Genomic DNA, 144,179 nt, shown 5'->3' on the forward strand with positions numbered 1-144,179 from the left:
TCACAACTGCATCATAGTGTTAACTCATACTCAGTTTGTGATCCACTATAACTCCCAGATCTGTTTCAGCAGTACTACCACCTAGCTATTTATCCCCCATTTTAAAAATGTGCATTAATTTTTTTCTTTCTAAGTGTAGTACTTTGCACAAGTCTAATTACATCTTGTTGGTTTCAGACTAATTCTCCAATTTGTCAAGGTTGTTTTAAATTCTAATCCTCCAAAGTGCTACCAGCCACTCCCACTCCACTATCCAAATCATTAATGAAAATATTGACTTGTATTAGACCCAGGACTGGCCCCTGTGGGACTCACTGGGTATGTTCTACAGTCTGACAGCTAGCCATCCTTTGAGTTCATCTTTCAATCAGTTTTGCACCACCTTATAGCAATTTGATCTAGACCAGAGGTTCCCCAACTTTTTTTGGTGTGCCTCCCCCCCCGGCAGAGATTCATGCCCTATACATGCTCCCTTCCAAGCCCCCAGACCAGGTGAACCTGATAAGACCTTAGCAGGGAGTGGGGAGCAAACTAGGGAGCCAGCCGCTACAGCCCGGGGAGGAGCTGAAGAGCAAGTTTGCCCCGCACTCACCCTGGAGTAGCAGCTGCAGCTCTTGTGTCCCACTGGGCTGGGCCCAGCTCCCTGGGCTTGAGATCTGGCTTACAGGGTCACGGCGCCCCCAGATTTGACCAGGCTGCCTCTCCACCATAATGAGGAGCGTTGCAACCCTGCACACCTGTTTTGTGTGTTTGTTAACCTGCATCAGTCAGCTCCTCATACCCCTGACAATCTTGTCACATTCCCCGCTACATGCCCTATAATTTGAAAACCTGTGATCTAGACCACATTTCCCTAGTTTGCTTCGGAGAATGTCATATTAGACTCGGTCAAAAGCCTTAGTAAAATCGAGATATATCTCATCTACTGCTTCCCCATCCATAAGGCCAAAGAAGGAAATTAGGTTGGTTTGGCATGATTTATTCTTAACCAATTCATGGGGGCTATTCTCTATGAACCTGTTATCCATAGGTGCTTACAAACTGAGTGTTTAATAATCTGTCCCGATATCTTTCCAGGCATAGAAGGTAGGCTGACTGGTCTATAATTCTCAAGGTCCTCTTTGTTCCCCTATTTAAAGATTTGGTGCTATGTTTGCCCTTCTCCAGTCCTCTGGGACCTCACATGTCCTCCATGAGTTCTCAAAGATAATTGCTAACTTCTTCTGAGATTGCTTCAGCTAGTGCCTTAAGTATCCTAAGGTGAATTTCATCAGGCTCTGCCAACTTTAATACATCTAACTTGTCTAAATATTCTTTTCCTATTCTGGCTTACAGTCCTTCCCCCCCTTGTTGTTAATAGCAACTGTGTTAAGTATCTGCTCAACATGTACCTTTTTTAGTGAAGACTGAAGCAAACCAGGCATTAAACATCTAAATCTTCTTGATGTCAGTTATTAGCTCTCTTTCCCTGCTGAGTAGAGGACCTATGCTTTCCTTCATCTTTCGCTTGCTCCTAATGTATTTCTAGAAACTCTCCTTATTCTCTTTTATGTCATTTACTGAACGGAACCCATTTGTGCCTTAACCTTTCTGATTTTGCCTCTACACATACTATTCTTTTGTACACATCCCTAGCAATTTGTCCATGTTTCTGCTTTTTATAGGATTCCTTTTTGATTTTCAGGTCACTAAAGAGCTCCTGATGGAGCTATACTAGCCTCTTCTTCCTATCTTTCCTTCACATTGGTATTGTTTTCTGGTGCACGTTTAATAGTGTCTCCTTGAGAAACTTCCAGTTCTCCTGGACTCCTTTTTCCCTTTATTAATTGCCACATCACAATCTTCTTCAAATTAATGCAATAAGTGTAAATGTGGATTAAAGTGACTGAGGCATCAAAGTGCAATTGGACTTTGTTGTTTCTTCAGGATCAGTCTAGGTCCATTTCATATCAGTGAAATGATATGACAGTGAATGACAGTGAATGATCCCCTTATCAATTCTCTTAAATATATAGAGCCAGATACTCTATTAAATTTAAGGCTCAGTTTTCAAAAAGGGGCTACAATCTGTCTGCAAATGTCCATCAGAGGAACTCTGCAGGGCGCAAGCATGCTGGATGTGGGTCTGCACTTCTGCTTCCCCTACCTCTGAGCAGGGACGAATTTCCAATTAGGCACAGTAGGCATGTGCCTGAGAGTGCCGACATTCTAGGGGCTCCTAAACGTTAAAAGTGGGTTAAAAGTTTCGTTTTTTTACTGAAAACATGAAGGTGAGCTGTAGGCACAGCGGGGCGCTGAAGATGCTGTGCCTACGGGCGTGTAAGGTGCAAATCCGGCCCTGCCCTTGAGTTTGGGGTTATGGCAGATCTCTACTACTGGCCCACAACATTTTGGCACCTGAGGCAGGAAGCTCAAATGAGGCCCCCATACCCCCTTGCTTGGGCCAAAATTTTGAAAGGTCTCAATTCTGCCTTCTTCCTGTTCTACTCCTCTCATCGTACTGCTCTGCTATCTAGCCCAATAAAGGAGAACTAACAACTTAAAATGTCTTGTTCAAAAATTTTAAGTAACACTTAACTTTCAAACTCCTGAACAGCAAATGTAACTTTTCTTGTCTGCATAGTAAACACTGGCATTTTTATCTGTTTGAATAATCAAAGTGGTGCTTTCCGTGCCATCTTGGTTGCAAAGATTTGAACTGCTTCCTGAAGGTCCATAGTCTGGGCCAGCTCATGCTCTACTGAGATGGCTGCAAGGCTGACCAGCCTCTCCTGTGTCATTGTGGAGCGTAGATGTGTTTTTATTAACTTCAGCTTGGAGAAGCTGCGTTCTCCACTGGCAACTGTTACAGGAAGAGTTAGAAGTATGAGCAGAGCAACAAAAGCATTTGGAAAGCGGGTGGTCATCTTATTTGTGCACATATATTCCAGAATAGCCATTGGAGTTGATCCTGCAGAAATGTATCTTGAAAGGGCTTTCAGTTCATCACCTAAATCACTCACATCAATATCGCGCATGTCATCATGTGTCAACACTGTCTCTATTGCCCTGTATTGCTGGTGTAGGTCTTCTTCAGATATAGTGAGGAGTTTTGGAATATCATACAACATCCCAAATATACTGCTGTGTTCCTTGAGCTGCATGAAACATCCTTCAACTGACTGTATTGCACAATCTAGCACCTAGTTAAAGAATTCAACTCTGAATTGTTGTTTGAGGTCTTTTATGGGATTATCCCATGCCTCATAATAAAAATGTCGTCTTCTTTGGTGACTCTTGTATTCTTGAATGGATGGGAAAATAGCTTCAGTATGAAGTTCCTCTGCTAATTTCTGTGCACTCTTCAGAACGTTTTGAAATCCCTCATCTGACTGGTAAGACTGTAGGTATGACTTTGCTTTGTCCACTTGTACCATTGCTCCAAATATATGAAGGTCAACACCTCAGAGTCTCTTGCTTACAACAAGAAAAGGAGTACTTGTGGCACCTTAGAGACTAACCAATTTATTTGAGCATAAACTTTCGTTTCAAACAGTATGTCATACCACAACACTAAGCCACACAGAAATTTGAAGTTATGTATGTTTCTGGTGATTCCATTTCCCTCTGCCACTGTTCTCTCACAAACAGTTCCTGTCATAGCATTATCCTCATTAATGGCAACTATGGCAACATCTATCTTCCCAATTTGGTGTTTGATAGGCTTTATCACCTCCATTCGACTTTCCCATCATGTGGCACTCAGTGGTTTCAGTGTCAGAGAGGATGTTCCCAGATGTTGCTTCAAAATTTGCCATCGATGAGTTGATGCAGAGAAAAATACATAAGATGCTTTGAATTACATAAAAAAATTCAATCAGGGAGTAACCAGCTCCCTGAAGCCTCCCTCACTCCCTTGCATCAAGCAGAACTCTAGCACAGACTAACTTGCCCATATTCTGGAAATCCTCAAAGCAACATATGTATTTGGACACAGTCTGAGTTTTAGAGTATCAATCTTTCTGTACAGTGGAAGCAGCGTCTGTTTCTACTTGAATCTTATAAAAGAATGAAAGCCATTTTTAAAGTTTCATTATAATCCTTGCCTACAACTATTGCACTTTAGTTCCAGTGGGACAGTAAACCTTGTGGAGAAAATTGATGAATACAGCTTCAGAATTAGCCAGTCAATTTTAAAACCACAGGAGCCTGAACTTTTAAGGATCTTTTGGAAAGGGGCTCTATGAAAGTCCAGCTCTGATAAATTAATTGAAATATCATCATAAAGCCAGAGGTTAGGAAGTGTCCCATTAACATTCATGCTATTATTAAGAGTCTTCTCCTAATCTACGGTTACACTTCTCAAAGATGGTGAAGCCAAACTTAATAATTATACTGCAACATTAATAGCCACTAAACTTTCTGTGCAGTCATAATAAAAGGAAACCTATTTTGTACTGTTATAAATTATACAAAACTTTACAGAGTACAATAAAGTCATTGCTACTTAATTATTAAAGATTCTGGCTTTAATGAAATTAATTTTTGATTTTACACAAGGGTTGCTAGGATTTGATGGGTTTTTTAAAACTGAAGATGCTATTGTTCTTTTGTGCAGTGCTACTCTCAGATAGCCTTGCTACACTCTGATTGACTTCGCTGGCAGCACAAACAGTCCCTTCAGTTGTAAACTCATTGAAACAAGGACCTTGGTATTTCATACTGTGCAAGCAGAGAGCTGGCACTTAACTAAATAATTACTACCAAAAAAATTCTTAATTTCCAAGAAGTGTTAGGGTCTTGTTGAAGATGTCTCCAGAAAGTACATTTTATCACTATTAACAAACACTACTGCAATCACACTGAGAATATGTTTGCTTACAGTGAATTTTGCCAAATCTAACTCATTTACTAGCAATTAGGACATTAACAATTCTGAAATTTGTCAGCTTTACTGCACATTTTGCCAAAATATAAGAGCAGCTCAGAAGATCTATTGTATTGCTTTTAGAGCAATAATCAGGTTACATTCTAAGCCTCTTTGACATCCTTGTTTCTGAACCATAGATAACCCTGTAATATTTTCAGTATTTTTCTTTTATATATTAATAACACTGAAATCAACCAGTTGATAACTAAATGTAGACAGAATTTCTAAACACTATAATTTGAATATAACACCTGTGTATTCTATTTTGTACTTTTGCTTTGTCAACAGAATCATGTGTAACATAAGATTAATGGTTCTGATAATTGCCTGAGCCACCGTGAAATTTGTTCTGGGTAGTAGAATGTATATGAAAGGATGTTGTGAAGTGTAAGGTACATTTGGAAAATGCTAGTGACAATGTGGCAAAGTGGATTCCTTGTAGGTTTTTTTTTTAAAAAAAATCTAGTACATACTTTAAAAAGTCCGTTCCTATCTTCTTCAAGGGCCTGATGCTCCAACCCTAACGCCAATGGGAGTTTTACTATTGATTTCAGTGGAAGTAGGATCAGGCTCCAAGTGAATACTGGCTGAGTTCTTGTGCGTGTCGTACCATGTATTCAAAACCCATGTGGCCAAATCTTTCTTCTATCTTTTTTAGATTTGTTTGCTTATTAATGCCAAAAGATATTCCCCCCCCCCCGAAAAATATTGTTAAATGACCAATAATGAATAAATCATTAATACAGTAGGGCTCCATGATCTAGTTGTATTTCTCTCAGGAAGAAGCACTATCTATAAAGTTATCATAAAGCATGTGGGAGACATGATTCTTGTTGTTTCAGTGGGGACTCTGAAGCATACTGTTAATACCTCTTCTCCAGTGGATATGACCGACAGTTACAATCTATTACATTCCTGCTGTGTTGCTTCGTATTTAATCACAATCATTATTGGCATTTCTCCATTGAAACAGTACTTCATTTATTTACTTAAATGTTCGTACAAAATTGAATACATAAAACTGTGGCAACATCTTTGATGAGCAACATATGCAATGCATGTCTGTATCTGTTCAACAGATGCCTCGTTATTGTTTGATGGATGTCTGTGCCAGAAAAGAACTAGAAGCACATTCTATTTTGTTTAGGAAATATTTGACCCTTAAAAGGTTTCTGGTTTTTGATCCATTTAAAAAATAGCAATTTTAGAGTAAACCAATCATTATTTGTCACTGTTAGAATGACAGTTAAAAGGAAGCACAACAGGCCAGATCCGTAGTTGGTGTAAATCAGCATAATGCTACTGAAGTCAATCACTTCAACAAAGTTGTGCTGATCTACACCAACTAAGTACCTGTGCCAATCTGGAAGACTGGTTATTTGTTTCTGCCAGAGAATGGTGAGAATCAAAGCCAGGCTCATCATTATGCAGTGTTGCTAAATTCCTCAGTCTGATTCCCAAGAACTGTGCCACATATCAGCAAAGTGGAAATAAGCCACATAAGTTTCATTCAGTTTCTTACATATATGGCACAGGGATGCTGAAAAAATGTGTATAGTGGGGGTGCTAAGAGCCATTGAACCAAACTGTAAACCCTGTATATGATGGAAACCACTTCAAGCTTGGGGATGCAGCAGACAGGAAGAGAGGCACAGGGATACACCCTCAACTTGCATATGCACACAACCAGAATCCTGATGACTGAGCTTTCTGAGCCCAAGCTCATAGGGATTAATTGCATGATCAGCAGCACTAGATACCCCAAAAAGTGCATGTCTGGCTAGAACAATGGCCCTGTCTCTCTATTCTGCACCGGCTAGTGATGCAAGCTGGACACTAGAGACAAAGCACATTGCATCGCCAATAATGAAGAGCAGGAGTCATTTGTGTATATGCAGAATGCTTGTGGGAATTGCTGTTGATGCAATATCTCTCTGCTCGTGCAGCAATACCCTTCTTCACCAACGTGGCTGTGACAGGTAAAGCCATAACAGAGGCCCTGTTTCTGTCTTAGCTTTGAAAGATAGCTCGGGATATAAATTTAAAGGAAGGAAGAAATTTGGCCAAGGGACTGGGAGATAGAATTAATCCTACTGGATTCTGTTCTTACCTTTGCCACTGATCACAGTGTGACATTGAACAAGTCAGTTAATTTCTTTGTACCTTGAGTTATGCATATGTAATATGAGAACAATAATACCTACATCAGAGAGAAGATTTGTCAAGCTGTCCTGCAGTGGCTCAAGAGTGTGTGTACTGATCTCAGGGGAGACTATTAAGCACCAGGGCATAAACCCCAAACTGGCTAGATTTCCCCAACCAAATATCAAGTGTAAACCCATCAGGCATTATAACAGCCTTAAAATGGAGGCACAGACAGTCCCTTTGGGTACTCTGATTTGTTTTGCAAGACAGGTAAACCTACCTTTGTGACAGATGATCCCTTACACTAAGAATCACAGCAATATTTGGGTTACTCCAAGTCCCAAAGGACCAGTCTTTGACCCCAGGTCAATTGCACCTTAGCTCTCACACCAAAGGCAATGTTTGTAGCCAATCGTATAATAAAGTTTCAAAAGGTAATAGAAGCCTCTATAATAAGCAAGGTCTATATGTCCTTTAGGGCTAACCCAAGCTAAGTATGTGGGGATCCCTTGCTTATGCTAAGAAAGCCTTGCCCCCTGAGGTCCAAGAAGCAGAGAGATACAGTTCATTCTTGTTAGGGGGGTTTATTCACTTGCAGGACCCCTCTTCTTGGGGGAAGAGCAGACCAACAGCCATTTTTTCTCTTTAATGTTCCACAATAATCAGTCTTGCATCGATGTGCCTGCCTTGTTGGACGACATTACGCCTTCTATTGGAGCCCCCCTCACACCAGGCTTGTGTCTGGTGACTCACACAGTTACAAAAGCTTACCACACAAATGTTTTTATATATATATATATATATATATATATATATATATATATATATCTTACAGTATAGGAAACAGATATTATAAGTGAGATTGATGCATGCAGTAACTCACAAACATTCAATAAAGTATAAATACTAACACATCCTTATAAGGTCTCTGTTCCAAGGAGCTTGCAAACTTAATGCAGAGAAGGTACCAGATAAGAGCTGTTTATTTAATTAGCTTGATCAAATTATGTGTATCTAAAGCATCCTAAATAACTGTCATGAGAAATTGCTGTGGTCATTTGTAGTCATAGAACTGTTCATTGCCAACAACATGCTGAAAGGAAATGAGGTATCAAAGGAACAGAAGGGTACATTCAGGAAATTCTTGTCTCATTAGTCTCTATCCTCAATACTTAAGTCTCCTTGCTGCACTGCCTTACACACCTGCATCTCCCAGCTGTGCACATGGAAGAAAGCAACATCCGTAGGACCACTACTGCCCCTTCCACAGGGGTGAGCCAGGAACAGGCGGAGCTGTAAATTCCCTCTCTTCCCAGTTCCTTGGCCAGCAGATGTAAAAGAGGAAGTAGTGTATGCCAAGTATGGCGCTGTGAAGGTCTGAGTCACAGTCTGATCCCTTGTCAGCTCCTGAGTCAGCATAGCCACATGCTGACCCCATCTATTGCTTGTGATGATGCTACATTAAGCCTTTACTAAGTTATAATGGAACATACGTATAGAGAGTGAACTCAGATAGAATGAAAAAGCCATTTGTATGGTTAAACCCTGAAGTCTACTCAGGTTTTACTCAGCCCTTATATGTGCAAAACATGCATTAATTTCAATGGAATTTTTGCCTGAGGAAAATCTCAGGACTTGGCCCATAGCAGAGTAGAACTGTCCTAAATTGTTTCAGTGTCCAAATTGTAGTTCTGGTTAAAGTGATCCTTCATTTATAGAGAAATTCTTCTGTGACATTCTACATGGTTTGAGTAAAGGGAACTGACTGTAACATTTAGACAACAGAATGATTAGCAGTAGTCAGCAGAGTAAGAGTTCATAAAGAACAGATTATGCCATAGTAGCTTTCTTTTACACAAATGCTAGTTTGCTTATTTATAAATGCAGGGAGTATTCCTTCCCTATCATCACCTCGGAAGCGATAGATATTTTTTACTAAAATAGCTTAAATGAAAATGCTACCTTCCAATTTTTAGGAAAACAGCAAATTCAAAAGTGGTGCTACCAGCCTCCCATGAAAACAGACAAGCTATTTTAGAACCTGCTTCTTATGATTTTAAAAAAACAAACACTCAATTATTGCTTGTTTTGTGTCTTGCTTTAATAGGACCCTTTAATGACAAAATGTTATTATTCGGTTATATGGCTTATTTAAAATTAAGTTCTGTAAATGCTCTGGCAACCATTATAAGTAAATACCTTCAAATTTTGTGTGGATTCTGCAATATCTACATATTACTCTGAAACAGCATATGTTATACAAACTGTATACTGTTACAGTCAGTGTCATCAGCTAGAAAGTATTTGATCCCAGCTCAGTGGTTTGTTAGAGACTGTGTGATCCTAAGGGTTTTTGCAGATTTGCAAGATTTGAAATAATGCATTTTACAGAGTGTTTTGTGGAGCCTGCTGAGCAGTTTCAAACAGATTGTCTTCAGCTGATTAGCGAGATGAATTTATGCAATGTATGGAATCATTTAGTTACCAATTTCTGCACAGGGTTATAGATAGGCAGCTCCCAGTGACTGTAATAGGAGATACTGATGTGGGTCTGAGGGTAGAATTTAATTCAAAGAAACTTTTAATCCACTATTCCATTTAGTCTGATGAATTACATAGTAGTTTAGTGATTTGATTGGGAGTCAAGAAATCTGGTTTCTATTCTTGCCTGCAACTCACTTTCTGTGAGACTTTTGGTTAGTCTCTTAGGCTAAAATTTCAATTTAGGTGAATAAGGTGCAGGGCAGACCAAAATGTTGTGTTCTAATTGCCCCTGTGGATGCTGCTGGTGCAAATTAAATAGCATTTAGCTTGTGTCAACATAGTCCTCTTCCAACAGGACAACTTTAATGCTAAGTAGGTACATTTTTAGCTCGTGCCTGAAGCATCCACATGGGAGAGTGCAACGTTTTGGTGTGCTCTGCAATTCACATCCCTGTAGCCCACACTGTATCACAGTATAGACAAACACTAAAGTTGGGCAGCTAAATTCATGATTAGGCACCCAAAATAAGTGACCTGATGTTCAGAGAGGCTGAGCACCTGTAGCTGCCATTTGAGGTAAAGAATTTTCCCTGAATAAGGAGTACAGACTGATCGCCATACTGCTTAGCTGCACAAGGGAATGTGGAGCACACTCAAACACAGCTAGTCTTGTACATTTCTATCCCTTCACCCACTTCTAGACTATACAGAGCAAAGGACAGCTCTTCCTCACATAACCGAGCAGCGTCAACTCAAAATGATCACTTACCAGGGCTGTCCTCTCCTGCATCATGTGAGCCAGAGATAGACTGCTGGGACTGGCTAGACTCCTCCAGAGTGGAAAAGAGGTCCTTACTCACCACACCACAACCCTGCCATGAGCTCCTCATCATCTTCCAACTTCACCTCTGTATCCACTATCTCGTCCTAGGGATCGAGTCCACTGTCCGCCACCTCCAGTCGAAGTGTCCCCCAAAGCATCCACAGGGCTCTTGGAGGTGGAGGTGGGGTCGCCGCCAAGGATAAGGTCCAGCTCCTTATAGAAGCAACAGGTCTTCGGCACAGCACCAGAGCGACAGTTTGCCTCCCTTTCCTTCTGGTATGCCTGCCTCAGCTCCTTTATCTTTGCATGGCATTGATGCATGTCCCATTCGTAGCCCTTATCCAGCAAGCCATGAGAAATCTGACCATAGGTATCGAAGTTCCTATGGCTAGAACAGAGCTGGGACTGCACAGCCTTCTCTCCCCACAGAGCCAGCAGATGCAAAAATTCAGGTGTACTCCAAGAGCATTTGCTGCGTGGAGCCACCATGGTCACCTGGGAAGACATGATGTGAGCCGTCCACGCCAAGCAAACAGGAAGTGGAATTTCAAAAATTCGTAGGCCTTTAAAGTGGGAGGGATGGATGCCTGTGTACCTCGGTGCAGGGCAGCGGAGTTCAAACTGCTATCCAGAGCAGTCAGGATGGGCATTGTGGGACATCTCCTGGAGGCCATTTACAGTGATATAACCAAGCCTGGTGTCTACACTGACACTTTGTTGATATTACTTTGCTGCAAGAAGCTCTACGTCTCTCACAGTTCCAAGCCTCTTTCACTTAATCCAAAAGCTCTCTTTTAGCTTTCTCTCAGGGTCATACTACCAGGGCTTCTGTGGCTGTGGCTGGTGCCTATTTGCTACCTTCTTTGTCCTCTTCTGTGGTGTTTCTCTGGCTTATGTCTTTATCACTCCCACCCCACCTATTAAAACAAGACCCAGGAAAACCTAGTTTCACATAGTTAAAATTCCTGATCTGCCTCACGTGTGCCTTTGTTTTGGGCAGTGACGTGCCTGCGTTTTGAGTGGAGGCTGCTATTGTTTCAATTACCTGATTCCATCAAGGAGTTTTAATGGCTTACAACCATTTTAGATGAAGAATGGTGGTTACATTTCTCTCCCACCTCATTTCAGTGCGGTTCAACCCAGTGTATAACAACATCGTAGTATACAAATAAGTATTCTAGAAAATTAGGCCCTAATGGAGTTAGGCACTTAGTGAGAATGTCAAAGGCACCTATCTGCATCTTTAGGTGCCTGAATACCTTTTGAAAATATGATCCTATGTGTTTCAAGTTGAACACCCAAAATCAGTTGACATTTTTGACTATTTTGGCCTTAATCTCTGCTTCACTATCCTCATTTCACACATCCCTTCACTTCACAGGGGTGCTGTGAATATATAATAATTAATGTTTGTGAAGCACTCATATATTATGGTGGGAGCGCCATGGAAACACCCTGGAGGAAATGAATCATTTGTATTCAGGTCAGGGTTTGGATGATGTGTTAAATAAGGCTGTGGCACACACTGAATGAGGAGAATAAAAAGAAATATTGAACAATTATCCATTCACTGAATTAGATAAGGTTCCTGTGGAAAAAATGTATGATCATGTAATTAAAGTCTGTCATAATGCATCTTTTAAAGGAGATGAAATTAAAGTTGCACAGACTAAGTTCCTGACTATGTACCTAATTTTAGCTCCTATAAACTCCTCCCACTTAGCTACAAACCACCTTTTTTTTCCTCTGTGAGGCAATGTTGTGGATAAAAACAACAAGGAGTCCGGTGGCACCTTAAAGACTAACAGATTTATTGGGCATAAGCTTTCATGCGTAAAAAAACCCACTTCTTCAGATGGATGGAGTCAAAATTACAGATACAGGCATAACTATACTGGTATATGAAGAGAAGGGAGTTACCTTACAAGTGGAGAACCAGTATTGACAAGGCCAATTCCATCAGGATGGATGTGGTCCACTCCCAATAACTGATGAAGAGGTATCAATACCAAGAGAGAGAAAATTGCTTTTGTAGTGAGCCAGCCATTCCCAGTCCCTGTTCAAGCCCAAATTAATGGTGCTACGTTTGCAAATGAATTGTAGCTCTGCAGTTTCTCTTTGAAGTCTATTTTTGAACTTTTTTTGTTGAAGGATGGCTACTTTAAAATCGGTTATTGAATGTCCAGGGAGATTGAAGTGTTCTCCTCCTGGCTTTTGTATGTTACCGTTCCTGATGTCTGATTGGTGTCCATTTATTTTTTACGTAGAGATTGTCCAGTTTGGCCAATGTACATGGCAGAGGGGCATTGCTGGCACATGATGGCATATATCACATTGGTAGATCTGCAGGTGAACGAGCCTCTGATAGTGTGGCTGATGTGATTAGGCCCTATGATGGTGTCCCCTGAATAGATATGTGGGCACAGTTGGCAACGGGCTTTGTTGCAAGGACAGGTTCCTGGGTTAGTGGTTCTGTTGTGTGGTGTGTGGTTGCTGGTGAGTATTTGCTTCAGGTTGGAGGGCTGTCTGTAAGCAAGGACTGGCCTATCTTCCAAGATCTGTGAGAGTGATGGGTCATCCTTCAGGATAGGCTATAGGATGATGCGTTGGAAAGGTTTTAGTTGGGGGCTGAAGGTGATGGCTAGTGGCGTTCTGTTATTTTCTTTGTTGGGCCTGTCCTGTAGTAGGTGACTTCTGGGTACTCTTCTGGCTCTGTCAATCTGTTTCTTCACTTCAGCAAGTGGGTACTGTAGTTGTAAGAATACTTGATAGAGATCTTGTAGGTGTTTGTCTCTGTCTGAGGGGTTGGAGCAAACGCGGTTGTATCGTAGAGCTTGGCTGTAGACAATGGATCGTGTGGTGTGGTCTGGATGAAAGCTGGAGGCATGTAGGTAGGAATAGTGCTCAGTAGGTTTCCGGTATAGGGTGCTGTTTATGTGACCATCGCTTATTAGCACCGTAGTGTCCAGGAAGTGGATCTCTTGTGTGGACTGGTCCAGGCTGAGGTTGATGGTGGGATGGAAATTGTTGAAATCACGGTGGGCTTCTTTTCCATGGATCCAGATGATGAAGATGTCATCAGTGTAATGCAAGTAGAGTAGGGGCATTAGGGGACAAGAGCTGAGGAAGCATTGTTCTAAGTCAGCCATAAAAATGTTGGCATACTGTGGGGCCATGCGGGTACCCATAGTGGTGCCACTGATTTGAAAGTATACATTGCCCCAAATGTGAAATAGTTATGGGTGAGGACAAAGTCACACAGTTCAGCCCCCAGGTTTGCCATGACATTATCAGGGATACTGTTCCTGACGGCTTGTAGTCCATCTTTGTGTGGAATATTGGTGTAGAGGGCTTCTACATCCTTAGTGGCCAGGATGGTGTTTTCAGGAAGATCACCAATGGATTTTCCTGATGGTTACCCAAGATAAAGTTCCTTCCAGCGATATGGATGGAGATATGGGGTCTCATCCTGAAAGAGGATTCTTGCTACTGTTTGCTAAAATGCAGGTTTGCCTTATCTCCTTCTTGCCGTTTAAAGGACTTTGTTACTACTTATATGTAAATTGAGGTAAACACACATTCCTTGCTTAAAGGCCTGGTTGACCAGTCCTGCCTAATCGGTACTATGTGGGTTTGAACATGTGATACCAACATCATTCTGGGCTCCTCTGACAGCCCTAGCATCTGGCTGTTCAAACTGTGCAGCCAAGTGCTCTGCCTCAGTGCTCCACACCTGAGCAAACATTTCACCCATAGATTCACACCTATAATGCAAAGTGCAGCACGTGGCTATGACCATGGGAATATTATCCTCAGTAAGGTCTAACCTAAACACTTCCAGCAAACTTTCAAACAGTCAAAGGCACATTCGACTACCATGCGGCACCTGCTCAACCTGTTCTTAAAACGCTCCTTGCTGCTCTCCAGGTGCCCTGTGTAAGGTTCCATGAGCCAGGGCTGTAAGGGGTAAACTGGGTCTCCCAGGATTACTCTGGGCATTTCCACATCCCCCACTGTGAACTTGTGGTCTGGAAACAAAGTCCCCACCTGCAGCTTTCTGTACAGGCCACTGTTCCTGAAGTTGTGTGCGTCATGCACCTTTCCAGACCAGCCTGCAATGATGTCTGTGAAATGCCTCCGGTGATCCACAAGTGCCTGCAACACCATGGAGAAGTATCTCTTCTTATTGATGTATTCAGAGGCAAGGTGGTCTGGCACTAAAATTGGAATGTGTGTGCCATCAATCACTCTGCCACAGTTAGGGAAACCCATTTCTGCAAAGTCATCCACTATTTCATGTACATTTCCCAGAGTCACGGTCCTATGCAGCAGGATGTGATTTATTGCCCTGCACACTTGGAGTAATACAATTTGCAGCTGACCGGTAGCCGTCTGGATTCGCCAGCTTCCACACAGGGATTGCAACATGGTTCTCTGTCGAAGGGCAGTTCTCAATCTGGTGTCCTTGTGCTGCAGGTCGGGGGACAGCTCAGCACATAGCTCCATGAAGGTTGCTTTATGCATCCTAAAGTTCTGTACCCACTGGTTGTCATCCCACACCTGCATGACAATGTGATCCCACCAATCAGTGCTTGTTTCCCTAGCCCAAAAGCGACGGTCTACCGTATGCAGCTGCTCTGTGAATGCACAAAGCACTCATAAGTTGCTGCCATCCATATCACACTTGGGTGCCTGCGATTCATCCTCTGCTAACTTTGAGAGTAACTCTGCGAGTAAGTGTGCTGTCATGCGCGATGTCCTCACGACAGCTAACAGCGCATAGGAGAGAAGTATGGGATCCATCCTCTCTCACTGCAGATGCTGGCGCACACTACAAAAGAATGACAGTTGGAAAAATGGTGCGAAAGGAAGCCAGAAACCTTTGGAGGGCTGGGACACAAAGCGGTGCATGACGGTATATTTTGCACATCCCAGGATGCGCCGTGCTCCATTTCCACATTCCCACAACACCTAGTGACGGATGTTGTGGCCAGGCACTGTGGGATACACACCCACAGTCCATTGCTCTCACTGTTGACAAAGGTGCCCCGAATGTAGACACGATCTGTCGACAGAGGGAGCAAATGTAGACATGCTTTGGCAACTTTGCTTTTGTAGATTTTTCCTTGGCGACACTAGTTTCATTGAAAATACTTGCCAGTGTAGACAAATTTTCACTCCATGCATCTGAAGAAGTGGTTTTTTTTACCCACGAAAGCTTATGCCCAATAAATCTGTTAGTCTTTAAGGTGCCACCGGACTGCTTGTTGTTTTTGTGGATACAAACTAACACGGCTACCCCTCTGATACTTGAATGTTGCGGATGTTTTTCAACAGCTGTGGGATGCCAATATACCACTTCATCTTGTAGAGAGGCTCCCACAGGACATTTACACATAAGTTACATCTTCTCTGTTTCCTCTTTGGCACATATCCCAGGGAAACATATGGAATTATGTTCTTAAAAAAAATTATAAGCCAGAGAAGAAGTGTACATAGACATTTATTTGACCGAAGGCTCTCACATTCAAATGAAGAGGGTTGGATTTGGGTTTTTTGGGGTTTTTTTGTTTTGTTTTTTGCTTTTTTAGGAATGTGTGATATAATTCCAAATTATCACACATCCCCCAAAACCTGCTAATGTCTTTAAGAAGTTTCTCCAAATAACACACTGTTAGCTATGCAAAAGAGTGACTCGATGCCTTGAGGCACTCTTCATCATAGCTACTTTTCTAATGTTCAGTCCATTTAGTTTATCAAAAGGAAGGCCGAGGCGACTTGATCATGGTTTATAAGGACCTACATGGGGAGATATCTGACATGAGAGAGTTCTTTGATTTAGCAGACAAAGGCATAACAAGATCCAGTGTCTGGAGGCTGAAATTAGAAAAAGTCATTCGGGAAATAAGATGCAAATTCTTAACAGTAAAGGTTATTAATCATGAGAACAGTTTACCAAGGAAAGTGATAACTCCATCATAACTTGGAGTCTTTAAATCAAGGTTGGATGTCTTTTGAAAAGATATGCTCTAGCTGAACAACAAATTATGGGGTTTGATAGCATTCACTTATGCAGCAAGAAAAAGAATTCCTCCAGCGACACTATTACTGGGTAAAATTCTCTGGCCTGTGTTCTGCCGGACGTCAGACAGGCAGCATGTTCCTTCTAGCTTTAAATCAATGAATCTATAGCTGCACTCTTGACACACCAAAGATAGCTCATATATCATCAGACGTAAAGTATCCGGTCATTAAAATAAACTCTTGGCAGAATCTTTTTGTAATTTAGAGTGCTTAAATCATTAAATTAAATGAACTACTGGCCATTATTATTTATCATTTCGGTAGCACCATAGATGAGCATGATACTTACTGAATATAAAAGAAAATGTAGTGCCAGACTTAAAGAGCTTTTAATCTGCAATAAATAGAAAAAGGAAGGAAAGCAAAATAAAATCATGCCATTAGAATTATTTAAATTTGCCATGCAACTTGGTAGTCCTCTTTTTTTTTTTTTTAATTTATTTCCCTTAAATCACTTTACTTCATTATTTCATAACTGATTTTTGGTAAATTTAAAAAACAATTCCATTCCTCTTCAAGGACCATGTCGTTAAAATTCCAAACTTGAAAACACAGCTTTTTCAATTGTAGAAAGACAAAAAGTCCAGATCTGAACCCTTTGGGCCTAATTCAGATCTAGTGTAAGTAGCTGCAACTCCATTTACATGGAGTCCTATCCTCCTAGAACCAGATGTATAGCTATACCTTTACGTCCCCAAATATATATATCTTTATGTCCGCATAATTCAAAAATAGCTCAACAGAAAATGAAAAAAACTTTTCAGAAAATAAATCACCTTAGATTCGAGACCAAACATGAGACCCTTCAGCAAAAAGGAATGACTGTAATTGAGATGTAAATGACTGAAAATAGGGGGATGAATCTTCGTTAATGTACCAGCTGCCTTGCATCATTCTGAGGGTGCAAAGCAGCCATGTATCCATTGGATTACCCCTGTATCAGGCATTCAGTGAGAATTTTACCTGAGTCCAGAGAGTAAGATCTAGCTCGTACTCTATTATGAATAGGTCATAGGCTTAGATATTTTAAAAATACTGTGTCGGGGACTGATCTTGCCAACCATTATTCACTCAAGGAGCCCTTATTCCCACTGAAGTCAGATGAGTAAAGATTGCTCACATGAGTAAAGATTCATCAGGCACTACATTATATATTTGATATTCTTCAAACAACTCAATTTTACCTGAAAAAGAGGAGAAATTTGTTACTGAACTCTTGATAGTGGTGGATATTATTAAACCAATTTATACTACTAATTAATGCCACAATTCATACCACAGATTACAGTACTAGTAGATTTTAATACTATCTTTCCAGCACGTATATGAACTACCCTAATTAATCTTCTGTCATTGGACTTTAATAGCTGCAAGTGTTCTGAAAATATTTTCTTAAAAGTTCCTTGTTATGGAAAACAAAACAGGATTTTGTGACAACTGTTTTAATTGTGATTAATCTTATCCTGCATGCATCATTAGTATTTTAGAATGTATATGTACTTAAAGTATATTCATTATTTTATTTGGACCAGTGGAGTTTCTTGAAAACAATTGTAGCTTCTCCTACTTGAAAGAAAGAATACTTTCAGATTAACTAGTGTTAAATGGCATGGGAACTTTTAGCAGTATGGGGCATGGGTGGATTTTTTTCACATTTACCTAAGTGACTTTCTTTCCCCATTTCCTGCAGTGAGAGACCTTTTCATCCTTTTTACTTTAATTATGAACCCCATCCTCTTTGCATAAACTGTTTCTGCTGCACTGAGGTTGGCTGCCTTCTGTTCAACTGTGTATTCACTAACACGTAATGGAGATGGGGGAGAATTCTAGGCTGTATGAGCATAGAGTTTGGACAGCACAAGTGAATAGGGTAGCCAATCCTCTAGGATTGGCCTGGAGTCTCCAGGAATTAAAGATTACGCTTTAATTAAAGATTATGTCATGTGATGAAATCTCAAAGAATACATTCAACCAAAATTGGCAACCCTACAAGTGAAAGGAAGGAAGTCAGGAATGCTGCGAGGGGATGAAGACAAAGGGTGGGCCCCAAGTTCATCATTAAGGTGTGTGGGGGGAGTTGGGTAATTGAAATGAGAACCTCCAAGTGACGGGAGGGTGACCATCCAAGCACTGGTGGAAAAAGTTTAAAATCTAAAAAACGACTGTAAAAATGTCAAATGCCCTATAAAAGGAGTTCCATGTTTATGCCCTCTCAATTAGGTATATATCAAGGGTATTCAGTTTAAATGTAAAGACATGTTTGTCCTTCCTAATTGCAAGGCCTGCGAACCCAGTCTAGGCTCTGAGAGTCAAAATAGGGTGTCTTCCCCTCCTGCACAGGCACCAATAGTAATGGTACTGCCAGCCAAATAGGACCTCAGCTATATATAAATGCCCTCAGTAACACTTATGGAATTTCATTATCTGTGCAATCCATTGCAGACATAAACCAACTGGGACTAAGTAACCCATTCTGTTGATGATGCACAAAATGGAATGGAATCTGCAGTTCATGTAAACTTAGCTGTATTGATTCTGCGGGCTTCGCAGAAGTTTGGTTTTGGGTATTTTTAGAAAAAAAAAGTTAAAGGATTTTTGTTACCAAAGTCAGCAGATATTACTCTGAATACTCAAAACAAACACATCTGTTGAGATTTTTACAGTCACTTTAACACATAGAATCATAGAATATCAGGGTTGGAAGGGACCCCAGAAGGTCATCTAGTCCAACCCCCTGCTCAAAGCAGGACCAATTCCCAGTTAAATCATCCCAGCCAGGGCTTTGTCAAGCCTGACCTTAAAAACCTCTAAGGAAGGAGATTCCACCACCTCCCTAGGTAATGCATTCCAGTGTTTCACCACCCTCTTAGTGAAAAAGTTTTTCCTAATATCCAATCTAAACCTCCCCCACTGCAACATGAGACCATTACTCCTCGTTCTGTCATCTGCTACCATTGAGAACAGTCTAGAGCCATCCTCTTTGGAACCCCCTTTCAGGTAGTTGAAAGCAGCTATCAAATCCCCCCTCATTCTTCTCTTCTGCAGGCTAAACAATCCCAGCTCCCTCAGCCTCTCCTCATAACTCATGTGTTCCAGTCCCCTAATCATTTTTGTTGCCCTTCGCTGGACTCTCTCCAATTTATCCACATCCTTCTTGAAGTGTGGGGCCCAAAACTGGACACAGTACTCCAGATGAGGCCTCACCAATGTCGAATAGGGCCTCACCAATGTCGAATAGTTCATGCTGGAACATACATCAGTTGTTGGTTATATATGGTACTGGTACACATGGTAAAGTCAGAAAGGAAAAAAATCAAGATTCTGTGCAGTGAATCTATCTCCATTTATCCAGAAGGCCAATGTCTTTATTATTTACTCAAACATCTGCTTGGAGAGTTGGACTGAAGAGATTTACTGCATCTTTTGTAGAATCTATAATTGTATTGAAGTTTTCTGCTGGAATTAGATTTTCCCTTAGAAGAGCTCTGTGGGAGCTAGAAAGCTTGTCTCTCTCACCAGCACAAGTTGGCCCTATAGAAGGTATTACCTCACCCACCTTGTCTGCCTAACTTAACATATGTAAGTAGTCCTATTGACTTCAGGCATGTGGTAGAAGTTCCTTGCTGAATCTTGGCCTGATATGGCAGAGCACTTCTCAGGATCAGACCCATTAATCATAGTGCAAAGCCATTTAATTTAAAATCTGAATTTGCCTTGGTATGTCATTCTACTGTTTGGCAAAGATCTGTAAATATGCTACATCTCTACTGGGGCGGGGGATCTCCATCTCTTTCTCCTCCTCCCCCCCCCCCCCCCGCCCCGATAGAAATTTGAAGTTTACTGTGGATTGTTCAATCTTTTCCTCCTCCCCCCTTAAAATCCAGTGAAAAATAAAATATGCTCTGTATAAATCAAAGCTCTAATACAGCATGCAACCCTCCTTCCCCAAACTGAAGACATTTGTAACAATAATTTATTATATTTTACTTTATTTTCTGTCTTACCAGAAGTCACTAGAACTTCTATAACTTGCTGCAAATAGAAACCTAATACTTCAGATTTAAAGATGTTCAATATACCTTGGAAAAATAACAATGCCACAAGTGTATACTAAGAAACCAGCGCTCTTTCTCAGATTCAAATATTAGCCTTATATTATTATTTTATTCCAGCTACACCCAGAACCCACGATCTGGACTGGGCCCTGTGTGCTAGGCACTTTACAAACACAAAAGAAGGTACAGCCCTTGCCTTGGAGAGTTCACAATCTAGACCTGTGATCCCACAACCTTATCCATGAGCACAGATCTCTGCACCCATGTGGAGCCCTATTGACTCTGGTGAGGTACCACATAGCAGCAGGCATCAACTCTAGTGAATCCAATTGTAGGATCAGAGCCTAGGTTAAGACAAGATGTAACTAGTGAGTGTCATAAACAGTAGGAGGAAGGGTATGGGTAACAGTTTCAGGATTATGCATTTAGGCCCCAATTCTGAAATTGGATGTAAGTGAACAGACCCTTGTACCCATTCAGGCCCCCACTGAAATCAGGCTCAGACATCCTCCTATACAGATTGGACTCACTTAGGCCTTTCTTTTAGGCCCTATTTATGTCCCTAACTATACATATGAGTAGTTCCACTGAAATAAGCGGGACTGTATGCACACTTACCATGTGCATAAATCAGGGGTTCTCAAACTTCGTTGCACTGCGGCCCCCTTCTGACAACAAAAATTACTACACATCCCCAGGAGGGAGACTGAAGCCTGAGTCTGCCTGATTCCCACTGCCCCGGGTCGGGGAGTCAAAGCCTGAGCCCCACTGCCCTGGACAATGTAGGGGTCAGCCCAAGCCAGGGGGCCTGTAACCTGAGCCCCGCTGCCCAGGGCTGAATCCCTCGGGCTTTGGCTTCAGCCCTGGACAGTGGGGTTCAGGCTTCAGCCCCGAGCTCCAGCAAGTCTAAGCCATTAAAATGGGACCACGACCCACTTTGGGGTCGCAACCGACAGTTTGAGAACCGCTGGCATAAGTGTTTTTCAGGACTGCAGTCTTAGTTTAACAGTATATGCAATTGAATGTTTAAACCGTATTTGATGAAATATAAAACCACTCCCGGTTTCTACTTTTTAAACCTTTGCCCCCTTCTATTCTCTTTCGCCTCTACCTGCTTTTTAACTTTGACCTGTTTCTATTGCTCTTTTAAACGTTACCCATTTGTATTGGTCTCTTCAATTGTGCACATTTCTATATTTTTCCATTTTTTAAAGCTCTACCCATATTTTTACTGTATGGACTAATACTGTTGGCAGGCTGTATCGTGTGAAAATATTCTGGAATTCATCTCAGAAACACTACAACTATTTCCTGCTTGAGCAGGATGGCTCAGCAGCCAGGTTTTGCAAAGGGTACATTATGTGGCAATGGCAGAATCACAAAAGGCTAAATTTCTTCTCCAACAATACTTGGTTACTCCTTTCCCATGAAGGAATTTATGAAGAGATACAACTTCTCATTCAAAGAAATCAGAGCATGGCAATAGCTTTGAAAAAGATGAGGAAATATTTTTATCCTTAATAAACAAAGCTATGATTTAACCTGGATCCAGCTTCCCATTAAAATGAGACTATTTGTCAATACTCAGTACCTTGAGAGAGAAGTATACTACCTACCACACAAAAGCCGTAGTCCTGCAACTGTATCCATATGGGGGGACTCCTGTGCTTGCATTGAGGGCGCTAATCCAGGATCAAGGCCTGGGTCCAGGTGGGAGAATGAAAGAACTAAAGAGAAAACAACTTGATAATAATTTCAGTGTGAAAAACAAATGGTCAAAGTATACTTCAATTGATTTCAATTGTGCAGAATCAGGCCTTAAGTTTGTACCCAATACTCTCTCTATCCTCCGCTCCCAGTGCATTAAGAGTGAATAGACTGAGGTGCTCAGCACTTGGCAGTTAGAAGTTAGTGGATAGAAACTGGCTAGGATTTGTAACCTGGTGATTTGAACAGGCTCCTTCAATAAGAGTTTTGCCATTACTTTCCCAGTAAGAGCAGAAAAAGCCCTAGGATTCCTCTGACCAATTATCTGAGAGGACACCCATGAGAGAGTCCTAACACCTTTCATTTCTTCCCTAGGAAAGGGACAATGGAATTCCTACTCGAGATCCTGCTTTGCTTTGAAAAATAATGGTATTGCCACGTTAATCTTGGAGTATATTAATGTCAGCCGTGGGTGTAAATGGGCTTGATCTAAAGCCCACTGAAGTCAATGGAAAGATTTCTGCTCCTTTCAATGGGGTGTGGGTCACACCTCATCCTATAACCCTGGTACCGCAGGCTGCATTTGAAGTACCTGTAGTCAAGTTATGTGGAAAACTACCCAAAATCTCTTTCCCCTATGCTCCTTTTACAAGCAGGAGCTGTCAGTACCTGTATGTCTATTGCTAAAAGACAGAGCAGGGAACATAGTAGGTTATAATCCATAAGCATTTCACAAAGATCTAGAACATAGAAGTGACTCTGGGGAATCATATATCTGTACTGAGAGCCTAGTAAGTTGTTTACTGAGAAGCTAGATGAGAAACTAACAGATGAACCTCTGTAACAACTACTTGTCAGGTAACAACTCCAGTTTACTCTAATAAATATCACTATGTTCTCATCATCACGAAATATTCTCCCTGGATGTACAGTAGTTGCAGCTTGGCAACATTATATAATGCTGGAAGAGTTCAGTGAGGGAGGAGAAGATGTTCACATCCAGCATTTGTGCTTGTTTACACTGCCATACATGATTCCTCATGTTTACCATTTCACTTCATATTGTTTTAATTCTCAGCTAATGAGCCAGTATTTCAAATAAATATTTGCTGTTAACAATGAAAGTCCTTTAGGTTTCATGAATTGCCTTGGAAGACCTATTTTAATTTTAAGAACTACTCCAATGTGGGGCTTATTTCACACACAGTAAGTAATTATTTTACTCTGTTTGTTTTGCTCTTGTTTACCATATATTTTTTCCTGCCAGAACACTTTTTTTTTTTGCCTTGTAGAAATAAAATCGTATGAGTCGATGCTACTGGCATATTGTAGGCGATTCTCTCTATTCTCCCTCCTACCTGAAATAATAATAAAAGCACGTGCAGATCATCAAATTATCCTTCCCCAACACCACTCAGCCATGCCTCCCAGGTGTCCCCATTTAGCTACGGCATTTTTACACCCCCCCCCCCCCCATGCAAATGCCGGAGAGAGATAGACCCAGGATAAGCCTTTTCTTATGTGCTTTCTGCATGCCCGTTTTTGTTTTCCAGCCGAATGATGCTGGAGCGGGCTGATGTGGGGCGGCTGGAGGTGAAGCTGCCCTCACCCCGGCAGATTGCAGGGTCAAGGCAAACGCGGCCGCAGTGATCATATGTGGGGTGGGGGGACCCTCCTCCCCTCATTGCATTTTTAGGTAGCCCTGGCTTGCTGCTAGCCCTGGAGCTGGGGTGGCGGGGGGGACTCTCCCTGGCCTTCACAGGAACGACCTTCCCCGCGGAGTGGCCGGGAGTAGGGGGGGTGATAGAGGCTAACGGGTTCCCCTCCCCCCCCCCCCAGGCGGCGTTTGATGGTCCCCCAGCCGCAGTGGGGTGCGCTCCAGCCCCGTGGGGGTGGCGCGCAGGGAGGCGATCGCAGCACACAGAGCCCGGCAGGGGGGGAGCAAGCGGCCTTGCTTCTCCCCCCCCCCATCTCCCACCAGCGCGCGCGCGCCCGAGTCTCCCTCGCCGCCGCCGCCGCCTCCTCCAGCAGCAGCGGCGGCGGCGGCAGCGCCTGGGATGGGCAGCGAGAGCGCGTCCAGGAGCAGCCCGGGCTCCGCCGCTCCCCCCTGCTCCCGCTGCTGCTCCGGCCCCGCGGCCCCGCGGGCAGCGCCCCCGCCGCGCCGCCTCCAGCTCCCGCCTTGCACGGGTGAGTAGCCGGGGCAGCCCCCGCACCGCGCGCACCTGCTGCGCCCCCTGGACGCGGGCTGCGAGCAGCGTTTCACCTCGTTGACCCCCCCCGCCCCCCACAGCCCGGAGCCACTGTGTCCCCAGCCAGCCCCTGCGGCTGCAACCCCCGCCCCCCCAGCGTGCCCCGCACTCCCCCAATGGGGCCGCCTTGCCTCTCTGAGCTTCACCCCCTTCCCGGGCGTGCACCCTGCCCGAGCATCCCCTTCTGCCTGACCTAGACCCGGCTCCGCTCCCACTCATCCCCCCCGGAGAAACACTGAGACCACAATATTCTCCCCACCGCCCATCCGAACACCCTGGAATTACTATGTGCTGCGCCCTCTCCTGTGGGGTGTGCATGTGGGGGTGTCACTCTGCCAATATTGGAGCTTGGTTAAAGGTCTTTAACTTTCTTGGGGGGGCGGCGGCGTTGGAGGTTTAGCTCAGTCGAGTCAGTATATCGCCTTCTCCCCACATTCTTCTGTCCCTTTCCCTCCTCCTTCCATGATGCCTCTTAAAGAGGGTCCTAAATACCCGCTGCCTTGTTGGGGTGATTACAGGACTTGCCTAGTTCAGCCGTGGACCTTTTCTCTGTACAACACACACATCTCTGGAGAGAGGAGATCTAAATGTAGTTTTGGTGAAGGTAAGGTAGGGTGCTGGCTCTTTGGACAGAGGAGAGGGCAAAAATGAACTTTTCAGCCAAAATGAAAATGCAGCCAGCAGAAGTCCATGTTTTGTTTTCACTGTACAGAGGAGAGAGGGAGAATCATAGCAGGTTTCTGTTGCTGAAATGCATTTTCTGCTTTTATATTTAATGATGCACAGTACCTTGTGCAGTAACTATCAGTATCCCAACAGTTCTCTGTTGTAGGGTTGTTATGGCAGTAGTCTTTTCCCTCTTCTTTTCTATAGGATCTCTGGTTCAGTGCAGTATTAGAGATATAAATAATTGTACTTATTGTAGAGGTAGTGAGCAACTCCTTGACACTTTCCAAAATACCCTGAGAAATATGAATATGAGAATTGCAGCAAATCTTCACCCTCCCTTTCTCAGAACATGTTGTGATAATGGTGAAGATTGAAAGAGGTAGGAAACATGACATTTTCTGCAATAATTCCTGCTTTGGGGTTTAGGTGTTTTACCACTTAGGGGAAAAAAAACAAAATTTGAACTGTTACACATGTGCTTTTTCCTGGAGATACCACTCAGTAATGCAGCAAGGCAGTTCTGGATTGTAAATGGGAAAAGGGATTCTGACACCATTAAACATAAATAGCACACAGTATTTTGGAAGGAAAATTATATGGATTTCCACTGATTTAGCATTTATGTACTATACACTTAAATATGCGTTTTCGTTTTGTGGTATGTGAGGAAATCTGTGCAAGAATCATCAGTAAGTTTTGATCACTTCTATATTGTTGTAGGTAAGGAGAGGAAGTTGTTGGTAGTTCAGAACAATAAGATTTATGGGTTGTTATGGAGATGTCAATCTGTAATCAGTAATGGTGATTTTAATGTTGCTGCCCTTCCCCCTTCAAGCTCCAGACAGCTGTAAATGAAAAGCTATTATTCTGATTTCAGTTTACTCTATCCTATTTTCAGAAAAAAAAATATGGAAACAGCATTTACATTTTGTGGCATTTGGCTAAGATGGTTGTCAAAAACTGATATGAAATTGCTACATGGCCATATCATGAAGTAACCTCCTTTTAATCATTCATTGTCATTAGTGGGAAAATTATGAATGATAACTGAATAAAGGCTTCAGGATTGGTACATGGCTCTTATTTTTCCAGCAGTACAAATTTATTTGAATTTTTTTCCTGACATTTTAGGATTAAATAGTATTTGGGTCTGTGACATGTTAGTTCAAGTTACATTTTTTTAAGCGCATTTTACTTTTCTTTAGAAAAAATACATGAGTAGATCTTATGAGTACAATGCATGTGTAAACAGACTACATATATGTGTATAGGATAAATACATGAAAGAACAAACAGTAATGCAAATAACCATTATCTATAACAAAAAAAAGTCCAATCTTGAAATAGGGGTCTTGTAGGCTAATAGAAGAGAGATGATGATTAGAAAAACCCATTCCTTTAATGAGAAACTAAATTTCTGGTGGAAAAAAATCTCTGAATTCTTTGTGGGAATCTAGGTAAATTTTCCTAAGATAACTATGGGCATGATTCTGTTCCCAGTGAAATCAATTTGAGATTTCCCACTGACTAATGGGAGCAGGACCGAGTGCTATATGGTAAATTTCTGCTAACCACTCTTGAAGAACTGCAACATAAAAGGATTTTCTTTCTTATTTCCATTACTATGGCTATCAGGATTTATCTGATGCATGACACCGGGATATCCTAGGCCTGATCTTGCAAACCTTTACTCAAACAAATAGTCCTTACTCACCCAACTAGTTCAGTTGAAGTAATTTTGGTAAATAAAGATTGCTTATATAGTTATTTATATAGGTATACTAATACTAATACTAATTATATAGGTTGGAAGATTGGACCCTGTAAATGGAATGATAAGACTTTGAATGACTGTTTCCTATGTCACACCAATAAAACTACATTTAGGTTATGGGAGTAAAATGTTTCTGAAAATGGAAGCATTTGTTTTACATTTCTGATATGAAGGGACTTGTTGCATTTAATCAGGCTGGAGAACAGCTGTTTCCAAGTGTAGGCTTTTAAAAATACCCTTAATTTGTAATATTTAATTAACAGAAAGACACATGTGATCAGTTTGGGGGAACTGCAGCTGAAGATACTTTATATTAATCAACACAATAAACTTATTTCAGTTTTTATAGAGGTAAAACTGAAACATAAAATAAGAAAATGGGGGGAAATCTAATATTTAGGGGACGGTAGATGACGAAAAGGCAGAAAGTAAGTTGGAAAATAAGATGATCAATAATTATCAGAGCATTAATGGCCTGATCCAGTGGAAAGATTCCCATTGATTTTAATGAGCATTGGACCAGGATCTAAGAGGCAGAAAGTGTAGAGCTAATGTAATTAGATAACAGAAGATTTCTGACATATTTAGTTAGACTTCATAAATGTATGTATTTTTCACTTAAAGTGAAATCCTGGCCTCACTGATATCAGTTGGAGTTTCGCCATTGAGTTCAATGGAGGCAGGATTACATCTTGAATATTTATATATCTGAAAGACTTTTAAAATAAATTATGTATTGTATTTAACTTGTTTTTATTCAGTGTGTAAGTATATTCAAACTAGGCATAACTTTATTTGTCTTAATTACTTTAAACATTTTATTGTCCACTGAATACCCAAAGACCTTACCTTTTTTCTAAGGTCAGGTTATTGCATAGTTATGTGTGATTTTTCTTTTACATCTAGTTATTGTATTTTGTTCTTTTTAACAAGTTTTCCATAGAGGATATGAAATTTTAAAAAAAAATTGCTTTCAGAATGCAGTAGTAAGCTAAATAATTCAAAACCTGCCCTGTGCCATTGTAACAAGCAAAGTTTGAAAATAATTCTATCGAAGTTCTAAACTAATAGAATCAAATGTGACATCAGAGAAGAAATGTATATAGGTGAGATGACATCTAAATGTTTTAATTTCCTCACTTTACATTTTGTTAATTAAGACAGTTTTCTTTCTTCTGGGAAGCTCGTAATATGATACATTAAGCATTCTGAATAAGTATTTAAGGCGAAATGATGGTGTACATTTTCCCACAAAGAAATGTATCCTTTGTGAAGAGAAGTGTCTTTATGTAAAAGAAATTTTATAGATAGAAAAACTTTTAAAGCCATCGCGGGGGGAATAGAGGGAACTTTTTTTTTTTTTTTTTTTTAGTAACCAGTTGTGACAATTATCAGACATTTTTTTTCTGAAATATTTTAAATTTTTCTTGCCATAGAACATTTCTAGAATATCGAAATGCTTGTTGCCTATTCTTTAACAAAAGTATATAGCTTCTCATTAAGAGATCCTTGGAAAAGCACAATCTTTTCTTTGTAGTATCTTTATCTTAATTTTTTTTGCTTTTAAATTAAGTATATTCACTGCAGGTGAAAAGTGCCAGATTAGCAGGAATAAAAAATGAAAATTTCTGTTTATTCACACAAATATATGCTGGCTAGCAGCAGTGCAAACATTCCACATTATTCCACCAGTGCACCTCAACTCTATTGTAGGGTCCAATGCTAGAGAAGAGGATATTGTTTACTTGCCATGATCCTGCAAGCTGCTGAGTAGTACAGTATTCAGCATCTGGAGGAAAATTTGCTGAGCTTCTGTCAGAACTGAACCCTTGTTTGTTGTCCTCTGTGCTGATATTATCCTTAAAGATGCCAATTGTGGTGATAGCTTTATAATTGGGCAGTTGTGGTCCGATCCTGAGAGGTACTGAGCGCTCTCAATTCCTATGATTTCAATGGGAGTTGAGGGTACTGAGCATCTTGCAGGTTCTGTCCCTTGATCACTAAGAAATGTACTGAAATAACTAGCTTTTTTCACATAAGCCACCAACCAGCTTTCAAATGGCAATGATTTTCCATCACTGCTGCATCTTGGCTATATTTGAATCAGTGAAAGGTGAAAGGTTTCATAAATGTGATTACCAGTCTCCTGAGATATTCAATCATTCAAGGATGTCTTACTGGAAATATGTGAGCAGACTGTGGATCTACTTAATTTATGTACTTCACAATCCAGAAATGAATGAAATGAATTAATAAAAAAACATTTATTCCTCTTCAGTTAAAAAAAATTAGCTTTCAAATGAATATTGTTAAATTTATAGTGTGGCTATCAGTGGGAGCACTGTAAGATATTCAATTCTGGAATAAATACTTTGGTCTTCTATTGATTTTACTATTGTTGACCACATTATGCTTCATTTATGACCTGTTAGAAGTTAGTGGTTTGGCTATCCATGGTGATGTGGGGCTAAAATTCAAAAGTTCCAATGCTCTTGTTTCCTCTCCCTCTACCCACATCTGTTGCATAATGCAGAAGAAACAAAAAATTACAACTAAAACCACAGTTTGGCAAAAGGGAAATGATAGATGGCTAAACTGTGTGTTTACCTTTGTGTAGTTTTCCCTGTTCCACAATACATCTCTTCGGCCTATTGGCTGTATGAGAAACAGGGGAAGGGTCATAGGAAGCATTATGTGTAACCCCCTCCTTCCCCTCCCACCCAGAAAACCAAAACTGTAGGAGTCTTTTTATTGACTCCAGTGAGCTTTCGGATCAGGCCCTGAAATGAGTACAGTTAATGTTTAAAACAACATATAGGGAGTTAATATTCTAAGATCCCTCTTCAGATGGGTCACCGTGCAATAATGGGCCAATTACCAATGGCAACAACTTTACTAGCCCAGTTATGCTGCCAGGGCTGGTAAGGTCAGAAAGGATATAGACAATCCACACTGCCAGGCAGGAACACATAAGGTTCTAATCTCCATAGGTATAAATTCAGTGGACATGCTTATCAATTAGATTCTTTTCTTCCCTGACGTAACAATGACATAATACAATTGTGTACAGAGCATGCATTACAGAAAACTTCCTGAAGTGTAAAAGTAAGGAGTTAAACACAGCTGTGCATTCCATGTGTTTGCAACTAGGTAAGTGTGTGCTTGCTGGCTCAAAGAATTTGCAAGCTCTACTAGCAAAGAAAAGCTTATAGGCTGTGTAAGAAAATCATCTCCATATTTTCTCTCCCACCTGTTTTTTTTTCTTCCTGTGGAGGAGTGGGGAAGCTCTTAATGCAATGTTAAGGTTGTGAGATTAAAGACTCAAATTAGAACTGTGTGGAGAAAGGAAGTTCCACTTCAAAAAGGATTTAAAGATTTCAGAATTTGGCTTCATTCCAAATTGGAACAAAAATTGAAAATTTTGAAATTCTCTGGGAAAGAACATGCCAAAAAAATCATTTCAGGTTGACTGAAGTATTTTGTTGTGACAAAATCAAAGTACTTTCTTTCAGATTTGACAGGTTTCATAGTAGCAGCCGTGTTTGTATCCGCAAAAAGAAAAGGAGGACTTGTGGCACCTTAGAGACTAACAAATTCATTTGAGCATAAGCTTTCGTGAGCTGTATACTCAAATTTTAGTCTTTAAGGTGCCTTTTCCTTTTTCAGATTTGACTGTTCTTTAAAATTTTTTATTATTGTGTGTGTGTGTGGAAAAAAAAATTCTAAATGAAAAGCCATTTCAAAATGAAAAATCAAAACATTTCAGTCTGACAATATCAAAATAGGTTGTTTCCCATTTAAAGCATGTTGTTGTCTGAGAACTTCATGTTTTCAATGGAATGAATTAAAAACATTAGAGGTTGTTCCAGGAACACAAATTTGATCATACTGCACATATGTAGTTATTTCTCTTTCTTTGATTAAATGAGATTTGTCTTTGTTTATATCCGAGTTAACCTTGCCAGCATTACCTTTAACTTTTGAAATTTCCTGATCTTTAATGACAGGTTTCAGAGTAGCAGCCGTGTTAGTTTGTATTCGCAAAAAGAAAAGGAGTACTTGTGGCACCTTAGAGACTAAGAAATTTATTTGAGCATAAGCTTTCCTAAGATTTCATAAGATTTCTGTCTGGCCTTTCCCACTCCCAAGAGAGAACAACCCTGTAAACAAAGAGCACAAACACAAGCCGCCTCCCCCCCACCCCCCAAGATTTGAAAGTATCTTGTCCCCTTATTGGTCCTTTGGGTCAGGTGCCAGCCAGGTTAGCTGAGCTTCTTAACCCTTTACAGGTAACGGGACGTTGCCTCTGGCCTGGAGGGATTTTATAGCACTGTATACAGAAAGGTGGTTACCCTTCCCTTTGTATTTATGAGAGAAGGTACAGGCTATTCCAAGTTTCAAATTTCAGCCATATATTCATTAGTACTATTCACAAGTATGATTACAATGGGTTGAAGTTATACCAACTGAAAGGATTTTGCCCAAATTTTCCAATCCTGCAAATATGTATGCTTATGTATAACTTTACTGGCTTCACTGAGGCCAGTATGGATTAAGAGTAACAGCCGTGTTAGTCTGTATTCGCAAAAAGAAAAGGAGTACTTGTGGCACCTTAGAGACTCACCAATTTATTTGAGCATAAGCTTTCATGAGCTACAGCTCACTTGATGAAGTGAGCTGTAGCTCACGAAAGCTTATGCTCAAATAAATTGGTGAGTCTCTAAGGTGCCACAAGTACTCCTTTTCTTTTTAGTATGGATTAAGTTACATGTGCATGTTTGCAGAATTGGAGCTTCTCCTGTCCATGGGCAAAGAGAGAGCATAAAAAAGCTTATGCTCAAATAAATTGTTTAGTCTCTAAAGTGCCACTAGTACTCCTTTTCTTTTTGTGAATACAGACTAACACAGCTGCTACTCTGAAAGAAAATCTCAGTGCAGAAAAGGAGGGTTTATAAGAAATTATGAGGTTTGGAAAGTAGGGGTTTATAATGGGAAATGTTTTACAATCTCAACTATCACATTTGCTATTGGTGGTTATTTCCACTAAAATATAATGGGAAAACTTCTTAGTGAACAAATTATTATTATTGCCTGTATTTATGTGTGGAAATAAAATTCACCAACTAAACAATACAAGCTATCAAATTGATCTTATAGTGATTTCAAGCTTTATTTTGTCTGGTAATGCAGATTTTTAGTAAACTAACTGTTTAAGACTATTATTCAGTAGCTCTAAATACCCATAGTTTAATGGCTAAATGTTCAACTTGAAGCACAAGTTGTCTCTGACACACATGTTAATTAGTTTCAAGCAAAGTTACAGAGGAGTGTTTAAACAAAACTTGTTTAACTGAATGGAGAAAGAAAACAAGATCATCTTCAGTGAAACACATTTGGACCAGAACACTTGCTAATACTAAAACTTCTAATTAGGACTGTTTTGAATTGGAATTACTTGTCCAAAACAAACATTCTTCTTAATAGTATTTGCCCAATGGTAATTTATTATTTAATTTTAAATATTATGTCTGTAGGGGTCTGAATTGAACGCCACTTCCGGGAGGCATTTTGTCAGTGAAAGCCAGGAGCAGGCCTAGTGCCTTCAGGGCTGCTAACTAGCTGCGCTTGTTGTACCTGTTTCACAGGTGTTCAGTGCACTCCCCCCACTGCACTGCTGCTCAGAGTTCATGAGAAGCAGTACTAAGGTCCCATCTCCGTGCCCATCCACCGGGACCTGGAGCTCTGCAGGCACCCGTGGCTGTCCTCTCTACTACTTAATCTCTAAGGGCATGGGTGAATTTTGATCATCTCCTTAGACAAGGAAGAGTGTGCATCACACTCTTGTGGGGCTGCCATAATTTGCCCCCACGCTTTTATTTGTTGGGCTACGGAGAAGTGACGGTGTCTGGGTTGCCAGGATTCCTAAGCAGGGAAGTAGTGAGAGACATATGTAAGTAAAGAAAATAATTATAGGAGGGGTTTATGAAAATACTTTTACAGTGTTTGGTAATTGTGGTATGTATATAGCTATATAAAGTGTATTTATTTAAAATCTTTCATCAGAAAAATCCAATTGAAATGAAAAAAAAATAGTTTCTAAGGACATCCTGGGATAGAGAAGTGCATGCAGCAGTGCATATTCATATCGTCACAGTAATCATAACAGACAAAAACATTAAAAACAATAATTACATGCAGTTTTCAGCTCTCTCTAGACAACAGAAGTTTAAATCCTGCAGAACAAGTGACACTTTAATAGTCAATAGAAAAGAATTGCAAAATGATTGCACACTGTAGCTAAATAGAAAAGTACCACAATTTAATTTGGGTTTGGGAGTTTTAAAACTATTACTTGATCAGAGATTGAGTAATTTAATTTCATATAATCAGAGAAATAATTAGGAAGATGATTTTTTTATATTGACAAGCGTGAATGGGTCCAGTAGAGTTTAAACCTACCAGAAGGACTAATTGTTTGTAAGATATAATCAAAATGGTATTGTCATACAAACCTGCACAGAGCATCATAAACAACATCACCCCTGCACCCTTTTCTTAACTATAAGATACAACTGAATAATGAAATTGGTATATAGTCCATGCTTGACAGTGCTGAGAAGCTATTTTTCTGTTAGAGTGTTAGTAAAATGTTCATCCGTTTCTATTCTGTAGCACGTTCATCTGACACTTCCAAAGTGCTTTACAAATATTGTTTGTATAACCTCCAGAACACAGTATTTTTGTCTGTCTCATTTTGAAGCAATGTGGACTAATGGAGAAGAGGGCACAGACTGGGAACCAAGAACTTCTGAATTCTAACCGTGGCTTTGTACCACCTCACTTTTATATAGTGATAAAAATAATTTAGGAACTACTCCTGGGTTTCCTGTGCACCTACAGGATCCCCAAAAGACATTTAAAAGCTGTAGGTCTGTTGCATAGTGGGATGCATCAAAGAGGAGACTATCAGAGCTGTGTGGGAACCTGACTTTTTGTTTGTGGGAAATTCTGCAATTTCAAAAAAAGTTCTGATCTGCAATGGAACAAAAACAATAAATTTTGAATTCTTCCAATTTATTTTAAAAAGAAAAAATAATTCCAACTTTTGACCTTTTTAAAAAATTTAATTATGTAATAAAGTAAAACAATTGAAACAGTTGTTTGGAAACTTTCCATTCAAAACACTTTTTTCAGCTTTTCTTTCTAAATGAAATGTTGTCAAAATTGACAATTTCCACAAAATGTTTCATTTTCAACAAATTGGCATATTTGGCTGGAAAATCTCTGACCAGCTTTAGACTCTATACAGTGTAAGAAGACATTCTATTGCATGAATATCTCTACAGCATGTCTCTGTACCTTCCATGTGTTAAAGGAATGGACAATAATCTAATTTACCAGTGGGTATAGACCACATATTCTGTTCCTCTTGGTCTGTGTGGATAGCCCAGCTCTTCAGAGAAACCTAGTTTTCTGCGGCTCAAGATTGTATCCCTGAGACTCCACTTTTTTTTTTTTTTTTTTTTTCCTGGAGCAAAGCCCTTTCTGTTGGGCTTCGCATCTCTTCCAGGATTTGGTTGGATTGATATGATTCTTTATCTGATTTACTATCTATAAAGTGAAAACAATAACCTCTTTCACCTGGTTGTTGAAAGGATATGATGTTTGTACAGCATTTTGAACATGCGCAATGCTGCACAGCTGCTAAGAGTTGTCTTTAATTTTCATATATGTAGACGGAGGCATAGAGAAACTGTGGCTTCCTCAAAGTCATGATTGTGAAGGTAGGAATGGAACCCAGGAGTCGTGGTTCCCAGACATTTGCTCAAAAAACTAGACATAATGTTTCTTTTTACAGTGTTTTTATTTTAGTTCAAATAGCTCCCGTTCTACCAAGAATGCACGTTTGTGAGACTGTTAAACGGGTTCTAATGGTATAATGATAAATAATTATAAGGTCTGTTCAGTTGAAATAGGGTTAGGCTCTCTTGGCTAAATTTTGTAAGTTGCTGAACGCTCTGGTTTGATTTGGCAAAGTACTTAAGCTCATGCTTAACTTTAAGCACATGAATAGATCCATTGACTTCACATGCTTAAAATTAAATACTTGTATAAGCCATTTGCTGGATCATGCAGGAGTGCAGGATTGAGCCTGTGAGTGCAAAACTAAAGGGTGTGATTGAACAAGAATGTCTAGACTCTCTCTAAGTTTCCTTACAATTTAAAGTGATTTCTTCTGCTGCTTAGATGCTGATCCATGTGCTCCTCCTCATCCTTCTACCCTCATGTCCACAGTAGCACATTCTACAGTAGCTTCTTTGTTACCTGTCTCCTCTCTTTGCCTCACAGGACCTTGTCTGCTCTGTCGTCTTGCATTTCTCACAGCTCTTTATTTTATCTTCAGTGATTTTACTTGTAGGAGGTTATTTCCCTCAGGAATGGGTGAGTTTTCAGATTTCACTAGCATTTTATCTGTGGTGACTTACAGCTTTGATTGCAAAAGCTGAATTCAGAGAAATAAAAAGTTTAAAGTTAAAAGCATTTATAGCTACAGATATGAAAACTTTAAGTGAATTTAGTGTGTAAAAAGGTGCTTGTTTGCTAGCTTGGGAAACTGAGGGCCTCTGGTTATCCTCCTAATCCTAGCACAGTGAGTAATAGTGAAGTCTGCCCACAGTGCCATGCGTATTTGCTTCAGTTTGTTAGAGGATAATTCAGTCTGAGACAAAAGTTCAGGAAATTACACAATGGACTAAGGTGGATCCATGCCGCATTTCCAAAGATATTAACTCTTGAAAGACCTCTTGTCCGAAGTGACTTGACCTTTCCTTTTCCTAGCCCTTCGTCTGTCTCACTTGTATATATTGTAAACTCTTCAGGGCAGAGAAGAGTGGGTTTTGTACAGCACAGTGGAGCCCCAGCTCAGTTGTGGCCTCCAGGTCTTACTGCAATCTAAACAATGACAAGCTTAATCTAATTATTATATTGTTTATTTTTACAAAACAAACATTTCGCTGCTTGAGAATTGTGTAGTATCAAAAGGCCTTTGTGAATTCCTCATAATCTGTCTTATTAATGATGAAATATACTTTCATCCTTCTTAATGTGATGATACCGCTCCACCTCCTTTGAGCCATCATTGTTCTTAGATGGAGTCTACCAAGAGCACTAACGTCTGTTGCAAGAGTAGTCCAATGGGGACCATGAAAGAGAACAAGCTATCAGATGTTGTGACCCTTAAAATTGTATTTATACTATAACTTGTTTCAGGCATTTTATATACACTAAGCACACTCTTGGCACTTAGCAAACACTTACAAAGGCATCAGCTGTAACTCTGTTAATTTAGCGTTTTAACCTGACTTTAATTATAAGTATGTTAAGGCCCATGTTCCAAGCCCAAAGAGAGAAGTTTTAATCTAAAATTTGTTGTTAATTTTAGGGAGATTTTTTTCAGTGAATTGCAAGTCATTTAATCAATTTGTAACAATTTGAAAATTAGACCTTTTTGAAATTGTAAAAGATAGCTTTATATTTATGCATCCCTTTCTCATTGGAAATTACCTCACGGTTCCTGTATGGTCAACCCAGATCCCAGCTCTTCACAGATCCTCCATCCGTTGGCTCTGGCTACCTCCCATAGCACTTGCTTTTTAAATCCACTTCTGGGCCTATGCCTTTTTATTTTTTTACATGTTTGTATGGGCTGCTGATGTGCATTTTTAAATATACATGAGCTAGAACAGTTACCTGGGGAGCTACTAAGATGGGTCGGGGACCTATGACCTGGTTGATCTTCATGTCCGACTCACAGTTTCCTTTGGAAATGGAGAGACTGAAATATCTGCTGGGATGATGCAGTACTTTAACACTTTTTAAAAATATGGAATTGCCAGGCAAGCACTTCATTAACTTGTAGATTGGGGCCAGATCCTCAGCAGGTGTAAAGTGATGCCAGTTTACACCTATTCAGGATCTGGCCCGGGGTTCCTAGGTACCAGAACTGTTACGAACAGGTCTTGAAAAGCCCACTTTTATATTAATAAACAGCCTGAGGCCCAAGGGTGCTTTCTTTTAAGGCTGAGAGTGGAGTCAGAGCTTTGAGGGATTCTTACAGAGATGTACTTGATCCTTTATTGTGAAAAATTTGAATGATTTTAAAAAACAGTTTATCTTTCTTGGGAAGCTTTCCAAAATATTAGATTTGAGCACAAATCCATTAGTATATCTTATTTTCTGCATTTATTATCATTGCATTATCGCTAATAAACTGCATCTTCATTTCTTTAAGAGCTCATCTTTTTCTGCATCATATTCAGTACCTGAAGCCAGAACCCTATTTGTGACATAATAATCAGTCCATAGCTGTGAGATCATAGAGGTTAAAAATGTACTCTTATTGAATACTGCATTCTTAGTTATGTACAGAACTTTAAGGTTAAATTATTAATTTTTACTGTATTAAACATGAATGTTTTGTTGTTGTGCTAGTATTAAAGAAACATAATTTCTTGTATAAAACTCCCACTTTCCAAAAAGATCTCTGCCACCAGTTAATTCAGAAATGCTTCTTGCATTTTTATGCTTACTTTCCAATTCAGTTCAGAGGGAATTCATCGTGGGAAATGCTTTCTGTGTGTGTGGGGGGGGTTGTACTGTTGAGCTGTACAAATATACAAGAACTGATGAATTCTTGAAAACCAAGATCAATTTTTCAGGCAAATATATCAAAAATAAGGGATGAGAAACACACAAAAAAATTGAGAGATCCATCACATTGTTTCTAATCAGAATGGTTTTCAGAGTTCATGAAATATCAGTATTGCTTTCAGTGGAAATTTCCGAGAACTTCAGGGCCATAGAGGAATGTACTCAAGTCTCCAATGAAAGGTTGTATAAAGCAGGTGTCAGTTTCTGTAAGGCTATTATCTTTTTTGCCAACAGAAATGGCATCATTTAAATACGACTCAGAGGTGTTAGTGCCACAGCTTGAGGACTGTCTCTGAGGCAGGTGTAGTTTACCTGGTTGCAGTGGAATTTGGTCCTTGCTTAAAGAAAAGATCTTTACATTTGGATGGAAAATTTTTCCTAGAAATGGACAATTTGGCCTAGAAATGCCTACTCATCAGATTTCTCTAGTGTGTTTCATCTGAAAGTCTGCAAAGTTAGGGGTATTACCAATGTTCCCATGAAACAACTGTGGAGGGGAAACCAGGCAAGCTGATCACTGTGATAAACCAACTTGATCTGTCACTGTGAGTAGAGGTGAGCTGGAAGCCGATTGGAGTGGGAGAAAAGGTACCTATTATGAGCAGCAAAGTGTCAACGCAACATGAACATCTGTCTTCTCTTAGTTCTTCTGCCATTATCCCCAAAGGATTTTAATGTCAAAAATGACCATGACCATCAGAGGCTACCGCTAGTGAGGTTCATTCACTGTATAAACTGAGGTTTAAATAAGAGATAAAAGGAGTCCGAATTTACCGGAAGTTGTTTCCTACAGAAAGCAAATATGTGGGCCCTCTTACAAGTCTGATTTGGAGGCTGTGAGGATAATGGAAAAATTATATTATTGTGTGGTTATACTGAACTATTTAAAATCTTAAGAGGTATTTTGGCTCCTAACTTCCATTGAAACCAATCTTTGAGGATCTGAACCTTTGTGTCTGTAAGATGGAGATAATAATGCATACTGACTTTCTAAAGTGCTTTGACATTTACAAATGAAAAGCACTATGAAATGTTTTTGTTTTGAAAATCCCAATAAAGCTTTCAAAGGGACATTGTCAAAATGATTTTTAAAAAATTGATCAAATTAAAAAAACTCCTGATGGCCTGCTCTTTTAAATAGCATACTCTGGCATTTAAAAAAAAAATCCTTTAATTCTTTCTTTCTGTTCCTCTGTTGGTATAAGGGGTATTATTTTTTATTTTTATTTTTTTGGCAGGGCAGAAACTTTTGAGTAAATAACTGACTATAAGTGGAAAACACTGAAACAGATGATGCACAAAATGCTGTAAAATACACCAAGTAAACAAAATGAAAAAGTGGACAGTCTTTCCCATTAACTTTTTTCATTTGGAGCAATCTTATGTGTTACTTGTAACTTTGGCAGGCACAACATTTTCAGAACATAATATGATTTTCAAATGAATGGTTTCCCCTGAACAACAACAGACATAGTTTCTTGAGGAAATCATAAAGAATTATTGAATTTGAAGGGCCTGCTCTTCATTTCATGCCAATAGTCACTACTCAATAATTCCTACCTCTTATACAGAGCTTTTTGTAATTTAGATCTCAAAGCACTTTATAAAGGAGATCAGTATTGTCATCCCCATTTTACAGATGAGGAAACTGAGGCACATAGCTGAAGTGATTTGCCCAACATCCCCATGGTAGAGCCAGGAAAAGATCTTGTCTCCTGCGTCCTAGTCCAGTGTTTTAGCCCCTAGGACATACTCACTCCTTTACATAAATACTTCCATTGAAGTCCGTGAAGACTATTAATGACCTTGATCCTACAATAATATCCCTGGAGATAGAACGCTGTGCTCATACAGAGCTTCAGTGGGTACTGTAGGGACATCAGGATCCACCCGTGTGGACTGCAGGATCAGAGCCTATTCTAGAGATTTCATGATAGTATTTTGATTAAAAAAGCAAACAGTTCATATAGCTAATTTTGAAATACTTTTAGTAAGTGTATGTAATTTACACATTTGTATTTTAATATATTATGCAATATTTAAGAGGATTTTGGTCCAGGGCATCGTGCAAGCCTTCCCTCAGAATTTTCTTGCTTCCATTAGCTGGAATTGAACCCTTACCTCTTTTAAAAGTATTTTTCATTTAATGTGTATTGATGGATGGCAGCTGGGATGGGGCTTATGTGGTGTAGATGGCCATGTGTGGGCCAAATGAACTAGTGTGAGTTTTACTCTATAAAAGAGAAGCTGGATAATCTTTGTTTTGCACATAATCAACAGATGTATTAACTATTTTCCAGTTGCAGAGCTAAACTCTTTCGTCACACCAGTTTGAATACATTGAAGTCATATAAGATTAAACAAAGGCAGCATTTGGCCTACAGAATCTTCCGTTCTTGTGAATAATGTGCAAGCTAGGAAGAACACAACTTGGCTTTCAGAGCTCAGACCAGATGTGCAGGACTACTATTTAGAAAGCAAACTTTTTACACTTAAAATGAGCAAATTTGGGCTGTAAATCTTAATTAGCCCAATTCTGCCACCCTTAAAGTGAGGAAATTTTACTCACTATAGTCCTTTTGACTTCAATGACATTATTTATAAGTGTGGATACAAATTAATTCAGTCTCTCCTGCTTGGTATATAAAGTTAGGTCTCTTCTTTAAACCTTTGGGTTTCCCCAAATATCATTCAATTATGGGATGGGGCAAGGAGACTGTCATAGGGAAGCAGATGCATTATGATTTGATGCTGAGCTGCATATTTTCCAGAGCTGCTGCTGCTCTCTCTGTCAAGCATGATGCTTTACGGTATGCTTTTGTTTCTCTGGATGCTTTTTTCTTATTGCTCTTTGGACTTTATGGACTTATCCATTGTACTTTTTATTCTACTGTACATTCCATATAGTGCAATGCATTTCAGTATCTTCAGTATGTACTGGGCATGCCTCATCCCCTGTTTGGGACCTCATCTGGCTTCTGCTGAAGTCACTGGAAGCTTTGTACTAACTTCAATGGAAGTAGGTTCAGGCCTTACCATAGGAAAAGAACAGGACCCAATGAGTGTGTTACTGCATGTTCAGCTGTTACCTTAAGAAACAGCTGTTTTGCAAAATGTGAGAAATGTATAAGTTTCCACTACAGTTCTGAGTATTATATCTGTGCTCTGAAGAGTTGGAGGTTTGCATGTGGCCACAGGTCACCCATTGGAGACCTGTTTATTGGAATATTATTTCCTGTGACTATCACTTTTTTACTTGGAAATTGGGCAAGTTGGTTGCTGTTGATACACAGCTTTCATTTCTAGCCTTCTGAAGGGACAGAGTTGGCATTGTTTAGTACCTTTTCTTACACAATGGTTTCCCACTTCAACTGAAAACAAGAAAGAATCTGTTTCGGTTTCACCTATGAAGACAAGGCACCGATTAATATTTCTCACATTGTGTTTCATGTTTATTGTGCTCACTTTGGTTTTAATCCATAAAATATAATATTCTAAATTACTGTTCCCTTGTGTTTTGGATGTTTTTATATTCTAAGCATTAGTGACTGTGGGAACTGTCTATTTGTCTATTAATTATCTCACCATAAACAGCTTTATTTTAATTACAAATATACAATAGTTCTAAATTGTTAACCCTTTTTACATCAGCAAAGTGACTAGCAGCTAAGCCCTTGAAAACTAGATTAAGATCCTTTTAATGTATTGAGGATAGTACAAATAACCTTAATCATGAGCATTTTCTGTTTTGTACCTGTTCAGCTTTCTCAATTGCAAAATGAAAATATGTAAGGACCAATGATTTCATGATTATATAAAATCTGAGGATTGGTTTCCATTTTGTACTTTAAACCTTTGATATACCTATGCTTGTCCAGATTATTTTATTTTTAGATTATAATTGAAAATTTGGGACTCCATTTGATTTTTTTTATATGCTCCTTGATGGGAAAAAATCTTGTTTAAAGTCAGCCATGGTTCTCGGATTTAATTTTTTTCTAATGGATCTTATATAAAACTCATAAGACTGACATGCATTTCACAGAAAATCCAAATTAATGTATCATGGGTGGGAGGGAAACATGTCCAAGAAGATAAAATAGTCTAGTCAAAATAAAACTTATACCATGTCTAAGTAATTGCACATCTGTTAGTATAACAAGTGATAGAGACTGTTACAGTGTAGCTCTTGAGACCAAAATCCTAAACCATGTCTCCTGTTTGACTGTCTCAGCATTAGTGATGTGAACATTTATTAACTCAGACCTCAGTCCAGCAATAGGCTCTGCTTTGGTCGTTCCACTGGGGCTCTGTGTAGGTGCAAGGGTTTGCCCCTATAGTGCCTATTGCAGGATCAGGGACTAACTTTGCATAAATAGATAGTATAGGTGACCTGCACTTGCCTTTGGAAGACAGATTGAAACCTATTCCTTTATAGCTCAAGCTATTGTCCTTTCATAGGATAATTCTGACAGGGTGCCATGGGGTGGACTTAAAACTAGTAGCCCTGGGGTTGCGTATGATTTACGATGATGTAACTGAGACTAGAATTTGGTCTCAAGATTTTTCCTGAAATGCTACATTGGGTTTGTAGTTCACAGAAGTTCCTCAAGAAAATAATTTTTCACTAGACATTGTCAGCTGGTTTGGAAGGCAATACACTTCATCCCTGTAACTTCAGTTACATATTCTTCTGTCTAGGGAGATTTGCAAACCCAGAACATAGGCAGTAGGCCTCCCAATGAATACTTCCAGCACGTGACTTTCCACCAGCTCTTCCCACCCCAGCTGGCCAGAGGACCAACACTTGTAGGATAAGGGAGTGAAATCATACGTTGTTCACGTTCAAAGGGAGTAACAGTACCTATGCATCTCTTGCTCTCCAGAAACTCAGTGTCTGCCTGAGGCACCATTCACTACTCAAGCCTGAGGGTTAAAGCCACTGCTTAGCTCAACTCCTAATGAGGAAAATACTTTTCAAAAACAAAGCAAAATGAATAACCACTGTCATATCCAGAATATCCTACAGTGATTAGTTGTCATGTATTTTATATATTGTGTAATAGAAATCAAAAGTAGTGTTCTGATGATTTGCCTTCAGTGTATTTTGGCCACAGAACAATTGCCTGTAGGTTCTAGAACTTGGCAATTCTCGTTCATAATTACATGCAAATACAGGGAGTCCTCCGATGTACATTGCTTTTCAATTGACTGCCTGTTTCACCCCTACGATGCTTGTTTCGCCCTTATGATGAAAGCCGGCAGGGAGAATAGCACACATCACATGCTGAGCCTCATCCAATCACTGATTTCACTGTTCAAGCTTTCTGATTGGCTGAGCACAGGGCCAGGGGCCAATCAAAAACAAGCAGCAGGGCTATCCGGCAACAAGCTACCCTCACCTTGGAAGCCAATCAGACAAGAGGCCAGAAGGGACCCCCTTCCAAGTCCATTCATTATAACGTGACCACAAAGTTATTTACAAGCAAGACTGCAGAGAAGACTCCAGAGAAACCTGCAGCCCAGACTTCAGAGAAGCCCCCAGCCAAGAGCCCTTCAAAAAGTTCTGGAAAGTCAAAGCATATGTGATTTTATGTTTGAATGCTGTTTACCAAATTAATACATTGATGTTGCTACATTAGTCATCTACAATTCCTTTAGTACAAAAATCTGGGTTATTGTGATGGGTTATTGTGGTGAAAATAGTGTATCAAGCCTTGGTTCAGGAACCAATCCCCCCTTTATACCATTGATTTGTATGGGAAAAGTGGTTTTGACTTACAATGTTTTGACTTACAACGCAATTCTGAGGAACGAATTGTGTCGTAAGTCTGAGGACCAGTAATGACTATTTTAATGGGTGAAGCAAGATACAAAACTCAGTATATGCAAATTCATTAGATCAGAAAGCTACTTCCTCTGTGTAGATGTATAAGGATGCTGTATGAAACTGGATTAGATTGTAAACAAATGTATTTACTGTAAATTTGAATTTTTGCTTGACTGGATTTAGGTCTTTAATGCTAATTACATCAATTGCATGGTTATGGTTAAGACTGTTGGTTATTGAATCATAAGCTAGGTTTTTCTTTTAGGATTTATAACTCAATTCTGCAAAACACATTGGGTTTGATTCTTGACATATATTCACATCAACAGTGCAATTTTAGAAAATACCACTAAAATCCGGTCAGCATATATTTTAGAAGACTGTGCAAAAAATCTTTGCGCTATAAGATTTTTTTATTACATTATTGCCACAAAAATGTAATTTAAAAAGTATTTTTAGGCACTATACATAATGGGACAGATCCTCTGCTGGTGTACATCTGTGTAGCTCCAGAACTGGCCTATGGTCTTGTCTGATACTGGTGAAAATAAAACAGGACTAATGAAGGGTCCAATTCTTCAGGTTTTCCTAACACATGAAATTCTTACTCATGTGAGTAGACCCATTCAAGTCAATCTCTCACAAAGCCTTCCAAGTGTGGAGGTGGAGTGTATATACTTCACTCTCCCATAGGCACAAATAGGCCGCCTTCCACAGCCAGTAAGCTCTACTGGCTGGTATGGGGAGGGGACATGGACCATACCAACCTTCCTTCTTAGCACACCCAACCTGCTGAAAGGATGCAAGGGAGGAAGATTTTTTTTCTTTTTTTTTCTTTTTTGCTCTTGCCTTTATCTGGACATTATTTGTGCAGGCTAAGGATCCATTTAAGATGTGACTGCATTTCCCATAATTTCTTAGTGTAAGTTGGACCCTTAATTTTGTAATGTAACCTTCGAGTATGTACATATCTGATCTCTGATTTTGCTTACAATGGCAATCATAATCCAGAAGGCAGCATTTCAGTGTAATCTTGTCCTGGTTATCCCTCCGTTTTTTTAAAAAAAATGAGTAGGAATTTACTTAATGAGTTAGGTTTTCTTATACAAAAAGCCCTATCCTTTTTATTATTGAAGGTTCAGATCAGTTATTAAATACAACTGTGATAGCAGTGAACTTCAAATTCAAAAAGTGCCAAGGCATTATGGTTAATTTTAATGATCAGGCAACTTGGCATCATGATGCGCTTTACAGCGACATGGGGATAAAAGGAAACCTGAACTGTAAATGGAAAAGGTGAGAGATGACCAAACCATAATATTTGGAATCAGGTAATTTGCAGTGGAAAAAAATATGGGCAGAAAAAAGGAAAATGATGTAATGCTTACAAAAGAGATTGAGAGGTATAAGAGGGCTTGCATAAATATTTATTAAGTACTAGGGACAGGAGATGAAATTAATCATGATCCAAAAAGTCTGAAGTACAGAACACCTTTGCTAAATATGCTTTCAGCCAGAAAAATATAGAAAAGAAGTTCGGAAAATTAGTATTGGATGGAAGAACTTGTAAAAATAACTATTGATAAAGAACAGGAAAAGGAATATTTGGAAAACTTGATTGTATGTGAATCATGTAGTATGATCACGTAAGTCCTAAGATCATAGCAGTTTTAGCTATCAAAATACCTGAACCATTCACAATTATTTCTGAGAAGCTATGGACATTTGCCTTGGTACTGGAAGAGTGGAAGAAAGAAAACGTGGTTGTGATTGGGGGGGGGGGAGGAAAGAAATATGATCCTAGCATTTACAGTCCCATGAGTCTAACTTCTGTTTTTAGTAAAATAACGGAACAAAGATTACAAGATAAATCAGTAAACATACATATGGTAATGAGATGATGAGCAATGGGCTTATGTAATGGTTCCTCCCTTTTGGGTCCAGAGGGAGGCCACTTTGCCTCACTTCAGCAAGCAACAATAGTCTGGGCTCCGGCCCTCTGCGCAGGGCAGAGCAAACAAATAGTCTATACTCTGTAGCCCTCAGCCTCATGACTGGAGCAAGCAATAACAGTCTTGTACAAGCCTTGTGACCTAAGGTGAGTACGCAGCCAGCCCCAGCTGTGGGGTGGTGGTAGAGGGACCCAGGCCCACGCTACTCCACCGCGTCCCAGCCCAGGACCCTAGCCGTGGTGCTGGTCTGGTTTGCAGCTGGTTCTGGACTTTGTAGAGGGCTCGCCTCTATGTGAGAGGCATCCACCTCCTTCCCTGGCCTACCTGCAACTGAGCTATAGGGCCCTCTTCTTATACTTCCTGCTCTGCCCCTCCACTTCCTGCAAGGGGTGGGGACTGAGCGGGTTTGGCTGGGCCCACCAGGGGGAGTGTGATGGTTCCTCCCTCCTGGCTTCAGAGGGAGGCCACTTGGCTTCAGTACAGATTATAAAGAATATAACTTTCCAGGCAAATGTAATTATTTATTTGCTTTAAACTTAGTGGATAAAGGGATTGTGGTAGACTTAATACATTAGATTTTACTAAAATATTTGATGCAGCATGACTCTAAATTACAGAACATATCACTATTTTAATTGAAAAAATATTTTAAATTAAAAAATTTAAGTGAGAAATTAATTTAAATCCGCTTCGGCAGGGAGGCTGTTATTAGGATTGGAAACTAGCTCAGAGGCTGTCCATAAAGGTGGTTGAAAAATGGTACTGTACTAACTGTGGAAAAATGTTGAGGGAGGTGTTGCAACAATCTGTTTTATGATCTTATTTAAATTGTGACTTTACTCTGAAAAGCAATTATGTAAAATAACATCATGGGGTTCTGTTTTCACTTTCTCTTAATGGTGTCAGGATCAAATATGCCCAAAAGTATGTTTAACTGCCAGTGCAAATTCCCCATGAGATCTGTATGCAATCTGGGTTCTTTCCTTCTTATGCATTATTGCTAGTGTTAAGATTTTGTATTCCAAATTAGGCCCTGTTTACACTTGTACAACCCCAATTTCTTGAAATGATGCCTTCAGTAACACTTTTATGCACCTGTTGCTTTCCATACATCTAGAGTTTAACATAGTAAGCAATTCTTCTGATGTGCAGTAAAAGAAAAGTGAATCCAGCTCACTCAGAATTAGCTGCTGTGACTCTCTGCAAAAAACAGTAAAAACTCTCTTTTGACAAAAAGAAAAGGAGTACTTGTGGCACCTTAGAGACTAACCAATTTATTTGAGCGTAAGCTTTCGTGAGCTACAGCTCACTTCCACAGATGCATACTGTGGAAAGTGTAGAAGATCTTTTTATATACACACAAAACATGAAAAAATACCTCCTCCCACCCCACTCTCCTGCTGGTAATAGCTTATCTAAAGCGATCACTCTCCTTACAATGTGGGCCCAGCCAAACCCGCTCAATCCCCACCCCTTGCAGGAAGTGGAGGGGCAGAACAGGAAGTATAAGAAGAGGGCCCTATAGCTCAGTTGCAGGTAGGCCAGGGAAGGAGGTGGATGCCTCTCACATAGATGCCTCTTACACATTGTAAGGAGAGTGATCACTTTAGATTAGCTATTACCAGCAGGAGAGTGGGGTGGGAGGAGGTATTTTTTCATGTTTTGTGTGTATATAAAAAGATCTTCTACACTTTCCACAGTATGCATCTGATGAAGTGAGCTGTAGCTCACAAAAGCTTGTGCTTAAATAAATTGGTTAGTCTCTAAGGTGCCACAAGTACTCCTTTTCTTTTTGCGAATACAGACTAACGCGGCTGTTACTCTGAAACCTCTCTTTTGACAGTAAGAGATCAGGTATAAGTTTTAATTTTCAAAAAGAACAGACCTATGAGTAATTCAGTGTGATTTTACTGAGTTACAATTCAGAAGAGAATCAGATTTTAATAATCAGGATCAGGGAGTAAAGAATTTGTTAATCTCTCTCATAGAATCATAGAATATCAAGGTTGGAAGGGACCTCAGGAGGTCATCTAGTCCAACCCCCTGCTCAAAGCAGGACCAATCCCCAATTAAATCATCCCAGCCAGGGCTTTGTCAAGCCTGACCTTAAAAACTTCTAAGGAAGGAGATTCCACCACCTCCCTAGGCAACGCATTCCAGTGTTTCACCACCCTCCTAGTGAAAAAGTTTTTCCTAATATCCAACCTAAACCTCCCCCACTGCAACTTGAGACCATTACTCCTTGTCCTGTCCTCTTCTACCACTGAGAATAGTCTAGAACCATCCTCTCTGGAACCACCTCTCAGGTAGTTGAAAGCAGCTATCAAATCCCCCCTCAATCTTCTCTTCTGCAGGCTAAACAATCCCAGCTCCCTCAGCCTCTCCTCATAAGTCATGTGTTCCAGACCCCTAATCATTTTTGTTGCCGTTCGCTGGACTCTCTCCAATGTATTCACATCCTTCTTGTAGTGTGGGGCCCAAAACTGGACACAGTACTCCAGAGGAGGCCTCACCAATGTCGAATAGAGGGGGACAATCACTTCCCTCGATCTGCTCGCTATGCCCCTACTTATACATCCCAAAATGCCATTGGCCTTCTTGGCAACAAGGGCACACTGCTGACTCATATCCAGCTTCTCGTCCACTGTCACCCCTAGGTCCTTTTCCGCAGAACTGCTGCCTAGCCATTCGGTCCCTAGTCCGTAGCTGTGCATTGGGTTCTTCCGTCCTAAGTGCAGGACCCTGCACTTATCCTCATTGAACCTCATCAGATTTCTTTTGGCCCAATCCTCCAATTTGTCTAGGTCCCTCTGTATCCTATCCCTGCCCTCCAGCGTATCTACCGCTCCTCCCAGTTTAGTATCATCTGCAAATTTGCTGAGTGTGCAATCCACACCATCCTCCAGATCATTTATGAAGATATTGAACAAAACCGGCCCCAGGACCGACCCCTGGGGCACTCCACTTGACGCCAGCTGCCAACTAGACATGGAGCCATTGACCCGTTGAGCCCGACAATCTAGCCAACTTTCTACCCACCTTATAGTGCATTCATCCAGCCCATACTTCTTTAACTTGCTGACAAGAATACTGTTGGAATACTCTCATAAAATCTCAGATGATACTAAATATGGAGAAGTTACAAATATCGGTGAAGACAGAGAAATAGTGGAGAGCCTACACTCTACAAAAAGGCCAGAGATCAACTTTTTCTTTACTCTGAATATGTGGGCCACGTACTCCCTTCCTCCATATACCCTAAACATATACACATCTGAGAAAAGTTACTTGCCTTTTGTCTTACAAATAGCATGGTGGTTCTTCAAGTAAACAAGTGAGTGGTGAGAAGGGTTAGTGCGGTGTCCCAGCACTGTCTCCTCACACTGACCTTGAATATTCCACATGTTCATCATGGATGTCTCTCTGGATCTGCAGAGCATACAAACCCTTACACGCACAGAAAGAGCCACCATGTCTGGGACCGGGGAGACTTGCTAGTACCAAGGCTCCTATGGAGTTTATAAGCTTTGCAGGACCAGTTAAGCTGTTGGTTTCAATGTCTCTCTCTGGTGCTGTGAAGCTTAAATTCGACAGGTTATATGGACTGATTTTTCTCTGTTACAGCTAAGCTAGTAAGTCTCATGTGTTTGATGTCTGAAGAAACTGTATCGGGTAACTCCAGAATTAATCCAGTGAACATATGAATGTAACCAAAAACATCAGTCCTTGCTATGGAAAGTTACTAAACCTTTGTTTTCTAGGTCAAACCATTTTTTGAGGTATAGCATTCCAAAAGTTACGTTTCAGATTTGACAAATGCCTTACTCTGTTATCTTCAAACTTTCTGCAAAGGGAATCCTCTTTGTGAGGCAAATTAATTTAGTTTTTGCCAAGTTAAAGCAGGTGGAATTAAAATAGGATTGTTACCAATAACTGAATCTCAATCTTAATTATGGAGAGACAGCTGTTTCTCTGAAAGAACTATAGAACCTGACTATGCTTAGATTTAGGAAAACCTGTAGTCAAAGCGCAGTTACTTGGTGAATAGGAAAGTCACCAACAAAGGAGGTTCTTGTGTTCTGAATATGAATGCCTGCAGAATCCTGGATTGACTAAAGGAATGAAGGGGGGGAATCTAATAAAAGGGATTATGTTTGGCTCCATCAGACTTTGTTCTTCAAACCTCTTGCAGCCAGGAGTGTCCCTGCAGATGCCTTGAGCAGGACTGACCACACTGTCAAACAAATACGTAATAAAAATAATTCCTGTCTGTTTTTCAAGCCAAATACAGTAGATAGGAAATTGTTCACATTATTCTTAAATAAACAGCCACATTACATTTGAGAGGTTTCAGAGTAGCAGCCATGTTAGTCTGTATTCACAAAAAGAAAAGGCGTATTTGTGGCACCTTAGAAACTAACAAATTTATTTGATCATAAGCTTTCGTGAGCTACAGCATCCGATGAAGTGAGCTTTAGCTCACGAAAGCTTATGCTCAGATAAACTGGTTAGTCTCTAAGATGCCACAAGCACTCCTGCTCTTATTACATTTGAGGTTCAAATTGTGTTTAGAGTCTGAATAGTGTAAATCAGTAATTAAGATTTGTGTGTGTGTACACACACACACACTCTCTTGATATTTTATCTGGTTTTGTAATTTTTTGTAAAGGTTTTAGTCTTGCTAGCACTCCTATCAGAAGGAACCAAGCCAGTGCATATTAAATGGCCTTCTTAAGTTATGGTACTTTTAGTCCCTGGTTATTATCTCCATACGTCAGTTTTTAATAATCTTACTAGTGAAGGTTAAGAAAACGGAATGCCACATGATCTAAATTGACCTGTCTCCTTTTCTTATTTGATATTCCACTTCGTTATTTCCTTTCCCATAAAGGGTCAGTGCTGGAGACTGTAACTGTTTGCTCTGGCTTTCTGGAAATCTGAGGCACAGTTAGTTGCATTCCATTTTGTTCTGTTATACTGCTCCCGCTTGTCAGTAGCTAAATTTTTTTTTTCCAGTCCCAAGAAGGCAGTACCTACTTTGAACAGGTCCCTTAGACAATCTTTCTTTGTTTGAAGGTTCTTCGCTCAACAAAATGTGCAGTATAATGCAGATGTCAGTTTAATTTTTGTTAGGAAAAGCTTGAATTTTTTTTAACAAGAAAAGAGTGCTCACTGTTGAAGCAGTCATGAAAGAGAGACTCTTTTTTCATGATCATTGGAACAAGTGGTTGCGGAGAGTATGAACAAGAGTGCAAAGAGTGGGAAACTGGCTTTCTTCCAAAACAAGACAGACTACATTTAGGGAAGTAATTGAACACTTTGGAAATTCGTTTGGAGAACTAATGCAGCAGAATCTATTGAAATGATTTAAAGCTAAATGCATAATAATAGCATCTAACAATATAAATGAATGTTTGAAGTACTAATTGATGAATTTATAAATATTTTATAAAAAAACAAGTGACCTCAGCTTACTATCTGTATGTGTAAAACTATACACACACTGTATTAGAAAAAATAAATGAAAGTGTGAAAAGTTTAACATCTCATCACATTGATTTCATTTGTTACTTAGTAGAAAAAGGTATTATCAATTTTATTTCTTTTGAGAATAGGGGAGAATGTAATATATGGCAGAATCCCTTCCTATGATAGAAGATCTTAAAATAGATTGAAAAATGTGGGAAAAGCAGAGGTAATTAACCTACCTATTGTACAGAAACATTTGATTTTTTTTTTGTATTCTCGCTAATGATGATTTTACACATTTTTGTGTTGATTTAAGGAGGTTGGGATTCTATGTACACACAGAAAGCAGAGAAACTGAATTATTGCTAGTTTGCACAGAACTAACATTCCATACTTGTTATATGCAGCATACTTAAATGCTGCTCAAATCCAATCCAAAGAATCAATTCTATAAATACAAATAAAATCTTTAGAAGAACTAATTTTCAAGTAAAATAAGGTCTTTCTGTCATGGATATACAGTGAAAGCTGTTGATAATGGCCATCACTCTTTTCTAAACCATTATAACAGATGACTGCATAATGTAGTATGATTAATACAGAGCAGCTCTCATGAGAACTGAGATTGTATTAGCTTCTAGGACAGGTGAGTATGGTTATCAAGTGACTAGTAACATTTGTTTCACTGTAAATAAGACTTTCCTCTCTTCAGAAGCCAGTCTGGGACAGGTATGTGCACCAATAAAACCTATAAATCGTGACTCCTAAACGGGGAACATCTTTTTTTTTTTTTTTTTTTTTAAAGGATTCATTGTATTAATTTAGATGGAATATTATATGGGCTAAAGAAGTGTTAACATAACCCAGTCACTGTCCAACATTAAACAGTGTTAAACAAGGTTTGAGGTTTGGTATACAGAGACCTCAGCCTGCTTAGTACCATGGCAAATGCACCATTAAAATCCTTTTAGTCTTTTATTAAAGATACAGAAAGGAATGAAAATCAGTTAAAGCATTGGAAATGTAAGGTATTAACTAAGGCTTCATTTTATCATCGCCCCTTTTTCCCTTTCGCTTTAGCTGGAGAGAGGTTTTAGAAAGGGGGGAAAAAAACCTCTTGTTTGACAGTTATTTATATGGTATCAAAAACCGTACTAACTGTCCTTTTTGGGGAAAAGAGACGTTAGCTGAGTTGGGCTGGAGCTGTCGTTGTTAATGTCCAATCCTGTTTCATCCAAGGTGCTGGTTGGGATTCAGCTGGAGACGATAGAGGTGGTAATGTCATCTGGGTCCTGCTCTGTCCCGGTTTGGACAGGACATCTCTTAGGATCAAGATGATGAAGGCCTAGGGTCCCAGGAGATGGTGGCAGTGGCAGCCAGATGGTGAAGCTTGCCACAGTTGCAAATTTTTCTTCACAAAGTCTGTCTTTAAGGACCCACAAAGGAAATGGGGGATAGGGTAGCTCATCCCCTCACTATTTTGTCCTCCAATTATGCTTCAATTCCACCACCCCTATTTTGGTTAATTGATTTCTGGTTTCACATTTTTCTTGTTTACTAAGTATGATTTAACACAGTACTTGAGTTATATCAGTAGGCTTTTTTTTTCAGTCTTTCTGTCTCCCTTTTGTACCTTTTCCCATCAATATTTATTGTTATGTTGTGATATCTTATGAAATTTCACATACTTTTCACAGTTGAGCTCACAATTAAGGAAAATTTGCAGGTCCAATTACCACAACATTTCACCCGAGATGAGGGAGGACAGCAGACAGGACTCATTTTGCAAGCTGGAAGAAGGAGCTTAGGGACTTAGTAGGGTTTGGGATGCTGAAGTTTGGATTGAGGCTCATGTCACAGAGGTAAGGGGGTGATAGAGAACATGTCGCTAGGGAGGTAGCCACAGCTGAATGGTCTGGTGGTGTTACTGAGGAGATACAACTGGTGGTTTTGAGAAGCTGACATGGAGAGGAATGGATAGGAGAATGAACTCTTAAGGGGTGTGTAACAGGATCACTGCCTGCAGAACACACACACCCCTGTTGCCTGCAGTGGCCTTACAGCACCCCTGCTTCCATTTCCTTCTCAGGCCTTTTTAAAAACTCCACACAGTCCAAGGTATTCAAAAATAAGATTCTCCTTCTGGGGTCCAGTTCATTTAAGGTTTTTCATAGTTTCCAGTAGCCCTCAAGTTACCCTCATCTAGTTCCTCCTGGACTGGTAACAGTCTTGCAAAACATATGCAACTCCAGACAACATCTTATTAATTGTCCTTCCTCCATGGCATCTCTAGTGTGGTGCAGTTGTCCCACTTTCCTCCATGGCTTGGAGGCTAGGTCACACTACTGAGCAGCAGCCAGGCAGCATTTCTCTGGTAGTCTCCCCTGGAATCTCTCTCCTGCTATCTCAGAGTCTTCTGCTGGAGCCTTTGCTGTGTGTGCTTGGACACATGATACAAGGGACTGAGTGATGGTGCTTGTTTCTGAGAAGAGCTAAATTCTAGGCTGCTTGGAGGGGCCCTTCAAAATAGTCAGACAGCTCAATGAGGTCAATTGTATAGTGAAGTTTGTCTAACCTCTCCCACCAGCACCGAATGCATGATAGAAACATGATGAAACCTTATTGACAGAGAGAATCTGGCCCTGGCTGGGTGCGGACCCTGGGAGGAGGAGAGAGAGGATCCACTAATAGGTCTGGTCAGTAGTGAGCTGGAGCCGGTTCGCGCCAGTTCGCTAGAACTGGTTGTTAAATTTAGAAACCATTTTAGAACCGGTTGTTCTGCGAGGGACAACCGGTTCTAAAAGGGCTTCTAAATTTAACCGTCCAAAAATGGCGCCTTAGGCGCCGACTCCATGTGTGCTCCAGCCCTGGAGCACCCAAGAGGAAAATTTGGTGGGTGCAGAGCTGCCCCGGGCAGCTCCCCATCCCCGGCACCAGCTCACCTCCGCTCCGCCTCCTCCCCTGAATGCGCCACCCCGCTCTGCTTCTCCACCCCCCGGCTTCCCGCGAATCAGCTGTTCGCGTGGGAAGCCGGGGCAGGCTGAGAAGCAAGCGGCAGCTTCCTGCTCAGGCCCAGGGAGGCAGAGCAGAGGTGAGCTCGGGCAGGGGGTGGGGGGCGCGAAGAGGGCCGCCTGCGTTGCAGCAGGTAACCCGGGGTGGGCGGCGTGCAGGGGAACCGCTCCCTGCCCCAGCTCACCTCCGCCACCCTCAGCCTGAGCGGGAAGCCGCGGCCTGCTTCTCAGTCCTCCCTGGCTTCCTGACGAACAGCTGATTCATGGGAAGCAGGGGGAGGGGTGCAGAGAAGCAGGGCAGTGCATTTAGGGGAGGAGGCAGAGGCGGAGTGGAGGTGAGCTGGGGCTGGGCACAGGGCGGGGGGCTGCTGGTGGGTGCTCCGCACCCACCAAATTTTCCCTGTGGATGCTCCGCACCCACCAAATTTTCCCTGTGGATGCTCCAGCCCCAGAGTACCCAGGGAGTCGGCACCTAAGGCACCACTTTTGATGTAATCAGTGTGGGAGCAGCCGTTCCCCCCTCAGCTACGCTCCCTCACCCCTAGGAGCCAGAGGGACCTGCCAGATGCTTCCTGGGAGCTACCCCAGGTAAGCACTGCCGGGACTCCACATCTCGCCCTCCGTCAGGTGCCTCTGGCTCTTAGGGGTGGGGTGGACACCCACTACTGTGGCCCACGAGACCCTCCTGCCCAGTTCTGGGGGCAGTCAGAGGACAGGTGAGGGGGGTGGATGGGGCAGGGGTCCTTGGCGGGGGGGGCATCAAGGAACACGGGGGGGTTTGGATGGGGAAGGAGTCCCGGGGGGTGGGCAACAACCCCCTTGTAGGGCGAGGAGGGAACCCGTTGTTAAGATTTTGGCAGCTCATCACTGGGTCTGGTAGAAGAAACAGGGCCAGCCCCTCACTGGAATCCATAGCCCTCTGATCATTTAACCCTCTCACAGCAAGCAGAGATCAGACAGGTACTGCAGGTTTATCACCAGATATTTTCCAGTAAGCTTGGATGTACCTCACTGGCTGTCTACTTATCAGAAATTCACTGTTTTGGGTTACTGGGAAGGCAGACCAGAGCCTGGAGGGGGAAAAAAATCACTGACATTCTGGAATTAGGGATGATCCAATAGTCCATGTGCATCTCTGATTGTATTGGTACCTAAGGAGGATGGGTAAATTAGACTGTCAATTATAGAAAGCCTAGAACTATCACTGTCTGTGTACCCCATGCCTACAATGGATAAGATACTGACAAGTTAGGAGGGTCCTACTTCTTGACCACAACTTAACTCACTAAAGGTTATTGGCAGGTTACCTTTGGACTCGGTGCCAGACTCAAATTGGCATTTAACCCCAATGGGGCTTTTTGAGTTCTTGGTTCTACCTTTTGGCCTCAAGGTTGCTACTTTCCTGAGGCTGGTAAATTGGTTGCTGAATGGGCTGAGGGAGTTTGCCCTGACATATGTCGGTGATATTTGTGTTTTCAGTCAGCCTTGGAGAGAGTATGTGACTCACATCAGGAAGGGGCTTCAGAGCATTCAGACAACGGGCCTGACTGTAGAGGTGGAGAAATACAAGATGTGGATAGACAACCTACTTTGGCCCAGCCATAGACACCAACTCCGTAGGTGCTCTGGGGCTGGAGCACCCACGGAGAAAAATTAGCAGGTGCTCCACACCCTCCGGCAGCCAAGCTCCCCACGCCCCCACCCCCTCCTTGCCTCCTCTTCCCATTAGTGCGGGGACTTGAGGCAAGGCGTGGAATGGGGATGGGGTGAGGGCAGTGCAGGGGTGGGAAGAGGTGGGGCTGTGGGCTGGGGTGGGGAGGTTGAGCACCCACTGGGTAGAGGGGAAGTTGGTGCCTATGGTCTCAGCCACAGATTGGGGAGGGGCTGCATAAAGCTGAAGCCTGCCATAGTGGAGGCTGTTAAGAACTGGCCTACTCTCTAGACTAGAAAACAGGTACGATCCTTCATTGGGGTGGCAGGATATTACTGAAGGTTTGTCCCTCACTTTAGTACTCTGATAGATCAGTGATGGAAGCAATCTAAAAAGGGTAAGCCAGGGAAGGTCCTCTGGTCCAAACAGTGTAAGTCGGCCTTCTGTGAACTGAAGAAAGTCCTGAGCACAGACCGGTTCTGGTAAGCTCCAACATTGACAAGACTTTTAGGGTGTTCGTTGATGCCTCTGACACAGGGCTTGGGGCTGTGCTGATGCAAAGTGATGAAAAGGAGGAGAGAAACTCCATCATGTACCGAACAAGAAATTGCTTGCCTCAGGAGAGAAGTTATGTGCCAATAGAAAAAGAATGATTGGTCATGGTGTATGCCCAGCAAATTTCAGCTCTACCTTTTTGGAGTGACATTTCACTTTGTACACTGACCACTCACCTGGCTACATCAAATGAAAGGGGCGAATGCCAAGGTACTAAGGGGGGAGCTTGGTGCTCCACGGTTATGGTATGGAAGAAATTCATGTTAAAGGGAATGCAAATTTGGTTGCTGATGCTCTGTCAAGGAAATATGTCAATGGGTTTTCCTAGGGTGCCAATCAAGCACCCTAGTTATACCCACTTCTTTAGGGGGAAGATGTGACAGATACAGCAATTTCCTGCAATATCCTGGACAAATCTTACTGAACTGAGCTAAATCTTACTGTGTTCAGTTTATGTATCATTCTGAGCCTGGGAATGTATGTAATTCCACAGAGCGGGGAACCACATTCCTCCAGGAACTAAGAACAGTGGGGGTGATTAGGAAAAATTCACTCAGGTTGTAACACCTCCAAAGGGATACCACCACATGGAAAAATTTAAACCATGGGAGGGCCCCAATCCTTAGGGAAGGTTGGAAGGACTGACACCAACCAGAGACTGTGCTGAGATTGGGGGTGGTTAATTTCTGGAAAATGTATTGGCATATGTATATATTCTTTTATTGTTTTTAATGTGTTTTTCTGTAAGTCTTTTACCTTAAGAATAACTGTGCTTGCTTAGAAAGAGACATGTAGTAACTTAACTTTGAGCAACTATGCTGGTTATAGCTTCTGAATTGAAAAATCAGAGTTGGCCTGCTGAGGCAGTCTGACTTTGCTGGGGAATTCCCATTGTAGGCAGAGACTGTGCAGCCTGGAAAAAACCCACTCAGGAGTGAGAGAAACGTGTGTCTCCACCCAAGAGAAGTAACTACTGGAGACCTGGAAGCCTACATGTGGGTGCCCTTGCTGGACCACTGAGGGGGAAAACACATGAAGTTGCCCTGAACTGCGACTTCATCTTCCTTTTTGCAGCTCTCTGCTACCACTTCCTGTTTCTCCTCTGTTTCTCTACCAACTGGCTCTTTATAGAGACCAGTTACTTCATCAGGCCCCAGTGAGAGGCTGTTAATGAATCTAAGGTGAGCTGGATCCATTCCTTCTTAAAAGGGCCATTTACCCTCATGAGAGGGGACATGTAACTGGGGGAACATGTTAGAGCTGATGGCATGTTACCATTCCAGCCTCAGTTTTCCTAGTACAGTAGTCTCCAACCTTTTTACGCCCAAGATCACTTTTTGAATTTAAGGGCAGCCCAGGATCTGCCCCGCCCTGCCCCACTCACTCCATTTTCCACCCTCAGTCACTTTCACCGAGCTGGGGTAGGAGGTTGGGGTTTGGAAGGGGGGTGCAGGCTCTGGGCTATGGCTGAGGGGTTTGCAGTATGGGAGGGGGCTCCGGGCTGAGCCTGGGACAGGGGGAGGGTTGTGGGCTCTAGGAGGGAGTTTGGGTGCAGGAGGGGGCTCTGGGCTGAGGCAGAGTGTTGGGGTACAGGAGGTGGTGTGGGATGCTGGCTCTGGGAGGGGGGTCAGGGCTGCGGCAAGGTGTTGGGATGCAGGAGGCTGTACAGGGTGCTGGCTCTGAAAGGGGGTCAGGGCTGGGGGTGGGGGGTTGGGGTGCAAGAGCGGCTGTGGGATGCTGGCTCTAGGAGGGGGTTCAGGGCTGGGGTTGGGGTGCGGCTTCCCACCAGGCAGCACTTATCTTGGGTGGTTCCCGGTCAGCAGCGCAGTGAGGCTAAGGCAGGCTTCCTGCCTGCCCTGGCCTCACGCTGCTCCCGGAAGAGGTGGGGAGGTGCGCTACCCCTCTGTGCAAGCACCGTCCCTGCAGCTCCCATTGGCCGCAGCTCCCCATTCCCAGCCCATCAGAGCTGCAGGGGCGGTGCTTGTAGGCAGGAGCATCATGCAGAGGGAGGCCCCTGCCCCCCCACCTGTGGGGCCATGCTGGCCGCTTCCGGGAGCGGTGTGGGGCCAGGGCAGGCAAGGAGCCTGCCTTAGCGGCCACCCCGCTGCACTGCCAGACTGGTTGGTGACCACTGCCCTAGTAGGTTCCTGGTTCCTTTCCAGTTCTCTTCCTGCTGAAGTCAAGTACAGTAGCTACCTCTATCCTGACTTAATATATTACCCATTAGTCTGCCTCTTTTTGACTTCTTCTGCTTCTGCCTCCTCTCTCTCCTGTGGTACCATGGCAGATTTCATGGCACAATCTGAAACATCATAGCATGGTAGAATAAAAAGTGTGAAGTGGGAGAGAGGCTGGCTAGCTGATGGCATGAAAGTTAGGCGGGAGCCAGCTGAGGAACCGCAGCACTACAGAAGAAGCCAGAGAAGGTGAAGCTGAATGTCTGCCTCAGCCAGTTCTACTTAAACCATATGGAAATCCCAGTTTCAGTGGAAATGCCCAGGACGTTGGCATTGTCCCTTTGAAATGTGGTAGTCTAGTCACCCTATCCTAAAGAGCAGAGTCATGCTAACCTACTGCACTTGGGTTGTGACACCTCGTGGAACTGCTATGTAAATAAACCAGCTTTTTGAGTGATTTTGAGGTACAGCACTCTAGACGTGTGGAAATAATGACTCCCCTGGTCTTTGATAGCAGTATAACAACCACAGCACTGTGCAAGTACCCTTCCTAGGGCAGCTATTGAAACTTCCAAGTGGTTTGGTTTTTAAGAGCCGCTTCCTTGTTTTTGTTTATATTTTGTTAATATTTTAAACTTCAGTTTCTTAAATCCATGCACAGTGTTCCTATTTTCTACTACACAGTAGAATAAATATGTTTTGCTGTAGTGGCAATGCATTTCCACTTGTTCCCATGTTCAAGCTAAATACAGCAGCTTTGACCCAAATTAAAACTGCTCTGCTCCTCTCTGAACAGATGGAAACCCTGTTGTATATCGCCTTGTTGTGAAAAGGAGCCCTCCAATTGAACAACCACCTGATTAACTTTGCAATCTAAAGAATGTGAAAATCCAGTTAGTTTATTTCCTGTAGCAAAGATGCTACTGTTCATTTCTGCCTGTTGTCTCTCTTTTCCAGTAAAATCTGGCAGATCACTGAAAACTAGACAATATTATATAAAAGATAAGTAAAATTTGCTCATATTCCATAAATCTTCAATCGAGAATGCCCATGTCTTTCTTAATATTTAAATAACTCTGATTATATGTTAAAGGTTCATAAATTCATAGAATTTAGCTCCAGAAGGAACCATTAGATCATTTAGTCTCTCCTCCTGTATATATGTCAGTGTTCCCATGGACTTCAGTGGGGCCAGAATTTCATCCCTGTGGTGGGACTTTCATAGACTTTGGCAGATCCATGGGTCAACTGAGGGCATATGATGCAGTACAGGAAATGTATTCTCCCCCCCGACATAATATATTGTACAGGTCTGAAATGAAAAGGTTATTGCTTCGTAACCCATTGCATGTTTCTCTATTGTTCCTTCTAAGTTCTATAAGCTAAATTTTCAGAGACACAGTATTGCCTGCCTACTACTGGAGTATAAAAAGGGATAGGTAGGCCTATGAGTGAGGCTAGCTAGGCATGCAAGCACACATTCACTGTGCTTTTAATTGGATACATAAATTCTGCTTAACTTATTACATATGTACTGCATGCATAATACCCATGTTAAAAGCCCTGTGTTTGCTTTTCCTCTATTTCCTAGGGCTGAAATCACTGGGGAATGTGACGTGTTTGACTTTTAGATTATTTTAAAAGTTTTAAACTCCTTTTAGTAAAGATTTACAAAGTTAAAATGATCCCCCAGACCGCCACAAGAAACTAGATAACCTCCTTTCTTCCTGTTCCCCAAAAGGTTTTTTTTTTTGTTGTTTTTTTTTTTTAAAAGAGGCAAAACTCATGTGACAAGGTACAATAGTATATAGAAGAATTACACTGGGGCCTCTGAAGCTTATTTTTTAGTGTGGGCTGCCTTCTCTATCAACACTAGACCGAGACTCGCCACCACTGGGCTTGGACTGGCTGCCCACATGGCCAAAAGCAACTCTCCTCCTCATCCCATTCAAAGTCAATTCTTCAGTACTTCTCAACCATCCACATAATTTCTTTCACTACCATGGACAAATCAAACTGAAACTTCCTGTATAGATTCAGTTTCTTATTCAGCTTAAGTTCTCATTTCTCCACTATACCTAATCAGCTTCCCCAAGTCACAATCAATTTCCTCCCACTAATTCAATTCTACACACTATCACAGTCAGTTCACCCCATAATCCATTCTTTGCAAATCAGTGGGGTAATCAAAATTAGTACTCCTCTGACCATGATCTGCTCCATAAACACCCCCTCAAAACTCTGTTCTGTTCCAGGTATTGCTCTTTCAGACATGCCCCTGATCTCATTCTGCCTACAGTTTCCTGCTCTAGCCTCCTATTTCCTTCCCTCTGCTCCCTCATTCACCTACCCCTTTCTCCTCTTAAAATTCTACCCTCCTCTAAACCCATCGCTGCTGCTTCTCCTCACCTGCTTCCAAATCAGGTTCCCTGCCCTTTGGTGCTCTTTCTCCTGTCCCCCTACCATCCAATCGGGTTTTCTTCCACTCTCCTGTTTCTTCAGTTCTACTAGATCTAATCACAGTCAGCCAGTACTCCTTCTCCTATCCCTGACTGCTGTCATGGTGATAACTGGTCCTGGGCCAGCATCAGTGGGTTCGATGGCAGTGGTGGTGGTTGTGGGAGTAAATCCTAATGCAGTTGTGGGTGTAGATCTCAGTGAAGTTGTGGTCTACTGGTGGCTGGTCCAGCTCCTTTGGTGTTGGCTGCAGGTCTGGCTCCTTATGGCTTCTTCATCTCCCTCTGGTGGTAGTTCTTGGTTGGAGAGGAAAAGGCAAAACATTTAATGGAGTAACCTCATCAATGTACACCATAATGTGCTGAAGCTGTACAGAAGAGGGCAGAACCAACAGCATCAGCTGGCTGTCTGGTTCTCTGTGGTCCAGTGGGAAGGGCTCCATGTATCTCCATGTATCTTCCCCATGAGTCTGTTTTTGTGTTGTAAGTTGTATGGCAGCATGTGAAGTAGGTGGTCTTAGTCAGTGATGAGCTGCAAAAATCTTTACAATGGGTTCCCTATAAAAAGTTCTGATTTAAGGGATGTGCCTCTGTCCTGCTCCCTCCCACGCCCCCCAGGTTCCATCCTGCCCCACAGGCTCTGTCCTGTCCCCCTGCCCTCCCTAGGCTCGTTCTTCATCCCAGGTGCTTGCTGGTGGCGTAGGAGTCCTGCAGCCCTTGCATCAGTGGGGTCACTCCCGGCATATGGGGCGGCGGCTCCCTGCAAGCAAAGGCTGCCGTCTGCCTGACTCTCGCCATGGGGTATGAGCACTCCCGAGCAGCGGAGACTGGACAACCCCACAGCACAGGAGCGGGAGAGACTGCGGGGGGCTCGCCCCAGCACGCCCCCAGCCAAGGCAGCCCCCAGCCAGCCCTGCCCGGCTCCTGGAGCAGTGGAGGCTGCTGCTGCCAGGGGCCTGGCTCCCCGGCCCTACGTGGCACCCAGTCACATGGTGCCTGATCTCCCTGCCCAGCGCAGCTGGTCGCGCTTCCTGGGCTGGGCAGGAAGCAGCATAGAGCTCGGCCGCAACTCCTGAGCGAGGCAGTATCGGATCGGCCTCTGCGCGTGGGGCCCCGGAGCGGCTGCATAGCGCAGGTACCAGCCGCAGCGCGGCCCCTATACCGAGACAGGATGTGGGGCCCTGCAGCCCTTCCATAGACCTGCGCCCCCCAAACGGTGCTGCTCCATGCACCCCCCTCTAGCACCAAGGCCCTTCTCCAACCAGGGCCGGCTCAAGGATTTTTGCCACCCCAAGCAAAAAAAATTTTGGCTGCGCCTGCTTTTTTTTCGTGCCCAGCCGCCCCTGGCTCCGCCCCTTCTCAACCCCTTCCCCAAATCCCCGGCCCCGCCTCCTCCCCCGAGTGTGCCGTATTTCCCCCCAGCCATTGCTTCCTACGGCTTCCCTCCGCAACCCCCTGCCCTAGCTCACCTCTGCTCCCATGAACACGCCACCGCTCCGCTTCTCCACCCTCCCTCTCAGGTGAGGGAGAGACAGGGAGCAGGCGGAGCGGAGGTTAGCGAGGGTGGGGGAACGCAGGAAGTAACGGGGGGGGGGGGTAGAGGAACCACTCCCCAGCTCACCTCCGCTCCACCACATTACCCATCTATGAATCATTTATGAATCCTTAGATCACAAAAATTGCATTCTTAGAGAGACATAGCTACATAAAATTACATCTCACAGTATAAGAAGGTATGAAAAAGGATGCTAAATCTTCCTAAATACATCCCATTGATTCTATGTTTTTAAATTATATAAGGGAGAAAAGAGAAAGCACTTTACTACTCTGTTATAGGATATAAGAGACAAAGGATTCATTTTAAAACTCTTTCAGAAGAGTAGGTAATTTCAGAGATACAGTTTTGACAAACTATAATTAATATCCATGAAAAGCTAAATGGAGAGCAGAAGAAAAATAATTGTTACTCTTTTAAGTTAATTAACACTTGCCCTGGCATCTGTAAAAATAGGTTTTTGCCTGCTACTGACTTTATTGGTTTATAACAGCCATTGTTAGTTGGAATCAATGAGCAGGAAAAAGCACTAGAAACTGTTTGCATTGCGCAAGTGAAGACCGATAAGAGGGGATATGTATATTTAAGGAGCAAAGGAGCACTGATCCATATACCATTGCAGGCACAAAGCTTTTCTCTGGGTTTTTGAAAATCTCTTCAAACTCCTTATTTTGTATTACACTAGTACCCAAATCCTGAGCCTAGCAAACAGCTCACATAACCAGTCTTGACAGCGGGAAGATGCATGGAGGCTAGGAAAGGAATTATCCCTCACTTTATTTTCAGATCATGGAGTGGCTGCAGAGAAAGTTATCTCATACCATCCACTTACGTTGCCCACCCTCCCGCAGGGGAAGGCATTACCTGTGCTCTCTGAAGCGCAACCTTTTAGTAAATGTAAAAAATAACAGTAGTGACAGTAACACTGCAAAGTTCTAAATATACCATAAACCAGATAATTATTTTATAACAATTCTAACATTTATAGACTACAATATGATTAAAAAACCCCACTAAGATCAATACTGCTTTCACACTTTTCTATTACACAATGGTTAGCAGCCTACTATAAACCCAACAGTCCACCTTTTTACATCTTGAACAGCTGATTCCAACGGTAGCTTACTTTAAGCCACCAATGGGAGAGAAGCTAGCATTATTCCTGAAACGGAGGAAAACATCATATTTAGAAAAAAAGTTGCTTGTGTTTCTTTCAGACTTCCTACTTCAAGAAACTCCAAAACTCCACCCCTCACATAACACGTGTGCCTTTACCTTGTATACAGTCACCCCGTTAGGCCCTGCCTTCCTCAGGCGTCTGGGCAAAAAGACAGACGTTGCAGTGTGTTCAACTGAGATTCCAGATCTGTGACCAAGATCAGAAGCCTGCTCTACAGCTAAGTTCCTCACAAAGAATGTACTCACCTCTCTCTTACGGTAAGGGGACTCCAACTCGGGTGCTTCTGCAGACTGCAATTGCAGCAATATGGCCTGGGGAGAAAGGAAGTCTTTCAAGTAGGCTGGTCCTAAACTATTTAGGGTTTTATATGTCAAAACATCTTATATTCCAGTTAATAGATGGTCAGTACAGATCAAATAGAGTTCCATGTATTGGTCCTTATCTTCAAGGCACTTGCTCAGTGGCCTGGTCTCTCAATATCTAAAAGATCACCTAAAGCTCCAGGATGAAGATTGTGGTTGACAACTTTACTCCTCTGGCACAATGGAATTCTCTGCATAAAGGGGAAAGCTCATCTGTGCAGGAGACAGAACTTTCTTGGAGACTTGCCCAAATCCCCTAGGAACTAAGGACCAACACAAAACTCACCAGCTTCCTTTCTAAGTGAAGGTCCACTTGTTTCACCTTGCCTTCTCTAACATAAACACGTGCGTGTATGTGTGAATATATATACAATTCCAAAATAAAACACTCCATCATGCTCCCCCAGACAAGAGGATGAGTGAACAAACACATGACAGATGTGCAGTCATGTTGCTTAAGTACTGGAAGGTGCTTAGATACTAAGATGACAAGTGCAGTAGAAGAACCTATATAAAATAGAATGGAATAGATGCACTGCTTACCATGTGAGCTGCCACATTCCTCACCATATTCGGTGTCTGGATGGTTTTAAGGTGTAGCCTCATGTAGTGAGCATTGCAGTAATCAGCCTTAAGGCGACAAAGACATGAATAGTGGTATCAAGGTCCATGCCAGAAAGAAATGGAGTCATCTCCCCAGGCACAGATGAAAATAGTATTCCTGGTCACTGCTTCTATACGATACTTTAGTAGCCTTTGGGGGTTTAACTGTACCTCTAGACTGAAAACTCAATTAACAAATGGTAGACATTCATCCAGAACAAGGTGGGTGGAATGTCATCCTCACCATATTATCTGGCTGTTTCCCCAAACCAATCAGTCTTATCTGAATTTAGTCATATCACATAGGATCACACTGCTAGATGGTCCAGTGCTTGGGCAGCATTAACTTATGGATGAAAAACACCTGGTTGAAGCTGAAGCTGAGCAAGTGGGAAGATATACTGGTGAGACTGAAAGCACTTAAAGTTGTTCACAGTCTTCTTTGGTTGAAAGTACATGCACTCACAATTGGTCAGTTCAGTTCATAATTTAGAAGTGCTCCTGAATTCCCCACAGCTGCATCCCTGAGTAACATTTTCTACCATCTCCAGTTGGGTAGGAGACTCCTTCCCATACTGGTAGATGATGATCTGACCTCAGTTATACATGCTTTTTTGTCACCTCCTGTCTGGCTACAGCAATGATATTCCTGAGTATGAAGCCTTCAGTCCTTAGGAAACTCCAACTAGTACAGAATGATGCAGCATGTCTCCTCCGCAGCATGGACTACCATGAGCACATTTGTTCTCCAGTTATGATGCTGGCTTCCAACAGAATATTCATTAAAATCATAGACATGTAGGGCTGGAAGGGACCTTGCGAGGTCATCAAGTCCAGCCTCTTGCACTAAGGCAGGACCAAATAAACCTAGACCTCACTGACAGGTGTTTGTCCAACTGTTCTTAAAAATCTCTAATGATGCGGTTTCTAGAATCTCCCTTGAAAGATTATTCAGGACCTTAAATACCCTTATAGCTAGGAAGTTTTTCCTACTATCAAATCTAAATGTCCCTTGCTGCAAATTAAGCCCTACCAATAGTGGACATGGAGAACAATTGATCACCATCCTCTTTGTAACAGCCCTTAACATATTTGAAGACTCTTGTCAGGTCCCTTCTCAGTCTTCTTTTCTCAACAGGAAACATGCCCAATCTTTTAAACATTTCTTCACAGGTCAGGCTTCCTAAACTTTTTATTATTTTTTGTTGCTCTCCTTTGGACTCTCTCTCATTTGTCCACATCTTTCCTAAAGTATGGCACCCAGAATTGGATGCAGTACTCCAGCTGAGGCCTCACCAATGCGGAGTTGAGCAGGACAGTTACCTCCCAGGTCTTGCATACAATACGCCTGTTAATCCAGCTCAGAATGATATTAGCCTTTCACATTGTTGACTCATATTCAATTTGTGATCTACAATAACCCCCATATCCTTTTCTTCCACATTGCCACCAAGCCAGTTATTCCCTATGTTGTTGTAGTTGTGCATTTGATTTTTCCTTTGTAAGTGAAGTACTTTGCATTTGTATTGATTGAATTTCATCTTGTTGATATCAGACCAGTTCTTCAATTTGTCAAGGTCATTTTGAATTCTAATCCTGTCCTCCAAAATGATTGCAACATCTCCCAACTTGGTGTCATCCACAGATTTTGTAAGCATACTCTTCGCTCCATTATCCAAATCATTAGTGAAAATATTGAATAGCATTGGACCAAGACTGACCCCGGCAGGATCCCACTAAATACACCCTCCCAATGTGACAGTGTATCATTGATAACTACTCTTTGAGTGCGGTCTTTCAACCAGTTGTCTAACTACATTATAGTAATTTCATCTAGACTACATTTCCCTAATTTGCTTATGGAAACCTATATGGATTACAACATAATAGATTGGACTTCATCAGAAAGTGTGTGTGTGTTGGGGGAGGAGGGAATAGTTCATGTGCAGGATTGGTCACAAAATAAAACTTGCAACCTACACAGGAACAAAGGGTGAAATCCCAACTTCCTTTTAAGTCACTGGTAAAACTCCCATTGGGGCAAAGATTTAACCCAGAGAGCTTGAAAACAGTGGAACAGATGGATTTGATGCCCCACTTTACAAAGCAAAAATCCAGATCACAAACAGATAAATGGCAGTGCCTTCTAGTCCTACCTCTTACCTGTGTCTCATGAAGTGTGATATCACACATTTGAGACCTAATTTTACCTCTGTTCTGAAGAAAGCTGGTGTTATCTTGCTTTTTATTTGTCTAACTTATTTATATCAGAAGTGCAAAATCCTAAAAGTGAAGTGCTGTAGAAAACTTTATAGATGATCAGCAGAAGAATCCCGTACCTTTCCAAACTCCCTACTCTGTTATTTTGTTGTTGTTGCCTGTCTCCTTTCATATCTGTAGCATGCATTTAAAAAGTCTGTGGTGCACATTTTGAGACTTATAGGGTGGAGCTCTATACTTAATGAATGAATTAGATTCTCATGAAGGAAAATGGGGTGCACAACCTACTGTCTCTTTTTTTCCTACAAGTGAATGTCTCAGGCCTTAATCCTGTGCTTGATTTTCTTTTAAAACTATATAATATATATCTAATTTCTTCCTGCTTTTCCCTTTAGTCCATCAGTAGGACATTTTGGTCTTCCCATTTTGGACTCCAGCATTCATGTCAGCCTCTTTTTGGCGGCTGCTGCTGCTGTGGAATGGAAGCCTTGGTACCCTGGGTGAATATAGGCCCGTGTCTCCAACCAGGACAAAACTGTTACCCGCTACCCCATCCCTTCATACACACACACACACACACACACATTCCCCAGCAGACCTGCCTTTACTCCCTTCCATTCTTCACAGCGGACATATTTCTTCAAGCAGAATTTGTCATTTAAGTGTTTGCTATTTCACCAGTTTGTTACCCTAGTTTTCTTTTTGAGCCATGTTCCTAGTCCTCTTCCAGACCTCATCACCTCCTCTCTACTATGTATCTTATCCCCATTTCAGTGTAAAGTTTGCCTATCCCCATTATTCACATTAATCCTAAAACAAAACCATATGTGCTATACCTCTGAGCTAGCCCAATTTTGTATTCATAACTGTAGCGGGGTGGTTACCTGCTCTGACCCTGACAGGGCTGAGGCCAGCCCTGGGAGAGGGCTGGGGCTGTGGGGAAAAGCCCAGGCTGATTAAGAACCCTGTCTCCTACCCCTGTTTTGTATTCCCTCATTTTATCATATCTCCATTTAGATTGTAAGTTCTTCAGGGCAAGAGGTGCTGTCCTTTTTTTTTTTTTTTTTTTTTTTTTACTAGTCTGTGTGGCACATTCTGGGATGTGGTATTCATAATAATCAGCTGGTACTTGATAAAACAACATGTAATTATTACTCAAGCTGATGGACTATTGAGATGGCAGTGTAGGATAGGTTTCACTTGTATCCGCTAAAATAAACAGCTGGGATAAAATAAATGAGAATGGGAGAACACATACTGTCATGAATGAATGATATCACCCTAGCAGTTTGTGAAGTCTTATCACCAATATGGTTTTGGAGTAGATTTGTGCATTAATTGTTGGAAGGCATCCATTTCTACTATCAGATTGAACACTCAAGTTTCCCTTTCTGGTAGCCAACTAGATTTTGGTTTAATAGTTTATTCCCTAGGGATCTGAATGATTTATTGATTCGTTAAGGAATGCAGTGATCTAAATGAAAAAAATGGAGTGCATGTCATTAAGATCCAATTGGAGGGACATTAACCTACACACTTAATTTTGGTGCAGAGACTTAAAGTTAGACCCAAGATTAAAAGGGATCCCTTATTAAAATTAGATTATTTATCCACCAAAAAGAACATTAAAAGAATACTGTTTTCATTGCTTAGGATGTTTTACACAAGACAAAGAAGAACTGAAGTGCATAACTTTTTTTCTTTGCAATTCACATTTAATACCTTATATCCCATTGTAAAATAAAAAATGCAGACAATATAGAGTGTTTTTAAAACAGCCCAGAACTTGCTTAAAGCCATCAGCAGCACCCTACTCCAAAGAACTCTTGCAGCTGATGTGATTCCACCAGTATAGTGCTTGCTGGCATGTCGCATCAGAGTAGAAGCTCTAAGGAGATTAGAATGAGGATGGACATGCAGTACCTAGGAATTAAAAATTAAACAAATGAATGCTTTTTAGTTGGGATATTGGGAGAATTCAGCATATATTGTACCATTCAAGGGAAGGGATTTTATTTTGTAACTGATTTGCCATTCACCTTTAAAATTAACTTTTCCTTTGGCTACAATGGAGTTCTGGTAGCATTCAATTATGCTCAGAGTCCTTGAGACTGATCAGGGCCTTTTGCATAGCTCTTGAGTGAATTCCTGTAACTGACACTTGGTGCAGCATTAATGCCTTCCAGAATCAACTACTTTCAGCATTGTTTTGCTGTGAGGAGGGTTAGCATGGAACAGGACCCGAACAGGGGAAGGAAATAGGCAATAGGGGACCTTCAAAGACACCTTAAAATACCTCTAATTTGTCTTTCTTTCAAATTGATTTGTTTCACAGATTCATTCATCTTCTGATGTTTTTGATGAGTGAATATCCTACAATCTTTGTTTTTAAAGAAAAAAATATTTTGTGCATACTGTCTCTCTCTGATTCCATGTGGTATAATGAGATGCATTCCAAGTTAGACAGTTTGGTCTGTTTCTGCTTCTGTTTCTTAATGCAAGTTAAATACTGTAGTGTACAAGAATAGGGTAGTATTCCTTTAAATAGTTTGAGCCTCTAGTGGTGGTTTCTGTGTTTTATGTTTCAAAAGCCAGCAGGACCCAACCAGAGTCACACTGTAAATAGCTAAGCTTTGTGTGTTGTATATATTCAGTAAACAGGGTTATTTGGATATTACCCTGTTCTTACACACTCCAAATACATAGGAATCAGTACAATATGCAGACAGCTAGGTTAGAATTAAATTACTTAGTGCTGGTAAATGAGGACCTTATCACGTAAATGTCCTCAACTTCCATCGAAGGCATGATCAGGTCCTGGAAGAATTAGGTTTGGGATCAGCTTGAGGTGCTAAGCTTAATTCTTTTCTCCTGTATTTCTCTCAAATGTCACTTAGATTAAAGAGAGGTCCCTGCACCCATTATTTTAGTAGTATCCTTCATACCTATTGTGTTGTAAAAATAATAATGTTGTAAAGCTGCCTTGAAAAAAATAAAATTATTCTCCTACATCTGAGGTCCCCATTCAAGGCTCATTATTAAGCGAAGGGAAGGAAAAAATAAAAACCAAGACGGTAACATTCTTAAACGTTTTCTTCTTCCTTTTTCTCTGATATTTTCATTATCGCGCTCTCTCCTCCATTCCTTCTGGTTTTTCCTACTCTCCATTCTTTTGTCCGTCTGTCTTCTTCCGTCCTCCCCATCCTCCTGTGCTGTTTTCTCTCTTTCTCCTTTGCTCATTTTTCTCAGTCTTTCTCCAGGGTGCTGATAACTTCTGAGAAAAATTATTGAAAACACAGTTGGGCCTTGTCAACCAGTTTTGTTATATGATTGCCAGAGATATGGGGAAAGTACTCCTATGCATGCTTACTTTTTAAATATTAATCTCCTGCTTAGTTGAGGCAAACAAATGAGAGTTAACGGGAAACTTGGGATTTCTACAGTCCGGCACCAAATTTAAAGCAGTCCTGTGCATGGTGTGTTCTAGTCGCTCAAGATTCATTTCTCTTCTGTCTTCTGTTTAGAGTAGATTGATTGCATGTTGTAGGGTCTCTCCTTGGTTTTAGTAAAGGATAAATCCATTTTATATTCTGTATGTCATATCTCTTCTTGGACTAACCAAAAACAATAAAGTACAGGAGCTTCCATGAACCTTAGTTGGTTTTATAGTATTGCATGAGCAGCTTAGTAGTTAATACTGAGCAGAACATTTCATTCTGAACATTGCTTTTCAGGCATGAATAATTTCTAAATATTTCTTTGGGCTAAGCTGTCTCTTGTTTGGCCTCAGCCTTTTCCGTGGTAATTTAAAATGAAATGTTTTTCAATTTTTTGGTTTAAGCAAGTGAAATATAATGCTGTTTTTGTGCTTTTTTTCCCCCAAATGTCCAGCTTTTTTTCTACCTTAACCCCCAACCCTGATTTTTAAAACTTGAAACCTTAACCAGTACATAGTCCTGTCCATTGAATAATACATAGCTAAGTTTAATCATGTTTTGTGAAAGCCTAATGAAATACATGATAAAGATTGTTCACAATATTTTATTTTCCTGACCTTTTACAGTGTACACTGATTTCAACCTCAGGAACATATCTGCCTCAGCTAGTCATCTCTCCCCTTCCTAACCTCTTAAATCCCCTTACCTACCTTAAAAATACCATGAGAGAGAGCCCAGCAAGAATGGTATGATTGCATCAGTGCCTGAAGGAAGTGTGTGCTTCCTCTGCATGGGGTGGATTTGGATTAGGAGAAGATAATCTGCATTGCACCCCTTCTCTTCCACTCCCCACACACCAGTTCTATGCAGATTAATTAGGAAAAGAAACAGAGCTCCAGGCTGTATTACCTCTTCTGCAGACCCACCCACTTACGCTCAGTATAACTCCTGTTTTTGATACTGTTGACAGCATAAGAACCAGGTTTTGCTGCCCTCAAAGAGTTTATAATACTGTAACAAAAATGTCTTCCACAATGCTCACAAGAAGTGAATCAAAAACTTTCACCATTCTATGCTTTCCCTTTCTTACGGTATAAATTCAAGCCCTAAAAATCACAGAACCACCAAAACACGCGTAGGTCTAGACTGAACATTCCCAATCTCTTGTTGTTGTATCTGTCACCCTCCTCCCTCCCTGTGTCTCACCTTTACTTGTAAATTACTTCTCCAGTTTAGACTACAAAATCTTTAGGGCAGGGACTGTTTTTTCTATGTCTGCTGGGAAGCACTTATACTTTTCGGCTGGTATAAAATACTAATGAACTCAGCATATTTCTGAATAGAATTTTATACATAATTTACAGTGAGGTCCCTTAACATCCATTCTGGTGGTTTTGACTCGATTGGATTAATTCTCTATTAGTAGTATTACAGTAATGTCTATAAGGCCTAATCATGGCCAGGATCTCACTATGCTAGATGCTATACAAATGCAGAGTAAGAGACAGTCCCTGCCCTCAAAGAACTTACAATCTAAATAAACAAGACTGACAAAGAATGAGAGGGGAAACAGAGGGGAAGTAGTAAAGTAACTTGCCCAAGGTTACAGCAGTTCTGTGGCAAAGCCAGGAATAGGAACTCAGGTCTCTAGATTTCCAGACCAGTACTCTACCCACTGGACACAACCACCTCTCTCTTTGGCTCTTGGTGTCCTATATAAAAATAAAAGTTTTTTTTTTTTTTAAACTTAATCTTTAATTGTCAAAATTTTTCCCTCCGCTCTTGTAAATGGAGAGTGGTCTTCCCATGGATTCCAGCTGGAGGAAAGCGTAAGTGGGAAGTGCTGGCTCTGCAGCCTGTTTCCCCTTGTCCCCTTCCCCCACCCCCCCCCCGGCCACCCACTCTGGGAGTTTTCCCTCCATAGACAGAGAGAGGGGGCTGCCAGTAGAGTTGTGTGAATACGTTTTTTTTTTTTTTTTTCCAGATCACTGGCAGTTCCAGGGGAAAAAACAATATAATTTGGTTCAGGATGACCTAAAATCAATTTTTTTTCCACAAATCAAAGAAGTGGGGAAATTTTTTTTTTCAGGCTGAATGGAACATTTTGTTTCAGACATTTTAATCTCTCTAAGGGACTAGATTCACAAAACCAAGGTCAGGGTGCCCTTACCACTGCCCTTATATCCAAAAGCCCAATGGTTAGTGCATTTCCTTGGGACATTAGTTACCTAGGTTCAGATTCCCACTCTGGAGAAGGAACTTTGACTCCAGGTCTCACTGTTTCCTAGCGGAGTGGCCTAACCACCGGGCTACTGGCTATTCTAAGGAGGGGCTTTCTCCTAATCTCCTTTTGAAGCTGTTCCACTTTATATAAAATGCCAAAATAGTCACTGGGTCAGAGACAGTGGGTTTTTTGTTTTTGTTTTTTTTTAAACTATACACACACACTCTATAGCCCCATGGTTAGGGCTCTGCCCTGGGGAAAATGGTGACTTTTTTTTTTAGTTTTGACTGAAACAATTCGGTAGAATTGACACAAATTCACAAAATATTTCAATGAACCTGAATCTGCATTTTTCAGTGAAAAATAAATTTTGGCCAAAAAACTCCAAATCTCCCAAGGATTGCCCCATTATCCATCACCCCCAACCCAAGAACTCTGCAGACGAATCAGTGACAAGACTTGCAGATGAAGTCTCCAGTAATTTACACCGCTTTCCCTTCAGGACTGTGGAATCTTAGCTCTGAGAGATGCTAGTCTAGTGGGAGCCAGAGCTGAGGAAGCCCCAGGCAACATGACTCCTACAGGAGCTGTGCTTTGCTTCAAGGGCTTAGGGAAGTTGGAGAAAGAGGGGCAGCAGTGCAGAGACAGGGGACCTTCAGAGATGCCTTTTATCTCCAGGAGATCCCCTGATATATGTGCAGACAGAGGAACTGCTGGTTTAGGGGATGCATCCTCTAACATTTTTCATGGAATCTTATGCAAAAATATGAATATTAATGGCTAACATAGTATGCGTGGGTCTGTATTTTATGGCTTTGGTTTTGCATGTGACAACTGCTGGAAATGTGCTGTTTCTTTGCCCTAAATTGACATACTTCGGGAAAAGTAAGATACTGGGTTTGTGTGAGATTCAGCAATGACTTACCCCCTGTACATCCTGCTGACTTTGGTAGGTTGGTCCAGTGGTGTCAATAAGCAGAGCATATGGCCATATATTTCCTTTTCAATTTTAATGAAGTATAATTAATAGGGACAATTAAAATTCCAAATTAAAATATCTTTGCAGAGTGCCAGGGACAGCTGTATTGCTACACAAGTGTTCTGAAAATTATCTGAGGGCTTTCAGATGGTCTTTCAATTAATTTATAATATCTTGTGAGTATAAATGACAATGCACACTCAGTCATTGAGACAAAATATCCACATGCCATTTGAATTTTATTCAGTAATTTTACAGGCCTACTGAATTTGGATCTCATCAGCATATGGCAAAGATTCAGGAACTTCCCAACATAGTATGAAGCAGTGGAATGGTGCTTTATGCATTTGAGCTCTTGGAGCGTTAGTCACTGCTAACACTACAGACTTGATTTTGAGCGACGTGTGTATGCTCTTGCCGCAGTTGTAGGATAATGCCACAAATGGACATGTCATTCACATACAAATGGCCATACAAGTGAGTGACTTTTTTTTTTACAAATTGTTTTTTCTTTTTGCCAAAAAATGCATTTAAGGGGGCCTAAAACAATTTACAAAATTTGGGTGGAATCTTACAGTTTCATTTTGACCGTTTTGAATTTTTTTTTCAACTTTTCAATTTGAAACAGTGTTTGGATTTCAAATTTCAATAAATAAATAACACATGCACCAAAAAGGTGAAAATACCCAAAATGGGTGGATCAAAATGAAGGAAAAAAAAGAGGGGGGGTGCATGCAGCGGTTAGAATCAACTGAAATATTTTGGTCAACTGAAAACAAACAAAAAATCATTTAGAGACCATTCAAAATGTATTGGTTGATTCAAAATTAAAATTTTATTTGAATTTTTCAATTCAATGTGGAAAAAATGGTTCAAAAACCAGATTTTTCCCCCCCCAAAAAAACCAGATTTCCTCCCCTACCCCAGATATTTCAGTTTGCCTCCAAACTAAAAATTCTATTATTCACTCATTTCTACTGTGAACATACCTGATTTAAATGCACAATAGTAGTATAGTAATTGCACAAGCAAAAGAAATAGAAAAATTTCACATGGACACATTTGAAAATAAAACCTCTTGCATGAACTTTAAAAAGGAATAGGGCTGAAATTTTTGCAATTAAAGATATTAGAATATCTGAAAATAACTGCAGTTACATTTAGTCATCTGTGTGAAATTTTAAGAAGTCAACTCAAGGTCAGCATAAGAAGGAAAATGAATGATTTAAGTTACCCTCATGCAGAGCCAGATGGTATGACTGGAAAGTTAAAGTAAGAAAGGAAAGGGTTCTTCAAGGGTTTGTGAATCTATGTATGCAAATCATGGAAATGAAAGGTTCACTGATTATTTACGACTTAAATTTACTAATGTACTAATTGCTCAGGGGCTACTTAGAGGAAAGACTTTGGAGGGAATGGAGATAAATGTCTCGAGACTTACAGCTATTTTCTGTTCTCCTGTTCAAAAAGCCCACAGAAGGGAAAGCTTTTCTTGAAAACTGCACATTGTTCAGAGCTGCAGAAATTCAGCTGCATTCTGGGTTCCTCCTGCTAACAGTTGGTGTCCTCGAAGCAGCACAGTGACCACCTCCTCTGTTTCACTACTTCCTGTTGGCTCCTTTCCAGTGGTGTTCAAGAATCGTCTCATCATCTATCTTTGTGGGGTTTGTCAAGCAGGACCACTTCCTCCCAGACTCCTGGGATCTTCTGAGAAAGAGGAAGCATCCTGACCTCACAACCCAGTGCACACAGCCGTTCTTGTCTCCTATAAGGTTTTCCGTCATCGCCGTTGCTAGTCAGTGATGACAATCTCAAAGCCTTTTTTGTCTTCTAGGCCCACAACTGTCTCTGCACAATTCTTTGCCATCTTTTATGGACAGAACACCCTTCCAGAGCTGGTCCACAAAGCCATCACGTGTTCCTCTTAAAACCCATTTGTTCCATGACACCTATAGGAAATTAGCTAATTAACCTATCTGCCTATTTAGTGTATTTATTTATATTGTGAGTGAATTGATCATATCTGCAGGGTGATAGGAGCCACATGTTGGTCAGGAAGGGGGTGAAGGTACTGGACCTGAAGCTAGGCACTGCTGTGGAAGAAGCTCAGGGGCAAGAGGTGGGGGGCATGTCTATGTTAAAAGACACACGTAATTTTAATAAGATGTAGTTATCACTGCAGTCATTTTTATGTGTCCTATCTCTTTCCTCGACCTTTCATCTGTCTTTGCCATTTTAGATTGTATGCCCTTCAGGGCAAGGGCTATGTCTGACCCTGAGTCTGGAATGTACTTACTGCAATCTAAATAATGTTAGATTTCTGTGCTCTTTTAATCTTTTTCCTTTCTGTTTAGACAGCTACCAAGGATGCTAATTCTGAAGGTAGAGGTTTTTCTAAAATGGTAACATATTAATTGAAAATTTGATGCAGACTACTAAAAATTCCTTAGCGAAGAAGGAAAGTCCAGGGGTTAGAGCAGTAGCCTAGAACTCAGGAGATCCAGGTTCAATTCCCTGCTCTGCCAGAGACCTTGTGTCTGGCCTTGGACAAGTCAGCTAGCTTCTGTGTGCCTCCATTCTGTAAAATGGGGATAAGAGTAGAGTATCTCTCTATTTCTAGGAGTGTTGTGAGGATAAATCCATTTTAAAATTGTGAAATACTCAACTACTATGGTAATGGAGGCCATATAAGTACCTCTGGTGGAGGTGAATGGAACATATGCCATTCAGTAGCTGTCCAAGTAAAAGGGCTTTTGGTCAATACCAATATGGGTGAGATTATGCTGGTGACCTGTAGATGAATAACTCAGTATCTCGTTCTCAGTCTTCTGACCTATCCAGTCTTTCATTTAAGTCATTTGAGCTAACTGGTATTAGTCTTAGTTATTAGTCATGTAATGCTTTGTTTAAAAAAAAAAAAAATAATCCCTTCCTCCATTTTCAGATGTTCTATTTCACCACTAACAGCAGAAGAAGTTAGGTGCAATTAGTTGTAAAGAGGCGTGTGACAACAGTGTGACACTGCTTTCACAGGGAAAGGACTTCCAGAAGAAGAGATGGCACTTGTGCATGACATATGCTGCCAAGTTTTGGTTGGCTCCTGTGTACAAGTGAAACTGGCATAACCTCTGGTGAGTTGGAACACATGCCATCCTAACACATGGACAAAAACATGTAAGAAGCCAAGCAACTTTAATTGGGATTTTTGAAAGCATTCAATTTTTGGCTACCTCTGTTTCAGTTGACATCAATGATAAAACTCCCATTGACTTCAATGGGAGCAGTTAGGTCATCTAAGCACTTAATGAAAAATTCTACCCTATGTGAGAGCATCAATTAGTTATGTGGCTTTTATGAATGGTCATCTAGTCTGCAAGTACTGAAACCTGTCATCCATACTTATAACTGTAGATAAATTACCTGACTAACACAGAGAAGGGCAAATATAAAAATCTCACTTCCAGGTCTGAAAAAAAGTTTTTGTGCCTCATGAATTAGGATTATTTTTCATATGTAAGGGGGAGTATTGTTAAAATAAATTGGCCACTACCTTTCTCTGGGGATCTGTTAAAAAAGTTCTAAGCCTAGCTTTATATTTTGTTTTATGACAGGCAAGCCATGATCAGAATAGTTAATCCACATTTCTGCCCACTTTATAGGAAGATATTGTTTTGATTATGATACTTTATTTTATTTTAGAACTTTTTAAGATCCCAGTTACAGGTAGGGAAAGAAAAGAATCTACCTGCCTGCCACAAAGTGTTCAATAGAGCTGCTTCCTGCTCTGACAGTAAGAAAGAATTCCAAAGTACCTGGTCATCTTTAGGTGTCATTAGGATAGGTTTTCAGGTAGGTTATTTTCCATAATGATTAGTGTTCAGAGTCATCAGACAAATCTCAAAAAATGCCAGCTGTTTACTTTGATCTATATAAACTCTATTCTCCTGTTTTAGTACTCTCACGGAGAGGTCTTGGAGAAGACAGAGTGCATCTGGCCCCTTTCAGTTCCTTTTGACCTCTTGAAGTGAATATGAAGTAGGACTAGGGATTTTAGATTCCCTGTGATTGCAGCTGTTGAGTCCACAGCTGAAATACTGTCTCCAGTTCTGGTGTCCACACTTCTAAACAGGATGCTGAAAAATTGGAGAATGGTCAGAGAAAAACACAAGAATGATTCAAAGAGCAGAAGGCATGCCTTGCACTGAAATACTTAAGGAGCTTAATCTATTTAATTTATCAGGGAGAAGATCAAAGTCTGTATGTACCAATACAGAGAGAACATATCTGATAGTAGAGAGCTGTTTAATGTAGTAGGCAAATCCATAACTAGATCCAATAGCTAGACAAATTCAAACTGGAAATAAGGTACAATTTTTTTTTTTTTTTTTACTAGTGGGGGTAACTAACCACCAGAACAGCTTATGAAGACAAGAGGTGGATTCTCCATCACTTGAAATTTTAAAATCAGTATTAGTTTCTAAAAATATAAAAATATGAGCTAGTTCAATCACTAAGTATTGGACTCGATGCAGAAATTACGGAGCAAAATTCTGTGGCCTCTGTCATGAAGGAGTTCAGACTAAATGATCACAGTGATCTCTTGGCCTTTAAAAGAAAATCTATGAAGTGGTCAATGTCTGTTGCTGGACTGCTAGTTTGGAAACAAATAATGATTACTACAGATCGGATGGAAACTGAGCTGTCAAGTACATGTGACCTGACAAGTTTGTTTCAATCATCATCATCAGTCCATTGCATACAGAGTTTCCAGTAGTCTCCACATAAAAGGTAATTGGGTGTCTCTATTCTGGGCTTCAGTCTTCTAGATCCAAGTCTGGATATTTATTATTTTTTTACGCCTTGGGCTAGAATGTTATAGGTTCAGTTTTGGATGCTTTGTTCAAGGAATTGGAAACAATTACTGTCATGAGATTGGCTTTTTTATGGGTATGACTTAATCGTGTTGCTGTATGGGATCAGTGAATGCTTTCTTTTCCTTGGATTTCCTTCTCATTGGCTTAGTCAGGATTTCCTTTTACCTTCCTTTATTTTCTGTTTAGTGTTCTTGCTTTGATCCTAATCCTAGTGGTTTTGAACATTTGGACTGAAGATATATAAGGCTCCCTCTCAGCAACTTTGCACTCATTCAGAATACTATGACAAGATTACTAAACCAGTGATGGAGGATGAGTGAATGTCAGAGGGAGATGAAAGGGATCACCACATCTCACATTCAAGTTCTTATATAATCTCTTGTTCAATATGATGTCAATTTGCATCCGCAGCTTCTGTGAACAATAAATAGGGGTATTTTTAGGCCAGTATTTAATTGTGGTTTGGAATTCCTTATTCCTTACTTTCATAAACCTCAACCACATGTTGATGCACAGAGAAGTGACATTTTTCTTTATGAATAAAATTACGAATTAGTATCTGATGCAGAGAAACTCTGTGAAGAAGAGCACAATCTGACCTTGCATATTATGTGCTATCTTTAATTTAGCTGTAAAATAGCTCTTGGGATTTCCGTGCAGTCTGTGGCTGAAAGGTCACTAGAATTCTAATAACTCTTGTATTCCTTAGTTGGCTTTTACATACAGGATGCTGTTTGGTGAAAACTGATTCAATTTCCTTGGTACATCTGCACCAAAACAATATCGTTTTTTATTAATCAGAACCATATAGTACATGAAATTTAAGTGAAGGTACATGAAAACAGCTAAAATCTAACAAACACCTGTTTTGAAACTGAATAAATATCTTTAAATTAGCTCAAGATAGTTTATTCTTGTTTTCATTGTGACTGCCAATTTAGAATACAATATCTCAGCTGTTTCAGTGCAGAACACATTGGCATGACCTTAGCCTAGGCTGTTTTTGTTTTGTTTCTATGTTTGGCAAGAAATCTCAAAGAACAGTAAAAGTGGCTACTGTACCAGCAAGGGGGTTATTTTAAATTACACTCTTACCATGATGTACAGTCATAACCATCACTGAAATCATGTCAGCTTTGAAGGAGCCATTATGATTCAGATAGATGATTTATAGGAGTGCAAGTGAAATGCTACAAGCTTGTTCTGGTCCACTGTATCAGTGATGTGTGGATTAAGAGCTGCTTAGAAGTACACCTGCTATAGGGCAGGATGACAGGATTTCTGTAGAGAGATTTCAGTATATTGTGGGAATCTGTACAATGCTAATATCTACATAGAAATTAGCAAAAGAAAAGTCATTACCCTGTCAGTGGAAGAATTTGTTCTCTCTGACATTGTGTCTGGTCCAAATGAACTTTGACCTCCATGTAAGTTAGTCTAAGGAAGTTTTTGCTTATTTTTCAGTCTTAAAGCTTTTTGCTCTATTCAGCATATGTTAAAAAGGTATAATAATCAGGCTGAAAACCTACAGAAAAACAATGTAGAAAATACAGGGCAAGATGTTTACTATCTTTGTCATGATAGGTTTTCAATCCAGATAATTAAACTTCTAATGAACCAAAACTAAAGGATAATAAAAAATGTGTATTTTGGGGAAGTTTACAGTCTACTGCTTCAGGAATTGTTAACTGTAATCTTATTTAATAGTTCTATTAAAGATTTGGAAGTAGATTAATCTACCTCACAGATGGGAATGGGTTGCTATTGACAAGAGGGACAGAACAATTTAAAAACAGGATCTTGTGAGACAACAGATGAGATTCAACCTTGCAAGATTGCTCAGTAAGAAGGTAATTCTTGGAAAACTGTAATATGAAAAGAGATGTATGAGCTGCAAATTAGATGGGAAGTTGCAAAGCATGCTTTTTTTAAAAAGCCATTGCAGCTGTAGGCTGCATGTATAAAGGCAATATGTGAAGGACCAAGATGACAAGTCCATTTTCTGATGCAATGGTGACACCACAGCTAAGATACTGTAATACAGTCAGTCGTGAATTCCTTAATACCAAAAAAAACTGACAACAAATTGAAAGGAATTTGGAGAAAATCAACCTAAATGATTAAGGGACTGGAAAGATGATTTATTAAGACTAAAAACTGCATATGGCTTTTTCAAATAATGAAAAGAATGAGAAGCAGTTACAGTAGCCATCTAAATATATTAAGAGGATGTAAATACCAAAAAACCCGGAATCATTTAGAATACGCCGAGGATTTATATTAAGAGTAAAAGGGTGACATTAAAGTAAATGAACTGAGTAGCAGAAAATAATTTTTAAAAGTGAGATTAAACTGTAGAGTAGTTTCTCAAGGTAATTGGTGGAAGCCTTATTAAACCAGAGAAAGTACTGGAGAATGTATTATCACAGAACTATTTATTTTATAACAAAAGAGGCTGGTTATAGAATCACCTTAATTTATTTTCACATTCCCATGCCCTCTACAGATGAGTGCTGCTGTTTGTTGTTGTGTTTACCTGTTGCTTGAAATATCCACAGTACATTTTTTGCTGATTTTTATAAAATCTGCAATGTAGAAAAGATTTATTTACAGTAAATATTTTCATTTCTGTATTATAGTTGCATAGGTATTATAGTTGTACAGTTCTGTATTATAGGTGCTCCATGACCCATCGTTTTCTGCCCTTTTGATGGGTTCTCATAAGCTCTTCGGGAGATGCCAGGTATTATGAACCTAAGTGGGGTTTTTGCATCTCTGTAAAACATAGAAAAAGCTGGATTTCATAATGAGAAAACATGCAGGTAATGAGTAATTAGAAATATATTATCAAGCCAATAATGTAGCTGTTCTTTAGAATGGACCAAATTACTTAAATAAAACTCCCCTTGAAATGAATAGTTCTTGTCAAGTATGAACTACAGAGTTAGAACCAATATATTTACATGTGGTCAGATGCTAAATGCCATGTCTCTATCCCTGGAGTGTGTTGAAGAGAACTGTTGTGGCCCTCTAACTGGACGGTTCATAGAGAAGTTGTGTCCTGATTCCTCAGGATTATGCACAGCAGAGGAGAATATGCAGTAGCAAGCGAAACAAAAAAAAACACAGTTAAGAAGAGCAGCATAGCCTTAAAGTCCTTGTATAGATGTTGGGGGGGGGGGGGGTTTAAAAAATGTAGAAGTTTCTCTGGCGAATAGAATAGTGTCTTCAATGTTCCATTATACAATAAGCACAGTTCTGTGGAAAACCGAGATTCAGGGAACCGTCATGCATTGGCTATGATATGGACTAGATCTAATTATATTTCTTCTGTTGTATTCAGGGGGAAACTAGCTATGTGTACCCTTCTTTGATTTTTTTTTTTTCTGAACACTTGGTACTGTAAATTACCGCTACCTTTGATTTTTGGTGAAGAAAATAGGTTGAGCTTTAGGCTGAAAAGTCTTCAGAAAACCAACCTAATCTATGATTGCATCATTTTGGATTACCTGTAGAATAATGTCTGTATGTGAGGGGGAGATTATATTGTGCTTGACTGGCTTGTCACCAATCACTAAGCTTAGCTATTTGTCATACTGTCATGGTTTATAGAGGATTTCATGCTTTTCACAATTTTCAAGAAAGTTTTTGGCTGCTTAGTGGACCACTATGGAGTTCCTTTACCTTTTTTTAACAAGAAAAACTGCATATGGCTTCATCAAATGTAGCCCTGATAGTTGAGAAAATCTTCCGAATGTTAAATGAGTGACCTGGATGTAATATTTACTTCCTAAATCCTTCCTGCAAACAGTGCTTCTCCACAGTGTTCATTTTCTTTATCTGAAGATGTGTTCAGAGATGACAGGAGATCTATAAAAACCATGTAACTTATAACATGCTTTCTCAGAACATCACTTAATATCATCTTTATAAGAAATGTGTTAACTTTCTGGGCAAGAGGCTGTAGCCTGAAGTGAAGCAAAGGGGTCGCAATCCGTCTGCAAATACCCAACAGAGAATTCCCCTGGCATAGGGGAACTCTCTGCCGATGCATCTGGGCCACAGGCAGGCCCTGCAATGCTGCCTCTTCCGCCCCTCTTGCAGTAAGTGACATGTGGGATCAGAGAACAGTCTTTCACTGGCATAGGGTCCATTAAAGCACTCCTATATAAAAGTCCAGAAGTAGCTATAAACTGTGTCAGGGCTGGGACTGACTCCCTAGTGCCCCTCCTTTGTTTGGGCCCCTGCTTCACTCTGTGCAAGAGAGAATCTAGCCATGTATGTGAAATATGGGTTTTCCCTATTTGAACACATATTACATTTACTCAGTTTATAAATGTTGATAGATTTGAAAAAAAAATGCTGTGGTTTTTGGGTCTTTTATAGCTAATACTGAGACTGACCCCACACCCAGACATAACCATGATTTTCCCAATTTTTTCCACATGCCAAAAAGCCCACCAGCTTTACCAATCAACAGTGTATACAGCCTCTGTGGCAATCCTCTTCAATGTGATTGTGAAGTGTTTTTAAAAATTGAACATGTGTCTAGGGAATCTTATGTTTTGGTGGACTTTATAAATAAATTAATCATTAGGAAAATCTGAATAGATATTGTGACAGGGTCAGGCCAGCTGGCTACAAGAATGTGGTCGAAGGTATATACATTAGTTCCAGGTTAAGCAGGTCCCTTTTCCCTGGGTAAGATAACAGGGCCTATTCTAGAATACTCAGGAACTTTCTAGAACTAATTAAGGCAGGCAGACTAATTAGGACAACACCTGTAGCTAATTGGGAAGCTTCTAGAATTAAGGCTAATCAGGACACCTGATTTAAACAGGTTGTCACTCCAGTTAGTGAGGTGTGCACATAAGGAGCGGGAGTGAGAGGACGTGCTGCTGGAGGACTGAGGAGTACAAGCATTAACAGCCATCAGGAGGAAAGTCCTGTGGTGAGGACAAAGGAAGGTGTTGGGAGGAGGCCAAGGGGAAGTAGCCCAAGGAATTGTAGCTGTCATTCAGTTGTTCCAGAAGGCACTCTAGAGCGCTGCAGTCCACATGGCCCTTGGCTGGAACCCAGGGTAGAGGGCGGGCCCGGGTCCCCCCCAAACCTACCAACTCCTGACCCAACACAGGAGCTTCCACCAGAGGTGAAGTTCTCTGAGCTGGTCCCCGACCCACCTGGTGGATCAGCAGAAACTGCGGGGATTGTTCTTGCTTTTTTTTTTTTTCCTTCCCCATGCTGGCCAGTGATGAGGTTATCTGAGTGAACGGCAGATTTAAGCCATGAAAGTGGCCGAACTGAGGGCTGCCGTGAATCTCTGAGGCGAGCAAAATCCTCCAATAAGCTCAGGACCCACAAAGTCAGAGGAGGAACTTTTGTCACAATATGGAAAAAAAACTAATATTGTGAAGTAGTAATCCACGAGAGAGAGCATTGAAAAGTATAGCACTGATGATAATACACTTAGGCTAAGATTTTCAAAAGTTGCCAGTGAGTTTAGGAGCCTCATACTTTGAGTATCCTATTTGAGACACCCTGTATGGTACCAACAGCTCCAAATAAAACCAGTATGGGTATTCAACACTCCAGAAAATCAGGACCAAGGTTGGACATCTATAAATGCAGGCATCCAAAATGTATGGTTATTTTGAAAATTTGGGCTTTATTACTGCCCTGGTGGAACAATAAATCTCATTTTATCTTGTTCAGCAAGTGAAGTAGGAGTTACACGTGGAAATATAATGTTGAGGAGGTTTGAGGTCTTTCCCTCTATTTACAAAGGGGTTTATGGAGGAAATTACAGGAATTCATTTAAATTGCCAGCCAACCATTTGCTGTCTGGAACAATTGTTCAGATTCGCTAACTGAATTTAGCTAATCTGGAAAGTGAAGGCACCATCTGTGTGGGGCAAGAAGATTTCATTTTAACACTGGTTGTCATGTTGTTGGCATCATGATGATCTCTATATTCCTGTTGTAGAAAAGTTTGATGCTGTGCATTTATCCTCATGATTAAGAAGATCTGCAATTTGGTGTGCAGCCAGCGGCATTGAGTATACAAGTGGATCCAGCATGCTATGGAATTGCTCAATAGAATTCAACATAGTTCAGCTAGCATTTCTGACATATTTATTTGTAATCCAAAAGCCCACACCCTAAGGCTTTGTCTACACTGAGAATTTTCTGAAGTGATCCCACCATTGCTCTAGCATGAGTGCTGCTTTATGGGAGTGCTGTAGCCTAGCTGTTAATGTTTTTACAATCACATCATTTAAACCTCATATCTAAACAAATCTTATGAATTTGAGGGCAGGTTACTTTGAATACTTGAGGTTATCAATTCTTCCTCCTCTGAGCTAGCCATCCATAGTACCACAAACAAAAGAGAGGCTACTTTTCAGACTCTGCAAGCCAATATGAAAACTGCTATTCCCTTCTGTCATCATAACCTAATTTAGGTCCCAATGCAGCAAAGCACTTAAGCACAGGGCCTTCACTCAAAAGAAGAAACTTTTCATGTCTTCTCTGCATGGAGATGATACATCTCACTAACTGTAGCTACTCTACCTTAAAGTGCCTTGTGTCAGAACCTGTTTTCAAAGTGATCAATTTGCATCATAAGGTATGTCTGTGCTGCATGCCACTTGTGGTGGAAAATAGGCTGTATCCTCACTGCGGTGTATAGTTACACACAGCAGTGAAAGGCTCTGGCAGAGGGGAGCTTTTCCTGCTACCTCCCATTGCCAGAGCCTTTCCCTGCTGCCAGAATCTTTCCCTGCAGTGGAGAGACTCCATCAGCTCCCTGCTGCTGGAGCCTTTCCCTACTGAAAGGAGCTGCCAGAGCCTTTGCCTGTTGCCTCCCCTATGCCAGAGCCTTTTGCTGCTTCTGGAGTCTTTCCCTGTGGTGTGGAAAGACTCTGGCAGTGGGGAGGCAGCAGGATGCTGCACTGCTAAAAATAGCAGTGTAGATGGGAGAGGCACTGCTGGGGTGTGCAGAAAGCCATGTAGGGTACAGTCATGTCTTCACTTGCCTAAGCAGGGCCTCATTATCTCCACTGTTATTTATATCCATGCTAGTAGAACATGCAATGTATGCATTCCTCCTTGGAAAAGGAATAACTCCACTTTAGGGTGAGTTCTCTCTAACTACTATGCTGCTGGCAGTCCTCCAACTAGTATCCCACACTGCAGTGCTTCACAAGCAGGTCAACCTGTCTGGGTACCTGTCTTCCCGCCACTGCTCTGGAGGGATAAAACCTGTCTGTTTAAATGCAGGTAGGCATTTTGATGCCAGGCGGTAGTGTGTTCACATGCCCATTATAACAGCACTTTTATGCCCATGCACACACATGCTTCTGTGTGGACCCCTGCAGAGGTGCTGGACTTGATTGCCCTCTTCTGAGACAGGCATACCCAATACCATCTGGATAAGAATCATTAGACTACAAACATCTACAGGGTACTTTCAAAGAAACTGAAGGCTGAAACGTTCCTGGAGCTGAGTCATAATACAGAAGCTCCAATGGAAGTACCAGAGGACAAGAGATCATAACAGGACCTCTGGTAATGCTCCCACGACCTACCCATATTATGAGGAATTGGACCTCATGTTTGCAAGTGGTGCTACCACTGAACCCAAAGTGGCTGTGGGAGATAGTGCTGCAGAGAGAATGGCAAGCACTCAACAAACCTCCGACTGCTCCTCTGACCCCTCACATGCCATAGGGTCCAACCAAGAGGACAGCCAGGAATTCTATGACATGGCAGATGTGGACAATCCACAAGAACCCCCTGTGGAGAGCCATCCAGAAACAGCTGTGGAGGAGAACTCTGTCAGCACCCTGCCTGACATTGCTGTAGAGAGGAGCTGTGGCGGTAGGTATCATATTCTATAGTATACAACTCTATAGGGAGATTTAAACTAGTTTTTCTGGGTCGGTGCTGTCCAGTGCTATGTTGGGAAGAAGGCTGAGCCTCCCTTCACCTTCTTGGCATTTAAACACCCCCCTCATCCCCACCCCAGCAAGCTATACATGGAGTCCACACCAGAGACTTACTGCGGCCAAATATGATGCTTTATCTAATCCCACAAATCCAACAACCGCCAGCAACCCTTTTCATGTCTAAATCCCCCTCCCATACCAATGTGCTTCCTGCTCACCTCTCTTCACCCTGTAGCCATGATGGTGCCCCCGCATCTTACTCAAAATGACATCCACGCTGGACAATTAAACCTTTACAATTTTTTTGCAATGTGAACTCTCACAAACATCAGCCACCTTTTCTGCATCCCAGCCCTCTTCTCACCCCTTAACAGGCTGCTTCCTTCTCTTTCTCTTCCTCCCTCCTTAGCCAGCATGGTCCCCACCCCACTGCCTCCTTTGCTTAGTCTATCAGCACCATGAGAGTTAAAAAAAAAAAAAGGAAAAAAAAAAGCAACACATTGCATATGTCACCTTGATTGTAGCTCCAGAAAGATTAAAAGAATCATTAGAAAAGGTACATTGGCTCACAGTTTCATTAGTGCACTTAGCTTTTACAGAAGTTTAGAGTTCATGATGTCAATGCCCCAAATCAGGCTACAGAGGCATATCTGAATGCATAGATATTTTAAGACACTTGTAATGCACTTGGATGTAGAATTCTATTAATTTTGCAGTTCACAAGAGAGAACTTAAGGCAAAGATAATGCTCAATTTTGATATGAGCATTGGATGGCAAAGCAGCTGTCTGTGGTGCCCCTGTAATAAGTGTTCCCTTTCCACTCATGTAACCTGTTGTGGGTAAACCATCCTGGTAAATAGCAGTGATGCATACCTTTCTGGTTTGTGCAAAGCCTTTTTGAACAGGACCTTGCTCTGTCTCCTGGTGACTTGTGGTGCCACCAGACTTCTCATTGTTTTTGTGGCTACAGACTAACACCGCTACCCCTCTGATACTTGTCTCAGGATTGTATCCTCCAATATCTAGAAAGCCTGCAGAGGTGCACATGCAATTACTAACTTGCTCACTGCTTCCCATATAGAAGAGGCATCCAACCTTGCAAACAATGTTAGAAAAAATCATAGGCACCCATAAAGCCACCCACCCTGCTTCTCCCCCCCCCCCCCGCCCAAATAATAAATTGGAGTACATTAGATAATGTCTTACCACACAGAAAGGAACTACTGAGTAGGAAGAGAAGATGGAAGTGGCATTCCAAAATTGTGGGAAGAGAAATGTTTTCTTGTGGTTGTCATGGAGACTATGAGGAGTGGGACAATAAGTACTTGTGTGTGTTCTGATTTCCCACAGCACCTGTAATGTGCAAAGAAGGAAGTTATTGCCTGCAGAGAGGTTGTCAAATCTCAGAAGCAGAGTGGGGTAAATCTTGAGATAATCTGTTCCATGAAATATTCAATTCATCACAATAGAGGGCCATGAAGACAGAGCTGTGGAGGGAAGGTTTCCTGAGACATTCTCAGAAGATTGAAAGGGACAGGATAGCCCTTGAGAGCGAGTGCATTGCTCTGAAAAGGACATGATGCAGTCATTGAAGAGGCAAGCAGCTATGCAGAGCACCATTTACTCCAAAGGTCAAGCACTGTGCCGCAGCATTCCAATGTCTTGCACAATGTAGAGAATACACCATACCGGGACCACCATTTCAATCAACCTAATTACATTCCATCCCACAGGACGCTGAAGGGAAAAAGGCAGTTCCTTATGAAAAGGCAGATGAATTGGGCTCTGTTTCATAATGCTGCTGCTGTTGTAGCAATATGTTTAATGATGGAGGAGAAGAAGGAGTTACTTCTGCATAGGCTCTGGCTGCACAGCTCAAAATACATATACATCATGCTGTTAGTGTTAATGACTGCCATGATCATAGTACTTAATGCTAGGTCCTCCATGCTGCTTGACTGCAGTTCAAAAATTGTGCTGGCAAAATGAACAGATGCCAGGAGAAGAATCATGGGACTTTATTATTTTGATCCTCATCTTAATAAAGACATGGCCTCAGATCCATCAGCTACTTCCATTCACTGATGCTGCAGGAGGCAAGTCTCATTCCTCCTTTAATAATCCTATACTCACACTGACTCTTACCTGTACTGGCTTCTTCATTCCTACTAGTACCATTTATGCCCTCCCCATGGAAATCCACACCACCTATCCCCATAGGCACCCCTATTCCCACATAATCACTAAAATTTCAGAAAATTATCATTTAAACCAACAGTCACATCCACACCAGCTTTAAGTTACATGCCTTCCCACCTTAAAATCATAACTACCCACATATAATCAGCCACAGTTCACAGACAGCCCAATTCCTCAGAGACACACTCAAATACACAATGTAAACACCAGCCTCATACTTTTTCATGTTCAGACAACACATTATTACCAAACACACGTTGCTTTCATATCCAAACAGCACACGTTGTTACATTACACATATGTCTATGGAGAATATCTCTTAACGAGTTAAGGTCAACTGAAATGTTGATGATTTTGAATAGATACTTATTACTGTAAAGCCACTAGAACTTGATGCTGCACCACTGAAGCAAATGAGATTTGCCATAGGCTTCTCTGGGAGCAAGTTGATTTTCTTTTCCATATCAGGCAGTAATTGGGGTGAGACCAAATTTTAGATATCAGAATGATTCAGAGATTTCAACTAGACTGGAATGAAACAGTGAATAAAACTTCATAGCACATCCAGTCATGGTTTACTAGCTTACTTCATGTCATATTCATACAAAGATAGGATTCTACAGTCTCAGAAGTATTGATCCCAAAGTTATATCTAAACTGTACATTATTTTTGTAATCTACATGGATGGCTGAAGTTGAATTATTTATAAAATACTGGTGATATTGCAGAACAATAACTATGATTAATAGTAAAATATTGCACAGCGCATGAATGTTGATACATTTAATTTGAATAAAGGATTTATTTGTCAAAATATATGCAGTCAAATATGGTACATTTGCAGCGTTCAGTTTTACTAAGAACTGTTTATAGTTGTCACTGCACTGGAATCAAACAGCAAGAACAACAGAAAAGAACAATCATATATAGAGTACATTACAGTATACCCAATAAGATTTAATTTTGCTGGGTGAGTGGTTTCTTTCTCTGTTGGTTACCCTTTAGCATGTTCCTTCTTTATCCTCACCACAGGATCTTCCTCCCGGTGTCTGATAATGCTTGTACTCCTCAGTCCTCCAACAGTATGCGTTCTCACTCTCAGCTCCTAGCACCTCTTGCTCCCAGCTCCTTACATGCGCACCACAAACTGAAGTGAGCTCCTTTTTAAACCCAGGTGCTCTGATTAGCCTGCTTTAATAGATTCTACCAGCTTCTTGATTGGCTGCAGGTGTTCTAATCAGCATGTCTGTCTTAATTGTCTCCAGAAGGTTCCTGATTGTTCTGGAACCTTCCCTGTTACCTTACCGAGGGAAAAGGGACCTACTTAACCTGGGGCTAATATATCTGCCTTCTGTTACTTTCCTGTTGGCCGATTGGAGTCTCCTGTGACTCTGGGGCCTATTTCCGATCCTCTGTCCGTTCACGTATCCGGGCAGAGTTCCTCCGGGCGGTATCCACTGAGTCCCTTGACGCCTTTGAGGAGCAGTGGGTGCTGTCCGGGGTTCTCTGCTCGGTGTCCCCATCCGGTTCCCTTCGTTTGATCCTTTGACCGCACTCCTGTCCCTGTTATTTCATTAGTTGTCCACCGGATTTATTTGGTGTCCAGGTCCCGTGAATCCCCCTCTTAGGCTGCCCGCCCACTTCCCGGATCCCAATAGGATTACTCTCCTGTAGCCATCCGGCCTGACCCTGTCACAAACCCTATACCATTCTGAGTTTGTAGCATTTCAAAGCCACTTTATATTAGCATAAATGATTACACAAGATGAAGGCCAACAGGCCCAATATAACAAACTATATTTTACATTTATACCATATAGCACTAATCAAAAAGGTATTAGATATTTCTTTGGATATCAAGAACATAAAAACGGCCATACTGGGTCAGACCAAAGGTCCATCTAACCCAGTATCCTGTCATCTGACAGTGACCAATGCCAGGTGCCCCAAAGGGAACGAACAGAACAGGTAATCATCAAGTGATCCATCCCCAGTCACCCATTCCCAGCTTCTGGCAAACAGAGGCTAAGGACACCATCCCTGTCCATCCTGGCTAATAGCCATTGATGGATCTATCTTCCATGAATGTATCTAGTTCTTTTTTGAGCCCTGTTATAGTCTTGGCCTTCACAACATCCTCTGGCAAAGAGTTCCACTTGTGCCTTGAGGGAAGAAATACTCTCTTTTGTTTGTTTTTAAACTGCTGCCTATTAATTTCATTTGGTGACCCCTAGTTCTTGTGTTATAAGGCGGAGTAAATAACACTTCCTTATTTTCTTTCTCCACACCAGTCATGATTTTACAGATCTCAATCATATCCCCCTCTTAGTCAACTCTTTTCTAAGCTGAAAAGTCCCAGTCTTATTAATCTGTCCTCATATGGAAGCTGTTCCATACCCCTAACCATTTTTGTTGCCCTTTTCTGAACCTTTTCCAATTCCAGTATATCTTTTTTGATGGGGCGACCATATCTGCATGCACTATTCGAGATGTTGTTGTACCATGGATTTATATAGATGCAATATGATATTTTCTGCCTTATTATCTATCCCTTTTTTAATGATTCCCAACATTCTGTTTGCTTTTTTGACTCCCTTTTATGAATAAATCTCAGCCCTCCCTTTGTATTTTATGATCATGTTATCTCATGAGGGTAATTCTTGTTATCATTAATTGCTTTGCCAGAGTTGTTTTTTTTTGTTTTTGTTTTTTTTAAAGCCCTAGGCTGTGATGGTCATTTGCACAACTTCTTTTTAAAAGATGTTTCTATTTTTTATGCCATGTGCAATTAATTTCAATTTATGAAATACAGTGTTTTTGTTCCTTTTACAATGCAGGTGATTTCTACAGAGAGGAACCATGTTTCACCAGAAAACTTAAGTATGATATCCTCTACATCTTTTGATAAAGACATATACCTTTATATGTTTAAATGACATTTAAAAAAGCAATGCATGCCACTAACCTGGCTTCTGAGCATACACAGTTGGAATCAATTTCATGACAGCTCTGTGTATTATTTGTGCTTAGCTACACAATATTGTTCTAAAAACTGCTGGGAATGTAAATCAGTGTACTGGCCTGCTAACTTACATGCTTTGGCTTTGCTCCAAATCCCATATTTTTGGGGAGGTATTTAATAACTGATTTTATTTTTTTTATTTTTTTTAAATTCTTACTGACAATTTGCATTTGGCTCACTCTTTTTGGGAGAGTTTACAACAGTCTTAATTATTTATGCCTGTGGTGAAAGTGAATATTCTGTGCAGCGTTTGATAGCCAAAAAAATGTTTAAGAATAGACTGGTCCCTTCAACCAAAAAGAGACCTGAATTTTAGTGAGTCTCTACTTTCAAATAAGTAGCGGAAAGACCACAAGAAAAAGATACAAAGATTTTTATGACTCTTTGACTCCTCCTACTTTTTTATTGTAACACATAGAATCATAGAATATCAGGGTTGGAAGGGACCCCAGAAGGTCATCTAGTCCAACCCCCTGCTCAAAGCAGGACCAATTCCCAGTTAAATCATCCCAGCCAGGGCTTTGTCAAGCCTGACCTTAAAAACCTCTAAGGAAGGAGATTCTACCACCTCCCTAGGTAACGCATTCCAGTGTTTCACCACCCTCTTAGTGAAAAAGTTTTTCCTAATATCCAATCTAAACCTCCCCCACTGCAACTTGAGACCATTACTCCTCGTTCTGTCATCTGCTACCATTGAGAACAGTCTAGAGCCATCCTCTTTGGAACCCTCTTTCAGGTAGTTGAAAGCAGCTATCAAATCCCCCCTCATTCTTCTCTTCTGCAGGCTAAACAATCCCAGCTCCCTCAGCCTCTCCTCATCAGTCATGTGTTCCAGTCCCCTAATCATTTTTGTTGCCCTTCGCTGGACTCTCTCCAATTTATCCACATCCTTCTTGAAGTGTGGGGCCCAAAACTGGACACAGTACTCCAGATGAGGCCTCACCAATGTCGAATAGAGGGGAACGATCACGTCCCTCGATCTGCTCGCTATGCCCCTACTTATACATCCCAAAATGCCATTGGCCTTCTTGGCAACAAGGGCACACTGCTGACTCATATCCAGCTTCTCGTCCACTGTCACCCCTAGGTCCTTTTCCGCAGAACTGCTGCCTAGCCATTTGGTCCCTAGTCTGTAGCGGTGCATTGGGTTCTTCCGTCCTAAGTGCAGGACCCTGCACTTATCCTTATTGAACCTCATCAGATTTCTTTTGGCCCAATCCTCCAATTTGTCTAGGTCTTTCTGTATCCTATCCCTCCCCTCCAGCGTATCTACCACTCCTCCCAGTTTAGTATCATCCGCAAATTTGCTGAGAGTGCAATCCACACCATCCTCCAGATCATTTATGAAGATATTGAACAAAACCGGCCCCAGGACCGATCCTTGGGGTACTCCACTTGATACCGGCTGCCAACTAGATATGGAGCCATTGATCACTACCCGTTGAGCCCGACAATCTAGCCAGCTTTCTACCCACCTTGTAGTGCATTCATCCAGCCCATACTTCCTTAACTTGCTGACAAGAATACTGTGGGAGACCGTGTCAAAAGCTTTGCTAAAGTCAAGAAACATGTATGACACTGTATCCTTCCTGTCTGTCTTGATTGAGCTCTACCTAACATGATCTTTCCATGCCCCTCTCATCATATTACTGTTCCATAAAGAGTACTGTAATGTTTCTATCAACCTTAGTTTATTAATCTTTTGATGCTTAAGCAATGCTCAGGAATTCCAGTTTCTCTCCCTCTCCATCAACTGCCCTGCCATATTGCATTGCCTCTCTCCTTCTCTCATACGTTACATTTCTCCCCTGCTCCATTGTATTCTCTTCCACAGACATTAACGTTTTCTGGAAACCTAGACCCTGATGAATTATCAGACATAAGCAAGTTTCCATACACACTCAGTGGAGTGAGGGGGAGATGCGTCAACACTGATGGGAAGTGGGAGGAAGAGGAAGGGGAAATACAGAACGATGGGAGAAGAATAGGGGTGGGTTGGAGAGAAGACTGCAGTTAAATAAGAGGGATGACTTAAGGGGAGTGCCTCAAAAAGGGAATGGCAATAGGGAAGAGGAGAAGAGATAACAGAAAAGGAATGAGCTGGGAAGGTGAAAAGCGGGGAAAAGGGAAGAGAGTGCACAAGAGGAAAGGATAATCTTTGTCAATATTTATTATGTGAATTGAACTTATTTACTCAGAGGAAGAGCAGCAAACTATATGGACTCTTTCAAGGCACCCTTAATATTTCACCTAGGAATCAAGAATCCTTTTATTTTTCAGTGTTGTTACACTGAGGTAAGCCTACTCCATAATAAATGTAGGGTTTAAGAGCAATTTGTCCACTATTATAGCATGTTGATTTTTGTCAGTGCATACAGATTTTAAATTTAGATTTTACAACACAATCTCTAGTGCCTTTCATCTCAAATGTAATGACTCTGGCAGTGGAGAAGATAACTGGAAAAATTTCAGAAGCTCTTTGCTGGCAACACCTAGCAATAAAATTGTCAGCCCTGACAAAGGTAGCTAGAGAGATAAACTTTGATGTCCTTCTATTAAAAATATTTTTATGGATGGCAAATCAAATGCAAATGTTAAATCTGGTAGTCTCTAAAATATGTGGAATTCTTCTTTTCTCCTTAGCTTTACATAAACTAAAAAAGGCTTACCTTGCCTGCCTCATGGCTAAATAAATTAGAAACAAAATGAAGCTTGAGAAAAGTGCTGCTCTCTTGTCAGTTGCCCAAGCAAAATTAGCTCGTTTTTTTTTTTTTCAAATGGCTCAGTAGCACAACAAGAATTGTATATTGCTAGATTAAACACCACATAAAATGAATGGGATTATTCATTTGCTGGGGTACAGGCTATTAGAAACTATGTAGGTTTTTGCTTCATGATGAGAGATTTTTTTCCAGCTGTCATAATACCCAAGGTGCTGCAGGAAATCATGCTGGCAATTCAGTATATGTCATGCTTCTCTCCATTTCAGACGAATACATTTTATTAGGTGGCATTGCGTGGCTGAAGATCCTGGGCCAAATTCTGCACTTCTTTGCACCTGTAAAACCATATTGAAGTCAATGGGGTTGAACCAGTGTAACTGGGAAGAGAATTTAGCCCACCATCTTTTGGGCAAGGCTTATGTCCTGACTGTTATATTTCAAAAATCCCATGCCACATTTTGCTAGAATTAGGATATTAATGCTGATGTCCTAGTCAAATTCCACTTGGATGGTGACATTGCCTATCCCAGTTCCCTCTCTGGTTTCAGTTGGACATAACATCGCTATTTACATCCTCCCATAGGGTCGAATCACTTAGTCTATTTAAAACTGCCAGTGAAGTCACTGCCAACTTTGCTTGAGTGTCAGTCGCAGGATTTGGCCCATAGACTGTTCCAAAATGTCACTGTACACCATTGAACAACTGCTGTATCCCACCCCAACCCACTGATACAGCCCCTGTCCAAAATGGCTGCTTTTCAATAGTCAGTGAAGGGATCCCTTTACCTGATATGTATATTGCTTGCTCCTTGCCGAAATAAAAACAAGCTAGTCTGGCAGAGATGAAGGTCCTTTTCTAGAGGAAGAGACCTCAAGGAATATCTTATAGGGAATTAGCTCAAGGGTTTTTCCCAGACACATTCATCTTCCGACCCTGGATATACTAGACATGGGGCTATACCCCAGGTGTGTCAGAGTAGCAAATGGGGGATAGGGGCATAGATAGTTTTATGCCACTCTCTTTTCCCCACCATGATCTGGGGGCTGAACCAACGCTGGTGGAAGTTAAACAGCTCCAGGCTATTCTAACTTGTATGGGTGGATGATGATCCCTATGGGACCACTCTGCTTGGTCATGCCCCGGACCCACCCCAAGACAGCCCCGAGCCCACACTAAGATGGCCATCTGTTGGAAGGGCTAGCATAGAGCTGGCTATGGTAGCTCAGTCTGTTCCCTTGTGCTACTGGAATGGTGCACAGGGAACTAAGGGTCTGAGGATCTGGACCATGATATCTCAAGGTAACTCCACTGGGTTAGCCAGAATCCTGTGGTGAGGCTTTTCTCCCCTCTCCTACTGTCCATGTCCCACTCATAGTAGTGATGGGGCAAGAAATCCTAAGACCAGGGTAGTAATGTCAGCTCTTCATTAGCAAGCAGGCCAAGAAAAACATGATGTGCTTTACCCTCATCGAAGCACCCCCCAAGTTTCATTCCAAGATATAAAGAAAAAGAATACCTTCCTCTGGTTCTCTCCCATGGAGATATAGAGCCCAAGTGCTGTATTTCATATTGACATCCAGATCCTTATCTTGAGATCACCATTCGCTCACCAGAAATTCCTTCACCTTTTTGTTTCACGTCAGCAAAATCTTACTGAGTTGATGATAATATGTGGTTACAACAGTGAAGAGTTATTTGCCTACTTCTGTTAAAATTGTTGTTCATTTTCCTTCCCCTACTCATTTAGAAAATAGCAAATCATCCTTGCTTCTCCAGCCTGGGTGAGGAGCCTGTAGCACATCTTCTACATCTTCCCCTGGGTCCAGTTTAATACTTATTTCATAGCAGGACTAATAAAAATTTAGCTGCGGAAAATCGTATGTCCTCTAATCCATCCTTTTACCATTCTGTTATTGCCACTTTTTCCTTACAATATATTTCCAGTGCTTTATTCATAAGTAATGGGTCTTCCACCAATTCCCTTATTAATAGATCTCATAATTAAGAAGAAATTTTTTCAGATACTTGTCATAGATTATTTATCCAATTACTCCAGGTTGTACATGTTTACCCTAGCTGCCTCTCACTGAAACCCGTTCCTCTACCCTGCCCTCTGCTACCCTTAATCACTGCTTAACAAGGCTACAGATTTTACATTTTTAATCTTTTGCATATATCTATCCCTCCGGCACCCTAATACTTTTCTTGCCATTTCCTGAGATCTCTTGGTTTCATCAATATCCTTCTGGTTGCCAAGTGTGCAGAAATAATTTTAACCAGAACCTTAAAGAGAGGTAACTATCTCCTCCTGTTTTGGCTGTGATGCTTCTGCATGAGCAACGCTGTGTTGCATTTTTCTTGCTCCAAACTCTTTTAGAATAATATAAAATAAGAAATCTATTCAAATAAAACATCCATAAAACCCTTAACTGCAGCATCTCTTCTTAGTGCTTCAGTAATATTTAAATTTACTTTCATTACATCTTGCATACTCCCATAAGACAGCACAGATTTGTTCTTATCATACCAAAAAAAATGTTTAATTTGCTTTGTTGCTGTTTGTTTGTTGCTTAGATTAATTATGACATTTAAATACTCTTCAGAACCAAAAGAAGCATACATTCGATAGTAATACACACCAATAATACAACCTAGATGGAGCCACTATAAGGTGGGTGCAAAACTGGTTGGAAAACCATTCGCAGAACGTTGTTATCAGGGGTTCTCACAGACATGCCAGAAGGGCATAATGAGTGGGGTCCCGCAGGGATCAGTTTTGGGTCCGGTTCCATTCAATATCTTCATCAATGATTTAGATAATTGCATACAGAGTACACTTATAAAGTTTGTGGATGATACCAAGCTGGGAGGGGTTGCAAGTGCTTTGGAAGATCGGATTAAAATCAAAATAATCTGGACAAACTGAAGAAATGATCTGAAGTAAATAGGATGAAATTCAATGAGGACAAATGCAAAGTACTCCACTTAGGAAGGAACAATCCATTGCACACATACAAAATGGGAAATGACTGCCTAGGAAGGAGTACTACGGAAAGGGATCTGGGGGTCATAGTGGATCACAAGCTAAATATGAGTCAACAGCGTAACGCTGTTGCAAAAAAAGCAAACATCATTCTGGGATGTGTTAGGAGGAGTATTGTAAGCAAGACACGAGAAGTAATTCTTCCATTCTACTCCACACTGATTAGGTCTCAACTGGAGTACTGTGTCCAGTTCTGGGCACCACATTTCAGGAAAGATGTGGACGAATTGGAGAAAGTCCAGAGAAGAGCAACAAAAATGGTTAAAGATCTAGAACTTCCTCAAACTTTTGTATTGGTGACCCCTTTCACATAGCAAACCTCTGAGTGTGACCCCCCCCCTTTTAAATTTAAAAATACTTCCTTACATATTTAACACCATTATAAATGCTGGAGGCAAAGTGGGGTTTGGGGTGGAGGCTGACAGCTTGTGACCACTCCCCTGTAATAATCTTTTGACCCCCTGAGGGGTCCCGACCCACAGTTTGAGAACCCCTGGTCTAGAAAAACATGACCTATGAGGGAAGATTGAAAAAATTGGGTTTGTTTAGTCTGGAGAAGAGAAGACTGAGGGGACATGATAACAGTTTTCAAGTATATAAAAGGTTGTTACAAGGAGGAGGGGGAAAATTTGTTGTTCTTAACCTCTGAGGATAGGACAAGAAGCAATCGGCTTAAATTGCAGCAAGGGCGGTTTAGGAAAAACTTCCTAACTGTCAGAGTGGTTAAGCACTGGAATAAATTGCCTAGGGAGGTGGTGGAATCTTCATCACTGGAGATTTTTAAGAGCAGGTTAGACAAACACATGTCAGGGATGGTCTAGATAATACTTAGTTCTGCCTTGAGTGCAGGGAACTGGACTAGATGATCTCTCGAGGTCCCTTTCAGTCCTACGATTCTATTATTGCTGTTCTGGCTCTAAAAACTAAAGCTGGGTGTGAAATTTCCTGTCCTATGAAAAATTGTGAGATGTCTAATATTATTCGCATTTTGCATCAGGACAAAAGGCCTTTCAAAAACTTTTGCAAAAAAATACCTCCAAAAAAACAAACCACACCAGAAAACCACATTAGACAGAAACATCCCTCAGTAGCCTGGGGGTTAGGGCACACACCTTGGCTGTTGGAGATCCATGTTCAAGTCTCTCCCTGAATCAAACCAAAAATTTAAACCTGGGTCTTCCTCAATCCCTAGACTGTTCTGGGGGCATTCTCTTTGGTAGTGACCAGAAATTCTATTCCAAACATGAGACACCTTCCCAGTGAAACTTGTGTTGAAACTGATATGTTTCGTGACAAGTTTCAGTTTCCACAAATCAGGAAACATTTCTTCGATGAACTCCTGACCAGCTCTAGTATTAATCTGCCATTAGACCTTGTGCCAAATTTCGTGGTTTTTTCAATAACCTTTTCCTATTTCAAAGTGTTTCCATTTTTCTCTTCAGGGCTGCCAGATGTCATGGACCTTGTAGGACACACATGAATTTAACATGCCTGTCATACTTGCCTGCATGTTAGCCTCAATCTCATGAGAATAGCTGAACCATGCCTCCTGCAGCAAATACAGGCTAGTGGATTGCCATGGGCACTTTCCTGGTTGAAATTTCAATCATAACATTTACTTCTTATCGCTTGCTGCATTAAATGATTACTATTCTCATCGGTGTACGTGGAAATTGATAACCAAGCAAAGATCCCTCATCTCTGTTAAGAAACACTGTATTCTGCTTGATGTTCTATTTTAATCTTATCCTTTTATGTTTCTTTACTCTTTCAAATAAAGTTACACAATAGTGCTGAATTGGTTGCGTCACATGCAGTATTTTTCAGGTCCTATTCTAAGCACCTGATAACCCATGGGTGCCCAAAATTTGCTGAGACATACATTGCTAATATGCCAAGAGTCTGAGGACAATAAGTAACAGATGGCAGGCACCATTGTCTTTAGTATGCCATTGTTGCTCTAAAAGCCTACAGGTCCAGTTGTTCAAATCAGGATGGAGCTTTGTGTGCTGAGACCAATAGTTGTTGCAATTTTTACACTACATTCAAATTTGTGGTAATTATGGGGGGGAAATCCCAAGTACTTTAAAATGGGTTTATATTCCCAAGTACTTTAAAATGGGTTTATATTTGCAATTGGCTGCGTGTTTTGTTTTCACACTTCATTTTAACAAGAGTTACAAATTCAAATGTACTTTCAGAATACTAACAGTAAGAAAAGCAGTGTTGGTATATATTGCTGCAGGACAGTTTAAGTGCACGGAAATTAATAAACTGAAATTAAACTAATATCCACTCTGAAGACAATCTGCTAGTAGAATCTGCAATGAGAATTGAGCTATGGATTCTAATAAGAGAGGGCCTCACAACCCTCAAGGAAGATCAGGCCCAGTATTTGATCTGACAGAGGAATTGGGAGATTTCCATGTCTTTGCAAATCATTCTTTATAGGTCTCTTTTGCTCTGTCATTGAGGGATACTTTTGAAGAGCATTTATTTTGTTTTTGGAATGCAACAGATTGCACCAAATAGTCTATAGGACTTAGGTGGTAGATGGCAGCATCACCTTGAACTGTGATGGAGTTGGACAAAAAATCATTGACTATAGTAATCTGATTAGAGTTTGAACTAAATAATTTACAAATAAGGTGATATTGCCTATGTAGGGGAGTGTTTTATCACATGCTAATTTTTTTTAAACTACGTGCCATTTATACCTATATTCTTTTTCTTCTTCCCGGATATATTTCCCAGTAAAGTTTCTTGTCCAGGATAGTAGATTCTGAAATAATATCCCTAGAGCAGTTGTGCAAGCTCCATTATTTGAATCATTTAAATCTAGACTGGACTATTCCTTTCTTCATTTAAATCTCACTTGAACCCCACTGTCTTCAGACAAATTCTAACCCACTAAAAGAAATCAGTATTTCATTCCTAAAACCCCACAAAAACTATGATGTTTGCAAAGTCAAAATACTCAAAGTTAGGAAATAACAGAATTAAAGTTGCTGTCAGCCTTAATTCTGCCCTCTTTTTAATGTACATAGTAAAGTCTTTAATTACATGATCACATACTATTTTTTCCACTGGAACCCTTGCCTCATTCAGTGCGGAAGTTGGAAAGTATGCAGTGAATGAAGCCGGAGGCTGCAGAGAGAGACAGTGTGATACTGAGAGGGATCTAAGTCAGATTCTTTCGGCCAATGACTCAAAAATGAGATAGAGGAAAGTAAGTGATTGTCACTTGACAGGAAAGAATCAGATGAATTAAGGAGAAATCCTCTTGAGTAGCATCAAGGTGTCTAAACTATTGGTGAGTGTTTTGCTGTGAGTTCACCTTGCCTCACAATCAGCTGCTTTCCTGAACAGTTTTTGGAAACCTTAAGGGCAAGTTTTCAATGTATTTTACGAGGATTAAGCGGATGTTAATGAAACCTGCACCATTAAATGCCCTTGCACCACTAGGAAAATTTACTCCATATTGTGCTTAGCGGTAGATTACCATACATAGTTTGAAAGAAGTAATGAAAAGGCTGCCCTGACCACAAATGCAAAGCATGGAGTAATTGCCTTTAAGGAACTAGACAGCTGAGCAGCTGCAGAAAAAAAAGTGCTGGTAACATCACTGGTAGGAAGATAGAGCACAAGAGATTTAAATATAGATTCCACGGCTATGGGGAAGAAAATATATTGTGGATGGTCCTGTGCTTTAGTGTATATACAGCATGGAATGCATTAAAAGCAGAAACCCTGTTTGCATCCACTCAACCTCAGAATGCAGTATTTCCCAATATGAGAATTTATCCTCTTATTTCACAGAGAAGATCACCGCTTCCCTCCCCCCCCACCCCATATCTGTGGTGTCCTAAAGGAAAAGTATGGAAAAGAACACCCAGGATTCCTTCTGACAGAGTTTGTCAACATCTCCTGTGTTGTGGGGAATCTACCACCTACTCTTTTATATGCACTAGTTTGACCAGTACTAAAGGAACTGTCATTTAGCTCCAGAGACTTCACTAACTACCATCAAGTTTCTAGCCTCTTTTAATAATTTAATTTAATTTAATAAACAAGTTTATTGGGGACTGGGAACTTCAGTGGATTTGGGACTGGCTGGGCATGGAGACTGTGAGCTTATGAGGTTGGGAAAATGGGAGGGAGGGAGGAAGGGAACCATCTCCAAATGAACTCCTGGATAAAGGGCAGCTCACTGAATCTGAGCCCAGGCTTGATTAAGATGAGGTTGGCTGGAAAAGGGAAGCTCTTGCCTTCCCTTTGATATTCTCCACTGTCAAGGTCATCTGCCTCAGAGTGTCAAGTTTCTTTGCAACATTGGAGTCTTCTTGGACTCCTGAGAGCTACTAGATGCCCAAATAGCCATGGCAGTAAATAAAACCCATTTTGATCTGTCACTGACCAGAAAGTTATGCTCCATCCTACCAGATACAGACCTGGCTAAAGTGATTTGCACACAGATGACTGCCAGGTTTGATTATTGCAACTCATATCTTCAGGTAAACCCACAGTTCCAACTTGTACATGGTAGCCTATCTGCTTAACAATGCAGTTCACTATGACCATGTCACCCTAGCTCCAGAGGGAAGGATGTGGAAATTTATCTGGTAAGGCTCCTCTAAATAACTTTAAACATAAGACATTTAATTTTCATTGGGATTTCCAGGTATATGCCTCTTTTATAAGAAAACCAAGATCAATTGTCATACTATGTTGTTGCATGAAACTTTATATTTCATATGCAGGTGATTCAGGCTTAGAAATTAATATTATCTTAAATTGAAGGGGCTGGTAAACACAGTGAGTTAACATAAGAATGTCTGTATTGGGTCAGACCAATCGTCCATCCAGTATCCTGTCTTCTAATAGTGGCCGGTGCCAGATTCTTCAGAGATAGTGAATAGAACAGGGCAATGTATCAAGTGATCCATCACCTGTCCTCTAATCCCAGCTTCCAGAAGTCAGAAGTTTAGGGACACTCAGAGCATGGGTTTGCATCTCTAACCATCTTGGCTAATAGCCACTGATGGATCTATCCTCCGTGAGTTATATAATGTTTATGTACCTAATATGTATGATCATGAGTTCCTTGGGGAAAATTATTTTATTTCAATTTCTATATTCTCATTCCTTGTGTATGTGATTTTTACAGGGTTACTGTATCTCAACCTTTTAGGATTGTTCCTTTGTTAGTTGTTCTGGTTTTATAATGACTTCAGGAGATTTTTACCTGCTTAATACAGCTGGTCAGGAAATTTTTGTCAGAAATGCATATTTTTGTGGAAATGCATCAGTTCCAACTAAACTTTTGTTGGAAAGGCTTTTCAAGTCCAGGATTTAATTTTGAGTGAGTGAGTGAGAGAGACCAACCATAGGATTATTGGCTATTCTCAGGTGGGTGTCTCTCTCTCTCTCTCTCTCTCTCACTCATTTTTTACAAAAAAAAAAAAATTGAAAACTCATTTTTGTTGCAATGCAGAACAAAACAAATTTTGAAACTTCAAGAAACAGAATTCTTGTTTTCCGTCCAGTCCAAATGCTTAATTTGTTCTGTGCTATTCTATCACTATTGCAGATGTGGCATAGTTGCAGATGTGGCATCAGTTTTATTTTGAGAAATGGCTAAATCAGGGTTAGTTGGGTTATTACTTCCATTACTACAGATAGGAGAAAGAGACCTAATACTTAACTGAAGCAAATGGGAAAACAGATTGCTGAAATAAAAGCAATGATATATGTAGGTATGTCTTCTAATTACCGTTTGAAATTTGAAGTACCTAAGCCTTCATCCTGCAAACGCATATCCTCACTGTGAAATCAATGGGACTATTCACTGTGAACAATGTTAAGCAGGTCTGCCTCTAGTTCACCCTTTACTTAACAGGCTACAGCATCCCTATTTTATATGCTACACAGCTTTAGAGAAGGGAATAAAGGAAGAAAAAGTGTTTGTTAATTTGATATCAGCATAGACCTCTGTCCATTTTATCTCTTAAAAATGAGAGGGGAAGAACAGTTTGAAATAAAGAAATGGATTAGGCATTTAAGAAATTACCATCCATCACTGTGTGTAGTGCTGGGCTAAATTTTTCAGATGTCTTTTTTTTTTTTTTAAGTGCAGATTTGGGTTGACTGAAAGCTTTTGTGTCAAATTTGATGAATTCTTTCAGTCAAAAAAACACCAAAAAAAATTTTTTTTAAAGTTTAATTTTGCCTTTTTGGATCTAAAACAGTGTATTGTTTCAAATTATACTTATTTTTACTTTTTTAGAGGTAAAAGAAATGAAACATTTCATTTTTGGTTGAACAAAATGACTCAAAATTGGGTTGACTCAAAATTAATATTGTTATTATTATTCATTATTATTGTTTTATTTTATTTTTTATTTAGCTTTTAGGTTGCTGAAAAATTCAAAAAAACTAAGTTTCTGGTGAACCCAAAATTATTTTTTCTGATTTTCTTTTCAGTTCAGCCACCGAATTGAAAAATAAGTTATTCACCCAGCACTAGCTGAATACTTTTATAGGAGGAATTACTTACAACTTGATTTCAATGGGCATTGGATCAGATCCTGACTGAAGAGGGTAAATTAATCTAACTAATGTTTTCAGCGGATGAAATTTCTTTTGCCGTAGAAACATTACATTCCCAAAAATGTTGGGAAAGAAGCCTTTGATGGTCTTTATGGAGATTTTGACAGGTCTTATCTATTGTAGATCAGATCTTAGCCTCTTTTGTACTCATGTATAATTCTGCTTTAACCCACTGAAAACTATCTCTTAAATCAGCTTCTGCACCAGATGACTGGAGGGTAGCTAATGTGACTCCAATTTTTTAAAAAGACTCCAGAGGAAATCTTGGCAATTGCAGGACAGTAAGCCTAACTTCAATGCCAGACAAATTGGTTGACACTATTGTAAAGAATTATCAGACATAGATTAACATGATTTATTGGGGAAGAGTCAACACGGCTTTTGTAAAGGGAAATCATGCCTCACCAATCTACTAGAATTCTTTGACGATGTCAACAACTATGTGGGCATGGGTGATCCAGTGGATATAGTATACTTGGACTTTCAGAAAGCCTTTGACAAGGTCGCTCACCAAAGGCTCTTAAGCAAAGTAAGCAGTCATGGAATAAGAAGGAAGGTCCTCTTATAGATCAGTAAGTGGTTAAAAGGTAGGAAACAAAGGATAGAAATAAATGTTTTCAGACTGGAGAGAGGTAAATAGTGGTGTCCCCCAAAGGTCTGTACTGCGACCAGTATTATTCAACATATTCATAAACAATCTGGAAAAATGAGTAAACAGTGAGGTGGCAAAGTTTGCAGTTGATACAAAATTACTCAAGATCGTTAAGTCCAAAGCAGACCACAAAGAGATCTCACAAAACTAGGTGACTGGCAACAAAATGGCAAATGAAATTCTCTGTTGATAAATGTAAAGTAATGCACATTGGAAAACATAATCCCAACTATACATTCAAAAGGACAAGGTCTAAATTAGCTGTTGCCACTCAAGAAAGAGATCTTGGAATCATCATGGATAATTCACATCTGCTCAATGTGCAGCAACAGTCAAAAAAGCTAACAGAATGTTAGGAATCACTAGGAAAGGGATAAATAATAAGAGAAAATATCATATGGTGCGATGATATTTCCATATAAATCTATATAAATCCATAGTACACCCACACCTTGCATACTGTATCCGTTCTGGTCACCCCATCTCAAAAAAGATATATTAGAAATGGAAAAGATATAGAAAAAGGCAACAAAAATGACCAAGGAGATGGAACAGCTTCAATATGAGGCGAGAGTAAAAAGACTGGGACTTTTGAGCTTGACAAAGAGGCAACTAAGGGGGGATATGATAGAATCGTATAAAATCATGACTGGTGCGGAGAAAGTGAATAAGGAAGTGTTGTTTGCCCCTTCACATAACACATGAGCCAGGAATCACCCAATGAAATTAATAGGCAGTAGGTTTCAAACAAACAAACAAAATGAAGTACTTCTTCACACAACATATAGCCAGCCTGTGGAACTCATACTGTGAAGGCCAAAAGTGGATTTAAAAAAAATTAAATAAATTTGTGGAGGATAAGTCCATTAATTGGCCAAGATGGTCAGGGATGAAACCCCATGCTGCGGGTATCCCTAAGCCTCTGACTGCCAGATGCTAGGACTTGACTACAGGAATGGATCACTTGATGATTGCCCTGTTGTGTTCTTTCCCTTTCAAGTATCTAGCACAGGCCACTGTCAGAAGATAGGATACTGGGCTAGATGGACCACTGGTCTGACCCACTGTGGCCACTCTTAGGTTCAATCTGTCTTATTATCAGGAAGTTTAAAAATGGCATGTATATCACTTATATAAAAGAAAGTTAGGACCTAGAGGACTGGTAGACAGGCCACATCATGATCTCAGTAACGTCAGTGGAAAAATAATCATTGACCTCAATGGGACTAAAATTTGACCATATCTTCTTAACTTTTGGCCAAAATACTAAGGTGATGATCTTGGTTTATGTAGGTAAATGCACCTGAACAATTTGATTTCCAGGACGCATTTGGAGCAGAATATCAGGCAACTGTGCTCTATGCTATAGATGATGTTCACCTGACTGATCTGGAGTACTTTCGATACTCAGGCCAGGCCTACCTGAGAAACTTTTTCCAGTATAATAAGATTGGTTTGGAGTGAGATCTCTAGTGTTGATGCAATTATACTGGCACAAGTACTTTTTTTTTTTTGGTTGCTATAAACTGCATCTCCACTAGTGTAGATTAAGCCGACTAACACATCAGACAGGACTGATTAGCACTGCATATTTGCCACATTATGAGCATTTCACTTTGAGGAAAATTTTATACAGTGGATTAAAGTATTTTATAATTCTCCCAAGAAATAGTTTTTGCATATAAAATCTGTTCTACACCTTTTAATCTTCTTTGGTGCAAGAGAGAGGAGTACTCAACAGCATGTCACTTACCCGGCGTTAGCAATGGCATTGACAACTCATTTGTGGCATATCGCACATTCGAGGGAAAGGTAACAGGAAGCAGAGAGCAGAAAACAGCACTGAGGTACACATTTTGCCCTCAGGTCTGGTCCATTGACACCAATGTAAGTTGTGCATATGTGCACAAGATCAGAATTTGATTGGAATGCAGATATACGTTTTCCACCCATCATTCTGTCAACAGAGGATCATATTTTTAAAGGTCTCAAATTCTAAAACAATAATTTTAATAAATCTCAGGTATTGGTAGTTCCATCCTTTCCCACAGATTATTTTTAGTGCCTCTTCCATTTCAGAGCCTAAGAGAAAGCTTTGTAACCTTGGGTACTTTCCAGTCTGCCAGTGAATAATCCTGATCACGCACTCCTTACTCAAGCAAAACTGCTGTTGGCTTTTATCAGGACTGTTCTAGCTATCTATTATATTTAACCATATATATAGCTACATAGTCTTCAAAGGATTCAAAACAGCAACATACAATATTGCCCTAAAGCCATTTTTTGCCACTTTACTCAGGCAAACCTGCAACTGGGGCCATATACAATGAAATAATAAACAAGTTAAAATGAGATTGTCCAAATTGTGATTATCCACATAGAATGATTGTTGGTTTCAGATTTAATACTGAAAACGTTTATAAACATGCTAAACTATACACATGTAAGCAGCAATTCAATAGGACTACTGAGTTATTGGAATGCTGGTTGTACTTTGTATGTTTGTGTAGGGAAGTTTTCTGTTGTATGATGATCTGTTATGATAAAAACATATTGTATGAAAGACCAATTCCAGTCCAAACGAAGAGAATATAAGACAGATCAATTCTGGAAAATGAAAAAATGGGAGTTAGGATAAATTGGGAAAATAGAAAACAAGCAAAAAAAAATGTTAGAATGAAAAGAAACAGTGAGCAGTAAATTTAAAACAAACTTTTTAGATAACTATAAGGATATTTCAGATATGTACACAAGGATGAAGAAAATTATATGATTGTTGGATTTGAAATTAAGTGATAGAGAATTGTGTATGATGGAAACATATTTTTAATTTCTTACCGGCTTTATAAAAGAAGAATATGGAGATCTATTCAAGTTGCCAATCAGTTTTCCAGGCCTGCTAAGAATAAGCTAATTCAGGCAGACATAATGGAACCAGTTAAAAAAAGATTCAATGTGCATATTTTTTATTTAAATTTTGTAAAATAAATAAACTATATACACGCTGCAGTGATATACTATAAAATTTTATACATTTCAGGTAGTTTGTATCCATATTAAAGGCAAGTATAGGATGCAGTACAACCATTTTTAATAAAAGGTTATTAAATGTATTTAGGGGCTTAAAAATGCAAATAGATGCCTTGTGGGACTTACAAATGTGTGTGAGCTAGTTGGGCACTTAATTTTGTAAATCTGGCCCTGTGGCCCTAATCCTACAAGGCCTGGTCTACACTGGGGTGGGGATGGCGAGCTAAGTCAGTCTAAGTTACGCAACTTCAGCTATGAAAATAGCGTAGCTGAAGTCTACGTACTTAGAGCTATACCTCTACTCCAATATAATGTGGTCCTCGGGAGCCAAAAATCTTACCGTCTTATAGGTGAAACCGTGTTATATCCAACTTGCTTTGGCCTTGAGCATTTCCGTTATTAATAGTCACTTCCTGCCCCCTGACTGACCCCTCAGAATTCCTGACCCATCCAACCCCCTTGCTTCTTGTCCCCTGACTACCCCCATCTAAGCCCCCCTGCTCCTTGTCCCCTGACCGCCCCCCCAGAAACCGCCCCCATCCCTAATCACCCCCAGGACTCCACCCTCTACCCAACCCCCTCTTCTTCCCTGTCCCCGACTGCCCTGACCACTATCCACACCCCCACTCCCTGAGAGCCCCCCCCCCCGGGACTCCCACACCCTATCCAATGCCCCTATTCCCCGTCCCCTGACCGTCCCGCCCCCAGAACCTCCGAACCATCCAACCCCCCCTGTTCCCTGACTGTCCCCCGAGACCCTCTGCCCCTTATCCAACCCCTCGGCCCCAGCCCAGCACCCTTAACACGCCGCTCAGAGCAGCGTGTTGGAGCCTGACGCACTGATCCGCCAGAGCATTGCTTTACCGCGTTATATCTGAATTTGTGTTATATCGGGTTGCGTTATATCAGTGTAGAGGTGTACTTGCCATGATGTCTTCCCTGTGGTAGGTCAACTGCTGACGCTCCCCTCTCAACTCCGCCTATGCTTCTCACTCCGGTTGAGTACCGGAGTCGACAGGAGAGTGTTCTTCACTAGACGCGATAAATCAACCCCTGCTGGATCAATCGCTCCGGAGGTAAGTGTAGACATGCACTAACATTAAGCACATGAGTAGTCTCATTGACTTAAATGGGACTGCTCACATACTTAAAGTTAGGAAGATGCATACATATTTTCAGGAATAGTGTGGTGAGTGAAATTCAGGTAGTGCAGTGGGTTTTCACCCTATTTTGAGTGCATAAAAGGGACTTATTGTGCATGGGCCTTCTGGTGGCCCTCACACCAGAGAGAATTTCCTCTTTCAAAAAGAAACTGCTCTAAAGATTGAGAAAATTAAGTTCCTTAACCTCATATGAAACTCTCTCCTTGTGTCAGACCATCCATCAGTCTTAGGGGCAAGAAAAAAATATTTTATTGATGGGGAAAAAATGTATTTTATTATAGGTGGGGCTGGTAGCACTGCCTATTATTAAGGTTGCTTGACTCTAACTGTTATAAGAATCTATTTTCAGTGGCTTATAACTCTGCCAAACATTAACCATTTGGGCTGAAACTTTCCATGCTGGGCATCTACCTCCAGTTGAATTTTTTTATACATTTTCCACCAAAATTTCAGTTGTTCCAAGAATAAGGTTTAGGGGAAAATATGCTATTTTGCCCCTGTTAAAAAATTCTGATGACAGTTAGCTTAAGGACAGTCATCAAATATCATCTGGGTTGGAAACTTTGTGTTGGGAGATGGCTATTAGTGGGATAATTGTAGGGCTTTTTTGCATTCCAATGATATAAAAATGATTTGATGGAGGCAACTGGCAGAGGATTCCATCTCAAAAATACATGGCCTGCCCAGTATGCTAGCTGACCTGGCCTTGACTATATATCAGTTCTAGTACGCTGGTGGCATGTGTATATAGGCTGTTGTTTTAAATGAGCTAAAGGATATGTTTCCTAGGCAGGGATCAAACTAAGTCTACGTGCGAATGTGGATAACTGAGTGCTGATAAGTTATAAGGAGGAGTGAAGGAGAACAAAAACACACCCAAATTTCAGCTTTCCCTGGAGGGGACAGATAGAGACACTGAGAGAAATGCCTGATGGAGGAGAAAGGTTGAGAGAAATAACACCTGTAAAAAGAGAGGGCTGAGAGCTTTAACAGTGCTGTCTATTTTTAATTTTTCTAAAACAAACGGCTCTGAGTATCCAGGACCGTCTGTAACTGGGAAATCTCAGTATGGTAATTAACTATTCATTCTTTTTTAATTTAGAGTCATTTCCTGCAGTACGATTTTGCCTTGTAAATAGCTATGTAATACTCTGAGTTTTTGCATGATCTTTAAGGGTGTGTACTATAACTACTGTCTCTTGGAGTCACATTACCAAAAGTTGTTTTGCATTCAGTATAAGTGTGATTATTAACATAAGAAATATTACAATGGAATAAGTTAGAAAAGCCATCAGTAAGCACAAAAATGGGAAAGCAGGTGGAGATGATAACGTTACTGCAGAGATGCTTAAAGCAAGTCATGAAATAGCCCTCCAGACTTTCCTTGTGTTTTTGGATAGAATATGAAATGAAGAATGCAGCCCAGTGGAAGAGAGACCTTATAGTAAAATTGCCAAATTGCAATGACGGGAGATGAATCACATTACTCTGAGTATCTGGGAAAATCACGTGTAACATATCCTGGAACATATCAAGAAACAAATAGACCTTCAATTTAGAAAGGAACAAGCAGGTTTAAGATCATGTGCAGACCATATTGTTGATCTCAGGCAAATTATAGAACAAATTGTGGAGTGGCAAGCACTTCTTGTGATAATTTTTATAAATTTCTAGAAGCATTTTGACAATATACACAGAGCCAATCTTTGAAGACCTATTACGGAGTACCAACACAAAAAAATTAGAATAATCAAGGAGCTATATGGTAATGACAAATGTGTAGTCAGATATGATGACAACATCATCCAATGGTTTCTAGTGACAACTGGAGTAAGACAAGGGTTTATTAGATCTCCACTATTGACTATATCATGAGGAAAAAAGAAAAGGAGTACTTGTGGCACCTTAGAGACTAGGCACAAGTACTCCTTTTCTTTTTGCGAATACAGACTAACACGGCTGCTACTCTGAAACCTGTCATTATGAGGAAAGTAACTGCAGAAGGCTATTGAGGAATTTTATGAACAAACGATAAAGCACAATTGGATGACCTAGTTTTTGCTGGTGACTGTTCTGCTTAGGTCAACACATTGCTTAATGGGGGACAGAAAAAAAACACCCAAGCATTTGGAAAACACAGCAAAACAAGTTGGTTTGTTCATCAACAAAGGGAAGACTAAATATATGGCTATTAATGTCCCAAAAGTAAGAAGTTATTTTACCTGTCTAGAGAGTGTGATGTGCAATGATGATGACACCAAACTAGATGTCAAGCAACAAATATTAAAAGCAGCAAACAACTTTCATACACATACACTTGGAAAGATTTAGAAAAGTAGTATGGTTGGCACTGACAGAAAAATGCAAAATTCTAATGCCAGCATCATGTCTGTTCTCCTTTGTGGATCAGAGTAATGGAAATCGACAACAGAAATTGATAAGAAGATCAATTCATTCCAAAGGAAATGCTTGTAGAAGATCTTCAGAGTCAATTGGAAAGAGTGTTTTGCAACATCAAAAATTCTAAGTAGAGCAATCCATTATGCAGAAAAATAGAAAAAGAAGTCAAATCCATTAACATGGTAGACTAGCACAAGACTGACATAAAAGACAAAAAATGGGGTACACCTTATGTATCTGAGGCACCGGTGCCAGAACCGAGGGGGCCAAGAGGTCATGCCCCCCTCCACTTTTAACAAAAGAAACATAAGTGCAGAATTCATGTCCCCTGCAGAATTTTTCTGCACTTTGGAATTGTCCCTGCCCCCCCAAACTTCTACAAAGATTCCAGCACCCTCAGGGTATGGGAGGATAAAGAAAGAAGAAATATACATTGGGCTGCATCATAAGCAGAGCGGATAGTGAGAACATTTTAAGCCCAAACTACAATACTTAATGAAATCCTTGTCTTACTCCAAGACAAGCCAGGAAGTAGCAACAAAGGGTGTGACCTTGGTGTTCCATGAGGATCTGGCTGAATCACTGCAAACAAGAGGTGGCTAGCCCTGATGTTTGTTAAAATAATCTGTGACAGTGACCTAATACAAATCTTTGAAAGGGTCTGATAGTTTGTAGAGGTTGCATTTTTTTGCACACTGGGAAAAGCTTCAAAAAGAGAAGGAATAATGTCGAAGTCTGGAGACTCTGGAAACCACCAAAATAAATAAACACATCAAATAGGTTCATGGGGACAATAAATGAAAAAAGTGTGTGAATAATATGCCTAGATTGAACCTAACTTCAAAAAGAGTTAATATGTTGGTCCAGATAGCTTTTTCCTGCTTCTAATTGCAAGGCTTCCTTATGTAGCTCAAAACCATAGCTGCCACTGTTATTTAGTTAGATTAATATGATATATAAAAGTATGCATTCAGGGCTGTAAGTCTCTATATTATATTATATTATATTAAAATTCAGTCATGTTAGAGTGATGTATCTGCATCTTGTCCTCCTAAAGGCATTCTTGATTTGTGACCATTGAATCTTATAAACAGATTTTGTTTTGTCATGCCTGCTTTCTTCAGTACATTTGCATTTTAATTTACTACACCTCTCACACACATCTATTTTGCTTCTCATGGCCAACACTGATGCAAAGCTGTCACCCAATAATATGCAAGTCTTTTTTTTTCTTCTTTCTGTTTTGTTTTTCTGAATGTTCAAATTAACACTCATCCTATGAAGTGAGCTGTAGCTCACGAAAGCTTATGCTCAAATAAATTGGTTAGTCTCTAAGGTGCCACAAGTCCTCCTTTTCAATTCTCCTTGAGCTTGGTTAGTAAAGGTTGGATTTCTGTCTAGATTTCATTCTTTTTCTGTGTTACTGTTTTAAACTTCCTAATTACAGTGATTGTGCTAGTCACTAACTTTAAAACTACATAGCAGGCAAAGGTATCAGATGCTTAAATTGGTTTGTCACTATATTTATTCCCATGTTTGCTAGTCACTTCATTCTGATGTTAGACTTTTTATAATATTTTGACAAACTTTTTGGGGGCAGGAGGGGGGATCTACACATTTTCTGCTTTTTTACATGTTTTGTGTTTGCAACGGGACCATTTGCATGAGTGAGGCTTGGGCCCTTATCTTTGGTTGGTTTTTATGTATTATCAGTATGTATTTCTTTGTAGACTGTATGACCTACCATACAGACTCAGAGGCTTTAAGGCCAAAAGGGACCATGAGGATCATCTAGTCCAGGGATCAGCAGCCTTTGGCAAACGACCAGTCAGGGAAATCTGCTGGCGGGCCGGAACTATTTGTTTACCTGCAACGTCCACAGGTTCAGTCAATCGCAGCTCCCACTGGCCAATGGGGGCTGCGGGAAGCGGCGTGGGCCGTTAGCCTGACAGGCTGCTTGCCAAAGGTTGCCGATCCCTGATCTAGTCTGACCTTCTACACATCACAGACCACAGAACCTCACCCATCCACTCTAGTAGTAGGTCCATAGCCTCTGGCTGAGCTACTGAAGTTCTCAAATCCTAATTTAAAGAATTCAAGTTACAGTGAATCCACCATTTACTCTAGTTCAAGCCAGTAAATGACCCAGGCCCCACACTGTCGAGGAAGGTAAAAAAAACAAACCCCAGGTATCTGCCAATCTGACTGGGGGAGAAATTCCTTCCCAACCCCAAATATGGCCATCAGTTAGACCTTGAGCATGTGGTAAGACCCACCAGCCAGACACCTGAGAAAGAATCTCTGTAGTAACTCAAATCCCTCCTGATCTAGTGTCCCAATCCTTTGACATTGACAATATTTGCTAATATCAGTCATAGATGGGCCATATGCCATTGTACGCAACCTCATTATACCATCCCCTCCATAAACTTATCAAGCTCAAACTTGAAACAAGATAGGTTTTTGCTCCCACTACTCCCTTTGGATGTCTGTTTCAGTATTTCAGTCCTCTAATGGTTAGGAACCTTTGTCTAATTTCAAGCCTTATTTATTGCCATTTGTTCTTGTGCCAACATTGGCCCTTAACTTAAATAACTCTTCTCCTTCCCTGATGTTTATCCCTCTGATGTATTTATAGAGGGTAATCACATCTCCCCTCAGCCTTCATTTGGTTAGGCTAAACAAGCCAAGTCCCTTAAGTCTCCTCTCATAAAACAGGTTCTCCATTCCTCTGATCATCCTAGTAGCCCTTTTCTACACCTGTTCTAGTTTGAGTTCATTATTCTTAAACATGGGAGGCCAGAATTGCACACAGAGCATTCACCAGTGTTTTGCATAATGGTAATAACACTTCCCTATTTCTACTGGAAATACCTGATGCATCCTAGGATTGCATTAGCCTTTTTCACAGGTGAATCACACTGGCGGCTCATAGTCATCCAGTATTCAACTAATACACCCATGTCTTTTTCCTCCCCTGTTACTTCTAACTGATATGTTCCCAGCTTATAGCAAAAATTCTTGTTGTTAGTCCCTAAATGCATTACCTTGCCGATTTCACTATTAAATCACATCCCTTTTCTATTACTCCAGTTTTCAAAGTCATCCAGATATTCTTGTCTGATATTCTAGTCCTCCTCCATAATGGAAATACCTCCCAACTTTGTGTCACCTGTAAATTTTAGTAACACACTCCAATTTTTTGTGCCAAGATTCACCATTGCCCAGCATCTCTCATAGTGCAGCGTGAGTGCAAAGCAAATACAAAACAATATCATTATGATTTGATGTCATTTCACACTCACTCTTCACTGACTCCACAGAGTGGAGGGCCATGGTGAATCCAGTCCATGGTATGGAGATTTCACAAGTAACAAAGACGACTTCCCAACCTATCTGTTTTATTGGTTTCCCCTTTCTTATTGACATCCATGTGATATGTTATTGCAGCACTCCTCATGCTAAATCAGGATTGAGGGGATTTCTTGTTCTCCCCAATGGCTGAAGAAAGAAATATACTCAGTCACTAAGAAGGGCTCTTCACTGCTTATCACTTTTTGTGTTTTGTTCTCAAGCAGTGAATATAAGCCAGGATATTCCTGTGAATGTTTGCTCTTCGGTCTGTCATGTTTTCTGTCAGGTCATAACTAATACCTTGTAAGGTGATTGACTGGGCTTGACCTTTTTACAGTCTTATCAGAGAACTTGTTTCTGTCTCTCTATGTACCTTTGTTTCCATTGTTTTGTTTTAGTTGGGCAGCAGAGGATTTCCTTGCTATTAAGAGAGACTGTGAAGCTTAATAAGGGTTAACTGCCCAAAGCATGTTCACTTTTTCCTTCTTCTCTGGATGAGTAGCGCACAGTACATAGCAGTCAATGATTATCCAATACACCATTATGTCTCGTCTAGCCAGTCTGTAGAGAATGCATTAGCTGCTGTTGGACTGTTGCTTTGCTTCTTCATTTTGTTGTACTGCAGGACTCCAGTTTGCTCATCAGGACCATGAAATACAAGGTTCACTCAGCTTGTTGGTGTTAATGCACTTTTCCTGACAAAATATATATAGTGCCCACAGTAATTCACAAACTGGGTGGCCTATTCCAGATGTGGGTACAAACATGCAAAGCATCAAGAAAGATTCAAGCAGAAGAGCTAAGACCCAGATCCTCAAAGGTATTAGCTGCCTAGCTCCTCGGGAGAGTTAGACACCTAAATACCTTTAAGCATCTGGGCTGAAAAGTCTGTCTAACTTGCATTCATACAGTTTAGGCTGACCAAAGTCTTCTGTGTTCTGACTGATACACTGAAGAAGAGGAGCTCACAGGAAATGTGGAAACAAGAAATGTCAGTTTTGACCTGTGGGTCTCACACTTTTTAGTACTGCGGTTCCCCTACAGATATTTTAAAATTGGGTGGCTCTCCACAACCCAATACTGTTTTTTCTACTGATCCAGATGAGACGTTCCCCTTTGGTGTTATCCAGACCAGTGATCTGCTACGTCACTCCAATCCTTGACTCTGGGAGCCAGCCATACCCTGCACTGCTCTGAGAACCCCCCACACCTGGGCTGTTCACACACAGCCTCTGGCATGTAAGCTGCTTCTTGGATTGTGCAACCGAATGACACGAGCCAATATCTCTGGTCCCAGACACAACCCTAGGAACCTCCGTCTTGCAGTGTCCAGTTATGTACATGGGATGCTACAAGCTTATGAGTTTGTCAATTTAATAAAGAAATTAATATTTACCAGGCTTGTTATCCCAAGGGGAGCCTCTGACATGCTTCAAAGCAAATACACTGCTTCAGGTAGAATAAAGAAACAGATTTATTAACTACAAAGATAAATTTTAAATGATTATAAGTCAAAGCATAACAAGTCAGATTTGGTCAAATGAAATAAAAGCAAAACGCATTCTCAGCTGCTCTTAACACTTTCAATTCCCTTACAAACTTAGATGCTTCTTACCACAGACTGGTTGGTTGCTCTTCAGCCAGGCTCTCCCCTTTGATCAGCACTTCAGTCACTTGGAGTGGTGACTATAGATGTATCTGGAAGAGAGAGGAAAAGCATGGAAAATGTCTCTCCCTTTTATCATGTCCTTTCTTCCCTCTGGGCTTTCCCCCCCCTGCACCCCTCCCTTCATAGTCAGGTGAGCATTACCTCATCACAGTCCCAAACTGGCCAAAGGAAGTGGGGTGACTCACTCGAGAGTCCAACATATCCTTTTATTGCTGCTGAGGCCAGCGTCCTTTGTTCCTGTGAGGCTGGGCTGGGTTTTCTCACACCTGCCCTGATGAGGTGTGAACTGCCTCTCTGCTCTTGGAGAGTTTTTGCCTGGGCTTATTTTAAGCCATGAGGATACATTTTCAGCCTCATAACTACACACATGAAATTATAACTGTCATAAATATAAAGGGAAGGGTAAACCCCTTTGAAATCCCTCCTGGCCAGGGGAAAGCTCCTCTCACCTGTAAAGGGTTAAGAAGCTAAAGGTAACCTCGCTGGCACCTGACCAAAATGACCAATGAGGAGACAAGATACTTTCAAAAGCTGGGAGGAGGGAGAGAAACAAAGGGTCTGTGTCTGTCTGTATGCTGGTTTTCTGCCAGGGATAGACCAGGAATGGAGCCTTAGAACTTTTAGTAAGTAATCTAGCTAGGTATGTGTTAGATTATGATTTCTTTAAATGGCTGAGAAAAGAATTGTGCTGAATAGAATAACTATTTCTGTCTGTGTATCTTTTTTGTAACTTAAGGTTTTGCCTAGAGGGGTTCTCTATGTTTTTGAATCTAATTACCCTGTAAGATATCTACCATCCTGATTTTACAGGGGGGATTTCTTTATTTCTATTTACTTCTATTTTTTATTAAAAGTCTTCTTGTAAAACACTGAATGCTTTTTCATTGTTCTCAGATCCAAGGGTTTGGGTCTGTGGTCACCTATGCAAATTGGTGAGGCTTTTTATCCAACATTTCCCAGGAAAGGGGGGGTGCAAGTGTTGGGAGGATTGTTCATTGTTCTTAAGATCCAAGGGTCTGGGTCTGTAGTCACCTAAGCAAATTGGTGAGGCTTTTTACCAAACCTTGTCCAGGAAGTGGGGTGCAAGGTTTTGGGAAGTATTTTGGGGGGAAGGACGCGTCCAAACAGCTCTTCCCCAGTAACCAGTATTAGTTTGGTGGTGGTAGCGGCCAGTCCAAGGATAATGGGTGTAATATTTTGTACCTTGGGGAAGTTTTGACCTAAGCTGGTAAAGATAAGCTTAGGAGGTTTTTCATGCAGGTCCCCACATCTGTACCCTAGAGTTCAGAGTGGGGGAGGAACCTTGACAATAACCTATAACATTACTATAATATTATTGTAACAACAATGCTTAGTGCATCATGAGCCTTCCAAAGACACCCGCCATAACAAACTTTGTATTGGATACAACGCAGTCATATTATAAGGATGAACATGGGGGTGCTGGGTGTTCCCCCAAGGTACAGAGCATCACACTCAGACACTAGATTGAAGAGGGACACTAGAGTTTGGATGGCTTTACAACTCTACTCAATTATATACAAAAACAATGAGGAGTCTGGTGGCATCTTAAAGACTAACAGATTTATTTGGGCATAAGCTTTTGGGAGTAAAAAGCCCACTTCTTCAGAGGCATGGAGTGAAAACCACAGATACAGGCATAAATATATATTGGCACATGAAGAGGACAAAGTTACCTTACAAGTGGAGAACCAATGTTGAAGGCCAATTTAGTCAGGGTGGATGTGGTCCACTCCCAATAATGTGCCAGTAATGCCCCTCTGCCATGAACATTGGCCAAACTGGATAGTCTCTACATAAAATGGTAAATGGACACAAATCAAACATCAGGAGAATACTTCAATCTCCCTGGACACTCAATAACAGATTTTAAAGTAGCCATTCTTCAACAAAAAACCTTCAAAAACGGACTTCAAACTGCAGAGCTACAATTCATTTGCAAACTTAACACCATCAATTTGGCCTTGAATAGGGCCTGGGAGTGGATGGCCCGCTACAAAAGCAATTTTCACACTCTTGGTATTCACACCTCCTCATCAATTATTTGGAGTGGACCACATCTACCCTGACTAAATTGGCCTTCAATGTTAGTTCTGCACTTTAAGGTACCCCCTTCTCTTCATGTGCCAATATATATTTATGCCTGTGTCTGTGATTTTCACTCCATGCATCTGAAGAAGTGGGTTTTTTACCCACGAAAGCTTATGCCCAAATAAATCTGTTAGTCTTTAAGATGCCACCGGACTCCTCGTTGTTTGGAAATGTGAATTGTAAATTCATCTCTTGCCAGGGTATGGTGTGAACTAATGAAGAAAGTTAGGGTTTTTAAAGAAGTGTTTATTTTGAGTATTGTTTTTGGCAAATAGAAAGAGGGCTTTTTAAATAATTATATTGCAGTGCAGTATACACTCAAATGGGCTTTATCAAAACATTTTCCATTTGATATAGAAAAAATCTTACCCCCTAAGGTATGTCATTATTTTTTTAATATAACAAAATATAATCGTTAAGAGGAGTTGAATATACCCTTTTTATCAATATTTTCTACTGGCTGATTCAAGGCTAGTTTCATTTAAAATCATTTAAAACTGAAAGGCACATATTTTGTAGAGGGAGAGAAGTGCTTCAAAAAAACGGAAGAAACTGCTTCAAAAATATCCCCTCACCTCTCTCCTTGGAGTGTGTTCAGCTTGAGTAGCAAGGAGTTACACTCATGTGAAAAGAACGTGAGATAAGAACGATCTTAAATAGAAGTTTTGTCTGAATAAGAACTATGGGTAGGATTAGCAGAATTCAATTTTTATTTTTTTTTATAATTTCAACGTATGATATTGATGTTTATATTTAAGCATTTTTTTCAATTTTTAGCTATTTAAATTTTCACAGTTGTGGGAAATTATGGGGAGATAGGAGAACATGACAGATCAGACAATAATTATTTAATGTCAGTAGATGTTGATTTCAAAAAGTTAAAAAGATTTATAACTATTAAAACACATTGTCAACATCACATCTCAAAATATACGAAATAAATATCCTTTAATTAAACTGTAATAAGTTGTCAAGCAGTATTTTTCTTACTTTGCATATCTATACATTTCTATTTTTATCAGTGAAAATATTTTTCACCAGTTTCTGTATGTACAATGAAATGGATGTTTACCAACATTTACTGATTAAAAATCTAATCCTTACAAGCCTAACAATTGGCAGTGTTAAAAAAAAAATACAACAGTACTTCAAGGTTGCAGGTCAATGTATGGATATGGTATATACTGTATACATATCTGCAATGTGCATGAAAGTGAAATTGGCCATGCAAGTTACGTGAAGGTGCTGAGATCCTTTATGGTGGAATGGATGTGTGGCTCCAAAACAAATATTATTCAAACTCACCTAAACTGTCTTTAGAGAGACCAGGTGGGGGAGGTAATATCTTTTATTGGACCAACTTCTGTTGGCGAGAGGTGGTGAGGAAAGAGAAAAAGTGGATTATGGTGGATTATAAACAAGTGTAGTGAGGCAGGCAGCAGAGTAGGTGAGGAGATCAAAGGAAATGACTGAAAGGATGATGGAGGTGTCAGCTGGCTGGAAGATGAAGGCTTCCCCTCTGGTCCTGTTGCTGATAGGGGTGGCTGATGCAGTGTTGTGGGGGAAGGGAGGGGAGAGGAGTGCAAGCTTCTTGGGTCTGATGCCCCAAACTACTATCATCCAGGCAGGCATGGGAGTGGCTAGCAGGCCTGGTCCTCACCATGGCTGCTGCTATAGTTGTAGGTGGTGGAATGCTTTCCATTCTCATGTCCTCTAGTGGACCAAATGGTAGCTGGAACAGAAGCAGCCTGCAGCCATCAGAGGTACTGGAGACCTATTTAGAACTAGCACCCCCAGTGCCTCAGAACTTTAAAACTGAATTAATTTAAAAATTCTTATCTTCTTTTTGTATTTCTTTCCTCTTGGGAGTTAATTTCACTGTAGTTTATAGAGCCTTTCTAGTAAATATCACTCTCAGGTTGTCATGTATTAACACAGAACCACAATCTGGACGCTGCAGGGATTTTTTTTTTTTTTTAAATCAAAACTGTTTCCACTGAATTTTTAAAGATAATTGTAATGGAAACATTTCTATTGTTCTGGTTTTGTAAATCTTGTTATTCCAAAATCTAAATTATATACCAAACAGGAGCACCCCATTTAAGCAATTACCATTCCATGGGAGTGGCAATGTAATATCTCAATACCTTGAATGGTCCCTTAGAATATGTGCTAACTACTTATGCTGAACAAGCTGATTCACCTTGCATTTGTCTGTGAGGCTCAGAGTACCTTTTCCAGACGTGAAGAAAAGCCCTGATGACTGGTAGCTTGTCTCTCTCACCAACAGAAGTTGGTCCAATAAAAAATATTACTTCACCCACCTTGTCTCTCCAGTAGAAGAATAGTCTAGCTAGAAAAATGATACAATCAACTCATCAGCTGTGCAAAACTGTCTTACGTACTCACACCAAATGACATTTTAAAATATCTTTCCATAAGTCTGGGAGATTACTATATTTTACTCTGTTTTTGAAATCTTTGAGATCCTATTAGAGCTTTCCTGTTCACTTTTACTATTCAGTTCATTATAATAGGCTGCTTCAAGAGAGGCTGAAATGTAATTTCTTTCATTTTAATTTTATCAGCAAATAAAGGTAATCTATCTAAAAATATATTTGTCAGGCACACACATTTCATTTGTTATGCGCTTAATGTAGAATTCCAGTCAAGTAACAGTATCTGTTGATCACAGATTACACCAGGAATCCTAAATAATCTTCTACTTTCTGTTAAAATGTTTATGGACAGTGAATAAATGCTCACTCTGTATATTCAAACAAAGCCCATTACCACAGGAATGTTTCCTGTAAACTGTGAAACCTTTTCAAAATGAACTGTAGGATACCAGAAAAACCAGATTTTCCCGTCAGTACAGGATTCTTGGAAGCCTGGAAGATAATTTCTGTACTTAGTTACTCCACTAGCAATTCAAAGTAACTCAATTTTTAGAAATGCTCATTATCTGATTTGTAAATATTTTTTCTCCTTTTTTAGTGAAGCTGGTAATTGATACAGGTATCACATTGACACCACTGGAAGTAACAGACCTATGTGTGTCCACAGAACAGAAACAACATAGGCAACAGACCTATGGGTTCCTCAGGCACCCTAGCTGACCTGAATCCTGTTCTGTAATATAGATGTGACAGGTTATTTCTGTCTCCTGGGTACATACACCAATTATTGGCATTATCAGTAAGCCTCCAAACAGGACTCGAGCACTGTGAATTATTCAGTTGCTTTTGGTCATGTGAAAGTTTATCTGTTAGAACTGATTACACCAACTCCCTACACAGAGGATCTCAAGCATTCATCAAATGGTAAAACTTTTAGTCACTGGTGACCTGAGGCTGGATTACAAAACATTAGTAACTTGAAACTAATCATTTTTTGTTCCAGTTATTTAAAGATGGATGGACATATCTGTGGAAACTGTGTACTAATAAGAGTGTGTGTTATCTGTCTATTTAGAGAGACATGGTGGGTGTGGTAATATCTTTTATTGGACCAACTTCTGTTGGTGAGTAAGACATGCTTTTGAACTAAACGGAGCTCTTCTTCAGGCCTGGGAAAGATACTCCAAGCATCACAGCTAAATGCAAGGTCGAACAGATTGTTGTAATAATAATGTGTGTCTGTTCACTTTCCTCATCCACTGCACTAAATGCCCAAATAACAGTTATATGAGTGAAACCAGACAATCACTATGATCTCCAATGAATTCACGCAGGAAAACGATAAAAGACAAGAACACCCTATCACCTGTGGGGGAACACTTTTCACAAAGCCATCACTCTAGATCTGACCTATCCATCCTCATCCTCAAAGGAAAACTGCACAACACTTTCAAAAGATGAGCCTGAGAGCTTAAATTCATAACACTGCTAGACACTAAAAATCATGGACTGAACAGAGACACTGGATTTAGGGTTTACAACAATCCCTAAACCACTAACCCACCCTTTTTTGTCCTCTGACTTCAGAGGTGTTAACGGGCCTCTCCACCTTGAATTGTCCCTTAGAATATTTGCTAACAACTTATGCTAAAACGATCTGTTCCACCTTGTGTTTAGCTCTGATGCTTGAAGTACCTTTCCCAGACCTAAAGAAGAGCTCTGTGTAGCTCAAAAATTTGTCTCTCTCACCAACAGAAGCTGGTCCAATTAAATATATTACTGAATTCACCTTGTTTATTGTTTATTAAGGACTGGAAGGAACCTCAAGAGGTCATCTAGTCCAGTCCATCTTAGTATTATCTAGAGTAGACCATCCCTGACAGGTGTTTGTCTAATCTGCTGTTAAAAATCTCCAATGATGGAGATTCCACAAGGTCCCTAGGCAATTTATTCCAGCGCTTAACCGCCCTGACAGAAAGTTTTTCCTGATGTCCAACCTAAACCACCCTTGCTGCAATGTAAGCCCATTGCTGCTTGTCCTATCCTCAGCGGTTTTAAGAACAATTTTTCCTCCCTCCTCCTTCATAGAAACATAGAATCATAGAATATTAGGGTTGGAAGGGACCTCAGGAGGTCATCTAGTCCAACCCCCTGCTCAAAGCAGGACCAATCCCCAATTTTTGCCCCAGATCCCAAATGGCCCCCTCAAGGATTGAACTCACAACCCTGGGTTTAGTAGGCCAATGCTCAAACCACTGAGCTATTCCTCCCTCCTTGTAACAACCTTTTATGTACTTGAAAACTGTTATCACATCCCCTCTCAGTCTTCTCTTCTCCAGACTAAACAAACCCATTTTTTTCAATCTTCCCTCATAGGTCATGTTTTCTAGACCTTTAATCATTTTTGTTGCTCTTCTCTGGACTTTCTCCAATTTGTCCACATCTTTCCTCAAATGTGGCACCCAAAACTGGACACAATACTCCAGTTGAGGCCTAATCAGCAGAAAGTAGAGTAGAAGAATTACTTCTCATGTCTTTCTTACATCACTCCTGCTAATACATGCCAGAATGATGTTCGCCTTTTTTGCAGCTGTGTTACAGAAGTTAAGCTGACTGGTCTGTAATTCCTCTGGTTGTCCTTATTTCCCTTTTTACTCTATATTTGCCCTTTTCCTGTCTTCTGGCATCTCTCCCATCTTCCATGACTTTCAAAGATAATTGCTAATGGCTCCATTATCTTCTCAGTCAGCTCCTTGAGTATTCTAGGATGCATTTCATCAGGCCCTGGTGACTTGAAAACATCTAACTTGTCTTAGGGCTAGTCTACACTGGCAACGCTAAAGCACTGCCGCGGCAGTGCTTTAACATGCCTTGTGTGGTCGCAGCACAGCACTGGGAAAGGGCTCTCCTAGTGCTCTGAAAAACCCACCTCAACGAGGGGCATAGCTCCCAGCACTGGGGCACTGTTTACACTGGTAATTCACACCGCTGAAACTTGATGCGCTTGGGAGGGGGGTATTTTTTCACACCCCTGAGTGAGAAAGTTTCAGTGCTGTTAATTGCCAGTGTAGACAAGTCCTAAGTAATTTTTAACTTTTTCTTTCCCTATTTTAGCCTCTGATCCTACCTCATTTTCACTGGAATTCGCTATGTTAGACATCCAATCACCACCAACCTTCTTGGTGAAAACCAAAACAAAAGTCATTAAGCACCTCAGCCATTTCCATGTTTTCTGTTATTGTTTTCCCCCCCTCATTGAGTAACGGGCCTACTCTGTCCTTGGTCTTCCTCTTGCTTCTAATTTATTTTTAAAATGTTTTCTTGATTCCCTTTATGTCTCTTACTAGTTTGATATCTTTTTGTGCCTTGGCCGTTCTAATTTTGTCCCTACATACTTGTGTTATTTGTTTATATTCATCCTTTGTAATTTGACCTAGTTTCCACTTTTTGTGGGACTGTCTTTTGATTTTTAGATCATTGAAGATCTCCTGGTTAAGCCAGGTTGCTCTCTTGCCATACTTCCTATATTTCCTACCCAGTGGGATAGTTTGCTCTTGTGCCCTTAATAATGTCTCTTTGAAAAACTGCCAACTGTCTTCAATTGTTTTTCCCCTTAGACTTGCTTCCCATGGGATCTTACCTACTGTGTTGCTCTGTACCTTGGGGGAACACCCAGCACCCCCATGTTCATCCTTGTAAAATGATTGTGTGGTATTCAATATGAAGTTTGTCATGTCGGGTGTCTTTGGAAGGCTTATGATGCACTGAGTATTGTTGTTACAATAATGTTACAGGTTATAATTTCATGTATGTAGCAAGGAGGTTGAAAATGTATCCTCATGGCTTAAAATAAGCCCAGGAAAAAACTCTCCAAGAGCAGAGAGGCAGTTCACACCTCATTAGGGCAGGTATGGGACAAACCCAGCCCAGCCTCACAGGAACAAAAGGATCTGCTAGACTCTGAGTGAGTCACTCCCCCTTCCTTTGGCCAGTTTAGGACTGTGATGAGGTAATGCTCACCTGACTCTGAAGGGGAGGGGGCAAAGCCAAGAGGGAAAAAAGAACATGATAAAAGGGAGAGACATTTGCCATGCTCTCTCTCTTCCACCTACATCTACAGACACCATCACACCAAGCGACTGAAGTGCTGATCAAAGGGGAGAGCCTGGCTGAAGAGCAACCAACCAGCCTGTGGTGAGAAGCATCCAAGTTTGTAAGGGCATTGAAAGTGTTAAGATCAGCTTAGAATGCGTTTTGCTTTTATTTCATATTACCAAATCCAACTTGTTATGCTTTGACTTATAATCACTTAAAAGTCATCTTTGTAGTTAATAAATCTGTTTGTTTATCCTACCTGAAGCAGTGCATTTGGTTTGAAGTGTGTCAGAGACTCCCCTTGGAATAACAAGCCTGGTACATATCAATTTCTTTGTTAAATTGACAAACTCATATAAGCTTCCAGCATCCAGCAGGCATAACTGGACACTGCAAGATGGAGGTTCCTAGGGTTGCGTCTGGGACCGGAGATATTGGCTAGTGTCATTCGGATACACAATCCAATGAGCAACTTACATGCCAGAGGCTGTGCATGAACAGCCCAGGAGTGGGAGTTCTCACAGCAGTGCAGGGTAAGGCTGGCTCCCAGAGTCAAGGATTAGAATGACCTAGCAGATCACCAATCCAGATAACACCAGAGAGGTACGTCACACTGACCAACTCCCTGAGTTTGCTTAAGTCTGTCTTCTTGAAATGCACTGTTTTTATTTTGCTGTTCTCCTTCCTACCATTCCTTAGAATCATGAACTCTATCATTTCACGATGACTTTCACCCAAGCTGCCTTCCACTTTCAAATTCTCAATGAGTTCCTCCCTATTTGTCAAAATCAAATCTACAACAGCTTCTCCCCTAGTAGCTTTCTCCAACTTCTGAAATAAAAAATTGTTTCCAATAATATCCTGGGACCAGCATGAGTACAAGAACACTGCATCTATTTGTGTACTTGCATAGCTCCCAGCACCACAGTATCTGCACCTGTGTTGTAGCACTGGGTTCCTGTATGCCATTATTTATTCCAGTATGAATTATAAAAATTGAGTTACAAATTCTTCTCAGCAGGGATAGTGTCTTCTTTATGTTTGTATAATGTGCTCCTCATCTGATTTAACTGAATACACGCTGCAACCCCGCACTGTGGTGGTAAATCTGCTGTAGGAGGGGCAAATTGCTGCAAGCCGATGATAACCCCAGCACTGCTACAAGGTCTCAGAGACACTTGAAGCAGGCCAACAGGAGATGAGCTGATTGAACCTCTTTCCTGAGCAGCCTCCTGGGTTCACCTGGGAGTGAATTTTGCCTCCAACACAGCCACTCTCACTAGTACAAAGGGTGCAAATTGCATGTGCAGATCCCCTCACATGCACCCAGCCAATTACACACAAACAGAGCAATTTCACCTCTATAAAACACTAAAATATAGTGGAATTAGTATAAACATATACTCCTATCTACCTATGTTTTGTTGTCTCTTGTCTCAGACTGTGAGCTCCTTGGGGCAGGGACTGTTTTTTGTTTTTGTTTTATGATTGTACAGCACTTAGCACAATAGGGCTCTGAGGCACTCGGGTAATATAAATAATTATAACATCCCTCCTCCGTCTTGGTGGAGTGATATTACAGATCCCTTTGATTCAAACACAATTCTGGAACAATATATAAGTTGTTATTCTAATGTACTTCTGTAAGGGGCTGTCAAGGCTGACTCCCCACTCTGTCACTCCAAGTGCAGAAAGTGGGGGCCCGCAAGGATTCTAAAAATTAATACTTACCACTCCAGGCTTGTATTAAACTCCCAAGGTTACAGCTTTTCTTTGACATTGGCTTAGTAAATGCTGCCACCACCCAAATGCAAAAAAAAAACCCTTGGATCCAGGAAGGAACTCTTGGGAATTCCTCTCTGTGGGGTACACTCAAGCCCTTTCACCCCCCACCCCACCCCCCGCCTCCGGGAAAGAGCTGAGAAAGAAAATAAAGGAAATTAGCTGTTGCCACCAGCTAATCAAACAGCATATGCACAAACCTCTTAGGGTACCAAAAATTCAATCCTGTTCTTAAAAAAGGTAAATTTTATTAAAAACTAAAAAGAAGAAAATACATCCAGAACTTGGGTTTTTGCTAGATTTTAAAAGAGCAATTCCAAAAATCAAGCACCCAAAATAGCTTTCTTGGAAGTTCAGCTTAAAAGTTACAAGCAAACAAAAGCATCTGAGGTTAGCACAGAGGAGATCCACAAGCCAAAATAAAAAATAAACCTGATTGTATCTAACTAAACATTCCCTATCCAAATAATTTCTTCTAGGTATGGAAGATGAATTTTCATACCTGGTTCAAGCCTTACACAGCATTGCTGCTTTGTGTCTCCTTCTCCAGAGAACAACAGACAAAGGGAAAGTTTCTTTCCCAAATTTAAAAGTTCTAGACTTCTCATTGGCTCTTTTGGTCAGGTGCCCACTCCTTTTCTTTAACCTGTGGGCGTGTTAACCCTTTATGGGTAAAGCAAGCAGAGAACAGACACCAAGAGGGATTTTACAGCTAACTGGCTGGCTGGGTGTTCATAAACAGGGCTACTCCCAACCATTCATTTATCACCCACCCGCCACCCCAAATCACAGACAGTGCTGGCCAGCCTGGTTCAGGTTGAGTCCCCACCAGCTGGGATTTCTTCCTGGAGGTTTAGGAAACAGAGTTAATAGGATTCATGCATCTTTAATTTTACTAATAATTACATGAAGAACTAAACAGTACTTTTTACATTTCAAGGACTACATTGACTTAGAAGGCAGGGACATCTTTACCTGTCTGATTGTGTGAAACCTTCCCAGGAGAGTGAATCAGCCACTTTGTTAGAGGCTCCTGAAATGTGTTGTATTTCAAAATTAAAGTCTTGAAGACCTAAACTCCACCAAAGAAGTTTTTTGTTAGTCTCTTTGACTGTGTGAAGCCACTTCAGTGCATTCTGGTCAGCCTGCAGGTGGAAATGCCGTCCCCAAATGTATGTGCTTAGCTTCTGCAGAGCTTACACAACGGAGTAACATTCTTTTTCTGAGACTGACCAGTGGCTTTCCCTCTCAGAAAGTTTTTTGCTGAGAAACATGACAGGATGGAATTGTTGATCTGGTCCTTCCTGCATTAAAACTGCTCCTACATCACGCTCGGATGCATCTGTGGTTATAACGAACAGTTGGTTGAAGTCTGGGGCCCTCAGGACAGGGTCAGACATAAGGGCCGTCTTAAGCTGGTTAAAGGCTTTCTGACACTTCTCAGGTTTCAGAGTAGCAGCCGTGTTAGTCTGTATTCGCAAAAAGAAAAGGAGGACTTGTGGCACCTTAGAGACTCACCAGTTTATTTGAGCATAAGCTTTCGTGAGCTACAGCTCACTTCATCGGATGCATTCAGTACTCCACTGAATGCATCCGATGAAGTGAGCTGTAGCTCACAAAAGCTTATGCTCAAATAAATTTGTTAGTCTGTAAGGTGCCACAAGTCCTCCTTTTCTTTTTGACACTTCTCAGTCCACTGAACTGCAGTTGGTTGTTTTCTCCTGGTCAGGTCTGTCAGTGGGGTGGCAATTTGGCTGTAGTTTGGTACAAATCTTTGGTAATACCCGGCCAAGCCCATGAAGGATTGGACCTGCTTCTTTGACTTAGGGACAGGCCAATTTTGGATAGCATTTACCTTAGCCTGTAGGGGATTGATAGTACCTTGACCCATCTGGTGTCCAAGATACATTACCCTGTTTAGGCCTATTCGAAACTTTTTGGCCTTAACGGTTAATCCTGCATTCCTTATGTGCTGGAAGACAGCTTGGAGGTGTTCCAGGTGTTCTGCCCATGAATCTGAGAATATAGCCACATCGTTGAGGTAGGCGACTGCAAATTCCCCAAATCCAGCCAGAAGGTTATCTACCAATCTCTGGAAGGTGGCTGGTGCATTTCACAGTCTGAAAGGGAGCACATTAAATTCATACAACCCTACATGGGTGATGAAGGCTGACCTTTCCTTGGCTGGGTGTTCATAACCGGGGCTACCCTCCCCTTCATTTATCACAGGGACTCGGAGACTAAGATGATAATCATGGTATAAGGACCTGAATAGAACAGATCGGAATAGAAATATGACAGTACTAAAAACCAGGGGTACGGAAAGGAAGATTCCTAACTTATAATAAATTCAAGAATCAGTATCCATGCTAGTATAGCACAGAATTTAATGTGTTTGCTTTATTTAAAAAAAAAGCTTTTAGAACATAAAATGTGTCTATCCTGTTTTCCATCATTTGTATATTTTAAAAATCAGTTTAAAACAGTTGTTTTTAAACAATTAACCATCCCTTTGTCATGTCTGTGTCCCAAACCTGGAAGCACTGTAAACCTGAACGTAAAATTGACCATAAACAAAAATGAAGCTGACTTCATAGATTTTTGTTGTCCAACTTGAGAAATGCCAAAAGTAAACAAAGAGCATCGATGGTGAAAACCTAAAGTGGATTTTAAAAATGCTTTTGTTTTTAATAATTGAAACTGTTATTAACAACATTTGGAAAACAAATTTATTTATAATGCATGATTCTTAAGTAATGCTGTTTTACCTCCCAAAATGTCATCAGATGCAACATATTTGGACAGATTTGCTTAACAGTCTCAGTCTGAGTCACTGCCTTTCCTTTTTTCCTGGAATTTTTTCAGAAGTTTAAGGCAGATTTGTTATCCAAGAATATATGTACAATATTTAAATATTGTAAGTGATCTTCAATTTTGCTGGATTTGATTCTCTCATAATTTAAGGATTGTTTGATGATGGCCATTTCCTTGAGCCTGCTCTGAGTTAAAAGGGTGAGGTATAAAAAAATAAAATAAAAAGGTTTTGTTTCCCATACATCAGGTCACCCTTTTGTCTCACTGAATTCTGTGCTCTGTTTCTCTTGCTCCCATCTGCCATTATGGCAATAATAGTCCCTCCATTGCACGCTGTACCTGCTGCATGTCGCATTGGGATTCAGTGGCATCTCTCATCTGAGTCACTATTCTTGTCCATGTCCAGCAGTTTAGGCAGTAGTTACCCGGTAAATTTTTTAGGATTTGTACCTTCTTCCCCTGCTGAGACTCCCAGTACTCTCCCTTTTTGCTCTCACATGATCTTTGGTTACCTTGGGATTTCCTTTCTAAAGGAGCTTTAATCACAAATGCAGTGGTTGCATTCAGTACCAGGAGTAACATTCTGATCCTATTAAAGTCCATGGCAGTTTTGCAATTGACTTCTATGAGACCAGGATTTCACCACCCAGATATTTTCTTATTTCACAGCAAGTTCCGCTTTTCTGTAACATTTTCTACTTTAGCCTCAAAAAAGGAAATGGATTTATTTTACATTGTCAAGATTAAGGAGGCATTGATTGAATCTTGATTACATCTTCCAGTTTCCATTACTGACTTATTGCCGTCAAGGAAGCCTGGACTGATGCACTTTCAGAGTGTTTTAGGACTGAAGTGTGTGTCCGTGATCTGAAGAATTCTGATCTGAATGGTTTCTGTTTTATTTTTAGGTCAAATTCACCTGAAGATAGATACTCTACCCTTCAAATACAACTGTTTTGTTGTGACATTCAGTCACCAGTGTCCGAGATTAAAATTGAACATAATGCTTTAAATGCATTGTTTTGCACGACTGAAAATTTAAACAGGTAAAAATAAAAAAGCTTAAAAATACACAGATATTATCTATCAACATTATTTTTAAAAAAATCAGATTCTGCCAAGTCTACTGCTACAGTAGGAATGAGTGAGAGCTCTTCAATTTCCCCACCCTCCACACTCCCTTCTTAAATGCTTCCTACTTCCTCATAAGTACAGTGGGCTTGTACCAGAAACAAGAAAGGAATATATCCCTGAAGATGGGGGAAAGACTACTTAGCAAATTACAATTATAAGGTACTGTAAGTAATTCTACATAACCTATTAAGAAAACAGTTGAACAATATAAATTATTTACAGTTTTGTGGTACATTGAAAGTAACATACTTCTGGAACAATAAAAGTCCAATAACCAAAATGAAAATTGAATATTTGAATTTCACATCACTAATATCTCTTGGTTATCCCACATATCTGGAGGAAAAAAGACCAGTAACTAGAGAGAATTCTTTTCTGGGTGTCTGGCTGGTGAGTCTTGCCCACATGCTCAGGGTTTAGCTCATCGCCATATTTGGGGTCGGGAAGGAATTTTCCTCCAGGGCAGATTGGAAGAGGCCCTAGGGATTTTTCGCCTTCCTCTGCAGTATGGGGCATGGATCATTTGCTGGAGGATTCTCTGCACCTTGAAGTCTTTAAACCATGATCTGAGGACTTCAGTAGCTCAGACATAGGTTAGGGGTTTGTTACAGGAGTGTATGGGTGAGATTCTGTGGTCTGTGTTGTGTAGGAGGTCAGACTAGACGATCATAATGGTCCCTTCTGACCTTAAAGTCTATGATTCTATGAATAAGTTAGGAAATATTTAACCTTAAAAGGTAGTTTTCCATAGCAAGCATTTCGTGTCTATAGAAACTGACTATAATATCTGTTAATCTTCTGTGTGCAGTGCACTAACCATGGTATGTGTAGAAATGCTTCCATTTAATGAGATATTGACAGTTGTTCTTAGATATACCCGAATGTATGTTAGGCTGGATAATAAGTAGTCAGAATAAAAGGAAAATCAGAAAGAAAAGAAAATGAAACAAAATCACCCCTACTTTGTTTTACCTTCTAAGAGTACGTATGTGTGTATAACTAATATAGCATTTCTTTCAGACTATTTTAGATTATACTATCAGTACTTACCCATACCCGTAGATGAATGTTCTGCTTGTTTGTTGCAGAAAAGCTTCTTTTTTCCTATATAAAATTTCTACTTCTTGGTGATTTCCACTTCTTTTGTTAAGCTTTTATATTTCCCAACTTGTTATGCTGGAAATTCCTGCTCTTTTACTCTTCCTTTTGATATGCGCATTCCAAGAAATACCAGCCCTTGGGTGTCAACTGAGAGTTTTCTTTTTGAAGTATAGATTTTGGGTTGTTTTTTTCTTCTCCTAGTTTTACAGTATGTAGTAGAGATTTAAAGGATACTTGTTTTTGTTTGAAAATGTTCTAGTTTTCATTCTTGTTTATGTGTTTAGGTCATGTTTTTACCTTTTTGGTTAATTATGTTCTTGTACAATCATTGGACATTATTTTCCATTATAAACCATTCTGAATTTTCTTAGAGCTGTGAATAACTCTGTGGTAGAGTGCAAATGATTTTGCTCCTTCGGTTTCATCCCTGTGAGGAATTATACTTTGATTATTCTCTTGTAGTTTTTCCTTTTTTCTGGAAATTGATAAGACTTCGTTAATGCTTATTGAGTGACTTGTTAACATATGTTTGCCAAACCAAGATAAGTCATTTCCTTTTATGTTCCTGTTTTAAGATTCTTCTTATCAGGTAGCTATGCCCTTGTATTAATAATGTATTTGGCATTGCAACCCCATAAGTCACCTTGAAAAAACCTTGGTTCTCAATGGGGAAAAAAATTATGGCGTTTCTTTGGTTTTCCCCTTGTGTCTGGATTTCATCTTGTTGTGGTGGCCTAGCACTTACTAGTGTTTCATAATGTTTGTCATTTGCTTAGATTGCAATTTTATCACAAAGAAATTGAGAAATAATAATAAATAACAGTAGCAAAACTTTGCATTTATTCACTTTTCACTCAAAATTATGAGTAATCAACACAATTATTCCCCTTTACAGAAGGAAAAGGATATAGTGATGAAGTGACTTATATAGTGTCCAAGTTCATAAAGCCAGTCAGTGGCAGAGTCAGGAAAAGAACTGAGGTCACCTTGCTACCTGAACTCAACCCCTTAACCCCCAGCTACCTCTCTGTTCAGAATACTTAAGAATATTCATTTATTAGGTAGATAGACTTCTAAAACATGTCTGTCTATCCTTTCACACTATGAAGGGCACAAGGAGAAAGGGTGTGTACATTAAGAATATTAACAAATATTACAAAACAAAACAAAAAAGTCATGAACTCTATTCATTCCCTTTCATCGATCTGTATTAATAAATACATCCCCTTATGCCCTTAAAGCAGGGTGTTATTCACTCAAGCACCTCAGTTGATCTCAACAGCCTTTATCGAAAGGAGGAAGAGGTGTAGCTAGGTCTTATACCATTTAGGACTTTGTACATTTAAACCAGCACATTGAATCATCCCCCAAAACAAACTGGAGGCCCAGTACAGATCACAGCGCCACAAATGAAATGAGTTCCTTCAGGAAATGCTGCTAAGCAAGTAGGCAACTTGTATTCTGACTAGCACGGTACAGATGTAACCCACATGGACCACATTTAAATGAAAAGATCACAACCTTCTACCCAGTAACAGATTAAAAAAAAAAAAAGTATTGTTGGCCTCTCGTGTTACCTAGATATCCAGAAGCAAATTCTGATAGAATCCCAAAGTTGCAAAATTTCTGTCAGAAATGGCCGGAAAACTCCCTCAGTCAAGGAAACTGAAATAACCACAGTCAGTAATAGCTTTTCCCAACCTACAAGCATGATTTTCATCTTGTCTGGGTTGACTCTGAGCCAGCTAGGCCCTAGTCTCCGTTTGCACCGAATACGTTCTTCAGCTGGACTAACCAGATCAGAAGATGGAGAACTAGGCATTATCTATGTACTAAAGACATTGCATACTATGTTTCATCATAAACCACCTTAATGGCCACACCTTAAAAGGAGGCAAGACAGAATGGAATCCTGTGGATTTTCATATGAGAGAGCTGTCGAATCAGATGAGCAAAGGCCCAACATTACCCCCTAGGTTCACTTAGAAAGAAAGGACTCGAATGACTCCATCTGCCACTACTATGCAGAGATTAGGGCTGTGAGGATTTCAGGGATCCTGTTGGAGACTTCTCTGATTTTTTTCTTTGCTGCAGGGCTTCCTCAGGAGCCATGCTGCCACTGATAGATTCACACAAAGCTATGCATAGTATCTGTGGAAGGTAGCATTAACTCCCAATCAGAGTTTCAGTTGGAAAGCTACTGGAGCAGTAAGGGATGGTATCATGAAGAGTGGCTGCTCCTCTTTTCCACCTCCTTTCCACCTGCTCTTCAAACATAATTTATGTACTAACCCCCTGCCTCGGGTTTGGATTTATTAGCAAAGAAAACAATAATAAAGTAACATGGAAATTACCTCAGATCTTCTCCCCAGACTTGCCCCTGCCTAGGGTTTCTTCCTCAGAATGGTTCACCCTGCACTCTAGATCACCTCTCTCTGAGAGTCTTTCCCGCTTCCTTTATACCAAGTGAGGTATGAGTCCCCTGCCTTAGGGACTCAGCAGAACCCCTGTAGCATCTTCACAACAGAAATGCTACCTACTAACAGGATAAGGTGTTTTTCAGGCAAGTGGTGCCAGCATGTTACAAGTGCCAGATCCTGATACAGGAGCATAAATGGGTCAGCAGAAGAAGAGAAGATGGCATGGAGACCGCAGGAGCTCCTTTCTGCTCCCTCCAGGGCTGGTTTGCTGACTAAGGGTCCTTTCTGCTAATGTAAGCAGAGGGGAGGAGCATATGCTAGCCTGTGTCATTTATGGTACATAATAGGGAGTGCGGCAGAGTGGATTCAGTGAAATGGGCAGGCTTATGTCACAGCACAGTCGTGAGAATTAAAAAAAATCTGCCTTTTTAAAAGAAAAAAAATCTATTTGTCCCCAGGCCACAAGTGAGGCTATAGGACTTGGGATGAAAGATGTATGTTAAATGGACACCCATAATATTCATACAAGTAGTTTTTCTTATAACTGAACTGCAGACTTACACATGACTCTTTACCCTCACAATTCACCCAAAGGCATGTTGTATTAATAGATCTTTAAAACTCTTCCTGTCATGTGTTAATGCTGTATTTAAATATTTATTTTACAGGTGAAGTACTGAGAGCTTTCAAACTGGGTTAAGAGGCCTGAAGGTTTCTCAAATTCTTTCTACTCTTTTGAATATTTTTTTTTAAATGGGGTTTTTACACTCTGGTGTGGGCTTTCCATAGTAAACTTTGTGAAAGCAGCTCATAACAAAGTCTTAAAGTCACAGAAATATATAAAAGCCATGAAAATGTTTTGTTGTAACCAAACTGCTTTGCAGAATGAGACATTTACAGTGTGTATGTATATTTGGGATGCCTTCTGACCTCTTGGGTACCTGACTACTTCTCCATTTCTCCTGTCATGCAATCTCCCTTTCTCAATTTATTAAATAAATGTATTTTTACAAATGCCTTCAAGTTTTATGGCTACACTAAGTAGCAGAGGGACAAGCAACAAGCCACTCCACCTTGAATGGTTGCTCCATCTCCCCATCCTCCCATGGGGAACAGGACTCCAGAAAGGAGACAGGGAGGACGTGGGCCCATATGGTGCACCATGGGGAGCAATGAACTCCATAGTAATGGACAGAGTAGACTGCTCATCCCCTCATCTAAGCAGTAACACAGGAAAACTGGCATATCACAGGGGCACAATCTCTCTGGTATTCCTAGGGCACTGTAACTCTGCACTGCTGCCTACCCAGGTCTGTGGCACAAAAACCACAATTTAGCCTTCATGTGGCATCTCATCATCATGTGTTTTCACTTACTTAGGGATGATGTGAGTCTAGGGGTTAGAGCACGAGAATGTGAGCCAGTATTCCTGGATTCTTTTTCTAGCTGTACTTAATTGTAGGTATGGATGTTCATCCCATCTAGAAATCAGGCAGGGGCTGCATTTGCAATAATGTCTACCCTTCCCCCATGAGTAAGTTGTTGGGAAGTGCATGTCCCACAGCCCCTGACACATACTCATCAGCGCAGCCAGCTGAACACATGGTAGGGAGAATGTTATACCCAGAAAGGAGTGTAGTAAATTAATTATTCTTCACCCAGGAACAGGAGGGGAGTCCAGGAACTAACTGTGTCTGACTGTCTGCTTTCTCCTGGACTGAGCCTACAGTCTCAGCCTACACTCTCTATATTGAACCAAGTTAAAAGGCATACAGTTGGCAGAGCAAATTATACTGATGTAGTCACATGCATCTAAACCCCTAAACACTCCTTCAGTTTATTTAAATTAGCTTACAAAATGCAAAGGTGGTGTGCCACTGTTTGTCGTGTGTGTGTGGGTATTTCCTTTTTACTGAAAATTCTTTGGAAGTTCATGGGTAAATCCACACAGTTTTATGGCTTTTATATTGAAAATGCTATTAATTTTGATGTGTGATTGCTTTAATAGAACACTTGTACACAATTAACACCTCTTGTTTTTATTTTCAGAACAAATTATGACATCAACATCCAAAGGCATTTTTCGGCCATTTTTAATTATTTTCATTGTGCTGGGTTGTTTCATGGCATTTTTACTTATTTACATCAAACCAACAAACAGCTGGATCTCTGGTCCCATAGAATCAGCCAGCTCAGTTCTGAAAATGAAGAGCTTCTTTTCTACCAAAAGCAATTATTTTAATGAAACAACAATACTGATCTGGGTTTGGCCATTTGGACAGACATTTGATCTTGCATCTTGTCAAACAATGTTCAACATCCAGGGGTGCCATCTAACTATTGACCGCTCACTATATAACCGATCTCATGCCGTCCTTATTCACCACAGAGACATCAGCTGGGATCTCACTAATTTACCTCAGCAAGCTAGGCCGCCATTCCAGAAATGGATTTGGATGAACTTGGAGTCTCCAACTCACACTCCACAAAAGAGTGGCATTGAACACCTGTTCAACCTGACCCTGACTTATCGGCGTGATTCAGATATTCAAGTGCCTTATGGCTTCATGAAGGTTAGCACAAGCCCATTTGCATTTGAAGTGCCAAGCAAAGAGAAGTTGGTATGTTGGGTTGTAAGTAACTGGAACCCCGAGCATGCTCGAGTCAAGTATTATAATGAGCTAAGCAAATATACTGAAATCCATACCTATGGGCAAGCATTTGGAGACTATGTGAATGATAAAAACTTGATTCCAACTATCTCCACTTGTAAATTTTACCTGTCCTTTGAAAACTCAATCCACAAAGATTACATTACTGAAAAACTTTACAATGCTTTTCTGGCTGGATCTGTACCAGTTGTATTGGGCCCATCCAGAGAAAACTATGAGAATTATATTCCAGCAGATTCTTTCATTCATGTGGAAGATTTCCTCTCCCCAAGAGAGCTAGCAGAATATCTTCTAATGCTTGACAAAAATAATAAGCTGTATCTTAGCTACTTTAATTGGAGGAAAGACTTCTCAGTGCATCTTCCTCGGTTCTGGGAATCACATGCATGCCTTGCTTGTGACCATGTAAAGAGACATCAGGAGTACAAGTCCATTGGGAATTTAGAAAAATGGTTTTGGAATTGAACTTTTTACCTTTTTGTGCATTTTTTCAAAGAAACTGACATAATCTGTAGCCTAAGTGGAGGTGGGAAGGAAAAAAAAAATCTGTGTTTTATGTCAGTTTTTATCAGCTGTCCCCTCTTGGGGTATCTTATTTATGTTTGTCAGAGTTTTTAAAAGCTCAGCATCAGCAGTCATCAATACTCAGTTTTAAATTATACTGTATATAGCTAATTATGTGCACTGAAGAATAATTTATTGTTTACTTTAGTTTTTATTCAAGGGTTTTTTCACGTTTTCAGTCGATTATCTGTCCCAGTCTTACACAAGATGTAGTGATTTTTAACATTGTGTTTTTTACTTTAGATGAGCTATTTAACATGTGTGGAAAATGAAGACATCTTAAGATATCATAGAGAATTTTAATGAAATTGGTTTAGTTTGAAATGGTTTACTTTGAAATTTGTGTAACATTTCAAAAGACAATAATGTTTGTCATGGTTTAATTTCTGCTCTCTTAAATTCTAAGAACACTCTAGAATTGAATACACTGCATTACTTTAAGTGGTTCCTGTTTATAGGGTATATGGATTCAGAAAAAATGTATTATAAATAAGCTTTAAAAAGTTATCACAATATAAGAGAGCCTTTGGGCTTTAAACAGGAAAAAGGTATTCCCCTTGCAGTTAGTTCCATTACGATACCTTGGAAATATATGGATTTGCTCTCATCTCCATAAGATAGAGTACTGAGGAATTGAGAAAATTAAGCTCCCAAGTTAGTGTTTGAAGCCCCAATTTGGTAAAGCATTTAAGCACATGCTTAAACTTAAGCATGTGCTTTTTTGAATCAGGGTCACAGGTTATGTTACTTTAAATACAGTTGAATAAATTGCAATATACTCATTTGATCACACTCATCTTTATAACTAGATGCTCAGCTCTTTTTCTTCTTTTTTAACACTTCTCTATTCGGGGTCAGCGATGTTTATAGCCTTCTTCCAAAACTCATGGTTGTACGCCAAGCTATCATGCAGATTGGTCACTCTGAGCTCTGCTGATATCCGGTCTGTGTACCAAATCTTTGGTTGTCTTCCATCCACAATCACTGCAAGAGACATCCTACTGATACAGCTGTACAGGCTCCACTGGATATGCCTATTATTCAAAAAAAAATTGGAAGATTTTGCAATTTTTATATATTCTGATTATTTGCAAATTATTCACCCAACTCTATAAAAGTCTGTTCCAACTTTAATTGAACTTTAATCACAGCTGGATAGCATCCTGAAGTGGGTGAATAATGTGAAGAAATATTGATTGAATATTTTATTAGAAAAAAATTGTGAAACTAATTACATACATTAGATTATTATTCAACCTGCTCTAGTTCGAACAAAGGCTCAGTTTGTTTTTAGGGGTTTTTCTTGCTGTTTTGAAAGTACGTAATATGAAAGGTATTTTTAAAAAGTACCCATCAGAACAATGGATATTATCAAGATTTCAATATAAATATGTTCATAGTATTATGTGTGCTATCATAGCAAATTCTGAAATGCAGTTTTGTCATTATTGTTTTTAATATGTCTATTAATATGTGCATTATTTGGATTCATTATCCAGTAACCTCGGCAACTAGGATTAAAACTCCCAATACTATAGATAATCATAGATCTGGTGGTTTAATAATGTAGATGTATTTTGTACTAAGATAGAGCCACTGTACATAGTTCTTGATGGCAACATGTACTTATCACCCACAGCTCCCACTGACTTGTAGACAGCTCTTAGACTCAAGCCCCTTTATTTTGGTATGATCTCAGTCAGGTTTGACTATGTACATCTGAATATACTAACTGTATAAGATATACTGTAGTATAAGAACCTGAAAAGAAATAATTATTGAAGGAGAACTTTAAGGGAACATACTCAAGGCCCAGATTCTGAACTGGTGTAGATCAGCACAGTTCCATTGACAGCTACTGGTTATGGATCTGGTCCAAACTTAACATCCTTAAATGAAAGTAAATCAGAGGCAGAAAGTTTGGACTATGCCTAAACAGAATGGCAGCATCCCTCTAGATTTAGTTTAATCTAAAAAGTAGTCAGCAGCTGAAATAAAGCATGAAGAAAGAACCCAAAAATTTAGAAAAAGGAAGAAAATATAAAAACTTACATCAGGAAAAAGTACAGCTTGAATAATATTTAAGGCCCTGATCCAGCAAAGCACTTAAGGGCGTACTTAATTTTAAGCATGGGTGTAAGTGCTTTGCTGGAGTGGGGCCTATGTCAGCAGTTGATTTTTATGGTAAACATTGGGTGAATGATATGTTAATTTCTGTGTTACCTCCTTGTAATCGAAGATGGAACACAAATGCTCAATGGTGTAAAAGAACTGTAAACTTAAGAACATAACATGGAACACTGAATGAAAAGGTTATAGAACTATGAACTAGACTTGATCTTTTACCTAAGAGTTCAAAAGTTGCTTTCATGATTCAAATATTTAATTATGCCCATTTATTGCTAAGTCTTAAAAGGTTTACTTATAGCATACTGTGAATCTCCTAAATTCACCAGTACTGCAGTATGAAATATAAAGGGACAGCTCATGTTGTGCATTAATCTGATAGAATGAAATCCAGTCCTCAAAGAAAGTTACTATCTAAAAAGAGAACTCACCCACGTGTAAAATATATGGGTGGTATTTCTATAGTGTACAAATTACTATTACAAGGTAAAAACCAGGACACTTTTTCATCTTTTTTTTTTCTTCAGGAGGCAAGTAAATTCACAGCATTTTAATGTGCCACACCGTTTTGAAATAATCTGTGACCAGATCCAGCTGATTCTGAAATTTGAGAGTCTTTGTATTGACTGGTTCAATGCCTTGGTGAACTGTACATAGTCTTTTATTTCTTTTCAGCTAATTGAAGTTGTCTTACATGTTAAAAGCCCTTATATCAAGTCAAAACTAGTCCTCTGGCTTCAGGACTCAGCTGATGTACTTGTCATATTAACAGCAAGAAGCCATAATGATGAGACAAGAAGGTGTATGTTTTGTTGCTACAGAAACCATAGGATACCAATCTAGCAAGGCACATAAGAACATGCTTAACTTTAAGCCCATGAGTAGTGCCATCAGTCAGAGTTGGATCAGGCTCAGTGGGACTATTCTAGTGCTTAAAGTAATGAATATGTTGAAGTGCTTTGCTGGATCAGGGCCTAAGTTTGTATCTTTTGTGTATTTTCACACAATCCTTCACGTTCAGATTAGGTCTCTCACGCTGTCTTGAGTGTTAGTGAGAAAATCAGAGAGAAACCTAACAAAGAGCTAAATGAGCCAAAAAATATACACAAGTCTTTAAAAAGTGAAGCTATCCTAATACATTGCCAGCTCTGCTGAAAGGTGAGGCTGGGACATAGATAAGCCAGGCACTCCATAAATAACCCAACAAGGACAATACAGCCCCTCCTTTAAATCATGAGGAAATAAGTCACCACTTAACTCCAAGGAGATGGCTTCAGGCAAGGGGCTTGAGGTCTTTTGAGCAAACAGGAGGGAGGGTTTCAGGCTAGGCCACACCAGCCCAAGTCTCCTCTGTAGTTTGACAAATACTTGAGAGCTTAATATTTTTACAGAACTCTTGTGCTCGGTGAGTCTGACCTGATCAGTATGCTCTAAAATTGGCTTAAGGTTTCTATTACACTGCAGACTGTAAACTCTTTGGGGCAGGGACTGTCTATATCTGTGTATTGTACACTGCTGTGTACGTGATTGCCTTTTAACAAATAGTTGGTCGGATTTCACAATTACAACCATAGAGCTTGTTAACATTCCTTTCTGATTACCTAATATCTTGCCATTTTACCTCAGGCAAAGTACCCACTGATGTTAATGAGTATTCCGCTGACAAAGATCTCAGAATCAGGCACAATTACTTTTTTGTTTGCTGGCAGTAGTATTCTTGCTATGTCCATTAAATATAATTGCACATATAGGTGTACACAGTTTGGTTTTATTGTTTTAAATAAGATCTTGCCACAATGCATGTGGTGGCTCTGAGCCTTGATCACCACGGGTGCTGCATTAATTTGTTTAGTTCTTTCCCTTTGTGTTCATTCTTGGAGGGGAAACATGAAGAAAATTGATGAATTGGTCTCTTTTCTATTTCTTCTGAATGTACACTGTCAAGAATTCTCATGTGGAGGAGATTTCTTTTGGTCACTTATTTTTCAAGGGACTGGCTAACCAGGTTATTTTAAAAAAGCAAATGTTTTTTTTTCTCTTATTGAATTACTCCTGTCAGAAACACTCCATCCTTTGTGGAGATTTATAGAATTCTCTGCCTGCTAAGTCACCATACCAAAGGGCTAGAGTTAGTCTGGCAGGACATGGTAGGATGTGTGGCCATACACCAAAAATATTTAATAATGTATGTTTTCTTTTAATTAACAATAACAACAAATTTGCTTTACCCTTTTCTGGATCTTTTTCTTTTTCTTTCCTTTTTTCCTTGTTGCTGAGTTTTCTTTCTTCCACAAAAGATGAAAATCCAGCTTCAAATCAGGTTTACCACTTTGTAAAAACCGGTCAACAAATTAAAATAAGCTAAGGAGCACACTTGTGCTGCTAGTACATCTGTTATAACCATTGTCATATTCAATCCCACTGGCGCTGCTTGACATGTCAGCTTTAATAGAAGAGTCTAACGGTTCAATCATAGTGTGATCAAAGTTATCGAGAATTCTTTCATCGACTTCTAAGAGGTTTGGATTAGAAATATTTCTTCCTAATATCATGCCTGGTGACAGCCAATTCCATTCGGATGGAAAAATGCAGATGCAGCAGGTGTAATTGTTGGTGCCTCTCCTTTCAGACAATGACAGCTTTTTTGGGATGGTGGATCTTGACTTTTGGAAGTGAAAGTTTTTTTCTTTAGATGCAAACTTGATTACTCTAAAGAATTGCTTCCAAGAAATCAGTCAATTGATGCTATAATTAGTGCTTTCCACAGAACAGTGCTGTTCTCAGGAAAAAATTCCCTAATGGCAGACAGAGATGTCCCTAGGACCCCTGGGCAGCATGGGGCCGGCAGCCCGGAGCCCCTGGACTTCCAAGAGCTAAGCAGATCAAAGCAAGCATATCTATCGCACTGAGGAGATTTAATCTTCAAGACTCCTTATAAGAAATGGAAAGGGAGGTGGATATTTTTTGCTGTTTTTAAAATTAAATAGACAGCTAGTATTGTTTTTTAAATTATTATGAAGAACAAGTTTAAGCTTTGTTGTAACATGTGTTGTTTGCCTGGACTGTTCAGACCTAAATGCTTGTGTAGGAGGAACTCTGAGTTGGCTTCTTAGATACCTTCATGCTGTTTCACATCTGATACTCCTTGATGAAACATAGGAGCCTTGTCTTCTAACAGGCTTATTCAAAGTGGTACAAGCTACGAAAGTGAGATCCTGGAAGAGTGTTGCCATTTTCATAATGTAATAAAAATACTGTAATGATAAATAATAATTAATAATAAATAGGGTATAATAAGCATGTCATAAAAACAAACTATATTTCCAAGATCACTGCTTTTATAATTTATACTCAGGTAAAGGAGAAAATCCCTGGAAATATTCATTTTTAGGAGGGGGTTTGTGAGATTTGACATTTTAGTGAAAGGGGTTCACAGGTTGTTAAAGTTTGGGAACCACTGCTTTAGAGGATTTGGTGGAAGAAGGTAGTGTTAGAGGAAAAGAGAAGTGAAAAATGACTGGCCAGATAACTCTCCACATTTTTATCAATGATTTTAATTCAAGCATTCAGGCATCTTTTATCTTCCAGTCATCCATAACCTGGGTGCATGCTTAATAGTTTCCAGTTACGCCAACAGTCATTTATTTTCTGTGCACTGAAAATACATTTTTCAGTGTACCAGCTTAAAAGAGAGCGAGGAGGCAAAACATGTGCTTTTCATACAATGTTATATAGTATAAGCACATCCTTTACATTGCTTCATTTTCAAGCCATACCCCTGCACGCCTTACTCATTCATTACAAGGCTGTCTTTTGGACATTTTTAGGCTTCCTATCTTACCATGAGCTATCAACGTTCTCCCCTTCATCAATGTGGAAAACATTACATAGTGGGATGCTTTATCAGTGCAGTCACTAGATCCTTCTTAAAAAGCAGTTTTTCTTTCATTTCCCAGTCACTACAGCTCATATGCCATAAGGCATCCGCATTCCTAAGAAACCCAGGGTTGCCAGTTCTTTGAATGCCCTTTTCTTGTCATCCGGAGAGGATCACAGTCACAATGAACAAGCAGCTTGGCTGAGGTGCATTAAATTTAAGCACAATATTGCCAGGGACAATTTTTTTTTTTAAAAGAACAAATGAGACATAAGAACATAAAAACGGCCGTACTGGGTCAGACCAAAGGTCCATCCAGTCCGGTATCCTGTCTACCGACAGTGGCCAATGCCAGGTGTCCCAGAGGGAGTAAACCTAACAGGTAATGATCAAGTGATCTCTTTCCTGCCATCCATCTCCACCCTCTGACAAACAGAGGCTAGGGACACCGTTCCTTACCCATCCTGGCTAATAGCCATTAATGGACTTAACCTCCATGAATTTATCCAGTTCTCTTTTAAACCCTGTTATGGTCCTAGCCTTCACAACCTCCTCAGGCAAGGAGTTCCACAGGTTGACTGTGTGCTGAGTGAAGAAGAACTTCCTTTTATTTGTTTTAAACCTGCTACCCATTAATTTCATTTGGTGGCCCCTGGTTCTTATATTATGGGAACAAGTAAATAACTTTTCCTTATTCACTTTGTCCGCACCACTCTTGATTTTATATACCTCTGTCATATCCCCCCTTAGTCTCTTCTTTTCCAAGCTGAAAAGTCCTAGCCTCTTTAAGCTCTCCTCATATGGGACCCGTTCCAAACCCCTAATCATTTTAGTTGCCCTTTTCTGAACCGTTTCTAATGCCAGTATATCTTTTTTGAGATGAGGAGACCACATCTGTATGCAGTATTCAAGATGTGGGCATACCATGGATTTATATAAGGGCAATAAGATATTCTCTGTCTTATTCTCTATCCCTTTTTTAATGATTCCTGACATCCCATTTGCTTTTTTGACTGCCGCTGCACACGGTGTGGACATCTTCAGAGAACTATCCACAATGACTCCAAGATCTTTCTCCTGATTAGTTGTAGCTAAATTAGCCCCTATCATATTGTATGTAGAGTT

General features: G+C 40.5%; 1 protein-coding gene and 1 non-coding gene across 2 annotated transcripts; both read left to right on the plus strand.

Moving 5' to 3' along the window:
* Positions 1 to 24,214: 24,214 nt before the first annotated feature.
* On the plus strand, positions 24,215 to 98,871 carry LOC140908190 (uncharacterized). Its single transcript, XR_012157796.2, has 3 exons — positions 24,215 to 24,394; positions 91,129 to 91,171; positions 98,523 to 98,871. It is a non-coding gene; the product is annotated as an uncharacterized LOC140908190 (transcript).
* A 37,000-nt stretch (positions 98,872 to 135,871) lies between these two features.
* FUT9 (fucosyltransferase 9) lies at positions 135,872 to 137,118 on the plus strand. Its single transcript, XM_078851936.1, has one exon. The coding sequence runs from the start codon at positions 135,872 to 135,874 to the stop codon at positions 136,949 to 136,951; it is 1,080 nt and encodes a 359-aa protein (XP_078708062.1). The 3' UTR covers positions 136,952 to 137,118.
* The last annotated feature ends 7,061 nt before the right edge of the window (positions 137,119 to 144,179 follow it).

This window comes from Lepidochelys kempii, chromosome 3 (genome assembly GCF_965140285.1).
Source record: "Lepidochelys kempii isolate rLepKem1 chromosome 3, rLepKem1.hap1, whole genome shotgun sequence".
Taxonomy (NCBI): Eukaryota; Metazoa; Chordata; order Testudines; family Cheloniidae; genus Lepidochelys; species Lepidochelys kempii.

Excerpts from the sequence above, each read along its gene's own strand:
- FUT9 (XM_078851936.1), top strand. The coding sequence starts at position 135,872 with ATGACATCAACATCCAAAGGCATTTTTCGGCCATTTTTAATTATTTTC.